Below are 119,855 nucleotides of genomic sequence, written 5' to 3' on the forward strand. Positions count from 1 at the left end.
ACATTTTGCAGTAAATGAAGCCAATCAAAAAAAAAAACAGGGCAAATATCTAGAATAGGAAAAGTCACAGAAACAGAAAGTATATTATAGATTAATGGGTTTATGGGAGAGAAGAATGGGGAGTTATTATTTACTGGATCCAGAGTTTCTGTTTGAGGTGATGATAAATAATGGAAATAGTGGTGATGGTTGCACAACACTGAATGTAATGCCACTGAATGGTAATATTAACAATGGTCAAAATCGAAAATTACAATACAGAGATATATATTATGATATATATTATATCTATATCATAGTTGTCCATTTTTATATATCATATATATGTATATCTCACCATTATACAAAAAATGGCAAAGGAAAGAAGACATTTGTATTAATGAGCAATCTGTCACTGTGACAAATATCTGAAATAAAACAACTTAAAAAGAAGAAAGTTTTATTTTGCTCCATCATTTTGGAGGTTTCAGTCTGTGGTTGGTCAGCCTGATCACTTTGGGGCCTGTGTACATTATGCCAGGAGCACATAGCATAGGAAGCTGCCTCCCTCAGGGCAGTCAAGCAAAGGGAAAGGTTTGGGGTCTTGATATGCCTTTTAAGGGGTGCCTTTAGTGATCTAATTTTCTTCCACTTAGGCCCCACCTCTTAAGTATTTCACCACCTCCCAATAGCACCTTAGGCTGGCAACCAATCTTTCAACGTATAGAACAACATATAGAACACTGGGTACACTTATCTAATCTACAGCAAGAATACATAGAAAACTATTTTCAGTATTTGCATTAAAAATCACTGGAAGGATATATAATAAATTAATATAAGTGATTATATTATACACTAATACAGTTTCCTGGCTCAAGCACAGAAATACTTCATACCTGACTGGTAAATGCTCACTCCCAAATTCCCTCAATTTCTTCTACCTCTTCTCTCACCCCAGAATACCTAACTGCCCCCATGTTCCAGAAAGTGGGAAGTTAACCATGGCAGGCAGGGATCCAGCAACCTGGTACAGATGAGGTTGGGTGGTGTCAGGGTGGAAGAGATACTGCATGCTAAGCCTTGGCATGTCCTTTTGAGTTCTGGACCATCTAAATATAGTACCTATCTCTGATAATAAAATTTTAAAGCTAAAATAAGAAGCAAAGAAGAAATATACCAGATGGAAAAGGCAACTTGAGAGAATTAGAGCCAAACAAATGTGTACATGTGAACCACGGTGACACAAAGAAAAATGGGGCTTGGGGAATTACAAATCCTGTAGAGAGGCTTGAATATATGAGAAGAAGAAACTAGCAAAGTAAATTTGGACCACAATATGCAGCATTAATTAACTTGCATTATTTCTGCAGCAGAGACAAATCAGAGTCACTTTGTTCTTCAATTAGCAGAAATCCTTGAACAAATTTATATGTTGGAAAAATCACTCTGACCAGTACAAAGAGAATGGTTTAAAGAGGGGTGAAAGTAGGAGAAGTAGGAGGGCAGAGATGATAAAGAGTGTGGTAATGAGATGAAAATAGAAGAAGCTGAAGGGCAGAAATCAAATGATCTTTCTGAAAAATATCTTGGGATTGAGTTTTTTTTTTTTTAAAGAAAGAACAAAAGATGACTCTTAGATTGCTAACTTGGTTAACTAAGAACAAAAATGACCTTTCATGGGGAAGATCTAAATGGAAAATAATTCTGAATTCTGAAAATGTAAAATGTGAATATATTGAGATGCCAACGATAAAGCATGAAATAATGTGGTTTTCAATAAAATGTTGTTATTATGCAAATGGTAATGATGCTTCCCATTTATTTATAAATGATTTACTAAAAAAGATATATGCTAAATTTTACAGGAAAAAGATCTTTATATATAAATGAACGTCAACTCGAGTAAAATTGAAATGTGTCTCAAAGACTCTTGTGCTGATTTTTGCAAATTTCTTCCACTGAAATAGCTTGGGTGTTAGACATGTAGGAGGATGACCTCCTGTTAATGCCACTAACTTGAGGATTTTATATCTTATAGAGGTAATAAATAACTAATGTGATTTTTCATAATACCAAGTATTATTTTCCCCCATAAATGTTTTCAGAATGCTATATTTCTATGGGAGCAATATTGTTTCCTCTGAGTGGAAATTAGGATGAGCAACAGAAGTTTCATATCTTCATGACCAAAATGACTTTCTTCCCTCAACTCTTCATCTGTCTCCAGCTTCACCTCTCTTTTTCCCCAACAGTTAAACATTTTAAGGAGTTACCTATATTCATATTCTTTATTTCACATTTATTCCTCAACCTACTTTGTCTATTCCATTTCTATAAGTGAAATGGCTACTGCTAAGGTCAACAGTGCCCAACACATGTCTAAATCATCTCTATGTGGTCTCTCTGTTTCACCAACATGCTTAGACCAATCATTCTTTTTGAAACATTCTCTTTCCTTGACTTATATGCTATTACACATTCCTGATTTCTTTTATCCTTCTATGGTAATTTTTCTAAACTCTTTTGCAAGTTTATTCTCCTCTACCTGGCCATTAACTATTGGTATTTCTCAGGAGTTGGTACTAACCCTGCTTTTATTTTACCTCTCTTCTCTTCCAGGGAAGCTCACCACATCTATGACTTCAATTTCCAATAAATGCCAATGATTTCCCCATCTGCCCCCTTTATTTCAAATCTCTAGACTCTTCTTCTACATTACAAGTATAAATAACATTTCCTCAAACTCTGAATGTGTATGCCTCAAATACACCTCAAACTACTTATGTGCAAGTAATTACAGTCTTGATTACTCTATCAAACATGGTTTTATTCTAGTAGTCCCATCTTAATGAAATTAATTATCAAACAGGTACACAAATCAAAACCTCGGTAAGACTTTTAACACTTTTAACATTTATCTTTTATTAAATCTCTATTACCATTTAATCACCAAAACAATTATTGTTTCCTAAGTATCTCTTACATCTCTGTACTTCTTTCTCTCTGTACTATCAACAACCTAATCCAAAGTACCAATATCACTCCTATATTGTTGTAAAAAAAATTTTGTAATTATTCCAACTACAACGTTGCCCTGTGTAATCTGATAAACGTATTGGATGGGAAGTTCTTAGTCCTCAAATCTAGAAAGATAGCATAAAAAATCCTTATTAGTTTCCAAGAAATGCCAGTTACTTAAATAAAAAACAACAGAAATATCTACACATATCCACATCGCATGTTATCATTAGTAATCACCATCTTCTGTTTGATTGGGTAAGAGACTTGAGAAGTGGTAGAGGAAAAAAGGTGAATGAAGTCCTATTTCCATCTTGCTACATCTTCTGCTTGGTATCTGACCTTTCAAAACAGGAGTATCCAGTCTGAGTTTTCTCTTTCAGTCTTTTCCAGATTATTTTAGGGTCATCTGAAAGCCTGGGAAGACCCTGATGTGCTTCTCCAACATGGGTGAGAAAGTCTGTGGTATGAATATGTTCATCTACTTTCTCTTGGAGGAGAACTGACTCCAGTAAAGTCTTCTTTTGCTTTAGGAAGGTAGACTGAGCCAGCTATGCTTTTTTCCTAATACAGTTGGGACACTGTGAAGTAATGTGTTGCTTTGCTGATGCCACCTGTTTTAGTGTTGTCCTCACGTTTTCAAAATACATTCTGTTTAAAAGTTCATCAGGAACAGTACATGTTAAGGCATTGATTTCTGAAGGCTCTGGATCGCATCTAAACTGCAGCTTTTTGTGTTTGTTGCTCTTCTTTTTAGAGTCCACTCTTTGATGGATCAAGTTTATCTTAGTGGTGCAAAAGACTGCAGGGCAAAGATCAAGTTTCAGATCATGATCTATGACTCCCATATTTTTTCAATGATTTTTCCCCCTGTGGTTTTTCAGTTTCAAATTTTATTAAGCTATTTTCCACCCATTAGATGGGGGCAGAAATCCATAAATTTGATTATATATCCTGTGGATCAAGCTGTTGGGAATAGGTGCACCCCTTAGAAGAATTTAGCAATACATAGAAAACTATATATGCCTTTAATACTTTGATCTTGTAATCTCAGACTTAGGAATCATCTTGAAACTGTACTTCCAAAGACATAAAGGAAAATTTGATTTTTTATGATGGCAAAATGCCAATCAAAACAAGCAAATCAACTGTGACAAATTCCTATAAAGGAATATTATCCAGTTGTAGAGAGAAATGAGAAAGATATATACATGTTGATGTCATGTGACATCCAAAATATATTTTTAAGATAAAACAGAGTAATGTGTAGAATATGTTAAGCATATTTTTTAAAGAAAGGAGGACAGAAGTTTGTTTTTTTATTTATATTTAAAAAAAACTAACTGATCTTCAAAGTAATAGTCAACTCTAAGAAACATAATGGTATGAATGAAAGACAAATGTAAAGGACCCCATGCATATAAGAGAAGCCTAATATAATAAGATTTTCCTCTCATGCACCATCTTGGGGAGGAGAAGAGGGAAGGAAAAAATTGTGTTAGTTTAATTTATCATTGACTGGGCACTTGCCACAATAAGACTGACTTACATGGGGAATGTCTGTGATATTAATTAGCATGGAAGACAGCTAATGCAATAAATCCAGCTCATGGGCTAAACTTATTTTATCTCCTTATTTGAGATAGGCATTTTCCAAAACAAACTATATCACTGAAGAATGTAAGACTGTTTCTTTAGAGGCTTCCATGCTTAACTTGAAAGCTGTCAACTCAAAAGGCTGAAACAGAGCAAGACTATGAAACCTGAGTGAATAGCTCATTCTTTGGGTCCCTGCCCTTGCTACCCGCTGCCATGTGGTACAAGCCTGAGAGGTGTGCACTATGATAGCTAATGAAGCACTTCCTTTATATCGCTCTGACCAGAATTCCTATTTGAAACCTCTGTATCATGCCAGCAAAATCTCACAATGTTAGCCTTTGTTCTGGCTAGCAGAGGCCAATTCTTGTCCTTTCAGTGGCTGGATTTCACACACAAAACTTGTTAGGCCCTTCTGCAAAGAAGTGCAGCAGTAAGTCATTAAACAAACTTCTGCTATTTTGTAAGATTGTTTTGTCTGTCTTTTTTACATCACAGCATCCCCCCAAAAAACTAACTAACAAACAAACAGAAAAACCAAGAACTTGTAATTTTGAGAACACTTAACGTGCTTGGAGTAAAAGCCATTGGCCCTCTTGAAGGCATTCCTACATATCAAATATAATGATACAGGTGGCATTATAACCAAAAGGGACAAGAAGACAATTTATCCTGGATGAAGAAAGCAGCATCAAATGGCCAAAATTAATTACACTTTATAATCCTCAATGTAACTGGGAAGTATTAAATGTGACCCACTCGTTATGGTTTTTTGGATATTATTTATCATGCTGTATCATGTGATTACGCATTTCCTCAACTACCATTAGATAATGTGTCCAATGCATGCTTTGGCCTAAAGAACAATCCGTAGTCATTATCATAGAGCTCTCTAAAATATAGGCATCAGCTAATCTAAACACAAATTCAAAATATTTTAAAAGTTCCTCATGATCTTTAAATTCAAAAGTATATTATGAACTCCCTCCTCCAACCCGAGTTGTATCGGATCCTTCATTTTCAGTAACAAGAGGCAGCAGCACCCATGTTTGGAGTTGTGTTGAGTCTCAAGTGAGATCATACAAAAAAATAAAAACTTTTACTGATTTTATTTTCAGATATTTTGACTGAACTATTTAAGGCATTTTAGGCATTGAGCAATGATTTCCCATGTCTCCACCTGAGGCTCTGGTAAAATTCAGAACCACTGAGGCATGTTCCCAGTCCTTTTTATTTCTAATTTTGAGATAGGGCCTTACTAAGTTGCTGAGGCTGGTCTCAACATGGTACCTGCTTAGTGACCATTATCATGGAATAGGAAACCTGAATACAGAGATTCTTCTATTATGGTATCTTAATGAATTTGAGATGCTCTAAAAAATACTTTAAACTTACAGAGAACATTAATTTATTATTTATTTCTCATAGTTCTGGAGAGTGGAGTGTCCATGATGAAGGTTCCAGCAGATTTGATGTCTAGTGAGGTTTCACTTTCTGTTTTATAGATGGTGCCTGATTCTTTCTGGGCCCTCATATGGTGCAAGAGGCAAGGCAGCTCCCTGGGGGCTTTTGTATAAGGGCATTAATCCCAATCATGAGGGCTCTGACCTTATAGCGTAAACTCTTCCAAACGGTCCCATAACTTAATATCATCACCATAAGGGCAAAACTTCAATATATGAATTTTTATGGTAGCGAGGGTGGGGTCATTAACATTTATACCAATGCATATTGGCTGCTTCAAATGAGTTATTTAATCTTTAATAAGTGTCGTACCCTTCTGATTCCTTGGTTTCATATTTCTTTTCTACTGCACTCTAACATTTCCCCAAAACATTAATAAACTTGCATATGTGAAAATATTTTGAACAGCAAATAACTAAAAACATAAAAGTTACTTCCTCAAATTGAAAAAAAACCAAGTGATTAAAACCTATGATCTCACTGAGCCCTATTATCTCAACATTTCTATCATCTTTGTATTCTCCTTTTTTGATTCCTATATTTTAGTGCAATTATTAAATCTTTAAGTCAATATAATTTAAATGCCAGAAAAGTGGATCTCACAAAGGAAGCCTTCATTCTATTTAGCAGAGGCAAAATTCCATCCTTTCTTTTGCTTAAATGAAAATGTTTTAAACTTGTTAAACTCTTTAAGTACAAATAAATGTTCCTACACTGAACTTATTTTGCTTTGTTCCTTTTTTCCAGATTTTAAGGTAAAAATTTGTTTCTATCCAATTTTTGAATCCTGGATTAAGGAAAATACCGTTAGTGATAATGTAACCATAATCTGTAATAATATAATCATAATTTTAGTTTGTGTCAAAATAAATGTAATAGGATCATAATATGTTTATAAAACTATAATATTAATAGTAGTATTAATGTATTTGCGTCTTTTAATATATTCGCTAGCTTCTGAATCAACTCTTCATACCATATATTAATGTGTTTTTATAGTATTTCTAAAAAAAGGAAACTATTGGGTTCTAATGAAAAATCCTAAAATATAATGTCATCCCTCTTCTCCATTCCTTACCCAATTCTGTTGTGTTGTTTAGAAGTATAAGCAAAAATAACTGAAATGGGAGCAGACCTCCACAGATCAGCAAGCTGTCTTTATTATGCAGTGGTGGAATGGGATATTTTCAGGGAAAAAAATGGCAACTGGTTTCAAGAGGGGTTTGTTTTTATAGGTTTTAATGAGAGTTAATCATAGCAGAATGTTTAGTGTGATTTAAAATTAGAGACTTGGACGGTCAGGAAACTAGTGAAGGTTCAAAGCCTAAATCAGGAAAACAGTTGTAAAACCTCGAAACCCACTCATACTAGGATGAAAGTCCACAGCCCAGAGCCCCTCGTTTGCCTTCTCCCCACAGGACCCATCCTTTCTCCCTGGGGGTTGTTCTTCCATCTCATTCAAGAAATATGTTAATGACAAAAATTAACTTTGAAATGGGAGATGTTTGGAGTGGCAATTGAAAACTACAAATATGTTTTAAACCAATCTGTTAAAAAGACTATTTGCAGTACTTATTTCTTTCATATTTCCCCCCGCAGAATATTTTAAATTTTTTTACTATTTCACAGGAAGGATATCTAGCCAAACATCTTTTTTTTAACTAATAGATATATCTGAAAAAAGGGGTTAATCCAAATAAAGACAAGTTCCATGGGAGATAGTCACATTATTTGGTCAAAAGATTGGTCAATTTATGTCTGAGTTCCAAAATCTCATATTGACTTGACTTTTAGGATTCTTGTTTTCTTTTTACTGTTTTCTTATCTATTTAGTGTGCCCACCCAGCCCCCGACACATACTATGGTATCCACAATGCATAGTAAATCCTCGGTTGGTTCTTCATGGCCTGTTGTTACATGAACATCATGTTTTAAGACTCCCAAAGGAAAATAATATTGAAAGGAGAGTCAAGCACCTTAATTCATTCCCCTTGATAGCATTCCATTTCCCATCAGCCAGGTGTTGTGACACTGGACTATAATCCCAGTGACTCGGGAGGCTAAGGCAGGAGAATGACAATGTCCAGGCCAGACTTGGCAACTTAGTGAGGCCCTAGGCAATTTAGTGAGACCTATCTCAAATTTTTTTAAATAAATAGAACTGGGGATATAGCTCAGAGGTAAAGTACCCCTACATTCAAGTTCTAATATTAAAAAAAAAAAAAAGGATTTCACTTCCCATGAAAAATAGTAATTATCTGGAGCTTTTAAAAGTAATTTGATTTTCTATACTTTTCCCTACTTCTGTAAGTATATAAAAGTACCTATGGTGTAGAAGCTCTAATCAAACAACAGTAGAAACTGGGGAATTGGGTTATGGTTAAAAATAATTTGCAGTTTTGAGTTTAGAAATTCACAGAATAGAATAGAAACCCATTAAGGAGCCAAGGTGTCCAAATTCTGGGAGTCACCCATAGCTCCTTCTTCTTCCTTGCCACCCACACCCATACAAAGTACCATCAGTACACCGCTACAGACTGCCTGCTTTTAGCACAGGACACCACCATTTCCCACTGGGTCCAACAATCCTGCCTTCCAGGTGACCCCACAGCCTCTGGAGTCTCCTCACAACCTTCACTTCCTTTGTCCTTTCTCCTACTTTGACTCCTTTCCAAATGATCATCCCACAGCTGCTAGGATGAAGCATGACTCAGGCCTTGACCTTGTCCGGCCACATGTGTTGGCAGCATTTTGTCTTGTTGAACCCTATTACCTGGTGTGAGTTACCTTTTTACACACACACACACACACACACACACACACACACACACACACGTGAGCTATTTCAGTGAGCACTGTTAGTAAAGGCTTCATGTAAACATACTGGAGGAAGAAGGAGAGGGAACATTTTTTAAGCCACTGAAGGTTCCCCTGAGAAGCAGAATCCATTCAGAATTCCACAGCAGCTGTTCCTGCCGTCTGCCCATTTCTCCCTTCTGATTTCTCACCATTTGAGTCTCAGCTAATCTGTTGCTTCTTCAAAAAGACATAAACACAGATTCCTGATCTTCATGCTCTTGGCACCAAGACTGTGCCTATAACAACCACCACATCATAAGTAAATTCACAATTGTGCAATACAGGGCCTAATATTTGTCAAAACTGGTAGACTGTAACACCCCCAGAGCTAGAAAAAGACTGCTTTGATCCCTAATAAATCATGTATCTTTGCTAACATACCATAGTGATAGTAAATTATGAAAATAGTAAAAAAAAATCAAATGATTTCATAATCTAGGAACACCTCTGACAACTAAGCAGCTCCTCTGACAATGTCCTGCTTGGAAGTCAGCTTTCCCCACTTTTGTGTTGCTTGTCACGATAAGGAGGTCCTTGAAAGAACAGTCTTTTAGGGCATCTAGTCTGTGTTTGCACTGGGTCAGCTGGCCTTGAGCAGCAGCGATTGGTGCATCTCAGTGACCTTTGTGCAAAATTCCCCCAGAGGGAGATTGCAAGAAGCAGGCATCACATGGTCCCCAGGAAAGCTGGCACACCAGGAAAGTTTGGGACCCCTGACATGGAATTCAAATGTTGTTGAATACTAGAATCTGTGCTTGAAATGTCAGTAGCCAGATAACACACAAAACCAATGAAATTAGAATCATTGGGAGTTCGACCCAGACATTAGTATATTCTAGGTTTTTCCAGGTGATTCCAGGGTGTGGCTAAGGTAAAGATCCCACACTCTATGCCTCTGTCACCAACATTGCAAAAGAGATAGGATTTGCATCACCTGGGGGTCCTTTGGAAGGCTGAACTCACAGCCACATCCAGAGCAATTGAATTGAAATTTGAAGCACAACATATGTCCCTCGTGATCCTCTGTGTGCTGAGATTTTAGGGGCAATACAGGCCTAGGGCATGGGGGAGCAGCATCCATTTCCTCCTGGCTACTGTCCTCTTTTCTCCTCCTCTGGCCACCCATCCCTCTCCTCATCTCTGCTCCTGCCATTGAGAACTACAGTCACCTGACTTGCTGCTCTCTTTCTAACTGCTTTATTTTAAACATTATAAATTATTTTAAATTTTCAGAAAGGCCAGAGGAAAAATAGGACTAACACATACCCACCATTAATATGCAACAAAGAAAAACTCTTATTGTCATCAGGTCCTTTCTTACTAAAAAAAAAAAAAAAAAAAAAAAGAAAGAAAGAAAAAACATTACAAATAATAAAATTAAAGCCACCTCTTCATCCAGACCCAATTTTGTTCTACTCTGTCTCTCTTCTCCAAATATGCTCAGTCTATTTTGCTTCTTTCCCAGCATATGAAACGCCATAACAAATAATAGTTAAGAAAGCCTTTCCTCAGGAGCTAACCTTCTACTGTGTGGCCAGACGGTAAGCATAATAAATAAGTAAATTACATTAGAAGGTAGTGTGTGAAAGAAAGGAAGCATTTGCCCAAAAGAATGCTGAGGGATCCTGGAATTTAAATACAGGGGTCAGGGAGGGCCTCTCTGAAGAGGTGACATTTGAACAAAGCTGTCAAATAGGTGAGGTAATGAGCCACAGGGTCATTCCCTGTGGGAAAAGAGCCCTAAATGGAGAGAACTGCAACAGCAAAAGTCCTCCCTGAGCACATGTCTGGCATGTATAGAGGCCAAGAAAGATGCTCTGAGGACTGGAGAAGATGGAAGGAATTAGAGATTGTAGCAGAGAGTTGGTAAAACCCAATCAGGTGGGGCCTTGTAGGTTTTCAGTGGGACAAGAAAGAAGCCAGACTCCAGGCAAGAGATAATAGTTACTTGAACCACAGTCCTAACAGTGGAAGTGGTAGGAACTGGCTAGATTTTGGAAATATTTGAAGTTTGACATTTAAGGATTTCTTAATGAAAGGGAGACAAGGTGTGAGTAAAAAAAAAAAATAGTTACAGAGCAGAAACTGGAAGAATTCATAGAAATAGAGGGGCTGGAGTTGTAGCTTAGTGGTAGAGCACTTGTCTTGCAAGTGTGAGGCACTGGGTTCGATCCTAGCACCACATAAAAACAAATAAAGGCATTGAGTCCATACACAACTAAAAATATTTAAAATATTTAAAAAAAAATAGAACAGAAAAGACATCAGGAAGGCAATTGTTGGGCAAGACCAGAAGGGCAGTGTTTGGAAATGCTAACTCTGAGGAGCCTTTGGACAAAGGCTAATAGGATATTCTAGTAGACTCGTCTGGAGACCACCGGGAGCAATCTGGCTGGCAATGCAGAGGTCTGAAAAGTCATGAGGATATGGATGGTTATTTTAAGCCACTGATCCGCAGGAGTTCACCAGAGAAGTATTTACAGATGAGAAGAGAAAGAAGGATACCCTGTGTACCAACATCAGGGGAAGGGGACGGCAGCAAGAGCCAGCCAAGGACACTGAGAAGGAACAGAAAAGCAGGAGACCCGAAGAAATCTGGGAGAGTGGGGTGTCCTGAAAGCCCACTGAAGAAAGGATCGGGAAGGAAGTCATCAACAGTATCAAACGCCCCAACAGTAAGATAAGGGCTGGGAAATCACTATTAGATTTCTTAATGTGTAGGATTTGGGAGACCTTGACAAGAGTAGCTTTGAAGTTGTAGGGATCAAAGCCTGATGGGAATTGGCTTTAAAATCAATCAGAAGAGAGAAAATAGAGATGATGGATATGGACAACTTTGGAAAAACTTTACTATAAAAGAGAGTACAAGATAGGCAATAGCTGGAGGGGTGAAGGAAATCGAGAGAGCATTGCACTTAATATAAGAAAAAGCATTACATGTGTATGTAGGTGAAAAACCCAATAACATGGAGATATGAAGTTTCAATACATGGGAGGGAAGTTACAGTCACACCCCGTGACATGAGGTGGAGGGGTACATGCTCAGAGGGATTGGTTTAGAGAGGAGCTCAGATAATATGTATAAAGTGGAACACATGTACATAAAAGCTGACAGACACATATTTAACTTTGCAATAGAATAACTTTAAAAATCCTTTTTAGCCAGATGTGGTGGTGCATGCTCTAATCCCAGCAACTCCAGAGACTGAGGCAGGAGGATCTCAAGTTTGAGGATAGCCTCAAGAAGTTAGCAAGACCCTGTCTCAAAATAAAAAAGCAAAGAGGGGTGGGGATGTTGCTCAGTGGTAGAACAACAATCCTAGGTTCTATCCTCAGTACAAAAAAAAAAAAAAGGCACTCCAATGGGTGTTGATAACTATGGCATTAATGACATCAATAGTATGTATGCTGAAGTAGTAAGCTTTTAGTTTAATACTCCTATTGCTAATTCTGTGGTTAACCAAAGAAAGCTAAATTTCTTAAAAGCATAATGCTTTTTCCACAAAAGTAAATAATTTCCAACATACCAAATAAAAAGTTTCATAATTAAATACCTATGAACGCTTTCTAGAAAAGTTAGCATTTGACTCTAAAAATAGTTAATGTGTTTTCTCTATGGTTATTTTCTCTCATGCTTTGGACTTTCTCTTAAGAAAATAAAACCTTAACGTATATACATATATATGTATAATATATAATACTATTTATTCCTATTTTTACAAATGAATAGGATACATATTTTAGTCATGTTTCCTTACATTTTAACAATCTGACAAGATAAAAATCTTTAAAAGCATTTTTTCTGTAGTAATGTTTTTGCTTATTTTTCTTATATTTCATTTGAATATTCTCAAAAGCTAACAATTAATAAACACATTTCCATTCCTGCCGCCATCTTAAAACAATTGTTTGTATGTATCCACTCACAGACATTAAGTTCTGATATTCCTACCACAAGATTAAATTAGTATGAATCTTAGAATTTCTAGTTTGTTTTTATTGTGTCTGTACTTTGGACATGTCTTAGTCAAAATACCAAACCTATATATTCAGCTTGTTCAATTTATTAAAACTTTTTCCATAAAATCTTTATTGGCAAATCTAAACTTCATTATCAACCAGTGAGATCCAATAAACATGCCCATATGCTTCATTTACAGTCCTCTTCCTTCTGAATTCTAGTTTGTAGATAAATAGACATTAAGACAGGTGGGAATGTATAAAACTTTGCCTTGCCAAAAGTCTTTCACCTGGGTAAAATAAGATGTTGTAGCTTCAATTATTTCTTTGAAGTTCCCAGCAGAACTAGATAGGACTTATGTAGCACTCTAAACATCTAACACCTGGGAAAAATGCACCTTATCTTCACCTTTAATCTTAAAATTCAAATCATCTTTAAATATCTTGGGTTGATCATGCAAAATCTGTCTCTGTGTTTAAGTCAGTCTACTGTATCATCAGAGAGGTTGCCTGTCTCTTACTCTACTCTGGGGACCTTAAGATGAAGATAACATCATTTAATTATTCAATCTCAGTACCTTCCTGGCACATAAACACAATAATTACTTTCCAAATGAATATACGTGTTTCTGTCTATTCCTATGTATTTTAAAGAAAAGACATATAATGCTCTTTAAAATAATGGAAGGGATAAATATAAGAGGTTGTTAGACTGTCTCTTTAAGCACCAGGCTTTTAATGTGATCCTGGAGAATCCAAAAGTATTCCATTCCTGAATTGCCTTTGTTTATTTTGGCAGAAATACCCTTGGAGTTCTTTTGGAGATTAGTTTAGTATGACCTTCCATTCCTGAAACCACACAGGCCTATTTCAATCAACCTGTTCTTTTCCAGATGTTTTTCTACCACATCCTTTAACATGGTTTAAAATTTTAATTCCTCTGCTGTTTAATGTATCAACCTTTTTTTGGACTAGTTGTGTCATATACTTGAGTTATGTGTGCTAGTTCCATGGCAATGTTTCTGTGTGATTTCACTGGGATATTTCATGGAAATGTAGAAGCACAGATGGTGGAACTCTAAGTATAGAGTTGAAGCAGTTACTTTTGCTTACCTCATCTAATGTTTTCCGGAGTGTTTTGAAACAATTTTCAACTCAAATGGAATTGCTTTCCTAATTCAGTTTGGAACTTTCCACAGAATAATGAGCTCCTAAAGAAAAAAAGACTTTCAAAAAAAATATTGAGTTGCATGTAATACAATTATTTCACCTGCCCCTTGGTGTTTTCTCCTATTACTCATAGACTTATCACTTCACTAAAACTGATCACTCAACAGTGAATACTGCCTTCTAACTATTTTAGAAATCTGACTTAAAGTAATTTCTACTTAAAATGTTATTTCCTTCCTGTGCTTTACTGCTAATTTTTGCCATCCCTAGAGTTAGAAAGCAAGTTATCTTTATAGGTGGAGACTCCTGACTTTTAATGTAGTTGGTCAATTGTAGCTAAATTTAATGAAAGGGAAACATTCAAAAATAAGATAAATATTTTATATTTTATAAATGTTGATGGTGGAGAGAAAGGATAAAAGAGAGAAAAGTCCTGTCCAGGAAATTCAGTAATTATAATTGTTCTCCCACTGAAAATATGCTTATTTTTTTTCCTGAAGTCCAGAGAAGTATTTTCTCAAATGAGAATTTCTCTTGATAGAAATATAAGAGATCTCCATGATTCAGCTAAATTTGAATCAGCAATAATGCCAGTTTCACATAACTAGAGCGTGTTGTTTTACTGGTTAACTTGCAGTTTATTGGCATGTTATACAGACCTGTTGTCTATGCTACCAAGAGATGTGCTCTTAGGACACAACGTCAGCGTATTATCAAATCCATAGGAGAGAGGACCAGAGTAAGAATAGCAAAAATTGAAAATTCATTACGTTTTTTATTTAAAACTTCTTTTTCCAAAAGTAGTAATATTTGTGCATGATTTAATTGTTTCATTATTGTATTTAAGACAAATATTTGAAAGTGTTTGTCAAGCTCCTATTATATGCCTGGGGAATCACAATAATAATTCGGTTTTAATTGAGCGTTCCCGTCTTGAATAATATATAAGCAAGGCATATAGAGTTTGCAAATGAGGTCTTGACAGGTCACATGAGGCAGATGAAAATCTCATGGAACACCAGTAAAGGGATTGGGGGTGGAGAAGGATCCATTCATTCATCAATTCCTACCATTTTTAGATGAAGAACTCCTTGAGGACATCTAAGTCTCAAATATCCTTTCATTTATTATCTCGGATACTTTATATTCCTTGTGGCATTATTTATTTCTTTTAAAAATACTTCATTGTTATTTATCATCCCTATACTTACTTTAATATTCCATATACACAGCTAATTTCTCTAATTCCATTTAGTCTCCCTCTTAAAACTAATTCATTGTTCAATTTAATATTAAATGTGTGATACACAGGAAGGAATGAAATATATAGAGGGAAGGCCAAATATTAGTCAGTTTTATAGTATAATATCGGGCACAGAATGTTAACCTAGTGAGGTGGAAAGTGAGGCAGCAGGGGGGGATAGTCATGTTAACATAAAGAACTACTAAAAACAGCAAATATAGATGTCAGGAATTAATGTGGATAGAGATAGATATATCATTCATTCCTCACCACAACAAATTCTTGCTCTCAAATAACATAGATTTTAAAAGAGTAATCTGTTATATACAGAGAATTACAAAACAAAATTTTAAGTCTACTCTTGGCTTGATCTATATAGAATAATAGGGTGCCTAAGAAAAAGTTAAAGAATTCCCAACATTTGAATGGTCTTGAAAATGAAGAAATTTCACACTCCAGACTATCCAATAAAGGAAACATGCAAAACGGAGAAAATATAAAGGTGTTTTCAGAAATGGCATGCATTTCAACATAAGTTGGCAAAGTTCCTATAGAAGCAGGTGCTAGAAGAAGAGATGGAATAGAGGAAGAATCAGATATGTGAAGGTGGCATTGACACAGCAGTGTAAAGATAGAATATGTGGTGTTTTCCAACTTAATGCACCATGCATGTCTGTTTCTGTTGCCAAGAGGGGCAAACCCCTAAACTTTTACAACATCTAGAGTAATAGGATGTACTTACCTTTCTGTTGAGGGCACAGAACACAAAATGTAGAGAAACATTTTCTTGGAGACTGAAGAGCATTAGTCAAGATAGTGACCTATGGTCACAGGTTCTGCTGTATTAATAACAAAGACACTCTTTTTATCCTTAATAAATGTATTAAACGTGATTTGTGATGCACTTAGCTCTCTTCACTTTGAATCCATGACAAGAGAGCTCTGCTCACACAAGTCTGTGTCAAGGTCATTTCACAGAATGCTGAAGGTTTATGGTTGTATTCATAAAGCCCTAGAAAGATCAGTTGACCAATAATAATTGCTAAGAATTTCCAGTAGCTTATAAAAATCTGTTAGTTGTTCATCATGAGTTCTAAATTGAAAATTTTATTTTTATCAACAAATTAAACTGCTTATGATGCAATGTAATACTTCTCTTATATCAGCAGATTTCCATCATATACTGTGAAATTTTCCTTATGATTTAATTGAGGCAGTCACATGCAATAAAAGTAGTTGATTCATCAAAGATTTTAAGGAATTATATGTTATAGATATTTATCACATGATAGTAATTAGCTTGAAAGTGTATCATTTATATACAACTCAATTTAAGGAGAAATTTCTCCAAAGACTTCTTCACTTTAGGAAACATAGGGTGTCTATTTCAGGAAATGTAGAATTGTTTAACAAGAGAAAGCATCCTAGAGACTCTTGCCAAGTTATGACAGAAGTCAAGATTGATGAATAAAGTATGGAAAATGGAAAGAGGCCTGAATCTGGGATATAATACCCCAGAGTGATTAAGACCAATTACTAAGATGTCAACCCTGTTGTATACACAGCCTAACTTCTAATGCTGCCTTTCATTATCAAAAAGCAGTATAGACTGAGTGGATCCTATAATAAAAGACCCAGGAGAGCCAAGGGCTCTGGTATTTTCTTAGTTTACATGAAAGTTCAATGAGGAGCAGAATGACAGGCTGTGATTCATGGGCAAAGCAGTCGTGTCCTATAAATGAGACATCTGGAAGGTGAGTTCAAGCTGCACCTTAAATATAATCTTGTAAAACTCTGCAGCTAAATATGATTTCTAAAATATTTCTCTGTTTAGTCCAATATAAAGGATGTAATATAAGCCTATTATTGCTTTTTAAAGGGTTCCAAACTATTCCATCATATTAAAATAGTTTTTCAAGACTGAGATTCATAAACATTTTACATTGCAACCGATTAAAAGAAAATAAATTCTCAAATTCTTGGTCTATTTTTAATGTTTGGGCATCAAATTGCAGAATAATTTCAGACCATGAAATTCCATGGGTATTTAGAATTTATGATGGCCGGTGATTATTGCTGAAACAAAGATTAATGACCAATATGAGAAAACCATTACATCTGATGAGCTGACCATGGGTCCTATAAATAGTGCATCCTTTGCAGGATTTTTGAAACTATTTTTGACTTCATAATAGATAAGAGTTCTAAGATACCACAAAAGATTGTTTTCTTAATCCCCTTCCTCATTCGCTTTAGCATATCTTGGAAGCCACTGCACACATCTAATGACTTGTGAACTATTGAGCTTGGCTAGTGTCCCACTGTGCCCTTAAAGAATTAAAAAAATTCAAAGTTGCAAAAATGGTTCATTTTTAATGTGTTTGATAGGGCGTGGAATGTTTTACATATCTTAAAATATGCAGATGCTGAATTCTCAATGGCTTAATTGCTCTCTTATCTATTATAAAGTCAAAAATAGTTTCAGAAAACCTTTAGAATAATGTAATATTTCTGAAGGTTATTTTTTAACCTCATAGACAGCAAAAGATATTAAGGAAATAGGAATTTTTTTTCCAAATATGATGTCACTTATCTTAACATGAATGGTTCATCCAGATGTAGAATTTAATCTCCAGACTCCAAATTCAATGCCTTGTTATTATCAGTATCTGCCTAAATGCTCTATTTTTATGGTACTAAACTAGAGTGAATAAAAGATATTAAGTAGAGTCCAACAGCACCACAAAGTCAACTTAAAATAGACTGAAGTTTTAAGAGCAGAGAATAAATAAACTGTATCATAAAAGATATCATGATCTAGTCTGGGAATGTAGGAAACCATATGGGCCTTGCCTCAGACCTCAAAAGAAAAGTGAACCTTAACAGGTGAAGGTGACTTATGGAAAACCTGTTTTCCTTCATGACATCATGAACTTGAAGCTTCCTCAGTTCCCTCTCTTGCACATATTACCTTTCAGTCTAATGTTCTGATCCAATTAATCAAGACATCCATAAAAGCTTTGTCCCTCTTTTAATTGAGCACTGAAAATTCCATATTAACTCTTCTGGGAACTCAAATATTCTGTTTCTAAAATATTGCAGTTCAGTGCAATCATTCATAGTTAAAACAATTTTTGTTTGTTTGTTTGTTTTGGTACCAGAGATTGAACTCAGCGGCACTCGACCACTGAGCCACATCCCCAGCCCTATTTTGTATTTTATTTAGAGACAGGGTCTCACAAGATCTCACTTAGCGCCTCTCAATAGCCAAGGCTTGCTTTAACTGGGGATCCTCCTGACTCAGCCTCCTGAACCGCTGGGATTACAGGCGTGCACCACCGCGCCCATCTGAAACAAAATTTTATAAGGAGCCTCCTATGTGCCAGGTACCATTCCAGCAGTGAGGATATGATGTGAGCAAAGAAAATGCCAGCCCTTGTGCACAGGGCTGCAGTACCACACAACTCCAGGGGTGCCAAGAGGCTCAAAGCCTGTGCTGTTTACAGCACCCCCTGAAGGTGGCAGTGCACTTACTCTGTGGCTCTTAGATGGTAACTTGTTCATGGATGTATCAAGTTCTGCACTGAAGCAGCATTATTGAACCAAGTTTGAAATGTGTAGTCCAAGTAAATTTCCCAAAAGAAATGAATTTTACTCCAAATATTTTTAACTCTATTAATGGACGAATTTAGAAATGAATTGTATATTTCCTTGCCTTGTTAAACAGAATATACTGATCAGACTGAATTTGTTCTTAATGGCTATTTCACCATCTTGAACATAGACTGTTTGTGCTAAAATTCTGTGATTATTCTCAGGAGCATGAATCATACACACTACTATGCAATTGCTGAGTAGCCCCAGCTGCTATAGTTTTCAGTTATTTTGTCTGTTTTTTTGTAATCTCTTTCTTCATACTGTCTGCTTTCAGATCCTCCCATCTCTGCACCTATTACTAAGGTTTGTTTTCTCGTGCCAAAGTACTGCATTTAATCTACTATGTACAGTACATGGCAATCACAGAACCATTTGGGTATGTACAGAGAGCCAAACTTGGCACAAATAATGATACTATCCGTGTGTGTGTGTGTGTGTGTGTGTGTGTGTAATATATGGTATGCCATTAATGTATTTATACTTTTTAACTAAAGTAATAAGACCATGAATAATAACAAGAGGAAATTACTGATTAAAAATGCCATTTTGGCTGTTGCAAGACTTTTATTTGGCTTCTGGATTGCAATTTGTTGGGTTTGTTAGTTGAATGATGAAACTAGCAAGTTATTTCCTATTTGTGTGTGTGTGTGTGTGTGTATGTGTGTGTGTGTATGTGTGTGTGTGTGTGAGAGAGAGAGAGAGAGAGAGAGAGAGAGAGAGAGAATAAAATTATTATTGCCAAGTAGATTTTATCCACACATCAAGCTAGTGTATGATTAGTAAAATCAATCAATGCAATTTGTGATAGGAACAGAAAAAAAAGAAAAGCCATGTCACAATTTTATGGACAAATATAGCAATATTTATTTCAATTAAAATAAAAGTATCTTTATTAATAGACAACATAATTAAGCAGGAATCAACAAAAATGTTGTTAAAACAGATAACTGATTTACTCACATCTCAAATTACAATATCAATACACAAAAAACAATTTTATTTCTGTATATTAGCAACAAACATTTGAAGCTACTAAGATCAACACTCAAAATATAGATATTTATGGATGAGTTTAACAAAAGTTATGCAAAACTTACAAACTGAAAATTAACAAACATTACTGAATGTTTAAGAAGCCCTAAATAAACTTAGAGAGATACCTCATTTATTGAGCAGAAGATCAGTGGTGCTGAGGTATATTTTTATGTAGAGATATATTGTTATAGATAATTTTGATCTTCATATTCACCTCAATCCCAATCAAAACCCAAAATATGTGGAAATTCAAATTTTAACTAGATGAGTTAAAACAATTTTTGAAAAATACCTAGACTTGTTACGAATAAGTCACACTAGTCAAGACATTGTGGTGTTGCTGAAGGCTATGTAGGCTCTTTTTCTTTTTGTGACAGTGCTGGGGATTGAACCCAAGGCTTCATACATGCTGAGCAAGCTTTCTACCACTGAGCCACATCCCCAACCCCATAAAGCATATCCATGCACTAACAGGAGAGAGAATCCAGAAACACATGAATATAAATGGTTAATTTAATATCAACAAACATGCAAAGCAGTTCAGTTGACAAAAAAATTATTCTTTCAGCAACTGTTCTGGAAAAGTGTATATGCATATACAAATAAATTGGGGCTCTTACTTCACACCATATACAATAACTATGTTTAAATATATCATACTCATTGATCTAAATTTAAGAACTAATAAACATAAGACTTCTAAAGGGAAACAGGAAAAAATGTTTGTGATGTTAGAAAAACATTTATTAGAGTACAGAAAATTTCCAAACCAAATAAGAAAAACATTAGTTAATTGAAATTCATCATAATTAAAAACACTTGTACCCTCAAAAAAGACTTGAAGAAAATTAAAGGAAAGCCACAGGCTGGGAGAAAATATTTTTTAAATAAATACTAAAAAAGGACTTATATCCAGAATATATTAGAGATCTTATAACTCAATAAGAAATACAGACCCGAAATTTTAAAAAGGTGGGAAGGCAAAAGATTTGAATGGCATTCACCAAAGAATATACATACTATCAAATATATACATGAAAAAAGTCTTAACATCACTAGAAATATGAAAATTAAAACCGGAGTTAGATAGAACTACACATTTCCTATGATGCTTAAAATTTAAAAGTGTGACTATTCCCAGTGTTTTCAGGATGTACAAGAATTGGGTATCTCAGAGATTGTTGTTGCATATCAAAAATATTTCAGTCATATTGGAAAGCATGGTAGTTTCTTATATAACTATATATGTACTAACTATGTGACTTAGAAATTTTATACCTGTATATTTACCTAAGAGAAAGAAAACATATCTTCACAAAGACTTGTATATAAATATCTACAGCAGCTAGCTTCATTTGTTATAACAATGAAAATAAAGAAACCAGAAAGAATCCAAATGTCCATCAACTTGTGAGTGGATAAATAAATGTGGTATATCTACACGATAGAGTCGTACTCTGCAATAAAAAAGGTCTGATGCCATCTATGCACTGTAATCTGGATGAATGTCGGAAACGTTATCCTGAATGAAAGGAGCCAAATCCCAAATAAAACATAATATATAATTTTATTTTTATAACATTCTAGAAAACATAAAACCATAGTGATAAAAATATCAAAAGACTGCTAAAGCCACTCTTGGAGAGAAAGGAAGGACTCTGGAGGGTATGAAAGAATTTCCTGGTGTAAAGATATATAATAATATAATATCCTGGCTTTGTTAGTTGTCACAAGAATTTATATATTTATCAAACCTCATCCAATTGCACACTCAAAATGGTGAATTTCATCATTATGTATTAATGAAGCTAATTTAAATATAGAATTAGGCGACTGGATTGTACATATGATGACACAGTGGTATGAAATACCAATTCTGTGTCTCTCAAGAGAACCAGGGTAGTTCTAAACAGGTAAGATCCTGCATTTATAATATATATAAAGACTAGCTGCACAGATTTTTCTAGTCATCATAGGACAATCTGAGTTCCCGCTTTGGTCTCCATCTGTAATCAGTGCCTGTCCCAACATTCAAAACTGTGTTTACAGATTGCTTCTTGAACAAATCCCCGGATAAGCAATTGTCCTGTCTCAGGCTTTATTAACTAACTAATTGGGGCTTCTTATCTTGTCTTCAGAGCCTCATGACTAACCTCAGAAATAATGGCTGAGTAAATAATTTTATTTCAGACATACCCAGCATGTTTAATGATGATGGGAAATTGATGAACCTAATGCCTGCTTTTTGAGCAATATATAGGAGGAAATGTGGGACGCAACCAAAGCCTATGGATTATCCAAGCTCGTTCTAAGGGATGGTACTTGTGTGGTTTACCCTGTTCAAGAACTGAAACTTAAAGTAGGTATTTTCTGTTTAATATCAGACATAAGTCTCATTTCCTTAATTATGTTCAAAGAGGCTCATTAAATCTATGGTTCATTCTATCTACAGAGGTTCGTTAAGCCTGGGTTTTCATGATGACCACAGTAATCATTCATTAAGAAGGATCACAATTTTACTGTGGAGTGGAATGAATGGTTAAGTTTAAACATGTTTTTAACCATAGCAGTACTTCACTAAGGCAGTAGTGATATGTTTAGCTGGGACTATGGAAATGACCACACTGAATTTGACCAGCCATTGCTGTTTCTGTCCCACCGATGACTTTTCTCTGATACCCGTGTTCCTCAATATCCCATACTTGTCCCATTATAATGTATCTCATTAAAATTGATGTATTAGGTGTCAGCATATTCTTAGAATCTATCTGATTACTTGAACTTCAGAACTTCTGAAACTAGGTTTATAAAGCTCTGTTCAGTCTTGATTGGTGCTGCTCGTGTCACTGTGAACTGTATCTCTGGAGTTTTTTAAATGAGCTTGTATCTGAATTTATAACAATATCTTCTCTTTACCATAGGGTCTCCTAGTTTGGGTCAGTAAAAGGAAAATTGTTTTCTCATGAATTTTATATAAACATTTTTTTCTCTATGGTTTTTTTCAGTATTTGAACTAGAAAGGGTCACTTCTTCCCACTTCTTAATACTGCTTCTTCAGGAACAAAAGCCAGAAGGCTGGATTGTGAAGAGATCTTTAAACCTACACTTCCTAATGTATCAGTCAGCTTAATGATATCATTCGAGCCCTTACCAAACAAACAAAAAAACAAAAGGCAGATCTATTGAACAAAGGCAGAATTTCCAGTAATGGAGACAAAAATGAATTATGAACTACTATAGTAGTACAATGTGAATTATTCAAGATAATAATAGTTTAGGATAAAGACATTTGTGAAGCTCAAAAGAATATGACTATATGGAAAAAATAACAAATGTTTAGTTGGCCATATATGATAATAGAAAGAGGGAAAAATAAAGACAAAAAATTAGAAAAATGCTTTAAGATGAACTTATCTTTTATACACAAAAAAATAACTAGACCAGTGCTTTTTTTTAATGTAACAACACTAATTAATGAACAGTTGGAGTCAGAAGCCTAAGATTATAATCTGTCTCTACAACTTATTACCTGAATGACTTCAGGCAAGACACACAGTGCTCGAGTTTGGATCTAAAATGGCCCCCTGAGGCCCATAAGCTAATACTGTGATCCCAGCCTGTAGTGCTATAGAGAGATGTGGAACCTTCAGGAGGCAGGGCCTAGTGGGAGGAAGTTAGGTCGTTGGGGGCGTGCCCTTGATGGACACATTGGGGCTTCAGCTCTTTCCTCTCTTTCTCTGCTTCCCAGTTGCTATGAGGTAAGCAGCCTCTAGCATCTCATGTTCCTGCCGTGATTTACGGTGCTGCTATAGTTCCAAAGCAACATGAACAAGATCCCCGTAGACTGAAACCTTCGTGACCATGAACAAAATTCATCTTTTGCCTTTTTATGTCAAGTATCTCAGGTATTTTGTCCCAGTGGCAGAAACCTTACTAGAACACACTGCAATACTAAGTCATCTTAGAATTACATTTGTTTCTTCATTGGTAAAATGGGGATATTTACCTCATGCTACCATTGTTTCAAGAGAATTCTTGGCCAAGATGAAGAGAGCACTTAGTCACATTCACCAAAATACTTCACATGCACACACATAAGAAAAGCTACTAGTTTAACTAGCTAATAACTCACAAAAATAATCTGAAGGAAAATGACCACACAGAGCAAGAATCGATACATCATATCCTATTGACTTCAAAGTCCCAAGTAGAGGCGCATGCTGCTGCTGTTGATACCATCTACAAGCAACATGGGCTTACCAGATCTGAAGATCCTAATTCTAGAGAAGCTGTTATCTTTTTATGCTCAGTGCTAGTATCACAAGCTTGCCTACACCCTGCCCAGAAAAGATGTTACCATTTACAAATATAGGGTTCTCCAGGCATTGGGCCATACTCAATACCAGCAAGTCCCCTTCCTCACCTGGAAGGACAACGCATCATCCATGCTCTGGTGACCTCAAGAATATCTTTGTTCCCAATTCCTAATAATTAAGAAATAACTACTATGTTAGTTAGTTTTATATTGTTGGGACCAAAGTACCTACCAGAACAACTTAGAGAAAGAACAATTTATTTGAGCTCATAGTTTCATAGGTTCAGTCCATAGTGAGCCAATTCCATAGCTCTGGGCCTTAGGGAGGTAGAACATCATAGTGGGAGGGCAGCTGCTCAGCTCAGAGAGGGCAGCCTAGAAACAGAGAGAGCACTCCATTTTCCATAAACAAAATACAAACCCGAAAGGCATGTCCCCAATGACCTTCAGTCTCCAAACACACTCGACCTGCCTACAGTTACCACCCATTAATCCATTCAAATTGTCAATCCATAAAATTGTTTAACCCACTGATTAGATTATAGCTCTCATAATCCAGGAGTATCACCTCTGAACCTGTCTCTTTATCTCACACATGAGCTTTGGGTGATACCTTATTTTCAAACCATAACGCTCATAGAATTTCAGACGGTTTTGTGAAGTTTTAAGTAAGGTGATCTCTTAAAGATTTCATTACATAGTGATTATTCTATAGTAATTGTTTTTATTATTACATCTTACTTTTTGTAAGACTCAAATAAAATAATTCATGCAATTTGGTTATCCCGGAGCCTAGAACACATTAAGTTCTTGCGGGTGAACTGTTTCTATTGTCAATATTGGTATTCTTGGAGTTACCATCACTCTACACTTATCCTTTGCCTAACCATGTCTCATAGACTAAGTGAACTTACCCACAGATTTGAGATGGATTCATGGCAAAAAACAATTTGTATTATTTTTGATAAAAGAACTGTATGGGATCTTCAGTTTGCATTTCAAATATTTTCAGTATTTTATTTATGCTTCATTAGGATGATGAGTGAACTATTGATGATATTCAGCATTGCCATTCATACTCTTCTACAATGATATATGTTAGAATGATTAAATCTTGCAAATATCAAATATACTGCATGAGCTCAATATAGTGTGGAGGGTCTGAAAAACAGAGCCAGAATGTAACTATAAAAAGTGACTTTTGACATGTTAGTGGAAAGATGGAATTTTTAACTTCCTTAATTATATTTTCATGATCTAAAAATAACTAAAGAACTTTTCTAGCTTTGAGTTTCTGCTAATATATACCAGACTATTGTTTTTTTTTTAAATTTTCTGATGAATGTTTATGCTTTAATGTGTTTAAAATAGAAACTTAAATATTCAGAAATATACTACTTAATTAATTGCACCCCTCCCAGTTTTTGTAGACCCTGTCATAGGTTACTGGCCTCTTTACAAGAAAGATGGTAATAATTTGGAGGTTTTAACATAAAATCCCATCATCCTCAGGAATGTGCAATAATGATGTCTTTACAAAAATATAGCGATATTGCAACAAATTCTTGGATATACTGAGATAACGTTTGAAGTGCAGCTGGCCTAGTACTTTTTGGTCCCAAAGGATTAAAAGGTAGAAGATTGAAGATGTTCTAAATGCAGGAATTATTTCATCATGTGATGTGGATATGCAATATGCCTTCTCCAAAAAATCACTTTGGGGGCAAGGTCATTGCACAAGGCTTATCTGAGATTTTGAAATCAACAGGTCCCCTAAGACAGTGGTAGGAGTCTGTAACCAGGGGTACCATAACCTGGGTTCAAGTCCTGCCTGTAACTTGTTAATATTCTGCCAGAATATAAGTCATTTAACCTCTTAGAGCCTCCCTATGATCATTTTTATTTTAATGTGTTCTTTTTAGATATACATGACAGTGGAGTATATGTTGACATATTATACATACATGGAGTATAACTTCTTCTAATTAGGATCCCATTCTTGTGGTTGAACATGATGTGCAGTTTTACTGGTGGTGCATTCGTACATGAAGATAGAAAAGTGATGTCTGATTCATTCTACTATTTTTCCTATTTCAATCCACCCTCCCTTCCCTTCATTCCCCTTTGTCTAACCTATTGAGCTTCTATTCTTCTTCCCCTCTTTCATTGTGTGTTAGCATCTGCAAGTCAGAGAGAATACTTGACTTTTGGTTTTTTGGAATTGGCTTATAGTCCCCATAATCATTTCTAAATGAATAGATGAGAGCAATTGCCTTGATGCTTTGCACAATATAAAGAATTTTCAATTAAATTCTGAGTGTCGAGAACCCTCTTCTTTCAGACTTTCATTCCTCCTTTAGACTAACCACTACTAAAAATACATCTTTCACCTATATCCCTTAGCTCCCTTTGAGGCCTGTCATTCAAATCAATTTCTACAATCTTAGATCTGAGGATCTCTCCACTCCCTCACTCATGTTTCCTGGTCACCTCTCATGATGGACTTTCCTAACTGTATTTTCTTCTCTTTGGAATCAGACCCACCCGCTTTCCAAGTTACTTATAAAAAAGTTCCTCTCACTTGTTGATTATGATTACAACTTACTTAGCTTGACATCATTGGTACAAGGAGGAAGATCATTCTTTTTTATTGTCCCTGGTGATGAAACGAATCCCCTTTCTACAAAAACCAATCTATAAACTACCTGAGAACCAGATCACATCTGTTAACTCTGCTCAAAATGCAGTATCAATGGGGATGTGTTAAGAGCTCAGAAAGTTCTTGATGGCAGTGATGTGATTCTGCACCTCCACCAATAAGCAATGTATATCTGATTCCATTGGGCCAAAAAGGAACTGCTTAGGCTGTTAAGAACTCAAAAATCTATTAATCAGATAAGCAGAGTTTTAAGTATCTCTTGATAATACAAAGTATGAATTTAAAAACACAGCATACTATTTCATATAATAATCTCTGATGTTTGTGTCACAATGTATAGCTTTGCAGGGAAGGACCTTTGGGTATTTTTGTTTGTTTATGAGCAATCATACCCACTATCTCATTTAAATCTGGAGCCAACTCAATTTCAATCTTCAAAAACTATATCCTTGAGACTCATTTTATAGAGAGTATTATTGTTGGGATAATGGTCTAATTTTTAAATGTTAGAATTGCTCTCATCACCATTTTCTTGATAGCCTACTCTATTTCTTATGAACCAATAAGGCATATCTGTAGCAGGAGAATTAATTTGTGCCTAAAGTTTGTTCACCCTGAGTTGCAGAAAGATCTGGACATGCCTGCCTTGCAGCATTTATCTTTTTTCCTCCCTTGTCCTGAAACCCCTTTCCCCACCAGAGGCTTTCCTTCCTGAAAATCTGTCTCAAAAAGTGCACATACATATCCGTGCACATACACATCATATTTTAGCCCATTGTCCTGAATTCTTTTTATTTATAGAATACAAAACTGAGATTGGTAGGTATTTACTTACTTAATTCTGTATTCAATTAAGTTAAATTAGGTGTAAATTCATACATGGAAGAAACTTAGTCTCATTCTCCACCTATGATTGAAACCTGGGCCAGTGCTTGGCATATAATGAATTCTTAATTGTATGAGTGATTATGAAGAGATCAGGAGTCTCCAATAAGGTATGAGACAGTGAGTGAGAGTCAGGTGTTACCAGATCAGTTAGAGGGGCTGGTGCAGTGCTGCAAAGGGCAGATGCGATATCCACCATAGTATTGCATTTTCCTCCGTTGCAATCCCCAAAGGCTTATGAAGGGCTGCAACTGAAAGAATATTAATTAAAAATGTAAGCTCTCTATAGAAGATGAAGAGAACACAAAATTGGTGATACAGAGCTGTGGCTTAACTGTTGAAAAAGAGAAAGCAGTGTCTTCAGGGTTGACAGCAGCTGGCTCTGGCCATGACAGAAAAACATCACCCTGTGTGTACTCAGAGCCTCTCAGCAGGAGTTGTGACATTTCCAGGGGATCAGCACCTTAGCTTTCATTTAGCATCTGAAGGGAAAATCGCCTTCTCTTTGCCTCTTTGGAAGCAGGGCTGGAGGAAAATGGTGCCTGTCCAATGGCAACTGAGACTTGGTAGAACATACACCAGGGTTCTCTGAGAACAGTGAATTCCAGTTTTTAACTCCCAAATTAATGTAGTTTTGAAAAACAAATTATAATGTGCAGAGCCTTCAACTGAAGTACACCCAGTAGGAATGTGCGTGTGTGTGTTTAAAGGAAAAAGAGAAAAATACAACATCAAGAGATGATATGATGGAGCTGGGATTGTGGCTCAGTGGTAGAGCGCTTGCCTAGCATGGGGAGGCACTGGGTGTGATCCTCAGCACCACATAAAAATTAATAAATAAAATAAAGTCATAAAAACATTTATATTTTTAAAAATGAGAGAGATGATAAGGTCTTTTACCACTAATGAAGTAAAAGATACTACATTATGGAAAGCCTTAATATTTTTGCTATATGTGTATAAAAAATGATAAGAAGGTGCCGTGATTCACTTTGATCAAGAAAGAGTTTTTGGAGAAATGCCTAAGAATGTTCTAGGAATTGCTAGCATAAATAAAAACAAAACCAAAAGTTTGGATAATATTTAAGAGTATGACATGAAAAAAGTGAGACATAAATAATCAGCATTATATAAACATAGCATATAAAATATTTGTGAGGGAGGAGATTTAAATGTTCTTTTTGGTAATAGCATGATTTTGATTCTTGGCCCTCATGAGCTACTGTGTGTTTCCTAAGTTCTGAGGAAAATAACTTCTTCCAGGAAAAGTGAACAAATATTGTCTACTTCTCATGAAAAAAAAAGTTAATGTAAACAAAAATTATAGTATGCTACATGGGAATTGTAATTCATACTTAGTTCCTCCCCCTTCCTTTAAAGATTAGGAAACTGAGGCACAAATAAATTATTTTACCTGAAACCATAGAGATATTTGTTGGCAGAAACTTCTTACTATCTTAACTCTTTTAGTATATTCTTTATATCCAATATATTTTACTTTTCCATATTAAATATTTTATACTTGCTATGGAAAAATTAGAAAATGCTCAAAATTAGAAAACAAAGAAAAACATCACTAAGATTCTACTATTCAAAGACATTTACCAATATATTTTGATATATTTTTTCAGTGTTTCTCTCTAGGAATTGATTTTTTGATGAGTTTTTGTTTTATCTTTGCAGTGGTTTTGTTGACTCTAGTTTATTTTAATTAGTATTCTAATATAAGAATTACTTGTAACATCTAGCATTTCATCTAATGCACACATCAAGTTTATTTATCAATTGTTATACTGGTTATTTCCAAACTTTTTTATGTAGTTATGCTATCAAAAAATTATGTTTGGAAATTCGTATTTAAAGTATTTATTCCTTCTGTTCAATTCTCTGCCTTGCAATTTATATAATTTGGAATATGTCAGGTTAATTTGAAGAGGAACTTTGTAAATGATTAAGTTCAAGGATGAAGGTCAGCAGGGTGAGAAGTTACCGGAGGAGTTTAACCTATCACAAGCCAGTAATAAAAAGCTGTGCTTTAAGGTTAGGTACTTTTTTCAACGTGGACACTTTGACAAGTTGGTTGAGCACTCTCAACCTCAGGTACTTTGCCCACACAGGGAACATATTTGTACATCCTTCCCATTATGACTGTTGACAGACTAAAAGAGCAGTCCTGTATAGCACTGAGACAGGGCCTGGCAATCAGTGAGTGTTCGAGGAGCGTCTGTTATGTGTCTCAAAAGTTTTCATAACAACAAGAAGAACAAAAAAGGAATCAGGAATTACAGATCCACCTGGAGACAGGATCAAATGATGGTTTCCTCATTCCAGTATCCGAAGTGCTCGCAAGTTTTAAAGTCAAGAAGCGGACGGAGAGGGACCATGAGATATAGGTCACCTTGGAAATAATTTGGCAGAATCGTATTCTGAAACACCTTTTTCCTGTTGTTCCCTTTTCCCATTCAATTTCTTGTTCCCATACTATTCCATGAAACAAGTTAGTTCAGTGCAAATGACCTTGGGGAAGAGGACAAGGAAATAGAGCTTTTTTTTTTTTTTTCTGTAAAAAATCTTCTTCCAGCTCTAATTGGACCTTCATGGATTCAAAATGGAGAAAAATGTCATCAGCTCAAATTAGATTCTGTCCTAAGACTTGAAGACCTTTGCTTGGACTGGCTGAAGGGAGCTTTGCCACTGAAGAGCTGAGTAACTGGACCCACCACTTAAGCTAATTGAAAGTAACTAGATCTATTTTAAAATGTGGAAGAGGTGATTTTTCCCCCTATGTAATATATTATAAGTCTTTCTAAAAATAAGTATGCAGATTATTTTGATTCATCTTGCTATGAGACAGCTGGGCTGGGAATGGCTCATAATTTAATTGTACACAGTACTAATATTTATTTAGAAGGAAGGATCAAATTTAAGCCCCATTTTAATTCACTTTCCCCCACAAATTTTACTAGCAAGAAAAAAAGGAATAACTCATCAAATTCCCTCCATTATTATTATCATCATCATTATTTTTACTGTTTTTTATAGACAATTGCCAGAATTGAGTGTTTCATTAAATTAACACAATGTAAAATGCTGTATTAGTCTGCTCAGGCTGCTGTAACAAAATACAATTTGTTGGCTTGGTGGTTTATACAAATAGACAAATCTTTTACAGTTCTGAAATTCAGAAAGTCCAAAATCTAAGTGCTGGGCAATTAATCCCTGGCAAAGAACCTCTTCCTGCTATGCAGACTTCCACTTTCTCTCTATGACCTCACATGGCAGAGGAGAGCTCCAGTGTCTGTTCCTCTTATCAGGGCACCAATCCCATCTCAAGAGCCTTGGCTTCCTAACTTCCTCTAAACTGAGTTAGTGCCTTCTCTAAATACCATCACCTGGAGGCTTGAGGTTTCAACATATGAATTTTGGAAGGAACCCAATTTAGTCCACAGCAAATGCCAAAATATTTACATGTAGTTTTTTTTCAGTTTTTTTTTTTGTTTGTTTTTAAACCGAGTAAGCTACATTTTGTGACTCCAATATTAAATGCTCTAATAGCTTGGATCTGTGACTAGCTTTTGTTTATACTAAAAAAATTCTTGATAGAACACACTCTTCCGTTTTTATTAAAATATGAGCACTAATATAAAATTGGAACAATATGTCATATGATTTACTGTATTCTGGGTCAAGTGTTGAAAGAACTATTCAGACAACCTGCCAGGTTCTGTTAGGTTACACCCAAAGCTTCACGGTTTAAGACAAATGCAGGCTGAAAATTTGACTCACAGACATGTGCTCTGGCTCAAAACTATGCTACATGTATCTGGAAACACCCACCCACTCCCCCCCCCCCAAATACACATACACACCCACGTATACACACAGAGCCAAGAAACACAGAAATGTCTTCAAAGAATGAAAGCAAAAATCAGAAACAAATATCTTGTCTTACAAATTTCCTCCATCTCTTGGAGAAGCAACTTGGTATTTCCTTTGTGGTTTTCATTTCAAGGAATTTTTAAAATTCAGCAGTAAGTTGCTTTCTGTATTATCTCATAATTCAATTCCCTCTTAAAAATGGGTGTATTAATAGAGGTACTTGGGGCATCAGAAGTTTGTATGCAGGTATCAGAGAGGACTGGGAGAAAGCATATAAAATGGTCTGAGGAGAGAGAATCTAATACTGGTTGGCTTTCTCATGTTAGCCTTTAATCCCTCAGGTACCAACATTAATGTTAGGCCTTAGGATAAAAGAATTTTGGAAGAAACCTTAAAATGAACTTCACTTAAAATGGAAAATAAAGCAATATCAAATATTCATAGGGTGATGTGAATGTCTAAGTATTTACAAAACTTACCAAATGATAAAGCAATTGTTACAATTATTATTAAAATCCCCAACAACACTGTGTCTTGCACCTTGTGGATGCTGTTTAATTGTTCTTTTTTTTTTCTTTTTCCTAATCAGGATTGGAAAAAAAAAAGGTGGAAATAACAAAACTACCAGACACACTTTAAGAAAACCATTTCTTATAATTCATTTCCTCCAGTTGCGATATGTGTTGCTTTGGTTTCTATCTTCTTGTTGAGCAATAAGTACCATTTCTGTTATCTTCATGATCTTCTCATCTAGAAGGCAAGAAAATAATCAACTTGACATGGCTACTCAAATGTGAGCTAAGACAAAATACATAGTATTTGTGGAACAATCTTCTCTAGGAAATTCAGAACCATCAGACCTGCTCCCTACACAGTGCAAGGAAAACATTCATAGAGACCATCACCAGGGGATTCTGTCTCCAAGTTCAATGGGCCTGTTGCTCAAATTGACTTTACATGTGGAGTTGTTTTTGTCCCAAACTCTAAAATCCAATATCTGTGTTTTTGATAGTTCACACCTTTTACTCAAGACCCAAAATATTATTTTAACTCATTAAAAAACTTGAAGCTCAGCAAGGCCCCACATAAACTAGCTACTGCATTTCTGAGGTTCATTTGTCTACCTAAGAACTTGGCAACTATAACCGACACTCTGCTTTGGCCCGTGAATAACTAATACAAGTAGGGGAAATTCTTTTATATTTTATTCCACAGTAGGGTTATTTTGGTAGTGAAATTCTACCTTCCAACATAAGGATAGAAGAAACCTATTAGGACACATGTTTTACAAACTCTTTCAAACTATTTTTCTAACATTTAAGTTTTGGCAAATATCTTACTACTTTCAGCCCATTATATTTTTCTCTAACTTACAATGACAAATGAAATTTCATGAAAACTTTAATTTAAAAAGTTTTTAATATATATTTTCATTTCTCACACTAAGTGGAAACATGTCATTGAAGTTCATGAAAGAAAACACTGTTGATGTGTTGCTCTATCCCAGAAAATAATTGTGGCCAGGCTGTGATAATGATATTGCATAAATGTAAGGATATCCTATTAAATACTGTGAAGAACATAAACTGTTTTCAAGGTCTGATAAAGAATTGTTTAAGCTATTTCTAACTGTGTCCTTTATAATGGTTAGCATGCTGAGAAACTGATAATCCATAGTAACACAAAAATTTTTGCAGGCACATGCAGTGATGAGTTTATACTTGAAATTTGGCTGAATTCAATTGCCAAAGCTTTGGTTGAATCCTGATTAATGTTTATCTCAAGTAGAAATAGTTATCAAACTGGTAGATGGAGTTGAAAATGAATAATACTTAAAAACATCAGGATTACAGTGACCTCTGCTCCATGAAAATATGAGAATCTATTGAAGCAAAAGTTTCTCTGAAGTTCTGAGTCCAGTTTATGTATAATGGATGCTCTTTTATACCTGCTTATTAGAACAGTGGTGAAAACACTGCAGTTTTCTAGACCTTGTTCAGATATCTCATTCATAACATTACAAAAAAAGAGAAGAAAACAAACAAACAAACAAAACCCCCAAATCCTCATTCTATTCCAATGCATCTACCATAACAACTATATATCTAGCCATAAAACAAGAAATATATTTAAAAGAATTTAAATCATTCATGGTATATTCTCCAACTATAATGGAATTAAATTAGAAATAAACAATAAAGATAACAAGTGAACAACAAATAATTCTCTTTTTAATATAGATACAAAAATTAACAAAATTCTAGCAAATAAAATTCAATAAATAATATATAAAAGATAATATGTCATGATTAAGGTTTGTTTATCCCTGGAATGCAAGATTTGTTGAATATTTTAAAATTAATCAATGGAATTCACATATTAATAGTTTAAAAATAAAAAGTTATGCAGACAAAAAACAAGAAAAATCATATTAGAAAAAATGTTTAAATTCCTATATCCTTTTCTGATAAAAGTTTTTAGCAAACTAAAAGTAAAGTAGGGTTTCTCAACCTCAACATTATGGATATTGTGAGTCAGATAACTATTTGTTGTGGGAAGCTGTTCTGTGCATGTAGCATGTTTCACAGACACTTTGCCCCAGTTGTAACAGTTAAAGATGTGTCAAAACATTGACATGTTCCCTGGGGAACAAAATCACCTCCAGTTGAGGACAACTGAACTTGAGAGAATTCAATTGCCAAAGCTTTGGTTAAACCAACAAGGGTATCCACATCAGCAACAATAAACAACAAGATTAAAAAGGAAAACACTTGAAGCTAATATTCTAATGGTAAAAGGTTAAATGTGTTTTTCATTAGATCCAAGACAAGGGAAGTATGTCTATTTTAACGAATGTTATTCAACAGTGTAATGCAGACTCTAGCTTTATTCTAGTGGAATAAAGCAACAAGAACAACAATAAATAAATAAAAGGCATGAAGATTTTAAAAAGAAATAAAACTTCATTCTTATACAATATGATGATCATTTTCATAGAAAATCATATGCATCTTCAAAAAGCTACTAGTACTAGTTAGTCCTGTGACATTGCATGAGAGTCAATTAGATCAATACAACATATAGAGAATCTAGAAATAGAAGTATACATATTTTGGTCAGTTGATGATTGTTAAAGGTGAAAAGACAATTTCATGAAGAGAATTGTTGTAAATGATTCTGGAACAATTAGATATCTGTATTTAAAATAAAAGAATTTTTATTTACACTTAATATAAAAAAATTAACTCCAAATGTATCATAGAACATAAATGTAAAAACTAAAACTATAAAACTTCACATAGAATAAAGGAAAATATAGGGGAAATCTTGTGGTCTTAGATTCATCAGTTTTCTTTGACATTAGGCCAGAAATGTGATCCATAAAAGAAAAACACTGATAATTATTTCATTTACCACAATTAAGAACATCTGCCCTCCAAAAAGAGCGTAAGAAAATGAAAAGACAAACTACATTGGGAGAAAATATTTGCAAACCACTTACCTAATGAAGTACTTTCATTTAGAATATTTAGAATATATGAAGATCTGCCCCTTTATTAATTAGAAAAACAACAACCCATATTGTAAACATGGACAAAAGATTTAAATATGTATATATTGATTCTAGGATTGAGCCCAGGTGTGCTTAACCGCTGAGCCACACCCCAGCCTTTTTTATTTTTTATTTTGAGACGAGGTCTTGCTAATTTTCTTAGAGCCTTGCTAAGTTGCTGAGGCTGGTTTCGAACTTGCAATCCTCCTGCCTCAGGCTTTTGAGGTACTGGGGTTACAGGCATGCACCACTGTACCTAGCTAAAGAGATATTTTTATCAATGATATAATGATAACAAATAAGCACATGGAAAGAAAGTCAACATTAATTATTCAGAAATGCAAATTAAAATTTCAATGGGATAACCTAACATATCTATTAGAAAGACTGATCATACCAAGTGTTGGCGTACCCATAGAACTACAAAAATTCTCAGAAACTGCAGGGAAACACAAATTGTACATTGGCTTTAGGAAATAATTTGGGAGTTTCTGAAAAAGTTAAAATATCAAGACCCTAGTACCTATATAAGGAAATTAAACAATATATACAAATAAAAACTTGTATAAGGACGTTCATAATTGTCTAATTTGTACTGGCCAAATAAGTTTGTCCTAATGTTATTGTCCCAAATGTCCATCAACAGATGAATGGGTAAACAAATTGTGGTATATCCGTATAAGAAACATTACTAAGCAATAAGAACAAATGGACTACTGCTATGTTACAGATGGATCTCAAAATAATTAGATGAACTTGAAGAACACAGAAAAGATATATGCAGGTGATTTCATGCATATAAATTTTTAGAAAACATAAACAATCTGCAGTGATAGAAAGTAGATCAGTGGTTGCCTGAGAGCAGAGGGGGAGGAAGGAGAAAGGAGGGATGAAGATAGACATGAGGTGATGTGTTTTGTTTTGTGATGATATTATCACAAGTATGTGGATTTGTCAAAAACAATATTTTAAATATAGGCAGCTTTCTTTGTGCCAGTTCCGGCTCAATAGGCTATTAAAATATGTAGAGAGGCTGGGGCTGTAGCTCAGTGGTACAGTGCCTGCCTCACATGTGCGAGGCACTGGGTTTGATCCTCAGCACCACATATAAATAAGTAAAGATACTGTACATTAAAAAAAATCTAAAATATGAGATAAATGCCAAAAGCAATGGACACCTAGAAGAATCAAGAAATAAACTGAGGAATAAAAACGCTAGAAAACAGCAGCAAACACAAACTACCAGAAGAAAGAGTAATGCAAAACAATGCCTTTCTTTGCAGCATCTAACAGGTAGTAGTAACCTGCGTGGGACTGGTGAAAATGTCCTATTGAACTTGATGATACTAGGTTTCTTTCAGAGAAATACAGGTGCTAATTATATAAAGATTCACATAGAGAAGCATATTTGCAAATTTCTCATTGTTTTGTTTTTCCTAAGCTATTATCTCTTTAACCAATAGTCTCCCCCTGTGCTTTCAGTTCACAAGGCTTTTTTAATATTCCTCTACTTCCTACATGGAAAATTCAGCTCTTCAAGAATATGCATGGCATTTAATAGAAGAACATCAACAAAAAGTTCAAATCCGACCTTTCTCATTACCTTTGACAGAGCCACCATCCATCACCACCTGAGTTACCATGGTGGCCTCCTAACTGGTCTCTTTGCTTTGGCCCTTAATGCCTTTCAGTCTCTTTACACAGCAGCCAGAGCAACCCTATTGAAATGTCAGGTGGATCCTGTCACTCCTCTACTCAAAACCTCCTACTGAGTCAAAGCCAAAGCACTTACAAGACACTCCCTAACCTGTTCCTCATCATGAACCTGAGCTTACCTGAGATCTCTCTCCTTTCTTCTTCCATTCAAGCCACATCTCTTGCTATTTCTGGAACTCACAATCTTCATCTTCTAAGGGTGTCCTAAGCTTATTGAATAAACAAGGAGATTTATCAACTCCTAAGTTTGTGTGTGTATATATATTACACACACACACACACACACACACACATACATATATGTATATTTACATATTTTATATATTTTAATGTTCAAGGGCCAAGGTATTAAATAATTTAATATATCACTATATATACATTTTTACTATTTAAGTTTATTTTAAAAACAACTTTAAATTTATGAAGATAGTTTTCCATATCATACTTGTTGAATTATAACAATTTTCAATAAAAGAGAGCATTGAACATAATAATCTAAGAAGCAGGTATAAAAAACAGAGTGTTAAAATTTTTGACAAAGTTAATCAAAAATTGATAATGCACATAACGACTGTTAAACAAAAGTATGTTGTTGTTGTTGTTGTTGTTTTCCCCTATCTGGATGTTTGTGTGTAAGATGAACTTATCTGGAGAAGGTCATGTAAGAATTATTGAAAAATTAACTCAAAATTCTGTCAAATAACTTCTTTTTGTTGCTTTGACATATATTTGGCAATTTTAATAAATTACAAGGAAAGTTGTTAAATAGAGATTTTTGGAAAATTAATTTTCACGAACAAAGTGTTACTACATTTATTATACAAACTGTATACATGTGGAAACTTTTAAAGTGTTTTAAAAGTGCATTTATTTTTTCTAAGTATTAATTTCAAGTTCATTACTATTATGAAACAATTAAAATTAAAAGAAAAAAACTTACTGTCACCTGCATTTGCCAAAATAAATTCAAGTTAATTCAAGTACTGATTTTGTTGTTGTTGTTGTTGTTGCAAGTACTGAATTAATGAAGATTCTTAATTTTTTTTTTTTGGAGGGGGTCATACCAGGGATTGAACTCAGAGCACTGAGCCACATTCCCAGCCCTAAATTTGTATTTTATTTAGAGATGGTGTTAGAGTTGCTTAGCACCTCACTATTGCTGAGGCTGGCTTTGAACTTAAGATCCTCCTGCCTCAGCCTACCCAGCTACTCGGATTACAGGCATGCACCATTGCACCTGGTTCTTACTCAATTTTTAGAGAGTAAAACACTTTTTTAATTTTTTTTCCTGAGGTGATAGGGATTCAAGTTCAGGTCTTGCACGTACTAGGCCAGTGCTCTACCATTGAGCTATATCCCCAGGCCCTAAAACACTATTTTCAAAGCATAGATCTTGCTTTGCACAAAGGGTTATTGGACAATGTTAGAGTCATAGAATAAGTCTTTAAAAGTAGTTCAGATTCAGGGCTGGGGTTGTGGCTCAGCAGAAGAGTGCTCGCCTAGTATATGTGAGGTGCTGGGTTCAATCCTCAGCACCACATAAAAATAAATAAATATAATAAAGGTATATAACTAATATACCTTTATTATATTTAATAAAGGTATATTAGTTATATATATATAACTAATTATATATATAACTATAACTAATTTTTTTTTAAAAAATTGTTCAGATTCAAATTTTCTTAATGAGAAATCATTATATAAACTATTATAGCAAATCAGCCAGCTAATTAGATTTATCAGAGCCACATAGATACTATTTAGATAGTTGTCTATGTGAAGAAATTTGATCTTTAAAATAACTTTCAATACTCTGCTACTCTTTTCTCCCCAAAGAGTAGGAAATAATTGTTCTACTGATACCACTGTTTCAAATGTGTACATTTAACTTGGAGTTTGATGGATAGACAGAGATTCTAAAAATATCATCCAAAATAGAGATTAAAAAATCCAAAAAGAAAATAATTATATTCGTAAAAATAATTCTAGCTACCAGTGAACATTATATCAAAGTAGACTGCCTTATATGGATTATCTTCTCTAATCTTAAAAGTCCTTAGTTACAGAGGTTAAGTGTAAATTTTATCAGGTCAAGTAACTTTCACGGGGTCACAGTGGTGGCTAGTTTTGGAGCCAAGCTTCTAACCTGATACTCCCTTTTCAAGTTTTTACATGTACCTTCTCCAGATAAGTTCATCTTACAGACAAACATCCAGATAGGGAAAAAAAAAACATAATTTTGTTTAATGGTCTGATCAAGTAGAGTGTAGATATTTAACAGAGTAAGATATTTAGATTTACAAATAGAAAGCAAGAAGGGAACAAATATTTTAAACCCCTTGCCATGTGCCTGACAGGATGTTTAGTATTTAAGAAGCATCTCATTATTTATATCTATATGCATATTTGGTAAAGCCTGCATGAGAATATAAGTTCTGAGATTTCTTTGTATATAGGCAACAGACAAGGAAAAATAAATAAATAAAAATGATTAAAGATTTAGGAAGTAATGCTTCTAATAAGAAAACATGAAGTCTTTTTTGTTTGGAGAAGAAAGGACAAAATATTAGTTTAATGTTTAAGGAGAAACTGACTAATAGAGTATCTAGATATGTAAAAAGGCACTCTATATAAATGTATGTGAATAGGTTGCTTCCTCAGGCCAATATAAACAGAAACAAAGCTGATTGTTAGGGGCAGAGTGAATGAGGCCATAACATTTAGGAGGAGACTTTAAGAAGCATTAAATAGGATGCTCATATGATATTGAAAAACCATAAAGAAGGACTAGAGGCAGAGATAAAGATGGAAGTATACAGGTTATTTTACATTTTATTGATCCCCATTCCATTCTGCCCCAGTGTTTTCCTTAGAAAAATAAATATAAATATATAAACACATGAGCACATGAATTTAACCCTGCTTTCCAATCTGCAAGTTATATGGAAGGGTCTCTATTTTTAAAGAGGAATCTGAAACTCAAAAGATTTAAGAAATCTTCCCAATTTCACACAGTAATTAAGTGGAAGTCAAGGGAGGCAGTTTGTAGAGAAAAAAAATTAAAGCACAAAACTTAAAAGAACTAGGTTCTGAAGTGGAGTTGGTCACTTGCCATCAATTAGCTGGGAGAAAATAACTTCCTAATATTTTATTTGTAAAATAAAAATATACACAAAGACTAGCAGGAAAACTAAATGGGCTAGTGTCTGAGAAAGTACTTTGAATATGAATACAAATACTTTGAAAAAAAATCATGAAAGAATGAATGTCCTTCTTGTATGCTTAAAGGTTAAATTTAAAGACTCCTAATGCTCATTTTTTAACAAGTAAGGTTTAGATCTAAATGCTTAGAAACCTTTTCTTCCCGGTATGTTTTTATTTGAATACTTCTCCTCCTCAAGTCATTAGTGCTATTTGACATGTCTTAAAATAGATCATGCTTCGAAACAATATTGAGAGATTTTAGCTATCTTGTAAGAAGAGAGGTAGTAGCTGTCACATACTTCTTTGAGTTTTCATCAGTCTTTTCACAGAGTATTAAAAAGATGGTCATTATGATATTGGAGGATCTGCTTGCCTTTGTCGTAATTAGAGCAAACTGAGAATAAACATGAGCAATCAAAACTACTTATGATTTCAGAGCTGAAAAGGATGGATATAAGGGCAAACAGGCTTAATTAATTTGTACCTCCTTATATGTCACTCATATATCCTATTGGGATTGGAATTATTCTCACACTTCCCATTATTGAAAAACTCTAAAAATGTTCAACCCACATGCAGACCCAATAATTAGATTGCCAGTTGCTGAGAAAAAAATGTTTAAGTCATAAATAGCAACAGAATCCACTGATCACAAGTAAAGTGGAGGGAAACATTACTGAGTAATCTAAATCAAACAAGATAATCAAACTTAGCGATGCTGTTTCCTGCTTCTCTGGTATAAATAACAAAACTGCCCCCACTAGTTTCTCCACAACCTGAATGTCCCAAGGCCACATACCTCATCTTTCCTTCCACTTTCCTTAGGGAGAATTTTGGGTAAGAAAAGATGGAAAATTGATATAACTCCTTTGCTAAAATGACTTTAGCTTCCTCTGCGTTTGTGTTTATGACATCTTATTATAAGATGAGCTAACATCTATTATTGATGCACTAGTTAAAGCCATACTTGCAGTTTCCATTAGCTTATTCCCTAAATTCTCTAGAGTTGGCTGTCTGGTTTTAATCAAAACCAAATGGTAGTCCAAATTCCCAGCCTGGAGCAGCTAGGAGGAAGTCATTCAGTGGAGGCACAAGAAAGCAGAAAAGATAAACAGATGATAGTTCACAAAATTTGTGTCCGACAAAGGATGCAGATACTGTGCGCCTCTTTAGAGCTGTGATTCAGGGACTGTGTCATGTTAGATGGAAGCAGTTGCAAGTGTTTAATGTCAGCAAGACTCTAATATGATCAAGATGGAGTCTGTCTTCTGCTTTTCCAGCCCTGGGTTTGTGTAACTGGAGGATTCAGACTGGAGGTAATGCTCCATGTGCTGTGACACAAACTACTTCATTCTGTGAAGAATTCTTGGGATCAGAGAGGTCCTGAAGAAAACATTTCCATTTACTGGCTTCTTGGGATTCAACTTACAGATTTTCTCAGGTACAAAATGTAAGGCTGCAGCATTTTGAATTTTAAGTAATATTTTTAAAAGCGTGTGTGTGTGGGGAGGTGTGGGGGTAAAATTCAGAAGAATGACTATTCAAAGCTCTCAATTCATCTTGCTCTCTTAAAAGATCTTTAGAAATGAGCCCTGGCAAAGGTCTTTTGATGAAGCTGTGTCTATACATTTAACATAGTGGAGAGACTGTCGATGGGGGTATTCTTTTGTTTCTCTCTCTCTTTTTTTTTTTTTTTTTTTGCTTTTCCTTTTTCTCCCAAGTGTGGGATAGAAAGAGCTTTAGGACCTTATGACTCTCTAGATAATCACCTAAAGAGCTTTGACAAACTCACTTCACTTCTGTGAAAACTCAGAACTCCTAAAAGCCCAGGCGCCCTGCCCTCTCTCCACCCCTCCCCTCTGCTTCGTGCAGCCTCTCTCACATGCACACTTCTCAGAGGCAGGAAATACTTTCCAGGCAATCTGGGCCTGGTGGTGGAGGCCCCTTTCGCAAAACATCAGTCTGAATTTAGTAGACAGAAGTCACTAGGAACGCCTTGACAGGATCCGGCTTCAGCAGAGGCTCCCTCCAGCTGCGGAGGGTGTTTTTGTTAGAATCACACTCTGTGTAAAACTGCCTAGAATAGAGCCAGGATCTCAACCACGAAATGTGGACTTATATTTTGGAGAAGCTAACGGGACCGACTGCTCTCCTAGCCCGAGTCTGGACCGTGTCATGCCCTGGCTTTGCGTCTCCTCCTGTCTAGGTAAGAAGCTCAGATTGTCTATGCTTAGAGGTAATCTTTGAAGAAGCAAGAGGGAGAGAAATGTTAGCATCTTGCGCAGAGTTGGTGATTTCCTAGGTTTCAGAGCTAAGCCCTGGTTCCAGAAGTGGAAAATGGTTAGTAAGTAGAAAACTGTAAGTCAAGTCGTTTTTGAGCCAAATGTCATTTCTAAAATAGACTCCATACAGATTTTCCTCTTTTCCTCTCTAAAGTCACACTTTGTTTCCATTCCTTCTTATTCCTATTTATTAATAGAGCTATAAGGACTGTTTTTCTACCACATGGCAGAATATGAAACAAATCCCATCTCTTCGCACATTAAGGGTGAGGTGTAAATGAATTGTCCCTTCTTTTGTCAAAGGAAAGGGTAGATAGCACTAGAGTGACTTTTTTCTTAATCATGAGCGCCCAAATAATTTTTGTGTGTGTGTCACAATTAACACTGTGAAGGCTGGATTCTTCACTATTTCCCCAAGCCAGTTTCAGCCACAAGCTGCTATGGTACATTCTAAAGATTTCATGTTTTTAAAGTGGTCAACTTGAAATTTCAGATACTACGTCTTTCCTAACTGTATTTAACGTGAGTTTGGGAAATGTAAACATCAGAAGTGGATTTAATTCATATTAAATTTCCTTCATTCAATCCTTAGATCATATTTTGTGTGACTGTTTTGAATAACTGAAGTAAATCTCAATGACAATGACACTCCTATTTCAAAGTAGCCAAAATCAGAAAAATCACACAAAAACTGATCATATGTCCATACATAGTATAATCTAAAGTTACATTTCCACTAGAATAAAATATGTCTTCTGTTATGCCTTCTAATCTCTAATATGTCTTCACATTTAAATGTGTGTTCTATGAGTAAAGAAATTTAGTAAGGATTAAAGTAGCATGGGCTTATAATAAATAACATACTTTATATTCCTGAATACTCAGAATAAAAATGATTATCTTGTGGAAATAATATAAAATGATATATAAAGGAATACTATTCACATGAATGTCCAAATGTATAAGATCCATGAGAAAACATAGTAAAGGAGGGAAGTTTTGACAGTTGGATCAGAAATTAAGAATACACTGATGACTTTCAGTTGTTCACTAACAATTCAAGTTATGATAAAGTTAAAATATGAGAAACAGCATTCATTTTTTAAATGTTAAAAATGAAATTCTGTAGACTGGGGGTGTGGCTCAGTGGTAGAGTACTTTCCTACCATGTATGAGGTCCGGGTTCCATCCCCAGCTCCATGAAAAGAAAATGAGGAAAGCAAGGAAGAAAAGAAGGAGCGAGGGAGGGAAAGAGCAATAAAGAGGGAGAGGAGGAGGGAAGGAGGTAAGGAAGGAAGGGAAAAAGGGAGGAAGGAAGGGAGGAAGGGAAGAAATTCTGACTTATTTATAGTATGACAATAAAATTCTTAAATAAAACATAGAGAAGGAAAGAGCATAAGAGTTCACAACTTCTCAATATTCTCTTGAATTTGTCAATGAGGAAGCTGACGAATGGCATTCAGAGGTGACCTGTCCAAGGTCATACTGCTGGCTCAAAGAAGTGATGACAGTACTACCACAGTGCCTTGATTTGTCATTTAGATATCTTCATTCCGCAATGTCTTTCTCTCAAATAATAAATATGCATGACGAAGTATGAGCGTGTCTACTGGAAGTTTATTTTGCAGAAAGAAAACTAGAGTTTATAATGAAGAAACACAAGGATTTAAAGCTATACCAATGTGACTAATGAAGAAAAAACATGATTTTTTAAAAACAATCAAATTAACTAAACCATATGGTTTATTCAAATGCAAATGTTTCCTTAAAAAGATTTATTGGCTTCAAAAAACTCTTTAGAGGAGTAAATTGTTTTATGACTATTTATGTTTCATGCTCATTCAAGAAAATTATTCATATGCTAATGATTATATTAATTTAAAACTAGCATTTTTTAAAAAAAAACAGGTCTAGAAAAGAGTTTGTCTACTTCACATCCTTGTATCCAAATGATATCATAAAAAACAACTATCCCAACCAGTGACTTTCAGAAGGAACTTTACAATTCCTCCTTTGGAATTGGTTTAAGAATTTCATATACTCAGCTTTTTTTTAATCTAACCTAAATTTCTATTGCTTCAGCCTATTTTTAGTTCTATGTGCTTTTTCTTCAATGGAAATGTAAAAAGCTCAAATGGACTATGAAAACATAAATGTACATTTCTAGACCAACTAATCCCGGTTTATTTCACCTTCATTTCTACAGATTGTTTCCAATCCTTTGGTTCATATATCTACACTAAGCCTTCTACAAAGTCCTTCAGTTACAGAATACAGACTTTTTTTTACAGTATATAAATGAATGTCTCACCAGTGCAGTGTAAAATGGGAGAGTTGGCTGGGTCATCTGTATCATATAACATATCTGACAATATACACTGTTGTGTAGGACTGAAGCACTGTACTTTCCAAGCAAGAGCCTGTTTCATAAAATTTCTAACAGATGACCTTTCTTTGGAGAGAATGTGTGTTATGATACTGGGGTAGTATTTCTTGGTTTGGTTTGGTTTGGTTCATTTTCTTGAACCAGATTGACTTTCCTAATATTAATACCACCTAAAAGATGCACTATTCAACACCTCCAGAGTCACCACACTCTGTGTTTATGAAATGAGGAGTAAATGCAGTCAGCATTTACTATAATTGACAGCACATTACTAGTAAAGGAGCTCATCATTTCTTTTTTTTTTCTTAAGAAGATTATAATTTAATAAAAGGAATTTGTCTACATTTTGCCAAACCTATCCTTACCTTACACCTTGCTACAAATTCTTAAGGAATAGTTTAATCTTATTTATAGAGTATTAGGTCCCATGGCCTTAAGTCTAAATGGGCAATTAAAATTTATGTATTTTTATTTGTTTCTTCTTGCAAAATGAATGAACTGTGACTGCATTGTCTTACAATGAGATCAACTCTTTAGAAACGATCATGGAATAACACAGGGTCAAATGGAATATGACCCAGACCTGGGGCAGGAATTTTATTTTCAAAATAGAGAAATGTCAGTAATTGTACAGGAGAATAGGTCTAATAAAATTCAGCACAATTTAAGTCAAACAGGTTTATGGAGAAGCACTACTCTTGATTGGCTTTAGTGTGATATAGAATTTATTTCTGTGGTTATGTGTTAATATTTGCTAGCTTAGAATTTTGAGAAATATATGGCCTTCATTTTTTAAAAACTTTTAAAAAATTTTTTAGTTGTAGATGGACAATACCTTTATTTATTTATCTTTATGTGGTGCTGAGGCTCAAACCCAGTACCTCACAAATGCCAGGCAATCACTCTACCATTGAGCCACAGCCCTAGCCCTGGCCTTCATTTTTAAAGAAGTTAAATAATAAAAATATGAGGTATAACCTTTGAAACTGAGTTTAAGGAGAAATTGTTCATTTTCACCAAAGGATTATAGAGTATATGTAAGTGGACTTGAGAGGATTAAACAGGAACTCAGATGCAAAAAATCTGAAAGGCAACAATTCACTTAGTGCATATGAATTTGCTCATTGAGAGATGACAGGAAGAGACTATTGTAGCTGTTTGTATGTGTGAAGATTGCTTTTGTATTGGACTGCAGTAATACAATATTTTAGTAATACAGTTCAAACAATTCAAAGAAAAATCAGTCCTACTAAAGGAAATTAGAAAGATCAAAGAGCAAGTTTAGAGATTTAATTAGGGCTTCTTTTTTTTCCCCCAGCAGTTAGCAAAATATCTAGCATGTTAGGAATTGTCAATACCACTTGTCAACAAATGCTTGTAGAATGAATGGGAGGAAAAGAGAGAGGAAGGCAAAAGATAATCAGGATTGAAAAGTGTTAATCTGTGAGAGTTTTTCCAGATATCCTATTAATGATAGAATAATAATTGTTAAAGGGGAAGAAAAATAAGTGGTTGGCAAAAGTCATCAAAGGCTGAGGCCAGAGGTTAGCATCACTCTTGTAAGATGAAATTTCAAGTTAATTAAGAACCAGGAGCATGAGCTTCCAGAAATAGCTTTTTGAAATGAAAAGTTACATGAGAGCAGAGAGAACAGAGCACTAGTGATTTTTCCACAATTTAAATAGAGTGGTTCACCAGAAAAGTCCTGGGCAGGCTCAGAGTGCTGGCTTTGACTCTATGCCATTTGAGTCCTTGAATCATTGCATTTACTTTTTGGTCTGATCACACCTATATACTGAAATAAAGGCAAGAGTTAAATTTAGCTCATACTCAGCCATGAATTCTGCACCCAAGATCAGTCAAAAGTTGATGGAGTCCTTCTCATCATCTCCATCATCATCATTATCATCATCTCCACCATCAACACCATCACCACCACCACCACCAGCAGCAGCAGCAGCCACCCAGAGTGGCACTGAACCTCCATGAGTACTTGCAGTGTGCCTTAAACTAAGTGCTCTGTGAGTGTTATTATCTCATTATGATTATGTTAGTTCATTGTTATTATTTCCCCTCAACAACTTGTCAATATTTCCATTATAGATGTGATTAAAACGAAGTCACATAGAATTTAGGCAAATAAGGAAGCCTAAAAAAAAGGATTCTTTAATAATATCTTGCCTTTACAAAATAAGGAGATAATAATCCCTGCCCAGCGAAAGTTATTTGATATTAAGCTGTTTACTTAGTCCTGCAAACATTTCTTCTTATTTATGAGTATTTTGTATTACTACTAAAGGAGATAGTAGAAGTAACACACCAAACATAGTACCTGATCCATTACACATGCTTAATAAATGGAAATTTTTTCTGCTTTTACTATTACCATTATCATGAAAAGTTTCTGATTCCCTTAATATTGCTTAAGAACCAGAAGCATGAGCTTCTACAAATCGTTTTAAATGAAAAGTTGCATAATTCCAGGGCTGGGGATGTGGCTCAGTGGTAGAGTGCTTGCCTCGCATGTGTGAGGCACTGTGTTAGATTCTCAGCACCACATACAAATAAATGAATAAAATAAAGGTCCATCCGCAATCATAAAAAAAAAATTTAAAAAAAGAAGAAAAGTTACATGAGTTCATATAGAAAGCAAGCAGTGATAAAATCAAGTATATAGGTAGAAAATAAAATGAAGTAAAATTATGGATATTAAGCATAAGTAAGATGAAAGCTGTATCAGAGGCATCGATCCCTAAAAGGATACTGAACTAATGGAACTGGTTAAGACTCCAACAATTTTTTCTTCTTGACTTCAGTAAAAACTGAGCTTATGTAACGACTAAAACCTCAGTCCCCTGTTGTCACCTTGCTATTTGAGCACCTGTGTTCATGTAGCTGTTATCTCTATTTACACTTAGTGATTACTAGGTCTACTATTGGAGTGTTCTTAGAAATGATAGCAAAGCTAAAAATAAAGTGACCACTTAGGCAAAGCCACAACTCACTATGGTGATGATAACCCACATCCCTTATTGCACAGAAATATCTTTTTATAATGAGGGGAAACCACATTTCAATCATATTACTTTGCCATCCAAAAAAGGGGTGGGGGAGGCACCAGACTTTTAGCACCAAATTTAACTCTAAGCTATTTCTTGTTGTATGAAAAATTCCAACTGAAAAAAGTTACAGAAAAGGCAATACTTTTCCTTGGTGATAAGGGATTCTATAGAGAAGAGATACTGCAAAGTGATGATTCATTAATTAGTTGCTTTGCATAACTCATCTAAGGCACAGTGTGGTACTAAATGCCACAGGTGCTCTGAACTTAAAGGGTGGAACACTTTTGAAAAGGCTTTATGCTTTTGAAAGATAAAAAATGGAGACCCCTCCCCCCAAAAAAAAAACCCCACAGGTATCGGGAAATTGCTGCATCTGTGAGAAAATATTATCTCTCATGATTGTTTTAAATCAAGGACCTCCTGTAAACCACATATCCCCAGAAAGGTCTTAGTGATAGCAGAAAAAAATACCATGAATGTTCCAAGATTTCCTCAGATTTCTCATGGGTGGCTTAAGAAAACCTTAAGAGAATCTCCATGACTGACTGCCCTGAGCTATAAAGTGGGTGGTAAGTCAAGCCCTGCCAGGATTTGGACTCCTCCCTGAAAGAAAATTAGATACTGCTCAGGAACCTGGCGGTAAAAATAGGGAACCACCGAAATAATAGCTTTCAATTTTGCAACACCCTGTTCTTGTCTGATGAGCGGACTTCTAGTAGAGGGCAAGGGTTAATTTTCAAATTTGCCTGATTCCTGGAGTGACTCTATTCTGAGAGCAAAGAATGAGAAAAAAATTTTCCATAAAAGCTCTGAGATATAAATTAAAAAAAATAGATTAACATTAAAAGAATATTTTTAATTTCTTTGCCTACTTTCTTCATTTTTCTTCTGAAAACCAAGAGTGTTGGGAACTTGGATGGGCCTCTCAGAAAAAGTGATATCTTCCTTATTCTACTTGGCTCATTTTACATGGTTTATATTGTAATCTGTTAACATTTATGTGACTTCCAGACAGCTTAAAGACAAGGAATCTATTTCATATGAAGTATTTCAATCTCCATTGAGCAGTTTACTAATAAAAAATTCAACAGGAGTTTTATGTTTTCCATTGAGAACTAATGAAGTATAATGAGTAAATTCCAGCATTAGACAAAGAATATAAAAGTACATGGAGAATGATTTAGTGAGGGATTAAGGGACAGATTGCTGCTAAAGAGAGAACATCTGCATAGACTCTTAGGAGATAAATTCTTGCATTGTATTATTAAAACTTTTCCCCACAACTTAATTCTATCTTCCTCTAATGTGGATTACAGAATGTAAATATTTCAAAGAAAGAGCACTAGTTGGTTGTCTTGACTAAACTTATAGAAATGCTTTTTAAAAATGTTTAACATTTTTGGTTTTTGCTCATAAAGGAAATTATAAAAAATTCTTATCTTCACGGAGCCTTCTGGCTGCACATGAGCATCTCGATACTTTAGTTGTCAGTGAAAAGCATTTCTCTTCATTTTGTTGTTGAGTTGGGTGGCAGTGGGAAAGTGTCCCAATGTGCGCAATCTAGTTTGCTGGATAATTGATTTTTTTGACAGTTTCATCGAGAAAAAAGGAACATCATTTGGGCCTGCACAACTGATGTGTGATGAGGGGTCACTTTGACATTAGTTCACCACACATTTGAAGAACTGTATTAAGCTAAACTCATGTCTGTTCTAGATTGTTGATTGTCTATCCCAGTTGTCTAATTCACTCCAATAAATGTTCATGGTCATATAGTATGTACAAAACTGACATCCTGAGAGTAGCTAAGACACATCAAAATTTAAAACTTCAAGAAGATATTCATATTCCCAGTGTCTCCATCCCACCAACATGACGCAGACCATGTAGTAACAAAGCTTTGAGGTGTTATCCTTTTGGTTCAGATGCATTCTTTTCTTGCAAAAGTACATTTTAGGAAGTGTAATCTACATTTAAGTGAAAGGCAATTATTCTCCTTGTATCTTCTCTGCTTTTTCACAGGGACTGAGTACATGTTCTGTGATCACTAGTGTGTGTGTGTGTGTGTGTGTGTGTGTGTGTGTGTGTGTTTGCGCATGCGCTTTAAGCAACAGTAGAATCAGAATCAGAATATAACCTAGAAATTGAACATGAGATGGGTAAACATGAACAAAATCTCTAAGTGAAACCAGAATAAACTCTAACTTTCCAAGGAAAAAAGTAAGAAAAGGAAGGTAACAATACTGTTATATCTTCCTTTTCCCATCTATTAAATATGGAAGACTGTGTGATGGTATCTAAAAATAGCCTAGGAATTAATCACATTTTCATTTTTGTATTTGTATATGTATATATATAGAGAGAGATATACACACAAGTATACATATAAATATATGTATATACAGTCAGAAATCAATCATGTGTTCATTTAAACTTCTATATTATGTGTGTTGTATATATGTTTATATGTGCATATTATGTGCATGCACATGTACAGGTATATACATATATACATACATATTATATGTGTACATTTATGTAAATGTGTGTATATTTTTCTGTGTATACATACACATATATAGTATATATATGTATATATGTGAAATCCCAAAGGAAAAATCAAGGCACCCACTTTTGAGAAGATGAATTTAAAAGTTGCCATTTTCCCAAGTACTACAAGTGAGGTATCCAAGAAAAGTTTAGGAATGCTGCAATGGAGAATTCCTCTTTTCCTATTTATTTGCTGATTGAATGCTATTTACATATTATTTTATGAATGTTATACTTCTATTCAGATAACATTTCAGAAAGTCCAGGACTAAGATAATTACCAAGAATAACTGTCTTGAATTTGAGGAATTCCCAGGAGGGTTGTGGAAGGAAAGGAATCCCTAAAAGAAGTCACCTCAGAACTTCATGCAGCACTGTATTGACTTTGGTGGCCCAAGATAAAGATCTAAAATGGTACTTTAAGTTGCTTAAGATGTGGGGTTGCAATTTGTGTAATCAGGAGGGAGTACTATAGGGAGTGGGGAAGGGGCAAAAGAGAAAGTTTGGACACTTCAGATATATTGTAGAGAATCTGCAGTAGTATTTCAGATTTTAAAAAATCAGAATGTAGATTATTTTTAGCTATTTCTTCTGACATTTACCTCCATATTTCTAAATAATGTGATGGTAATGTAATAGTTTTTCCACTTTAGATATTATCTCTTAACTTCCTACTATAGAAGATGAGGGTTTAGCTCTCTACACCTATTCCTCTCATCATTCTTAACCCTACCTCTCACAGACCCGAGACTCAAAAATAGTTGTTTCATAATTTTCAGTTAAATTAGTATTTACTATTTTTTTATTTTGACTACATAAAAAAATTCACAGCTTAGCCAGGTAGTGGCATATGATTGCATCACTCTTCTTTTTTTTTCTTTACTTTGTTTTTTTTTTATACACAATAGTACTATTTATTTGACATATTTATGCAAACATGAGTATGTCTTATTCTAATTAGGATTCTAGTTTTGTGCATGTATGTGATGTGAAGATTCACTGTGGAGTATTCCTATAAGTACATAGGAAAGTCATGTTAGAGTCACTCCACTGTCTTTCCTATTCCTGTTCCCCCGCTCTTCTAATAAAACTGGTCCTCCTAGAGTTAATAATTGATTCTTGTAGTTTCCTGTGTAACTATTATAAATTCTTCCATCCAAATTGTCTGGCTAGACTATAAAGTTCTTCTCAGTGTAGCTATCACATATAGCTGACATATTCATCTTTCTCTTTCTTTCTTTCCTTCTTTCTTTATCTAAGTGATATCTTTTATAGAGAACTATCCAGTAGCTTTTGAGAATAAATGGGTTTTTTAAAGTGATTTTTCACATAATATTAAGGTAGGAACAAATTCCCATCCGAGTTGTTAAGGCATATTTGCTTGTCATCTTATTTCCGCTGTTACTTCTAAAAAATGCAATAGCATTATCATTCCCAAGTCCTAAAATATAATTTCTCATTCTCTGCCTGATAGCATTAGGGATCATTAACTTGCCTCCTACATTCTGAACTTTCACCAGGATGGTTCCATTACTACTTCATATTCCATTTGTTTTCTTCGGTCTGAAGACTTGGATCATTAATTTTATGGGATATTTTCTGAAATTTTTTTTTGAAAAATTTCTCTCACTTTTCTCTGAAATGCTACTGAGAAATGTGGCTCCCCTCCAAGGTGACTAATGGACTAAGAAAGAGAAGGAGGGCAAGAAATTGATGACTGCCTACATTCAACTTTTCATAGCATTTGTACACCTATTATGGCCATTGTTAGAACATTTTATTTTTGTTTACATAGTTTCTCACACAATATTGTAAGCTCCAATATGAAAGATAGACTAGATAGATTGTTTAGGTTTATATTTCTGATGTTTAGCAGAGCATCTTCCACATAGTAGGCACTAAGTAAACATGAGTTTAATAGAGATTAGGATATGACTATGGTCACTTCTGTATTACTACACTCTTGATTTCAGCTGCTGGGGCTTTACTTTGGGACTTGTTCTCACAGGATATAGAATCATCAAGCATAGTTATTATCAGCTGTCCTTTTAATCAGCAAGCCGAATTATAAGGTGAATATTTATTTCTGAAGCAAGTGCAAAGTAGAACATGATCATTAAATAGCACGTGTTGGTCAATGACTCTCGATCTAGAAGGTCTTCGATTATCATTGTTAGATACAATAACATTAAATTTTGTTTGATTTTAGAATATATACTGTATGCCATGGAATGCTTATGTTGAGGAGTGGTGTTACAAAATTAAACCAAAGAAAACTTTGTAACTGCTTTGTGTCCAAATATCCCATGCACTAACGTCACAGAAAGCAACTTTGGACATTTCACAGACATTTTTCAGAATCATTGCACAACTAGAAGTGCATACAGACTGTTGTAATATTAATACAGTGGTGTTTGAGCACATGTGTTTCAGAAGTGAAAAATCCTCATGGAAATTCACTTCAAAAAATCAACACCCTGGAATGACCTACACGTTTCCAGATCCTCCATCCAAATCCTCAGCAGCTGAGCTCATTTTGAATGAAAATGCACAAAAAGGATTAGAAAAGAAATGTAATATAAATGTGCAAAATAAGGAGTCAGTAATTTGAAATACAATTTTAAATAAGGCAGCCCAATGGGGAAGTCCATAAGGAAAGTCATGTTTTTTACTGACTTCTCTCTCTTACAGGACAGATTTTAGTTAATTCAGATATTTAGAAAATGACACCAGTATGCTCAGATGCAATTGCAAATAATCTCACTTTTCTATGTACTTGTACTTTTTTCAGGCTTTAAACCACAGAAGTAGATTTAAATGAACTTTAAAATCGACATTTAAATAGGAAATCTGAACAGGAGAAGTTGTAGAGATGAAACAATCACAAGATAAGGAAATATAAAGATGACAAACATAATCATATTTATGAAAAATTTTTGCCTTAAAATTAAAATTTAATTTAAAATTCCCGTTCTTTGGACGGGAATTGTCCAAAGAACCTAAGTTGGAAATGAGATCAGGATTAAAACTGTGTTGAATCTATCTAAGTTACAATCTCTATCTCTGTAGTTAGAGTCTTTTAGAACTTGTTATTATATCTTACTTTGATGTGATAGAAATACCACTTATCAAACTTGAGTGGATTATGTTAGCAATTATTTTAAGATTTTTTAATGGCAAAATTGTTGTGATTTCTTTTCTCCATGGAAAATTATATTTCTCGTTTGTCAAAGAACCACACATGGAAGGGAATGCCTTTAGTTAAACATCTGGGAACTTCTTTTCTATAATACCTGAGATAGTCAGCAAATAGTAATGTTTGTTTTTGGTGATTTCATATGCCAGGAGAGAAAGCAACTGGCAGAGGGAATTGGGGGAGGGTGGACGGTGGGTTTGGGAATAGAGAGAAGCAAAAGCTGCCCATTATGCTTTTAAACTATAAGCATAATGGAAGAAAACAAACAACTTTTATTATTATTTTTAAAGGAGAGAGACTGGAAATGTCACTGGAAAGGTCATTTCATTTTATTTCATTACAATACTGCTGCTGCTGCTGCTGCTGCTGCTGCTGCTGCTATTTCAATAACTGGTCCAAATCGAGATCAGAGAATCAACACACATGCTGAATTTATACTTTGTTTTGAGAGGCCATTTATTGAACCAAATTTTAAGTCAATATGTTTGTATTTAAACAAGTTTTAATAAAGGTGTGAGACTGTATAAAGGCTAAAGTAATCCAGACTTGAGTAATGATAGGCACATAAATTAAATTCAAATCTTAGTGTTCTCCTGATTTGAAGATCCATTTCTCGGGTGATTAGTTATACCATTCCTCCAGTGATTCAGCAGACATTTGAGCTCTGGGTTATGCACCTAACCATGTAAGGCCCAGTCTCTCTGCTGGAAGAGACCATCTCCTCCATTCTCTGAGCAGAGGCTAGTTCTTGATTTATTTCAATCTCTAAAGCTTGTTCCTGGAGAACCTATTGTACTCTCTCCAGCTCCATCTGGATCCTATCCTTACTAAGTTTCTCTCTCCTTAGACACCTGAGGAAGAGACAGATGGGAGTCTTCTGCTCCCCAAATCCTCATTCTTGGTCAAGTAAACTTAGCACCCATTTCATGAAACACTTCAGCCTCCTGTGTGTGATCTTTGTTCCTTCCCTGTTTGTTCTTTGCTTCCAAATCTAGGTAACATTTCAACTCTCCAGTGCCATCTTGGCAGCACCGGATATTTCTTCTTTGGTCATGACTGCTTAGCTTTAGTTATCAGAATGTGTAAGCCACAATAATTTAAGACCTGTAAAGACTAATTTATCATAGCATGCAATGACAGTGACTACTCCAAACAGATTTCATATGAAAACATAAACACCAGGGGGCATTTTGTCACATTCTGCCCAATAGGTATGCTAATTGAAAGTTGGTTTTAGAATAGGATGCTTCATTTCATTTTGTATTTAAATGTAAAAAAAAAATCTAATTTACCACCAATAAACAAGTGGCATCTGTTATATAACAGTGTGTTATAATGATGGCCTGTTTGTCTTTATAAAAAGGGATTTACTTATCACAAGAAAATATATCATGATTCTTCAATACTTACCCCACATACCACTTCATTCATGAGTTTAGATACTCAAACTCATCACCCTCCAAATTTACCCAGGAAAAGTCAACTCGAGAAAAAGGAAATAAAGTCAAATAGTCAGAACAGGAGATCTGAGGCCTCCAGGAGAACACAAAAGAGAGCTATAAAAGCCAAGTGGTACAGGACCATGAAACAGAAAAGCATATCTCCCTAGCAGCAACCAGAATCGCTGTGGACATCAGTATGTTCCAACTTGGAGGGGCAGCTACTAATAATGGCATTGAGTCCAGAAGCACAGCTATCTGGAGAAGACAGGGCAGTGGAACGGATTACAGTCCACAGTCGACCGACATCTGTGACACAATGTCCTCCATTCTCACGACCATTACATATTTCAGAGTCATTCGTTTAGTTATTGACAAATATGTGAATTCTTTGACTATCAGCGGTTGTACTGAGTGCTGTGTAAAGTGATGTGAACAAAACCAAAATGCCCCCTTCTCTCCTAGATCTTACATTTAATAAGTAAATCCATGTCTTCACCTGAAAATAATACCATCAGCAACCTCTAAGATGAAAAGCTTCCTGTAAGGCCAGTAGAATTAGATTCTGAAAGTCAGCACCACTCCCATGTCACTGGACTGAACAACCAGGTCTAAACCACACAGGTCTGAGGGCTGTCGCTTCACCTGTATTCTCCTCCAGTTCACAAATCCAGGCGGGAATTGCTAATTGTTCATTCCTGAGATTTGCTATTTGTAGCATTTATAAGGCTCTCCCCGTCCTCTTGCCTTTCTTCTTTATTCTTCCCAAACAACTGGCCAGGAAGTAGGGGAAGTCTGACACTGGTCCACAGATAAATTATTCATAGAGAGTAGACAGGCAGAGAGTCCTGTGGGAAGTGGCCTTGGAGACTGAAATGAAGGCAGTCCCAGCATCTGGGAAGGAGAGAAAGCTTTCCTAATGGAATCTGGGCCCAGGGGTGATTAAAGCCACAGTCACCAGCAGTGATTTGGCTTCGGATTGAAAACTTACAGAAAAATAAACCATGCATGAAGCAAACTAGGCCAGGAAACTAGGAAAGCATGTGCCAGAAATTTGATAAATAACAGATTCACATAAGTGATATGGTAAGAATAATATGAATGTTTGAAACCCTCATTTAACTTGACAAAATCCCATCCCAGTAAACATGAGTATACACTTCATTAAAAATAACAACAAAACTACATGACAATTAAATAACTGAATAATTATTCTACACCACTAATAACAGAAAAGCTAAACAACATCCTAGAGGTGCTTCCTAAGAAAAAAGCAAAGGGTGTACTACATCGCTACCACCCCTCTCCACACTTCCGTGTTTTCCTAGTTTCTTTAATTTTTGCTTGGAGAGAAGACAAAGGCTATTTCAGCTATGACTGCACGACCATTATATCTTTATTAACTGATCTGTCTGTGGCTTCCATTCCTGCCTCCACCCCAATTCACCACCAAGGGATCCAGTAATGCCACTTTCTAGCTAGAAATCCTTCAATGGCCTCAAATTCTTCCAAGCCTCATTAAAGTCCTTTGTGTACAGCCCCCCTCCCTATCAGATGTCCACCTCAGATCCTTAAAGAACTCCAGGCACACTCCAGTGAAGCCCTCCCAGATTCCTTTCTCTTCAAGAAAATTCAAAGCAAGTTCCAACCTCAGGGCCTTGATACCTGCTGATCTCTTTGCCCAAAAGACCTTTCCCATGGGCATTCCCCAGGCTTCTCCCACTTCCTACTCAGGGCTCAGATCAGATATGGAGCCCTTTCTGGAAAAGGAAGCCCCTTCTATGCACCCACTTTGCTTTCACTGTTTTCCTAATACTTATCTCCACCTGATAGTCTTAAAGATAGTAACACCTATTATATTACTATACCTATTACATCACGATACTTATTACTTATCATATTTTTTGTCACTATGAACCTAGGAATTTACCAAAAGAAAGTAGTAGAAATGCAAATGAGGATTTAACCAAATTCAATTATTTGGGGTAGGAAAGGAGAAAGGAAGGGAGGGAGGAAGAAAGGAAAAAAGAAAGGAAGAAAGCAAATAAAACATGTCAAAGTAGCAAACCAAAGAATAAGGTTTTATTTCAGTAATTCACAATTTACCAATATGATATCATTATACAGGCATTAAAATTATGATTTCAACAAATGAAAACACAGAAAATGCTGATAAAACACAAGAGTCAAAATATAAAATTGTATGTTTAGTGTGATCTCAAATTTGTGAAACAAAATACGATCACAAACACATATATGCTTAAAAGATAGTAAGAAACACATTATGTTCATAGAGATCATAAGTAGAGCTAATTGTTCTTTCAAGTAGTTAATTGTGGCATTTTTAAGGAAAACATTTTTATTGATTTTATTTTTTTAAATACATGACAGCAGAATGTATTACAATTCTTATTACACATCTAGAACACAATTTTTAAGGAAAAGCTTTTGTAATCTGAAACAAACAAACAAAAACAAACAAAAAACAAAACACCCCACTCCAACCCCCCCCAAAATACCCTTTTATTTCTCATGTAGCACAGGAATTTTCAAATTTATATTTAACCACTGAAATTTTCTTAAATTCAAAAGTTATCTGAAAGCCCCAAATGAAAAATGAATAAACAAGGAAAGACTTTAAGCCTGATGCAGTTATGAGGCTTTCTGAGCTGCAGATGGGCGGGACCAAAGGTGCCTAAGCTGGGCAGCTCCTAGGTACCCAGTTTGTGTAAATCCAGAGAAGAGGAGGCAAAACCTGCTCTGCATATATCTGATGCTCAGTTCACAGCATATGCTGCTCTACAGCCTACCCCTCTCTCGTCCACAATACTATGGGCACACCCTGTGGTTTGCTACTAGGTTTCCATATTATATTCCAATGATGTCTATAAACAATCAGCACATTAGTAGAGTCCTAACTATGGAGCTGTTTTTCATTTGAAAACCTAATGGTTTATCCATTTAACTGATGGCAGAATCTTTTTTATTTTTATTGTTGGTCGTTCAAAATGTTACATAGTTCTTAATACATCATATTTCACAGTTTGATTCAAGTGGGTTATGAACTTCCAATTTTACCCCGTATACAGATTGCTGTATCACATCAGTTACCCTTCCATTTATTGACATATTGCCTTTCTAGTGTCTGATGTATTCTGCTGTCCGTCCTACTCTCTACTATCCCCCCTCCCCTCCCCTCCCCTCCCCTCCCCTTTTCTCTCTCTACCCCTTCTACTGTAAATCATTTCTTCCATTTGTATTATCTTGTCTTACCCCTCCTTTCCTCTTATATGTCATTTTGTATAACCCTGAGGATCGCCTTCCATTTCCATGTGATTTCCCTTCTCACTTCCTTTCCCTCCCACCTCTCAACCCTGTTAATGTAAATCTTCTTCTCAAGCTCTTCGTCCCTACCCTGTCCTTGTTTCCTCCCCTTATATCAAAGGAGTCATTTGGTATTTGTTTTTTAAAGATTGACTAGCTTCACTTAGCATAATCTGCTCTAATGCCATCCATTTCCCTCCAAATTCTATGATTTTGTCATTTTTTAATGCAGAGTAATACTCCATTGTGTATAAATGCCACATTTTTTTTATCCATTCATCTATTGAAGGTCATCTAGGCTGATTCCACAATCTTGCTATCGTGAATTGTGCTGCTATGAACATCGATGTAGCAGTGTCCCTGTAGCATGCTCTTATTAGGTCTTTAGGGAATAGACCAAGAAGGGGGATAGCTGGGTCAAATGGTGGTTCCATTCCCAGCTTTCCAAGAAATCTCCATACTGCTTTCCAAATTGGCTGCACCAGTTTGCAGTCCCACCAGCAATGAACAAGAGTGCCCTTTTCCCCGCATCCTCTCCAGCACTTATTGTTGTTTGACTTCCTAATGGCTGCCAATCTTACTGGAGTGAGATGGTATCTTAGGGTAGTTTTGATTTGCATTTCTCTGACTGCTAGCGATGGTGAGCATTTTTTCATGTACTTATTGATTGATTGTATGTCCTCCTCTGAGAAGTGTCTGTTTAGGTCCTTTGCCCATTTATTGATTGGGTTATTTGTTATCTTATTGTCTAATTTTTTGAGTTCTTTATATATTCTGGTTATTAGGGCTCTATCTGAAGTGTGTGGAGTAAAGATTTGTTCCCAGGATGTAGGCTCCCTGTTTATCTCTCTTATTGTTTCTTTTGCTGAGAAAAAACTTTTTAGTTTGAGTAAGTCCCATTTGTTGATTCTTGTTGTTAACTCTTGCGCTATGGGTGTCCTATTGAGGAATTTGGAGCCTGATCCCACAGTATGTAGATCATAACCAACTTTTTCTTCTATCAGATGCCATGTCTCTGATTTAATATCAAGCTCCTTGATCCATTTTGAGTTAACTTTTGTGCATGGTGAGAGATAGGGATTCAGATTCATTTTGATGCAGATGGATTTCCAGTTTTCCCAGCACCATTTGTTGAAGATCTGATGGCAGAATCTTTATGAGGAAATCAGTTTGGTATTTTCAGAGATTTATAAAAGTGACAAATTGTACTTAGATTTATGCTTTTGTCACTTAGAGAATCTTTAAAACATTTCTGATGAGCTAAGTGTTCCTAATGTAGAATAGTGTAATAAATAAGACATACACACAGACATGCACACACACCTGTGTGTGTGTGTGTGTGTGTGTGTGTGTGTGTGTGTATTCATGCTCACATTCTCTACACCAGCAGTTGCAAATTCTAGTATTCCTGGTGGCCAGGAAGGTGATATAAATTAGTGAGGTGGCACAGTGTGCAAGATAGCCATGTGCATTGTCTGCATATTAAAGACAAGAGACTATTCTTCATTTCCACAGAGGAATGAACTCATGCTCATTTTTCTTAAAAAAGTGTGGCACTTTCTGTCTCCTTTTGCATTCCCACTTTAGACAGACACATTGGTTTTTCTTTAAAAAAAAAGATAGCACACAATGAAAAATGACAATGAACTCATTTTTGCTCAAAAATCATTTTGATTTTTAATGCATCATGCTGGTCTTCAAATTTATGAAATACTTAGCCTCAGTGTCAGGAATTATGGGAGAGGGGTGACTTAGGTAAAATGTAGACCGTAAGACCTGTGAAAATGTGTTAGCACTGGTCAGAGAACAAGTGTCACCACCATGGGAAAGGGCAGGTCCGGTGGGGCCAAAGTTTCTATTTTTCACAAGAAGCCAGAGGTGTGTGTTTTTAATGTAATATTTCTCAATTCAAGCCTGATGGCTCAGGCCTTATAAAATATAATGTGAGGACCAAATAAAACATGTTCATGAGTCAGATGGTGATTTGCACGCTTTCTCCATAAAAACCATGGTGCAGCAGCTTTCTGTTCCCTCCTGGACATAATCACCAAGAGAATCTCAATGCCCTTCCCTGAAGTTAATTCATTTCCTTTATTGGCATCACCCATTTCAGAATGTTCTGGTTCAGAGGTGTTATTGATTACTCTCATGTCTTTCTCATGGAAGTGACTGGCAGGCATCAAGCAACTTTTGACCTGTACACAGTATTCTGCAAGTATTATAAGGGTGTGCACAGATGCTGAATCCAGAAATTATTTTATAAGAGGTTGCCAATACTGGAAATCCCTAATTAAGCTCTTAACAAAAGCAATACAAATTTTCTAATTAGCATTATGGGATCAATACATTGACCACACTGAGGCTAACAGACCTCTGTATCACTGATCCAAATGACCTCAGGCTAATGGGTCCTCTCTCCTGACAGAGAAGAAGAATGTTTCTGAAGGTTGTTGGAGACATTCACCCCTCAGAGAAACAATTCTTCATCAAGATTTCCTATGCTGGGCTCGGATGGATAATCACAGTTAGGTATATGTGAAGAAACTAGTTACTCTGAGGTAATGAGTTTTTGAGGTAATGAGTTTTCAGGATGCCTGCATCATTAGCATAGTGTTATGTACAGATGGTCTGCAATTTGTAGATTTTTCCAGTTTATAAACAAATCTGGAAACACAGACTATCAAAGACAATTAGATTTCAAGCCAGACAGCAGGTTCCTGATCAGTCATTCTGGTTAACTGGGCACAGAAGGTATGTAATTGGTGAGCTAGAGGTTTTCCTCAGCAACAGGCAGCACCATGTCATGAGATGGGGAGGAGACTCCTTTGGAAGGAGCACAGAGATAGATGCTTTGAGAGAGATCATCTTACTTGAGACCAGGATTACCTATGGGTAGTTAGCATGTATGGTAACTGTGCTTCACTTTCTGACCTTTGATCAATCACATCTACCAACGTACATACATAAACACTACATCTAATGTTTACTGCCATTATAGCATGCCGGAATTCTCATGTTCTCATACGGTGGCACATGCCTGTAATCTCAGCAACCCTAGAGGCGAAAACAGGAGGATCCCAAGTTTGTAGCCAGCCTCAGCAACTTGGCAAGACTCTGTCTTAAAAAAAAAAAAAAAAAAAACTAAAAGGGCTAGGGATGTATTTCAGCTGTAGAGTGGCCAGTACCCCCACCCCCACAACAAAGAATTCTCATGTTCCTGTTCTAATTCTTAATATTCCATAAGAGAATGAAATAGGTAGTTGTATTATTAAGCCTTTTAAATGGAAAAAAATTTAAAAAAAAAAACAGCAAAAATGAAACCATCAAGTTTAGAACGAAGAAAAAGCCAATTAATAGGCCAGCTCTCCTCCCATGCAGAATTGCAAGCCCTGGACCTTTGAATTCTAGATAGTATCAACCTTTGGGTCCCATAGAAAATGCCCAAGTGGACCATGCATTGATGTTATATACTTAGTGCTCCTATCCCTCAATTTCAGTTCCTCCTTCTTGGAACCTGCCAGACTCAAGGTCAAATGGAATTGCTTAGATGGATTACAGATGCAATCTCAGCATTATGACTTTTGAAGCTTCAAAATTCTTATACACATTGTGATCCTTTTCTTACTGCCCTACTCACTGACAAGCTCCTTCAGAACATGAACAAAAAATCTTTCTTGCAGGCCAAGGGAGGGGGATATATTATTTGCTTTAGGTCAGAGAGTTAAGCATACAAAGATATGATCTGAAAGAGTGACACTTGTAGTATAATCATTTTAAATACAGATATGACCTAGCAGAGTGATGTTTATTGTCTAGTTATTCTTAAATTCATTCTGGAAACTGCTAGTATATCATAATAGCCACATGTGGATTTGAATTTCTTATGGAATTTCATTCATTCACTCAAAATATAAGAGGAAAAAAAAATTTTTTCCCCACACTACTGTTAAGGATGCCTTGTTTCCTGGGACAGGGTAGAGATACAAGGCCATGTAGGTATGGCCAGGAGACCTCAACAGTCCACAATGTGGTCACTTCTCACATTACCTCTCAAATCTCTTGTGAGGTTACAATGTTGCCAAGATCAAGTATGATGGGATTTATCTAGAGGAACAGAGGGCAGGTTAACATATCGTTCTGGCTCTTGGGCATCTAAACTGAGATGCATTCAGGGATAGAGGGGTAGGGGCAGAGTGGGCCAAGCTGAGTTAAGACAGGATACCACAGGGACTGAGAGGGATCCTCTGACCTTCCACACCCTAGGAAAATTTATCATTTACTTTAAGTCACACCATGAGTTTTGATCAAATGGATCGATTCCCAGTCTGATAACAGTAAGATCTGGCATTTCTTGAGTGTTTACCACATGCCAGGCATTCTTTAAAGCACCGCATGAGCTAACTGATTTGAGTATTAAAATATCTCTATGAGTATCTACCATTATTAACACTCCCAATTTACAGATAAATAGTCAGAGATTTTATACACACACACACATACACACACACACACACACACACACTTTGGTAAAAGTACTTAAACATATATATATTATATATATAATAGGTATCATATATATGATATATATATAAAATATGTATAGTATATGTATAATATATATTAGAATGCATATATATGTGTGTATATGTGTGTGTATTTTTTTAAGTAGTAGAGACAGAATTTGGATCCAAAGCTAAGTTTTGTTCTTCCTTTTAAACATTATCCTTAGTCATAGTATCGATTGCCAGGTTTGGGTGCTGACCACACACTCTTTGCAGAATTACACTGAAATACAGAGGTTTATTATCATTGAAGATAATTCTAAAAATATAGTTTTGATTTTTGTGATGATTCCTAAGGAACAATGGAAAAAATCCTGACAAAAGCAACATTGTCGGATAAGTGTATTGTCTCACATGACACATTAGAGGACAGCTCTCAATTGAACACAAACCTTGCAGTTGGGGTATACTAACGTGACAGGAAGTTCAGAAAGTGACTGAATCATTCTGACATTAAAAGACTACTCAAATGTAACATATGTCTATGTAGTGCTCATAAAACATCACACCAGCCTTCTCAGAGTTATGCAATATTTTATTTTGCCTTCTGGCAATGAGGAGAAATGAGGGAAGCAAATAGTCCATGAGATTTTGCTGTGAAGATACAGCCTGCAGTCCTAAAATATTTTTCAAGACAAACTGTATCCAAGTCAAGGGGGTGACTTAAAAGAATGCATTACTCTTTTCAGAATATGGGCAAATATTTCTGTTCTTCTGTTGGTATCGGATATAAATGCAATTCTGAAGATATGGCAACCATCTTGTGAGCATGAGGAAAAGATAAGGAAACAGCAGAGATAACTTGTCACTAACTTTAGACTTGCCAGTAGACACATCAGTATCTATACCTTCTTGTCTGATCTTCACAACAAAGTAGGCAAAAGAAACCTATTTTTCCCAATTTATACATGACATGATTTACCTAAGGCTACCTGAGTGGGGAATGGTAGTTGGGGAATTAGGAGCCTTCAAATATCTTTTCTATCAGGAGGCATTAGTCATTTTCTTAAGCCTCCTAGTGACCACACAAAGTGCTGCCCCTCAGCCATTCCCATGATTTGACTTGGCATTGTCACATGTATCTTAACCAGGACTTAACTGTCACATGGAGTGACACTCCTCTGCTCATAATGAAGCACATTATCTTCTAATGTTAGTTTAGGTTGTTACTTGCTCTGCCACTTTCAGAGTAGATGTCACCTGTCCTCCCTTCTCTCCTGGATAATATTTCCTTCGGGTTATTAATAACAGCATTATGGCGTTTCCCCTTTCATCAGCTTTTCTTTCTTGACTGTATGGATTGATTTTAAAGCCACCTACACTGCAGTTTTCTTCAATTTAGCTCCACTTATCTGATTATGCATCACAAAGGAAGCAGGAATTCAGCTTAATTGTGAAGCCACCACAGCAGAACCAGGCAAGTGGCAGAAACCTGATGATCACAGCCAGAATCGCACACTCCCTGGTGCTGAATGAGATGACAGACAGGGTAACTCTGTGCAAGTCCGAATCCTGACTGTGGAACGTGATGTTCTGACTCGGTGTGCCTCTCCTCAGATCAGCGTTGTCCTTTAACTTCCCTGCTTCAGTTATGAAAGTCAGGTGCAGCCTCATGCTATTCTTTAAAATTTATTTTGACAAGTAAATGGGCTCTGGGAAAGTGAACATCCTCATCTACTGTTTCCTGAGACTGTAACGTTGTCACGAGTGAAGAATGAAACGTGTTTACTTGAATGTACAGCGTTCCCAAGAATGATGATCAGAGGAGAGGAGAACATTAAACAGATGAAGCACAAAAACGAGAATGGGGAGAGATAGCAATCAGAAGACGATGTGTAAGGCAGAGGAGAGGCTGTCATCTACTTTTTGGCTGATTCCCAAACTGTGACAGATCTTGCTTTTCAGCTAATTCTACCTTTGCTCATTCCCATCTGCGAGGGAAGAAAGAATTCTGCTTTTGAATCTCTGATGAAGCAGCCCTTAGGATGATGCTTCCCAGGCTTCATGTCCTGAATGCTCTGAATCTGCCATTTCATTCAAAGCATTGTTTCTGGGTGGGAGGAACTCTAGTAAGACTCCATGACTAGCTTTCAGAGGCATTCTGTAGTTTGGAGGGACTGGGGATTGAACCAGGGTTTTTCCCATGCTGGGCGAGCACTCCACCACTGGGCTAGACCCCAGCCCCCTCAGAGGGACTCAGATCAGTTTCTATACTAACATTTGCCCCATCATCTCAGGTATGTAAATAAGGTTTTGAAGTGGTGGTGAGGGGATATTAATTAACAATTACCATTTTTGTTGTTGCTTGTTAACATACAATATATATTCAAGTGCTGAGAAAATAGCCATTTTACTAAGGATTAAAGCATAAAGGGTTCCAAGCATTCATATGAAAGCCAGTTTTCAAAGCTGACTTCTATGTTTCATACAATTAGATAACGATACGCAAACATTTATCACTTACACATAGATATACACACCGTCTGAGAAATCAAAGAAGAAAGAATAAGAATGTCACCATCAGCCACAGTGAAAGGCTAGTCATGTAATGATCTACCAGGGAAATGCAGGGACAGATATGGATTAGCTCTGATTCCATATATTGGGTGGCTAGGAAGAAATTAGCATAATTATGAATTTGTTCCAATTACAGAAGGCAATTATCAGAGACCAGCTTACAGCATTATCCAAACGAAATCAGCAAAGTGAATCTGCATTCCAGGTACATGCCTCCGAGTTAATGATGCTTAACAAACAAACAAACAAAAGGCTGTCTTCTCATTCTTTCTCCTTCCCTTTGATTACTGTACACACCACACAAGGTTCCGTGCAGATCACAGACACAAAGCCACCATGAAAGAAGAAAAAAATATACACTGTAAAGAAAGAAAAATAATCATGCTTGATATAATAACACAACTTCAAAACAATCCTGCTCAGACTCTAAAGTCTTGTATGAATAATTTCTCTGTATCCGTGGTTCAGAGTCCTCTTAAATTTTACACAGGAGCTCACAGAGCCTTTTGTGTTCTCTCCAAAATATTGATTAGGGATAACAGTGTGACTAAGACTGTCATTACTTGCTCCAAACGAAAGTTCTTTGTAGACACACAGGGCATCTCGCAAAGGCATGCTCGCTGCCCGTTTCCCTGGCCTTCCCTGGTACAGATAAAACCTGATGCCTCATTAACTGCCCCTTGTGTGACAGGGGCCAGGTGATGCTAAACATGTTTTCTAAAGCAGGTGACAGATCAGCTCTCAAATTGTTGAACTGAAAATGCACTTCTATTTAATTAGCTAAGATAATACTATATAATCTAATACATACATAGTAGAATTTGCCCAGCAATCAGTGAAACAATTATAAGAGATACTGAACACAATAAAGACTAGTAAGAGACATAAAATCTCACTTCTATTGAGGCCAAAGAAAATCGTTTTACTCTTAAAAAGGCTCCCTGGAACTGTGGTAGGGAAATAGGAGAAAGTAAGAAAGGGAAAGAGACCCATATTTGATTTATACTGGTGGCCCACTGTGTGTCAGAATACTCTAGGCCTTTTCTCATCTTCGACTACTTGATGAGGTGGACATTATTAACTATGCGATTTATAGTTAAAAACATAACTCAGCATTAAATAAACTAAATATTCAAACATGTTAAAAATCATGCCATCTTAAAAAAATAAGCTACATGAAATTCCTTTCCCCCTTCATTGTCAGAGATCTTGAATGCTTCACTGAATAGTGGCCTCTCTCACCATATTTTAATATGGCTTCCACTCCATCAGTTCACGGAAATGGTGAGGTCAAGTTGTCCTTGGTGAGGCCAAGTCCTACTTGACTTTGGGGTGTAATAAGTGAGTGTTCTCCAAATGGTTCTTGTCCTGTTTGTATAATACCAATAACTCTGTCCTGCTCTCTGGCCTTTTTCTGCTCTCTTTCGCTGGCTCCTTTTCCTCTGTTGAAACATCAACTGTTCTACTTCTGCAGGTCTCTGGGACAGCCCCTTCTTCACAGCTCAGCCCACAATGTCTTCCTGCATGATCTCATCCAGACTTGTGTGTCTACCACAGAACATTCCCACACTGACATCTTTAGTTCACTGACTCTCCTGAGCTTCTACCTCTTCTATGAAGATGCTGACTCAATATCTACTTTTGTGTCCTTCAGAGGTACTTCAAACTTAGCATGTCAGACTGAACTTGGAGTCTCCCCCACCCCTTGACCCCCACCAAACCTCCAGAAATAAGAAGAGATAACTTTCTTACCTTTATGACATGAAAACATTTGAAACCTCATGTGAGAAGAATGTGCTTAAAAAAATTAAAGAATTGTGGACAATAATTTAGGGAGGAACAGGCAAAGCTAGTAGCAGACTAGGACAATAATTCAGAGGGGAAATTAAGGTGAGTTGAACTGGAAGGTTTAGGATGTATATGCAGTAAAGAACTGTGGCAAGAAGATGAGGATGAAGCAGGACGAACAGAAATTCATGACTAACCTTGATATAAAATTTAAGGAATGGGGAACTAATATCTTGCATCCATATTTTGGAATTAGACAAGTAATAAAGTGAACACTAGGCAAAATGGGCACTTTGGGATGCTGTACTGATATTTACTGAATGATTATCATCTTGGTCCCTCATATACAAAGAGCATCCTGAAATCAACAGAATAAAGAGGGAAGGAGGAATAAGGGAAGGAGATAGAAAGAAAATTGAACAGAGCAAGAGAAAACTTGGCTAAATATGTGAACAATTAACTCAGTGATGCATAAAGTTAAGTATAACTTTAGAGTTAAATAACGCAACATGTATACCTCATGAACTCCAGACCCATAGAGTAAACCACTTTTGGGATATATTTTTCATGTCGTAGGCATAAATTATACCTAAAGCTGGAGGCATAAGTAAAACCAAGCAAGAAGCACAAGATGGAGAAACAAGAACTCTGAAAAAAGTCATCATTTTTAGACCAGGAAAAGGAAGAGGAAGCTACAAGAATTTTGCTAATCATGAAGAAAGAGCTAAATCATAAACTTGTGTGTTATGTAAACAAAAAAAGAAAAAGAAAAAAAAGAAAGAAAGAAAAAGAGAACCATTTTAAGTACAGAAAATCATTATCAAAGTCAAAAGTGAATTCAGATAAATCTCAGGCTTCAATTCAACATGAAGCTCCTTCTATACTATATTACAATTGATTTCAAGTATTCCACAAGGTGATTTTTAATGAGGATAATAAGCTACACCTCAACCCTGTATTATTTTTCCTTAAGGCTGTAGTCCCCCCACCCCCACCCCCCTTACCAGAGGTTTCACTTTCCATAGCTTTGGTTACTTGTCCAAAAACACTTCATGAAAACTTCCAGGAAAAAAAATTAAGTTTTAAATTATGAACCCTCCTGAGTTGTGTGATGAGAGCTATTGCCATCTGGCTCTGTCTGCCCTGAGCATGAACCATCTAACTCAAGTGTTCTTGAGTAAATATATCCCCACAGTGACTTACTGTTCAGGTCTGGAGCTCATGAGATATCTACATGGTATTTTAAGCTTAACTATATGCATCACTGAATTAATTATTCACATACTTAGTACATTTTTGTTTTTCCATTATATCTGTTCTGTACACACTACCTGCCTGTTAGTCACTTAGTAGCTGTCTTGGTTGTCAGACCAACTTTCCCAATAGTGACAGTGCTTGTATACAGTATTCAGTACTGTCTATCATTTCAGGCATCTACTGGGGGTCTTGTAAAATATCTCCCATGGATGGGGGGTCAATTATATTCTTTATAATTATCCCAGAGTCAGCAAAACAAACCACAGGCAGACAAAATATTAAATTATAATAAATGAAGCCACTAAAGTACCATAAGAAAGCATGAGTGAATATTTTTGGAATATTGGAATGTGGCATGATTTCCTGCATGGCATAAAAGTCAAAAGTCATAAAGATTGAATTAAAATTAAAATTTTAAAGTCCAATAGAGCAAAAGATGCCACAAACAAGGATAAATACAAAATATGTTTACAAAAATACTTGCATCACAACAAAGTGTTTTGATATTAAAATGAAAGGAGAATTTGAATATATTTTACACTTAATAGAAATAGATGCTGGTCAACAGGCAGTACCAGTGTGTACTGACTCAACTATCAAGACTAGTTCTTAACATACAAAAAACACCCTGAAATCAATGAGGGATCAATATTCCAAAGAAAAATTATCAAGGTACTAGCGTGGATTATTTAGAGGGGAAAAATACAAATGGAAAACTAACCTTTGAAAAGTCACTCAACCCCACCCACAATGAAAATTAAAATGAGATATTACTACTGCCTATTAAAATGGAAAATACTGAATCTCTTTAGAGTTGGCAAAGGCATAAAGAAATAGAAGTTTTCATTCACTTGAAGTGGTAAGATTAAGTTAGTACATTCCGCATGTAGAATACCTTGCAATTTTTACAAGAACTAAAAATATTTATATAATGTAATGTAAAATTCCACTGGTTTTAAGTAGAATAATCATTCGTAAAAACCCTGAGATATGGGCTAAGATGCTTATCACAACTTTGTTTATAATAGTGAAGTAACTGTAAAAGCCTAATTTGCTGATTGATTAAATAAATTATGACACACTTATGAAACCTAATGCAACCACCAAAAAGAATGATACATTTTTATTTTAAGAGAATGGGAAAGAGCTCCTTTAGCCAACATTTAGAGGCAAAAAGCAGAGTATAAATCTCAGTTTACTACCTCTATGTTCAAACAAAAGCATCTGAAAGGCAGCTTACTAAATATTTGAAATTTCCCCCCAATACACTGGTAGATTACTGTAATTTACATATAAGTGATTCACCAAATATTTCTGGCTCTCTGTTTTAAAGGTCTAATTGCACTTCCATGTCCCTTTGTACTTAGGTAGTGTTATGTGACTAATTCTCACCAATGAACTGTCAGGGACTTCTTAGTACTAGGACAGAGTATTTATTTCTTGCATTACACTCTTCCAGACTTCACTTCTTTCTCAGATGCCATGAGACCTCACAGATTTGGGTGGAATAACTACTCCAGTTGCTTTTGGTAAGCCAAGCACCTAGTTGATAAATGACAACCACATAGCAGGAAAGAGAAATTGATACTTGTTGCTGTCCGGCGCTGAGATTTCCAGGTTGTTACTTCATCATCATCTGGCCTATCCTATTTTCTACAATCTATGTTTACAAGCAGGGGGAAAAGCCATTTTCATTAAGCAAAGAATATACAGTCCCAAGTTTGAAAAAAAAAGTATACTTTTACTCCTGATCTATAAAAAGTAAACCAATTACCTTAAATGACATATCTTTCTCTTCTATAAACTAATACATTAAGTAGAAAACCATTCATTTCTAGAGAGCTAGCAGGCTGGTGGTCCCCCATCTCATCTCATCTTCATAGTGATGCTTAGCTGGCTATTTCAGGCAACTCCTTTAGTTTTAGATAGTCTTACACAGGGTAGATGGCACAATGAGCCACTGAGTCAGAACTATAGGCTCAACATCGTGCAGGAAAATTTAAGTGACATTACACTACTTTACAAGTCATATGGGCTTCAGGTGACCATGCCATTTCATCAACAAGATTAAGCTTTTCATTGTTTAAACAACACAAGCAGTTTCATGGGTTACAAACATTCCAACAGGAATCTAAAAAGATGTGACTTTGCATATCCAACATTTTCTCATTGGGGACCATGTTTACGTTTCTCATTTTAATCAGCCTGGTCAATTAAATTGGACAGTTTCCTATTTGTTTCCATCCAGATTACCCTCCTGCTCTTTGCATTCTGGTTTTTACGAACTATCTCAGAGCTGCTGTTTGAGCTTCACAGCACTACAGGGAATGTTTAAAAAATAAACTAAATTGCCTTCTTGATTTCTTTTTTCTTTTTTTTAACTTGCTGAAAATAAGATTTCTCAACAGCCTCTATTCCACAGCCCCCTCCTTCCTTTTTAATTTAAAATTTTGGTACTGAATTGAGTTTACAATATTCCATTAATATCACTAGGGGAGATACTTGTTTCCCATGCAATGCACAGATTATTCTACAATTCTCCCCACTCCTATCCTTCTGTGTTATATGACTTCAATATATATATATATATATATATATATATATATATATATATATATTAGTTCATTTGCTTTAAAAAATCCACCTTTCTGTAATGCTTATTTCTTTAGAAGCATACATTTATAAAAAAAAGTAAAAAAATAAAATTCTCATATAACTCTCACTCCACAGTGAACAATTATTTGGATGTGATGATGATTGTAGATTTACCTCAGGGCTGTTGGAGAGTTGATTCAGTCCCCAATAACCCACTTAACACAGGAAAACCATGATCGAAATTGTCACACAAAAAAAGTAAAGCACAGTCAACTTTAGAATTAAACATTTATTCATTTGATGAAAAATAAATGTACATGTGCATATGTTAAATGAGTATATGGTTCATAAAGAATCAACTTAATATAGTGAAAACGTTAATGTACTAGAGCATAAAGGAATACATTAATTCTCCACCAATAATTCACAAATCGTACAATTTACATAGAGGTCACTGAGAGTTGATTCTGCCTAGTAGTGGCCTATTGAGTTACAATGGAATCTGCACTCTCTCCTTTCTCCATAAATTGAGAAAAATGGCACCCTCTCTCCCCTACATCATGGACCTCTTAGGAAGTTGAGACTGAAACTGGGCCCAAATTCCTCTGTAGAAGTGTAAAGTTATTGGTGAGGTAGCAGGCTCCAGGAACCCACATTCTCAGAGGGCTTCACTTTGGATGCAATGTCAACAGCTCAAAGAGAGGAAGACAGAACAATAGCCGTTGGTGGGCCCTGCATTCTACTCAAAGAGTCTGAACCACCCTGAAGGCAACAAGGAGCCAGGGAAATATGTCACCCAAAGAGTGACCAATGGAGCTCCCCTTAAGACATCATTCTGACAAAGTGGATGGTGACTGGGACATTAGGCATTGAAAGGCAGATAAAAAGTCATTCCTTCTATAAAGAGAAAAATAATAGTGATATGACTAGCACCATGTGATTGAGATAGAAAATAGATAATAGAGTGTCTAAAATGTATAACACAGTTGCTAACTAGTGATATAATTAAACATGACCAAAGGATTAGGGAAAGATCCTGAAGAAATAAGCATGACTTAAAAGTTCCTGGCTTAGGCAATTTAAGATAAAGGGATCCATATCCCTTTCATTTCTTTTGTCTAATTGCTCTGGCCAGTGTTTTAAGAACTATGTTAAATAGAATTGGAATTTGCTGATGATGTGATTTCATAGCTAGAAGACCCAAAACACTACACCAGAAAACTTTTAGAACTAGTAAATTAATTCAGCAAAGTAGCAGGACACAAAATTAACACCCATAACTCAAAGGTATTTCTGTATATCAGTGACATATCCTCTAAAAGAGAAACAAGGAAAACTACCCCATTTACAATAGCATTAAAAAAATGAAATACTTAGGGAATCAACCTAACAAAAGAGGTGAAAGACCTCTACAACAAAAACTACAGAATGCTAACAAAAGGAATTAAAGAAGACCTTAGAAAACGAAAAAATCTACTTTGTTCTTAGATAGGCAGAATTAATATTGTCAAAATGATCATACTACCATAAGCACTATACAGATTTAATGCAATTCAAATCAAAATTCCAATGACATTCTTCATATAAATAGAAAAAGCAGTCATGAAATTCATCTGGAAAAATACTCTTATTTTTAATACCCTGAATAGCTAAAGCAATACCAGACCTTAAAGTATACTACAGAGCAATAGTAACAAAATTAGCATGGTATTGGCACCAAAATACACTTGTAGACTAATGGTACAGATTAGAGGACAAATATTTTATAATTGACAAAGGAGCCAAAAATATACATTGAAGAAAAGATAGTCTCTTCAACAATTGGTGCTGGGAAAATTGGAAATCCATATACAACAAAATGAAATTAAACCTCTATCTCTCACTATGTGCAAAACTCAACTCAAAGTGGATCGAGGACCTAGAAATTGAACCAGAGACACTACATCTATTAGAAGAAAAAGTAGGCCCAAATCTCCCTCAAGTTGGATTAGACCCCAGCTTCCTTAATAAGACTTCTATAGCATAAGAATTAAGATTAAGAATCAATAAATGGGATGGATTCAAATTAAAAAGTTTCTTCTCAGCAAAAGAAACAATCAGTGAGGTGAATACAGAGCCTACTAATTGGGAACAAATTGTTACCACACACACATCAGATACAGCAGTAATCTCTAGAATATATAAAGAACTCAAAAATCTAAACACCAAAAAAAAAAAAACCCAACAACAACAAATAACCCAATCAATAAATGGACCAAGGAACTCAACAGACACTTCTCAGAAGAGGATATACAATCAATCAACAAATATATGAAAAAATGTTCAACATCTCTAGCAATTAGAGAAGTGCAAATCAAAACTACTCTAAGATTTCATCTCACTCCAGTCAGAATGGCAGCTATTATGAAGACAAACAACAATAAGTGTTGGTGAGGATGTGGGGAAAAAGGCACACTCATACATTGCTGGTGGGACAGCAAATTCATGCAACCAATATGGAAAGCAGTATGGAGAATCCTTGGAAAACTGGGAATGGAACTACCATTTGATCCAGCTACCCTACTCCTTGGTCTAGACCCAAAGGACTTCAAAACAGCATACTACAGGGACACAGCCACATCAATGTTTATAGCAGCACAATTCACAATAGCTAAACTGTGGAACCAATCTAGATGTCCTTCAGTAGATGAATGGATAAAGAAAATGTCGCATATATACACAATGAAATATTATTCAGCATTAAAAGAGAATAAAATCATGGCATTTGCAAGTAGATGGATGGAGCTGGAGAATATAATTCTAAGTGAAATTAGTTAATCCCCCCCAAAAAAACCAAATGCCAAATGATTTCTCTGATTTAAGGATGCTGATCTATAATATGCTGTGGGGGAGGGGATGTATGGGAGGATTAAATGAACTCTAGATAGGGCGAAGGGGAAAAGGGGAGAGAGGGAAAGGGAGGAGGCATGGGGGTAGGAAAGACGGTGGAATGCGATAGTCATCATTATGCTAGGTATATGTATGAAGACACAAAGGATGTGACTCTGCTTTGTGTACAACCAGAAATATGAAAAATTGTGTAAATAAATTGTAATGCATTCTGATGTCATATATCAAAAATCAAAATTAAAAATACAAAAAATGATTAAAAAGGGGGATCCAGATTTTCAAGGTCAAATGCCTTTTGTATACATGTTCTTGTTGAAGCAGGGGGGATCATTTCAAAGAATTGACCATTGACTTAGATGAGTGGACTCACCCAACCTAAAGTAGACACTCAAGCAAGGTACAGCCAACAATGTCTCTGGTTTAAGAAAAAAGCACACTTTACACCAGGAGGGGAATCATCAATGATAACAGTGCTTGTTTGTGAGCTTCAGGTGGGTGGTGATGATTTTATAGGTCAAACTACAAGATAACTTTGTAGTTCTTGAGTTAGGATAAGGCTATTTTGTCCTTTAGGGAGATCTGATTTTCCATTGTGGTCAAGAAGTGGAGTACACAAACATCACAAACATCCCACCCAGAATGTCCGCACTCCTGCACAAGAGCAATCAATCATCTCTGGATGCAAGATAAAACTGTACCTGCTTAATATTGAAAAAAAAAAAAAGATCAACATCTGGCCGGTGGTCACAACTCATTTGTTTATATCCTATTCTTTTCAGTTTATAAGCCATGCTTTTGTTATATATTAAAATTTGTAAGAGGCTTTTTTTACTTTGTATTTTCAAACCCACCACCTTTCATCTGCATTTTCTGATGCAAAAAGGGCACATCAAAATAAACAGTCTCTCAATGTTGCTTTTAATCATTTTATGAAGTACATGGTAGGATAGAAATGAGGGCACCATGTTTGGGGATAATTATCATCAAATTCTTTCTCCTATATTGTAAAACATTCTCTCCTTCTGCCTTTCTCTCCTGTAGTTTCTCTCTCCCACACTTAAACAAACCACACTGTGAGAACTGCACACTTTTCTGATCAACAATACCATGACCAGCACTCCAGTGTGTCAGACTTGCAAACAAGGTTCCAAGGTACCTTCCTTATCTTCCTATAGATTTTTTATTTTGTTATGAATATTCACATTACCTTTATGAAAAAAGGCTATGATCATCCAATGTGCCACAACGCCACTGCAATCAATGATATAGCTCTGCCTGGTGCCTGAGACCAGAAGGAATGTTAGCTCACTGGGTCTGTTTTTAAGGTTCAACAAATTCGAATAAGGATAGAAAGGATGCTTGACCAGGAAGTGCTAAAAGATTGGATAAACATTTTCTACTTGGCTTTGGCTGCCTAAAGACTAGGGACTTGTCATCTCTATTCCTTCAGTTTGAGCAATATATCTGTCATGTATCAGTAGCTCCTGCAGTCTGTGCCTCATTTTTGGTGGATCTGCTCACACTGGCCAGTAATAAGCAACTCTCTTTCATGATGCCCTAAAGGAAATGCATGGAAAAAGCCTTGCATCTGCTGCAAACTTGCAACTGCAGATTGACTGTGACTTCTTTCCCATTTTAGAGCTGTTCATTTACAGCCTACATTTGCTCACATAAAAATATTAGTAGGGGTGTGATAAATTTACCAAGGGAGGACTTGGTATTTCCTGCTCTGAGTTCTACATCTTTCTCTTCCCTTTTGGATCCTGGAGCTCTGTGACCCTTTCCCTTCCCCTGCAAATGTTGATTTTGCTTTAAACAAAGACTCATCTCTTCAAGCTCATATTTTTTACACAAATCACAGAGTGAGAGTTGTTACTCACTTTCTCATCCACACATTGCAATCCCTATCAACCTTGGCAGTGATACAATATCACCAGAGGGCATCACCTGCTTTATGAACTACTGCAACTTCAATAAAGCACAGGCCTGCCTGTACTATTTCAGTCTAGTTTGTAAGTCTAACTACAAATGGGCTGCCAGACCGCATCTTATTAAAGAACCAGATTTCCCTTAAATCAGTCTAAAAGACTGTGCACAGTTTTTTGAAAAGCTTTTGTTTTGTTCCCTTTTGATTCTTTTAAACAAAAGAGATGTAAAGACACACACTTCCAATGTGTTTGCTTCATACAGGGAAAATGCTGGAATTGATACATGCTCATAAGAGTAATCAGCTTTGGCAGCAGAAAATGTGTTTTGCAACCCATTATCTTTTTTCTTATGAGAAAAAGATATTGGCAAAATGATGCTATGTCCACAGCCACAGGATCTGGAGGGGCCAGAGTGGTACCATGAAACAGGAAATCAGTGGAATGTACTAGCTTTGTCAGGATAGTCTCACGATTCATTGATGGGGGTCCATTTAGGATCCCTAGACAAGCAATCTGTACAGTGAGAAAATTAGAAAATAACTAACTACATATATTTTATTTCAATTATTAAGTAATCTGTACTTCACCCATTACTGAGTAGGAAACTGGTGAAATGTTGTGAGCCAGGGACAGGTTGTTGGATTTCAGCTGGTCTCCAGGCTGACATGAAAGCTGATGTATTGTGCAGATTGATCCAGGGCTCTTCAGATGTCCCCTGTTCTGTATGGGATCATTTGGCAGATGGATCAATCTAGAAGAGGGGGCTAAGGAACCTGAGTAGTAAGTTTAAATGGTAGAAAGTTAGGAAAGAAAGCTAATCATTGCATAGGTAAATGTAAAACCAATGGATTTCTCTTTTTCTGTAATTTCTTTCCTTCAAACTCTACTAACATGGGTCCCATTCCTCTCTAAGTCCTCTGAAGAATACCAACCTAAATGAAACCAGAAGCAACTAAGACATTAGCATCAACTTGCCTAATCCAAAACATGGATTCAAAGTCATCCTGGATATTCTCTATTCTCACAAAAGATGATCTCATCACTTCAACCATAAGAAATGAGCAATGGATCTCCTATGTCAGTAGCTTCTCTCTACACCAATGAATCTCATAAACATTTCTTATTTGAGGTGACTCTTGTTTGAGGGACAGACAGCACTGTGCCTTGCAGTATTTAGGCTAAAAGGAATGGCAGAGGAATTTACTAGTCATTTTGCTGTTGTTCCTATTTACCTAGGACCATCACCTAGTGATTAGAACTCCTAAATACTCACTTTAGGCCTAGAGACTTGTGGGGGTGGGGTGGGAATGGAGGTTTGCTCTAAGCCCTTATAATGGAGAAAGAAAAATTAGAAGCCAGAAGAGTGGGCCAGTGGGGGTTGGCTGTTGTCAGCTAGAGTTTGCTATAAATAGATAGTCCCAAGGGGAGGGATTCCATTTATTCTCACACCTCCTCCTTAGCTGACTAGTCTCATCGAATGATTTTATCTAGATGGATTACCACACATGTGCAACCTGGCTCCCTTCTGGCTCCCTTCCTTCCCATTTCCCTTGTATTACAACACAAACTAACTCCCAGCAGAATCAGAGTGATGAAGGAGGATCTTCAGTTCTGCATACATTACAGGGATCACTACTAAATGCTTGGGTGATAAACACCACTGGAGAGCACAGAATGCTCCAGGAGAAAACGATCTTTAATGGAAATACTCTTAAAAGTATCTGCATGGGGGGTAATGCTAAATATCATGAAGTCTTAGTTACAGATCACAGACCTCAAATACATGCATATTAATGAAGAAAACAGCAGCAAAGCAACCAAAAGTGAGTGCAAGAAGCTACTTGAAAAATCACTTTTGTTGTCTCTTTTATCGGGCCAGTTCCAGGTAAAACCATGATAGATAAAACCTTCTCTTTAAGATTCATCATCATACCTTTTCACCCTTCTCAGGTTCCTTAATCATTCCATTTCTATCATGTTCTTCCAACAGTGAAAAGATCTGACAATAATTATTTTAGTGTATGTTTATGAAAGTGATGCTGGATATTTGCATTTTAATTGGGGAAAAAAGATTTAATGTAAGATGTGGACTCTTCAACAGTGGAATTTCAGGTAAAAATGAGAAAATGAAGACTAGGTGAAGTTTTGGTTTATAAAATCTTTAAAAAGTACCTACATATGGTTTTCTTTATTCATGCAGTTCTCTTCTTCAAGGCTAATCCAACTCTAAGTCACTTTCCTCTCTGAGAATGGGTTCTGTTGACTGGGGGAAGTGGGGCTACTCATAAAGTACATATATCAAGCCTTTTAACTATTTACCCTGGAAAACTTTGGTTACTACCCACACTCTTCCACATGCAATCTCCATAGCTTCTGCCATGACCTCAGCCATATGGAGATGCCATTTAGATGCCATTCTCATTGAACATGCTATGGGGCACAACACATTTGAGATGCTGTCACTTTCCAGATGCAGCATGAGCTCATGCCTCTGCTGCTGCGTATGCATGTGGGTGTGTGTGCAAGACACATGCTTGCAACATGAAATTTCAAGTTAAAAAATAAATGGAGGAGCATAACTGAGTTGCTGTAGGACAGAAGCCACCATAAAATATAACACACATGATTAATCTAAACAAACCTCAATGGTTTTCATACCATATCACTTGGTTACGAGTTCCATCTTGTTCAAGCTTGATTCTGTGATCATATTGTTGTGTCATCAGAATAACAAAAGACATAAATCTTCATTTCATGGAATTTATCATAAACCTAAGCAAAGAGGAGGTCACTTTACCTGCTGTATTGTCTAAACAAATCCATCAAGGGATCTTGAGTCGTTTAATCATAGTGCTGTCATTTGGTTTGGGTAAGCATATTTTCCCTTCATTAGATTTAATATATAATCTCATTATAGAAATCTGACACTCTGCACTGACTCTCATAAATCAGCCTCTACTTCTATTCCTAAGGCCCAAGAAGGAAAAAATAGCAACCAAGTGTGATAATAAAATGCACAGTATAACATTATTCCTTGCCATTCCACTCCTTATCCTCATTGTTGATTTATCTAGTACTATTGTCACAAGGAATATCATGCTGACTTCCAGTTTTATATGTAATCAGACATTTAAAAATTTGTAACTCATGAATCATTCCAAAATACCACCTAACTTTTCCCCATCTAATCATATCAGCTATTTTTTCCCTGTATAACATCATCCAACATCTGGGTGCTCATGGGCTATCAATATATCCATTTATGGAGTACCTAAAACATGTCTTGTATTTCATCCATGATTTCAATAAAGAAGCAGATTCAGTAAATCCCATTTCAATTTCTTTACTCTCCTACTGTCTTCTGTTTGCTTAAGCAAAAATATGTACTAATTCCAGTCTCCACTTCATTTTAGTAATAGCTGAAATGTATTCAGGGCTACAAATTCTTTGTCTCTGTGTCTGTCCCCTCTGTCTGCCTCCTTCCCTCCTCCCTCCTCTCCTCTCTGGCCATACTCTCTCCCTCCTAGGGTCCCTCCCTCCACCACCCCACTTTCTCACTTTCCTACTCCCTCAGTTTCTCTCTTTCTCCCTTTTTCTTTCTTTCTCTCCAAATATACAAATCCCAGTCACACATTTATATACAGTAAAGTGAACAGCTCATTTTAAAACATTATTGGCAAGTTAAGATGGTAATGCTCAGTGAGCAAAAAGGAAAGTTGTTCCTACAGCTTTGGGAATTGTCCTTTTTTTATTGCACCCTAAGACTAAACTGGACATCAACATCACTTAATTTAACTTTCCTATTTTTTTCTTTGGTAAATAAGAAGTGTGATGTGTGTGTGTGTGTGTGTGTGTGTGTGTGTGCGCGCGCGCGCATGCACAGTATGTAAGAGAAATGTTCCTTATTGAAGAAGCATATTGGGTTTATTTTAAAAGTTACAATTATAACATATAAAATACTTAAAAAGTTATAACTTATAAAATATCTTAAAAGTTATAAAAAATTATAACAAAGTTAGGAGGGCATACAAATGGAGTTGAAACTTTGATATGGAATCTCTATCTTCAAGTAGTCTATAAAAATTTATAAAATGTTATAATTAATCATATTTACAAATATTGCTAATGGGCTTACTCCACCAGACCAAAAATTTGCCTACAAAAGTTAAAAATATTGAATACAATAAAACTAGTTTCTTCAAAAACAAATATTTTAATGTTTTACAGACAAACTTGCAATGATTTTTACAAAGTGTATGCCATGCAAAATGTCATTTCATAGTGATCTGATTTTAGGTAGGATTTTTTTTCTGCTTGCTTTTCTTGTCCATGAATATAATTCAGAAGCAAGAATGACTTGAAATTGACTTTTTTAAAAATGTTACCTAAAAATTTCCTTTGCTGTAATGCTTACAATTGAAGGTTTGTATCAGATAAACTTCCCAAGGGTCACTTATTCTAGGAGAGTCTTGCAATCAATAATTCTTACTATTAATCACCTCCAGGGTCATAAAACACATTTTTAAAACTTTTTCATAGTGATAACACAAGATAACAACCATCCCCAATACTAATTCTCTGTTGCTATTAATTTACACTGTCTTGAAACATAGTTAAAAAAAAGATAGGCCAAGAAAATACTATTTCAAGTGTGGAAATTTAATTTCCATATGAGGAAATTAAATGCTCCAGGGCCAGAGCAGGCAATGTCAGAAAGCTCACAATAATGAAGTTTGTTTTTAAAATTTAGGTATAAGAGGAAATGCATACTGTGAGGAAGGAAAGAATAGATGCTAATTGGATGGGCCAGGTACAAGGAGGGATTATAACATTCTGCATTCTTTTCCTTTTCAAACTTAGTTCATCATGGCTTTTCTAGGCTAATAGAGACTGGGCAGTGAGAGTGTGATGTACTTGATATATGTTCAAGAATTCTAAAAAAGATAAATCACCACTCTTGGTTTGTATTTTCTGAGCCACACCAGTCATAGCAACAGAGTCTTGTCCTTGTGTGTGAAAGCTAATGAGAGAGAGTACACTCTACGGTCAGGAAGTTCTGCTGCTGAATTCTAGATCATGTTTATTAGCTGTGTGAACCAGAGGAAGTTAGTCTCTGAGCCTCAATTCTTCTTCTGTAAAATGAATATAATAACAATATATTGTTATATATGGTTGTGAAGATTAAATCAAAACAGCTTGAATGCTTGCTCTCAGTAAGTTTTAGTACCCACACCATCACTATCACTGCCACTACCACCACCGATAATCACCACCACCATGATCCCCATCATCATGTCCAAAACTACGACCACCATTATCTTTGCCTCTAGCACTCACTATTACTCCCTCACTCCCCCCACCACAATCATATCAAAATCCACCACCACCACCTTCACTTCACCATCACCAATACCATCTCCATCTCATAACCATTACTACCATTTCTACTACAACCAACATATCCCAAACCATCACTACCATCATCATTACCACCACCACTTTCATCTTCATCATCAACACTACCACCATCTTCTCTTCCACTACCATCTCCTCCACCATCACCAATATTGTCCTCATTTTGCAGGTAAGAAAACTGACTCCAAGATGAAGTAACTTAATGACAGGAGAGCACAGAGACAGAGTTCAAACTTGGGCAGTCTAAGATTGGAAAATGGGGTGGCCTGAATTTTGAGTGTCACCCTTAGTTTCAGGGTACCCAGAATCCTCCAATCTCTCATTCTTAAACCTAAAAAACAAAAACAAAATCAGCAAACTCTATCAAAATATTAATAAGCAAGGAACCAAAATTCTGCTTTTGGCTGTTTATTGCCACTTGCCTCCATATCTTTAGCTGCCACAAAAGAGTCCAATGCCTACTGCCTTATCTAACCCTGTGGAGACTGTAAGAAGGAAAGAAAATGTCATCTAGATCCCTGAGAAAATGAAAATGAATTCTGCCTGGCTCTATAGTAAGACACCTGTATAGGCCCACGGGAAGAAAGAGGCCTGGCTGTGTCAACCTTTGGCAAATAGATGGGTATTATGCAAACAGCAGGTAGAGCCAAGAGAGAAAGGAAAGGAACTTTCATGTACTCCTGTCCATATTGTTGACTGCTTTCTTTTCCTCCCAGGTCCTTCTGGACTTCCTGACTATAAGGCAGAATCTGTGAGGCCCTATGAAAAGTCAGTAGAAAAAGTCCTATCTTACCCATGCACAATTCACAGCAGCCAAACTATGAAACCAGCTTAGGTATCCATCAATGGGTGAGTGGGTACAGAAAACATATAATGCATATCCACAATGGAGTTTTATTCAGCCATAAAGAAAAATGAAATGATATCTTTCGCAGGAAAATGGATGGAACATAATGTTAAGTGAAATAAGTCAAACTCAGAAAGTCAAGGGTCATATATTTTATATGTGGAAGCTGGAGTGGAAAAAGGTAAAATCGTAGGCTCTCATGAAAATCAAAGGGAGATCAGTAGAGGAAAAGGACCAGAGGGAGGGAAAGGGGAAATACTGGGGAATGATATTGGCCCAGCTATATTGTTATATTGTGTGCATGTGCAAACATGTAACAACAAATTTCATTATTATGTGCAACTATAATGCACTAATAAAAGTATGGAAAAAGAAAACAAAAGTTCTGCCTACTTAGTCAGCACCTTGAACAGACTGCCACTCCAGCCTCCTACCTGGTTTACCCAAAGCAGTTGTAAGATTATCTCCTGTGCAGCTGACCCACCTTACATTGGTTCAATTTTCATCCTTTCCTGGCTCCTGCCCCAGAACAACTTCTACTCCACTGTTGCAAGGAAACTTAAGATTCTCATGGCATTTACCCTTTATTAAGGGACAAACAGCTTTCCTACCCCAAAGAATGAATCTCAAATGCTGGGACTTCAGTAGCCATAACAGAAAGTCATATGAATATTTTATAGGAGGTTCCCATGATTACAATATTACAATGTTGTCCACAGGCAATTTTTCATACCTCAGCTAATAAAGACACAGCAGCAAAATGACAATAAATAACTCTCTCATAGGTATTATATCCTTAAGGTAGCTCCATTCAAAAGAAGTAAATACGGTATCTTTAAATCACCTGCCCTGGGTTACTGGTGTTCTCAGGAAAAAAATGCAAAGAGCATCTCTTCCCACATCAAAATTTAGTGTAAAATCTGTTCAGGATTTTTAAGACAGTGGCAATACACTGGTAACTCTGAGAATAGAGGGTGAGTGGGTGGCAGAATGGAAGGAGTATTCATGAAGCTACTAGATTAAAGTAAATAAAAACCATTCCTAGAGGCCAAGGACTAATTCACAAAGAACAAAACAAAATACTGACAGCAGTTTACTAGAAAAATTGTCATTTTTTTAGAAGCTTCAAGAAGTAATGTGGCACAGAGAAACACATGCACATCTTTGAAGTCAAATAGGTGTTCAAATTCTGGATTCATAACTTCTTAGATCTCTGAGATTCACTTTTTTCATCTTCAATGCTATTGCTTCCTTGGGTTGTCACCATATTAAATGTATGAAAGAACATTTGACAGCAGGTATGGTGGCATTCACCAGGGGCTCTGGAGGCTAAGGCAAGAGGATGGTGAGTTCAAAGCCAGCCTCAGCAATTTAACAAGGCCCTAAGCAACTTAGTGAGATCTTGACTCTAAATAAAATATTATAAAGCACTGGGGGTTAAATCCCCAGCACCAAAAAAAATTAAAAAGAGAGCACTTGAGAAAGTTCTTGGCCGTCTAATAATAGTGGTTCTAAATTTTGTTTCTACATATTATACCCCAAAAAGGGTTCCACAAACAAAGACCCTTTAAGGGATATGTCAGATTGATTTAAACACATTCATAATGATTTAAAACTGCACAAAAGGAAATGAATTGTGGCTAAGTCATTGATTTTGATAATGATCCTCTTTATTGACATTGTCCATGCTCCTATGTTTTCCAAGATAGGACACCTTCTTAAAATGCACATCCCATCTTTCTTTCCAGTTATGCTCTGTCCTCCAAAAATAAATTCAAATATTTTGTCCAAGATTAAGGCTTCCTATATCCCCTGCACAATGTCTTCATAATGATGTTTATACTTACAAAATATATCTCCCACTTTAAGTATGAGGAACATATTTCTTTTGATTTCCCTCATAATATTAGCCCAGTGTTAGTCACTCATCAGTAGCTGATTAAGTAGGAATTGATATTGATTTTTAAATTCAAGTCCTGAACTAGGGAAGCAATCAATCCTGTGTGATGGCCTTGGATGTTGACTCAGAAAGTAGACCAGGATTTAAACACTTCAATGTGCCTACACTAAGAAATTTCTTCATTGGCTACGATGAATTCCTTTATGTAACTATATTATAACCTCAAACTATAATAAGCACTAGAAAAGTGAGATTACAACAGCATAAATGGAAATCTGGTTGACATGGTAAAGAACATTTCTGTACATAATCAACTTGGTCTCCAGGCAATAGTAAATTATAACATTTTTTATATAACTCATAAATGTTTTTGGCTCCTACCCTGTCTTATTTTTATAACAGTTATGCATTCAGAAAGCATAGGAATTTACAAAAACATCTTGTAGTTATAATTTAGGTTTTCAGATTATACTACATGTGTTTTGGCTCAAAAAGAGATAAATATTCTTGTTAAAGATAACTCACTAAAGCAGAAATCCATTGAAATGCTAAAATTATTCCAAACAAATTTCCTACATTAGCACATTACTTAGGAAAGTTCAATGCCAGTATAAATCATTTTAATAGTCTAAATGAAATTCTATTACTATAAAATAAATCCTGAATATGCTAGATTCAAGGCACTATGTACTAATACCTTTTCTTGTCTAATGATAATTTCTATAGTATTTTTCATTATTCCTGATTTTTCCCAATGCACAATTGTTCTTTTGTTCTAATCACTTCAAATTTTACTTTATTTGTATCTGGTGGTCTTATTGTACCATATTATAAAGCTACATGCCATATCATATAGCTAGATATTTGTTCCTTAGAATTCTGTCAGCAAGAGATGAACCCTGGTTATAAACAGCCAAAACCAATATTTCTTTCCCATGGAATGTAATAATAATAATAATAATATTAATGGTAATAATATAATAATAATTTGATACAATTTACACTGAAATTTTCTTTTGAGTCTTTGTTCAATAAAGTATATAAATATTCAGTGTAAGAAAGCTCTATTTGTTGAGATAGATGCCTTACATATTACATCTTAGAGTTAATGAAGTTAAAACCATACCTGAAAATGTAACACTTGTTAAAATTAATTTTGGGCAGACACGTTGTTTAATACATTATTCTGTTATAGGAATCCTGTAGTAAACCGATTTGCTAAGCAATATGTTATGTAAATTTTCCAACTTACATAGTTTTCTCAACTCTCTGTTTTAAATATTTCATAGTAAATGCTCATTTTTTTCCAATTATCTTCCCAAATGATATCATTATTGAGCTCTAAGTAATTTAATATTTTTTTGGAAATTGCAAATAAAAAGTTTAATTTCAGAAACTGAATCCATCATTTATAAATTCACTAAAGCACAGTCTACTCAAATTTAGAGTAAGCAAAGGTACAGTATTTGAACAGAAAAAACAACTTCCTAAGAGGTCATGGCAGATGGGCAAGTTGTCTCACCCACAACACTTAATGATCTGAAATTAAAACATGAACCTTTTTCAGATGTTAAAGAAAAAACTTTGAAGACATATTGTTAAAAGAATCTGACAATTGAGAATTTCATTCGGATGTTCTTGAGATTCTAAAATACCTGGGTGATGGCTGAATCTTTCCTATTGTAAAAAAAAAAAAAATTCTAAATGCCTAAGGCTATCCTTACCACTGTAGCCTTCCAGACGCCCCCATTGGTCACTACTGCCTCCAGTGCCCAGGGCTGTGGTCCCAGAACCTGGGTCAGTGCACACAGAGCTCCACTGCTCAGGAACACTGAGTCAGAGGTGCCAGATGCAGGCAATGAGCCCCCTGTTGCAATGCCCTGCTCTGTACCAGCTGAATCCTCAGCAGGGACACAAGGGACTCCCATCTCAAGGACTCAGGACGACAGTCTGGAACCTCTGAGAGAAAGAATGGACTGTGCAACCCTGAATGCAAAGACTTGAAATGGAACATGCCTGCAACCGTGAACCACAACTACAAGCTCTGTGACAAGTACAGTTTTGTTTTCATTCTCTCCATTCCTAGACACACTTTAGAACCTGCAGTTAAAACTGCTCAGTCAGGATGGCTTTAGCTCCACCTTTCATTTCACAGCCACAAAAGTGGTTTTGTTGCAATTAAAGCAATATTTAACTAAAATACAGTACCTGATTCATGGTTTTTACACAATTGAATAAACAGTCTACAGGATAGAGTTGTTTACATCTTGTCTCCATTCTAATAAAACAAATTTCTGACTCCTAAATTTAAAAAGATGTTGCAGTTATAAATTAAAACCTGATCCCCCACTTCATAACTGAGGAGATAGGCTGCATCCAGTGGACTCCTCAACCCCTGCTACCTGGCTCAACAGGAGTAAGACGTCTGTGAGGATACCTTGCAGTGTGGGCCGGCAAGTGACCCCAGATGCTAGCCTGATGTCTCACATGTCCCTATTGGGGGGGTCACAACAGCCCTGGTACAACAGCCAGCCAGCACTGTGGAGAGCATCTCTGGTCTGGCAACTCTGTTGTGAGTTCAATAATGAAAGTATATCAAGGGAAGATTCACTTTCAAAAATATAAGATTTTCAAAATGCTTCATCATGAGCTGGGGCTGGCCAAAGCTGCCATTCTCCGTGACTGTGCTGAACAGCTTTTCCAAAGGGATGGTACTTGGGGCACAGCCCCAAAATCTGGCGGCCAAAGTGGACAGTCCAGGCCAGGACAACCGCTTGAGGTTCCAGTAGGCAAGCAGGTAGCAGCTGTTCTCCAATACCTCCTCCTCCAGGTAGGGGAGCACCATGTCTTTAGGCAGCCTCTCCCACCTGTCTCTCCTCTCCACCTTGGCCACCAGTGACCACAGGTTTTCTTCTCCACCAGTCTCTAGACTCGGCCCTGAGTCATAGCCATTGGAGACGGCTGTGCCCTCTGAGGTAGAATTTTATATTTCTAGCTCCCTGATTAGATCCTGCCTGTACTGCTCCACCTCCTCCTCTGTGAACAGGGAGGCTTGTAGGGAGGTTCCAGCAGCGGGTCATGGAGGGTGGCGGACAGGTGGCTCGCCATGACTTCCTTCAGCAACATCATCATAATGTCAATGCCTATCTTCTCCCCAAAGAGCATCTCGACCTTCTTGCTGAGGATGTAGATCATGGGGATGACGTGGCTTAGAGTGGACATGTAGGTACTCATCTCCAGGCTGGCGGCATCTAAGGGCCTCAGCGCATGACACATGGACTGCATGACTTCCCACTGGTAGCAGCTGATCAGCTCTCTGAAGTTGCACTTGATGGACATCTCCTTAATGGCCCTCTTCTGCTCCAGCAGCCACTCCAGCATGTGCAGGGACTGGCTCCACCTGGACTGCACATTCTGGACGAGGCAGTGCTGCTGCAGCTCTTACTCCCACTGCAGTGTGGCCAGCTTCTCCCTGGTGCTTGGGGAGTGCTTGGGCCGCTCACACAGCTTCTGGGAGGTGCTCAGCAGGCTCTGCACCATCCTCTGGCTCTTGATGGCCTCACTTATGAGCAGGTCCACCATGTGGCTGAAGCAGGGCACGCTTGAGTGCTCTGCCTCGGTCAGAATCTTGCAATGCTCCGGTTGTTGGTGACCATGATGTCTGCTTGCAGGCCGATGGACCTACACCCAGGCTTCTCACCAGCACTCTAGCTGCTTCTGGATGCTGCTGCTGCCATTGTCACAGTCAATCTGCGATGTGTCCAAAAGCACTGATCAGTGGTGGTCCTCTCAGTGTGGGCAGGCCAAGAACTCGAAGGTGAGCCAGTGGGAAGTGACAGTCAGGTACTCACAGGTCTGGGTACTCATCCGATGTGAAGTGGACCACATTGCTGTCGGCCTCCTTCAGCTGCTGTCAGAATCATCTGCTTAACATTGTCATACATGCCCGGGATAGCTGTCCTGGAGAAGTAGGGAAGGGAGTACAAAGATTACTGAGGTTTCTAGTATTTGAGCAGCCTGACAAAACCAACCGTTATCCACAAAGGAGTATGGCTGGAGGTCAAGCGCGATCATTTCTGCTATCAGACTGGTGATTTTTTTTGGCAATTGGGTGAGAGTCATAAAACTTCTCACTGGGGTCATCGAAGGAGGACCTGCCCAACAACTCTGTGCTCAGTGGCCCCTGGACGCCTGGAGAGCTGGACAGGGTGGTCTTGGAGTAGACCTCTGTCTTGAGTACATACTGGAACCTCTGCAGGTGCCTCAGGAGGCAGCTGGAGCCCAGGTTGGTGGGCTTCTTGCCCCTGCTGATGGTCCAGCTGCAGTGCAGACACACCACCTTGGTGGAGTCCACAGAGCAAACGGAGAAGTGGTTCCACAGCTTGAGGTCTTCTTGCTGCTGATGGGAAACACCGCTTGGTGGTTCCTCCTGACCACTGCTAGCAGGCCAGGTGTCTTAGAGGAGCTTTCTGCAGAAACCAAAGTGGCAGCTAGAGTGTTCGCCAAACTGGCACCCAGGAAGCCCTTCTGGGCCCCGACCACCTTGAGGTGGCATCTGTACAGATGTTGCATCAAACAGCTGGTACCCATATCCCTCTTCTTCCCCCCACTGATGACGCAGTCACAGTACAGGCACAGGGCCTTCAGACTGTCCATGGGGGCTGATGAGAAGTGGTGCCAGACCTCCGACTTCAGCCTCTTCATGACCTTCTTGTTCTGCTGGAAGACAGCACCAGGCTCACATCTCCTTGGGCTCTACCTGCTGGTCTGCTGCTTCTTAGGAGAGACGCCAAAGGAGGACTCGCCCACATCCTCGGAGGATGACAGACGGGACCTGCCTGAGACGTGCATCCCTAGGCAGGTTCTCAGCCAGCCTGTCTGGGGACGAGGAGGTGGAGGGGCGCTGTTGGACCAGCTTTCCTGGAGAGGATGATCCGGGTTCCCCCTCTGTAGGCAACAGGGTGGGCAGCAGGGTGGGGAGGTGTGGGGTACAGGAGGGGGATGCCCAAGCTATCCCCCATTTTCCTGCAGCATGATGGAGCCTTGCGCTCTCCACATGTGCTGGATGAGCAGTTGGTGCCCAGGTCTTTCCGTTCTTACCCCTGCTGAACTCATGAAGTGCGCACAGAAGGCCTTGGAGCTACCCAGTGGGGACAGGTAGAAGTGTTTCCAGATGACCAACCTCCTTCTGGCCCCCGTGCTCCTGGGAAGGCAAAGGCTTCTTTCCCCCATGCCCTCTGCGGTTCCCTAGTAGTGGAGCATGACAAGTTGGGGGAAGATCCTACCTGGGCCTCCTCTCTGCTGTACCTCCAGTGACCAGTACATCAAAGAACTCAGAAGAGACCACAGACACGGGCTCTTCCTGCATGTGGTCAGGGAATGGGATCATAGCTGCCATCTTCTGGGCAAGTCTGATGGGCGAGAGCATGGAGCCCACATCCCCAATCTCTGCAGTCTGTGGTGGAAGCAGGAGCAAGGGTGACAGCAAGGAGGAGCCGAGAGACACACTTCAGTTCTCCTACACTAGCTTGGTGGGGTGCGCAGGCCTCATGTGCCTCATGAGGCAGCTGGTGCTCAGGTCCTTCTCGTTCTTGCCCCTGCTGAACTCCTGCATGCAGTGCCTACATATTGCCTTAGTCTGTCCCAGAGGGAGATGGAGAAATGGTTCCACACTGGAGATTTCTTCTTGGAGCTGATGTGGCAGCTGGAGATGAGGCTCTGGGTTACGGCTTCCATGGCCACGTTGGGCTGCCTGCTGCTGTCCTGGGGGAACAGAGCCCCATAGCCATCCTCCCTGAGGCGCCACCAGCCTGGCCCTCCACCTGCTCCTCACATCCTCCTGCTCACTCTGAAAGTCCACCCCTTCCAAACAGTGTCTGGGAACTGGATCATCTTCTTCCTCCTCTATTTTGGAACTTGTCATCAAAAACACAATCACCTTTTCCTCTGGGACTAGTGTCCTAGTTGTCTTCCACCACGGTCCATAACTACCCCAGCTCATTCCTCATGCTAGTGTCTCAGGTCAATGGAGAGCTGGTCCGAGTGCCCCTGTGTGCATGCAGCACCATCACCCTTTCACAGCCATTCCATCTCTCGGGCTGCTCCTGTCAGTGCTCCACCTGGGGCTCTGCTGCCATGTGCCTGGCCGTGGGGATGCACAGGGGAGACTGGCTGCAGGTCTTGAATACAGGGTCCCCACCACCTTGACAGCACCTCCTGCATGTCCCAGATGCACACAGGAAAGCTCACAGCAGTGGGACACCCCAAAAAGCAGAAGCAATCCAGGCCCATCGCCTCCTTCGTCCTTTGAGAAGCATGCCTTGGTGCTCAACACGAGGCAGAGGAACCACCGCCAAGCGAGAAGCAGGAGAAGCAGGTGAGCCTGCTAAGACACAGCCAGCCACAGCCAGCAGCCTCCAGGGCCAGGAAGGGGCCTCCCACCAGGCGCACTGGCCCCTGGTCAGCACGTCCTGGGTTAGCGTCACACTGCCTCGAGAGCTTAGAGCTGTGAGTAGAAGGGACAAAGGCAGGCAGGACAGGAAGGAAGAAGCAGACATTCATCCACACCTACCAGAGGTCCATGTCCCAGTTCTCACTCTGCAAACTCTAGGCCGGCCAAGGATCTGGGTGGCGCGGGTCTGTGCGCTGGGGACCCCTAATGGCGCGGCGCCCATTCTTTAGCTGCTTTGTCTGCCCCCAGCGCCCCTCCTGCTGGCTAGGCACCACAGCCAAGGACTTTGGCCCAGCAGCCTGAGATGCTGAGGTCACTGTGCCCTTCCCAGGGACCCACGTGCCAGTGCGGGGGCAGCAATTAAATTTGATTTGTAGCTGCATTAATTAATTGGCCTTAACATTTTCCAGAACAGTTAATATTAGAGTTTGGAAGAACAAACAATATTTTGTAATAATTAGTACCACTGAAATAGTAACATTAAAGAACAATCATTAGCAGCATTTCAAATTTATAGATATCACCTACCAAACCACAAATTAAATTAACATATTCCTGATTTGTTTTTTATTAGCTGTTAACTTTATACAGAATTCCTTGTTGAATTCCCAGAATGTTGTTGAAAAATTAAGATTAGTTGGCACGGATTTAGGATTTGTCATTGATTGTGCTTTCACAAAAGCTTGTGATAGCTGTTAATTTTATAAATTTAAATAGGTTTTTGCATTATAATTTTAAAATATTTTGCTGAGAATATGTTTTATCAGTGTTCTTTCTGAAATACGTATTTTCATTATAAAAGGGTCAGGTCGAAAAAATTCAAATAGTTTATGTAAGAATATGAATAAATAGATCCAGACATCCTTATAAATTTAAAGAATATCTTCTACCCTAAAATTAAGATAAATGTTTAGGAATCCTTAACACCTTTACCTACAAACTAAAATGTTGATACACTTTAGACAAAAGCTATTAGATGCTGGAACAGCAACATAATTTAACTTAGACAAAGAGTTAATATTTTAGTTTTGTCATACATTTATAAAGATTGTGGTTCCACTTAACTTAAAATGTTATTTTGGATTTAATTTTTTGTTAGAAAAAAATTGATCTATGTTGAAAAGAAATTTTTTAAATGAGAATTTCTCCCTTTCTTATAATCAAAGAAATCAATAAAGGTGGACTGCCACTTACTCTCCCTCTTTGATCAGATTAGACTCTTTGTCTACCTTAATTAATAGATTCTTAAAATTAGATAACTTTTAAATCCAAAGCTTTTGTACAAATCTTTCTATGGCACCATGAAAATAATCACAAATTCTGATTTTGTTTACAGTATTAAACAATCAAACAAGAAGATTTTTCAAAGTAGTTAATAGAGCTTAGTTGTGTGAAGAGCCCTTATCTATATGTATGATAGGTTTTGAAGAAAGCTACCCTAAGATGAACTGTGCTGTGGCAGAAATATAAAATCATCCTTGAAGATAAGTTGGTTTGAGTCTACAGAGCCAACTTTATTGCAGCATGAAAAACTCCTTTTTGCTTGGATCTGACAATATTAACCTGGCATTGGACATGATCACCAAAGGAAAAAGGATCCATTAAAAAATGAGAGTAATGGATAAACTGCTAAGAAGCCAGCACAACAACATGTCTTTGATGATTTCTTTTGACAGAAACATTGTACTTATCTTAAAGTCACACAAAGACATGAATGTAATCAATGGACGTGTTAAGCATTAACAATGCTTACCAATAATAAAATTATATTTAAAGTCAAGATACATCTTTAAAATTACAATTCCAGAAAGAAAAAGGGCTACAACTCTATCTCAGTTATAAATAAAATTCTTTGCCATTTAAAAATTTTTACATTTCATTTTAGTGAATAAAAAAGTCAGATATTTTTATAGAACAAGTAACCATGATTGATTTAGATGATTTTAGTTATATTTAAGGCCTACCTCCTTCTTGGACACTGGTCATTGAGTCAAATTCTCTGGCTTCTTCTGATGAATTAAGTGCAAAGCCCTCTCTAAGGCAAGAAAGGAGGAATAGATCTCTCAAAGGCATCTCTCAGTGGAAAAATCACTTCATACCAGAGTTACCATTGTAAAGTGCCAATAGGAAGAGTAAGTTGTTCCCTACTTCTTTCTCTGACCTGTTCCCCATCAACTAGGATGCTTGGACAGAATCTGATTTCTCTCCCCATCAGGGTACTATATGAGCAGGGTAAAAGGGTTTATGTAATCATATAAAGTAAAATTAAATTGGAAATAAATAATGTATATATGTTCCTCTCATAATAGCATAACACTGAAGAAGCAGGGTTGGTCATTAAGTCATAATTAAACACTAGCATACAACCAGAAACATTATACTGTCATAAAACCACAACGTCAGATGAAAACCACAGAAATAGTTCCACTCAGTCCTAGCATCCAGGAAATTCTTTTTAAAGGTGTTCCTTTTGGGGGCTTTCCCAGTTTGTACTCAGCAATGAAATTAGAAACCTTTTGTGATGTGTTAAATATTCGTTTTCTGTATATATACTGTATGATCCTAAATAGAATACAGAATTTTCAACCCATCTTAAATGATCTGATACTTACATCATATGCTTCATTTTATCATGGTCTACAGTGTATCAAATATATAAAAGGACAAAAGTAAAAAAGATCTCAATGTCAAATTAAGATCTGTGTCTAGTACATATTGATAGGTGACACCCAAGCAAGTACTGGTACTTTTGACAATTGTCTTCCATAATAATTATTCTGTTCCTTTAATGCCATTTGGTTTAAAAATATGCACATACTCTCACAGTCATGCACTCACTCACTCAATCATACACACAAACACATAAAAAGAACTTACACGATTTCATTGTTCTGGCATTTGAACTCTCCACAAGTGTCCTCAAAGGCTCCCCTCCACCTCTGGCCCTCTCTTCGATGGTTTCATAGGGAATGATAACATTTCCTCGAGCTCCAGATGTTCTCAATACCTTCACCTCCGTGATGCCAATGCTCTCATTCACGAGTCCCAGGTTCCTCAAAAGTAAAGATGCCAGCATCGATGTCATCAAAACTGGTTACCATGGCCACGGAGGGTGATCTAAGGAAAGCAAGAGTGGAGACTGATTGGTTTTCAGGATGCCATCTTCGGAAGCCTCAGAAGATACTTTGACATTGCTGAGGTGTGCAAGGAAAATTTTACCCTCCTCAAAGCTGTCATCATCGATGATGCCAACTCTGATTTCCTTCTGGGTCTCACCAGGTTTAAGACCACAGTTCCTTCAGTGAATTCATAATCAGATCCTGCATTGGCCATGTCTCCTCTGTTTCTGAAGTCAATGAACACAGAGTAGGTCAAATCCCCACTTCTGCAAATAATGGTAAGGACCACAGTACCACAGTTGTCCAGACACTGATATGTCCCTTGTTCAAAGAAGACCTTGCTCACTGGGTCACTTTTGGCCACTTCCATGTTGACCTCATGCATGCTGACAGTCTTCCTTGCTTGGTCAGCTACATGCCTCTTTAAAATGTTGCCAGCTCAGTCATCAGGCAAGTAGCTTGAATGTGGTAAAATGCTTGGCTTTTTTGCTGCTGACTTAGGATTTCGTATTTGGCTAATTCTATTAACTGCTCTATTTCGTTCTCTGGATGTTTCTGCTTCAGTTCCTTCAGAATCCTCGCCATTTCTCCCTTAGCTTATTCATCATTTTGGTCCCTCTCTCATTGACCTCCAGAACCAGAGTGCCATCTAAGAAACTGTCAACCTGAGAGCTGACTACTTTTCCATCCATTTCAATTTTCGTTTTGGAAGATGGCTGGTCCCCCTCGTGTTCAGTGATCATTCCCCTCTGCTTGCCAGCCTGATACTGCTTGTAGACATACTTGTAAAACAGAAGCCTCCTATCTGCTACCCAGGCAAACACAACACAGAAGGGAAAGAAGAAGAAAGTTAGCAAAATGTCCCAGACCTCCACAACACCAGGAGAAATGACAAGTGTAGGCGAAGATGCTCCAGGCTGCCATCACAAAGAACACATGCAGATGCTGAATCTTCCTCATCTCTCCATCATGGACCACATAAACACAAAGTGCAACGATGATGAACATGCTGAAGGCAGCACTTCCCACGATGGCGCTGGGCCCCAGGTCTCCTGCAGTGAAGTTATGGCCACATAATTCAATAACTGAAAGCAGAACCTTGGGAGCAGAAAATCCCAGGGCCATCACAGTCAGGTTGAACATAGTCTCATTCCAGATCCTCACAGTCATCTTGGTGGTCTTTCCGTTGTTTTTCTTTATGGTTATTTATTTTTCTTGGGATGTGATGACTTCCATAAAGGACACAAACTGGTCAACAATGATAGAGACTCCCAGAAACATGTTGACAATAGCCCCGAAATACCCAGTAGCTCTAGCAATCTTGTCTCTGAAAGAATAATCTTGGGGCTCCCAAATAGGCAAAAATTACCCTTTTCTTGTGGTAATATGAGACAGTACACTTGCTGATATCATTTTCTCCTCCTTCCATTTCGGTCTCAGGAGTTATATGGTCCATATGGGAAAATAAGAAAGCCATCAGAGCTAACAGATGAAATCTCATTGGAATCATGGGTGAGAGGCTTAACCAAGGCATGTTGTACAGGGAGATGACCAACTGTCCTGACATATTGGTAAAAAGAAGATGGGGCAGGGAAGGTAGAAAAATAATCACATCATTAGACCCAAATCCAAAGCATGATTAATACCTTTAAATAAATTTCTGTATGTTTGACCATCACAATATCTCTGGTGAATCATCATTAATCTGATTCCATCAGTGATTAGGCAATGTTTTGTGAAATTTACAGTTTGATCTCTCTTTTTGTGAATTTTCTACTTGTAGTTCCATTCACTGAGCAAGACCCATGACTGACTTCCAGGAAATGAAAAGTTCAATTTTAAGCCTGGCCTTATTAAGCACACATTTATGCATACTAATGGACAACAAGAAAGAAAAACAAAACTTTTGAAGCATTAAAAATCACCTCCTTGTTGCTAAAGCAGATTTTTCTTTTAAATTTTGATTAGTACATTGTCTTCAAGGACATTTTTCATTGAGAAAACCACTTTATTAAGATTCACGCATTGAAACTGAGACTCTGAAAAACTCCTACCAACACAAGGCATGATGATGATGATCTTAAATTTTGAAGTACACTTACACTGTATTTCAAGAAATCACACCTTACGGCTCTAAACTTGGAAACAGATAAATCTCTACATTTGCCTGCAATCAAAGCTCAATGGTATTTGTTCTCAAGAGGAAAAAAAAATTCCACTCTAATGCAATATTTCCACACATTAAGTACAGGTTTTAAAAGCATGTTTTGATGAGAGCACATTTTCTCCTAATTTTTAGCAACCCAGAACTCCAGATATATTAGCAACTGGGCATCTGGTATTTCAAGAACACTCCTTTCTATTTGTATACATAGCCTGCTTCACAACCTGTAGGCTGACCCCAACAGAAAGGACAGATAATCGGGTCCAGGCCTAGTTGTCTGTAAGACACTGGCAGGCTTTGAAATCTATATTACCAGCCATAAAATGTTCCTTCTCTGTGTCAGTGTCACACTTTCCATGGTCATTCCAAAACACACATTAGTTCTATAGTGGGCTCAAGAACAATTATTCCATCTAAATCAGCTTATTTGGCCAAGAAACAGAGACAAAGTGTATATGTATGTATGTGTGTGTGTGTGTGTGTATAATATGAAGGGCTATAGGCAATTAGGGATATGACAACAGAGTCATTGAGGAACACAGAGAATTGCAAGCAAAGTAGTGGACAGAATGACCACAGCCCTAAACTCAACCACCAACTCATGCAAAACAGCTCCGATCTCACGTGGTCACCTCAGCTTCCAGGACCTGGGGTTTGGGGGCTGGGGTAAAAGGGGTAGGGAATGGATGCTGAAGTCCAGGAGGGTCCACAACTCTCATCTGGACCTTTTCTTCTAGACCTAAGAATTCACCAGTGAATAAGAGAAAGTCTTGGTCTTCTCAGAGCTTAATGGGGAGGAAACAAAGGAATAAATGAAATATCAGGTGGTAACTGGCTTCAGGGGAGGCCAGTTATGACATCCATAGCACATGGATAGGAAAAGCATCCTGAGTCAGAACATAGCCCTGTGGCCTGAAAAAGTTAAAAGAGGAGCTGGGTGAGATGCTCCCGTAGCTCCATGCTGCCTGAGAGCCACCCACATTTGTCTATGTTTGTTGCTGATGGCTTGCACTGAAAACTGCTCCAAGGTCCCAGGAGAATCACCATGGTCAGCACATTCTGGAAGATCCTCAGAGATCCCACCATGGCCTCAAGCCCCTTGTAGCTCATCACTACTGGGAGATAACCTTCTTTTGTATTTCTCCCATACTGAAGAAGACCAGGAGAGGGTAAAAGGCTGGCAAATGAAAGAAACACATTTACAAAGCATGCAAGAGTTCATGGTCAATGTGTGTCTGCTTGTTCAGCCATTACAGGGCTTGGATGGATTGTGAGATCCCTGCTTAAAACAAGATGACCTTCCACTGGCCTGCAAGAAAAATAGAGATTTAGTTCCAACTCTCTTATGCATCCATTTACTCCATAATTTATGTGTGCTTAGTATGAAATTTAGAATGACTCACTAGGCTCTCTTCTAGACCTAAGAATTCACCAGTGAATAAAACAAAGTCTCTGTCTTCTCAGAGCTTACATTCTAATGGGGAGAAAACAAAGTAATAAATGAAATATCAGGTGGTAAAAAGTACTACAGTGTGGGAAGGGCAGAATCAATCTAAGGAAGACAGACTGTGTGTGTGTGTGTGTGTGTGTGTGTGTGTGTGTGTGTGTGTGTGAATGCATACACACATACAGCAGCATGATTTTACAGTAGATGGTTAAGGAAGGCCTCTCTGATAAAGACAACATTTGAGCAAAGTCCTGAAGGAAGCAAATGGTCAAACCTGTGGAAACTGCAGGAAGAGTATTACAACAAAGGACAAAGGTAATGGTGATGGTAATGGTGCTTGGCACATCCCAGAACTACAGAGAACCCAGTGTGGAGGAAGGGCTGTGCAGGAGTGGAAATGCAAAGGGAATGGATCATGGGGCCACTGAGTCCACTGAGGTACTGATGAGGAGAGACAGGAATCTCAGGGGGTTCTGATCATAAAGTAATATCTAGTTTTCCTTTCAGAACAGGCTCTCTCCTGGTTCAGTGGAGATATTGTAGGGGATGGGAGGAAACAAGGAGACCAGCTCATGCCTACTATATTGAGATCTGATTTCTAAACAATCCCAATGCCTAGCAGGTATTCAAAAATGAAAGAGCAGACAGCTAACATTTTAAAAAGGGTAGTTATCCTTTTAGTAGACTTGCAACTTAAAATGGCTTGGAGACTGATAAGGATCAAAAAAGTTAAAATATTTGCAACAAATAACAGTAGTGAACAGAGAGAGTAAACCCTGAAGAAATATTCAAACCTGTGTCTGTCTCCAAACCTGATATAATTAATCACTCCTTCAATTCACTGCCAAATTCATCATTCTCTATTTTTCAAATTTCAGCCAAAATAAACTTGCTAAGGAACAGATCTGACACTATGACTCTACTTAAAACTCTTTGTTGGCTCTCTTTTGCCTCATGCCCTGTGGTCAAATCCCTCAGTAGTAAGCTCAAGATCCTTAATGATCTAACCTCTGTACTCCTGAATGCAGAAATTCTTGATTCCCCAAATAAGGCACTTTTTTACCTGTTGGCCTTTGCAGACTATGTTCTTTCCTCTAAACATTTTTATTCTTACAATCAAGGTTCAAAAAAGTATAACAAATCACAGTCAATTTCTTGAGAGACCGATATTGGATTCTTTTCATAAATCTATTATAGATATCATGCTAAATTATTTACATGTATCAGTTATAGCTAATATTTATAATAACAAGCATTTTTGTATCACACAACTTTTAGTGTTTCTATTTCCATTATGATCTTTGCAAACCGCACCCCCTGGAATTGTGTAGTGGGCAATACACTAAGCCCTATCCAGTATATACTATTAGCTCATTTACAAAGTGGGATAACTGAGGTATAGACTAGTTAAGACCTTGTTGAAAATCATACAGATAGCAAACTCCTGAGTTAAGATTCACACCCTGTCTACTTCCATTAACTGTTCCATTAGGTCATCCCTGATAGTTGGTGAAGTAATGCTGGACAATTGTTGGATTTGGGCTTGAATTAGTCCATTGGAAAGCCTCTTGACTTCTAAGCAGATTAGAAGAACTCAGTTAGCAATAGTCTTGTGGAAGGTTTCCAACAGCCTGGCTTTTATCTTATGGATTAGAGACTCAAGCATCAATGACTGTGGTATGTAGCATGAGAGCTTGCATGTTCCTAGATACAGCTGCTCTATGCTTCCTTCCATTTAGCAACTGCCTGGCAACCTTTTCCTGCATGCATAGTCAGGGCACTCTCTTAGGTTGGCCATAAAAAGGCCCTATCCTCCATCTCTGCCCTAGCCCACATCTCACAATGTCTTTTTAGCCAAATGAGGACCAGATGTGTAAAAATGGATGGATCAGTAAAAATCCATTGTCATTATTGGGGAAAAAGGAGAGGGGCTTCTGAGGTTACTGAAAATCATCACAATTATATTAAAAAAGTGACAGCATCATAATTTGTGTAACCAGGGGACGCAAAACACTGATGTAAGTTATTGGCAATAAAACTGGGAAGAACTCTTTGGACTTTGGTTGCTTTCTTTATTTAATGAATTCCAAACCCAGAAGGTTGTGAGGATGTGGGAAAGGTGTTATCTAAAGGAGTTGCTTTTCTTTCTGTATTTCCTTTCTTCCATGGTCTTCCTTCCATTATAAGATTCCAGAAGTTCTATTTAACTCTCCTCAACTTCCCTGAGATATATATATATATATAAATATATATATATAAAATTTTATAAGAACATTAAGCAGGAAGATAAGAACAGAGGCCACAGGTATCTTGGTTTGTTCCTGGCTTTCTTATGTTCTTCCTTGATCTACTGAAGGCTGACACAAAAAGTAGGCTGATTTTTATGGTATATTCAGATCAACTCTTATGTCTATGGCCAGGTATCACTTAGGAATATCTACTTCATCATCAAAATGAGTCTTAAGCCCATGAATATCAAGAACACCTGAATTATCTTCTACTCACTATTTATTTTAAGACAAAACAACTTTATCACTACAAATTACAAACTTTAATGGGTCTGACAAAAAAGAAGGTAAAGCGATACTTGCCTGCCAGTAATCCAGCCACCTGTGCTGAAGGGAGAAATCAGTTACAAGGAAGAGAAACACATGCCTACAGACAGGTCTTTATCAAACTGCTTTGTAAAGGATAAGGAAACAGCTAGGTTGCAAAGGGGCTTGAGGAGGAGTGAGCCAGCAGAGTGCCTATTCCCCACAGGAAACCGGGGCCAGTTTTAACTACCAAGGAGAACCTGACTCAGGAGAAAGGAATATGCTGGTGTCCTCACCAGCCCTCACACTGGATGGCCTAATCCCATTCTATCGATTGGCAGTGGGGTTATTCCAAGGAATTCTCTGACTCGCCTTCATCAGGACTTGGAATTCCCTTCTATGTAATTTTTGCTGACTGAAAGCCTCAGAACTAAGCAATTAATCTATTTCTAAGGCAACATGGAAGCAAGCATAAATCTTTACCCATGACTGAAGCAAGTACTTTCCAGGGCTTCTAGACAAGGAGATGTTGCCAGAGGATGAAGATATTTTTAATGTGACATATGACCATCCCATCTAAGGTTCAAATACTCCTCTGGCTCCCAGCCTCAGTCTATCAGACCAGGGTCAGAATTCAGAAAGGAACTTAGTTTCCACAGTACTCTTTGCTACTACCTTTTTAAACTTTTTCTTTTTCTTTCTCTCTCTGTCCTCTCCAGAGTTTCCTCTCAGCTGATTGATAAATTGGGACAAGTCATGTAAGGAGTGGGCTATGGGAGGTCTTGTGAAGAATGAAGTCCTTCTGCCCAAACTGATGAAAGTGGAGTCAGGGTCCTGTCCTGGGTTAGAAATCATGTCGCTAAATTGTTCAGCAAGGGGAGCAACTGGGGTAAGGACCAGGTAAAGTGACCAGAAAAAAATATATATAAAGAAAAGATACACTTAGTATTTAGGATAATGAAGAAGTTCTTGGAAACAGGTCATGTGATGAACCTGTTAGCCCTTTTCTCTATTTTATTTTTCTACATTGCACTTACTACTTCTATCTGCTGTGTACTTTATTCAGTAGTTCTACATTTTGTCTTTCTCCCTGTGACAGATGTAAACCCTGTAAGAGCAACATCTTTTTTTTCCCCTTTTTACCAATGCATTCCCAGTTCCTAGAGGAGAGCCTGGCACATAGAAAATGTACAGCACATGTTTACTGAATAAAAAAAATAATTATCATAGGGTCATGTGCTGATTCCCCAAATCTCTGATGCTGAATCATAATCTGGGACTTGGACCTCAGCATTTGCATTGGAAAATACTCTCTGTGAAACTGATGAGCCCTAAAATGTGCAAAGTTCAACATCAGGTTGAAAAGCCAGTATCAGTGTAAGCTGAAGGAAAGGAAATAGATGTTTTAGGTTCATAGTAAAGAATCTCAGGCTGGAAAAATTGTCTCTAGCATAAAGAGATGACCTGGGGCCCTGACATCTTGCCCAGCACCTGGCCCTATATCAGCCCTGGCTCACTGATTGTATGGGCTCTGTTGAGAGAGTCCTGACCCTGGGGACATCCTCAAGGAAGCCTATCTTTTCCTCCTTTGAATAATTTAAAGACATCTTGTGTAACACTAACCAAAATCATCTCCATTATAGAGTCCCTGTAAAAGAGAAAGAGAACCAAGATTTAAATTTTTATATTAACTCTGCAGACAAACATGGAAATATGTGCACCCAGAGGAATACTGGAGCAGAGAGTCTTCCAATAGAAATTAAAGAAAGAAGGATTCAGAGAGAAGATGCACTGATAATCTTGGGTTCCATGTGAAGTCAGTCAGGATTGTCCTTAGAATTACTGCGCCAGGGTCAGAGAGCAGGATTAAAGGCCCTCACTTAGGGCCATTGATGGCGATAATGACTGAAATCACTGACTTGAGCATGTGCTTTACATTCATGATTCCTGCTGACCTCTCTGACAACATTGCAAGGAGATCTGTATTATCACTCTCATTTGATAAATTAGAAAAACAAAAAGTTCTTACAATAAGTGGTCAAAGGTCACACAGACTTAAATGACAGCTGGGATTTAAATGTAGGTACTTTGCATCACACCAAAAGGATTTCTGTTGTTTGTTTCCACTACGTAGGGTAATAATGCTGTTCTTTGTGGACAAATAGCTCTGCATTTAGATACTTAGTATAGAATGACCTCTCACACTGCCCCTGCCTCCCACCTGAATAAATGTGTTCAGACTGTATTAGTACATCCAGGGCTTTGTGTGTTTTCCATTCCTGTTTCTTGTCTCCTTCCCCAACCCCCAATTTATAAACACTCATATTCATCAAGTAATAAGGGAAAGATGATTCATTTGGGGGATCATCAGCTGAAGTCTGCAGTCTGAAATCATTCCAAAGTCATGTAACAAACTTAAGGTTCTTCCACTTGCTCAGGAAGGAAAAAAAAAAAGGGGGAAAGAAATTCTAGCATTGAAAAAGCAAAACTAATGAGGGGAATGGGATGGGAGCCATGGGAAATGATACAGAACAGTCATAACAAATCACTTAATACATCACTACTAACAAATCTATACTTTTTTTTTCCAGAATCTCAATGCAACTCACAACTTTACTTACTTAAGTCAAGACTTTTTGTTTTAATTTTAAATTGGTCAGAAATCAAGAAAACTGCAAGAACAAAATGTCATTCATGGTTTCACCTGCTGAGATTTTCTGAGCCACTCATATGTGCCAGATGCTGTGAGGTGTCGAGGCAGGAGAGAGTCCACATACTGGGAGATACAATTGTTTAATTACTAGAGAGTCACAGGAGAAGGGAGACATCCCTGGCCTTAAAACAGTTGCATCATTGAACATTCAACTGAACTACCCAGTTCCCAGGTAAGTGTCTGGGGTCTTGGGTTACTAGAACCAGGATTCTAGAAACTTCAGATCCTTCAGTCTATGGCTCTATAACCAAGAGATTTCAAATATAAACTTGAAATCTTAGAGCAGGACCTTGGAACATCTCCTCTGGACTCTGAAATTTCCAGGGTCCTCTTGATGGACAGTGATTATTATTTTAGGTAATAATCTGTTCATTATCATCCCTGAAGAGACAGAGCAATCTTTCTTTGATGTTTGATATTATAAGGAAAAAGAACAAGGTCATATGCATTCTTTTATATATAATGAATACAAAAATATCTCCTACCTTAAAATATGTTCTATGCTAGCTGCTGCCATTTATCCTTAAGGAACTTTTATATAGTGTGTCCTCTCCATATTTCTAGGTTTGGAGTGAAGGACCCTTCTTGTACTCACCAAGAAGTTATTGAGTGGCCTTAATGTACAAACACCTTCACAGACACTTCAGGAATTAACAAAGATAATTGATACAAGATCCCTGCATTAAGGAATTCCCAGTTTCTGTGTGAAAGCTACCATTAGTGACCATTAATACTAAAGAGAATAAGGAAAAATTTGTAAAGGAGTAAATGAGAAGAATGGCAAAGCTGGAAATGTTAGAGGACATTCTAGAGGGAAGAAATGATGTGAAAAAGGCACAGAGCAATGCTTCTCCAACTTTAGCTCCCTAGCAATCACCTGGGAACGCATTACAATGCAGACACCTGGGCCCTATCTTCTGATTTATAACAGGTGTAAAGAGGACCCCCAGATTTGTATTTCAACAAGCACCGGGGTACTTCTGAGAGAGTGGTCTTGGATCATCCCTTGAGAAGCACCGGTGTAAAGGGTAGAAGGGCATAAAGGAAAAAAGAGAAGCCAGGAGAGAGCAGAACTGGCGGAAACCAGCTGCCTGGCAAAAATATGTTCTGGGAGGCCCTAGAAGGAAGCTAATGCCTAAAAATCAGAGGGCAGAGTTCTCTAGTATCCAGAAGAAAATAATGTGAAATAATGCCTCTCACAAACTGGAATTCTAGGCAGGACTGAAATATGAGAGGCCTGTGCATGTGTTCCTGGGAGTCGGGGGTTGGCTCTGAAGGAAAGGGGAGAAGGGACCCTAATTAGGAGTCCCATGGCCCACAAAGAGATTAAAGTACTGAGGTAATTATGAAGCACCTACTTTATGCATGTGGGTTACTTCTGCCTCCTCTGAGCTGACATAGACAAGAATTTCCAGGACATTCTCTCATGTGAACCAAGACTCAGGATAAACAGAAGTCTTCAGAGACCTCTCCAGTTTTTTCATGCAAGACCTAAGGGGAGGCAGAAAACATGCAGAACTCCCAGACAGGAAGCGTTGGATGACAGGAAAGCTGCGCTCCTTAAATTACAGGCATTTTATGGGGTATCCCCTGCACCCCGTCGTCACTTCAACTGAAGAGTTAATCTGATCTATGCAGTCACTCTTGCTTTCTAGTGTGCCTCTTGGAACTAGGAATGTTGAATTAGGAATTAAATTTCAAGCTGCATGATAGGAACATCCAGAATGACTTTTTTTTTCTTTTAAAATCTTTTTTTTAACAAGAAAAGCCACAGTGTTGTGAGCAGAGGCTGGTGAATTTCATGAGCTTTCCCACTGTCATGAAGTTTCAGCTTCCAGTAGATAGCATTTCAGGAGATGGAAACCTATCAACTTGATGTTCGTGAGTCTTTCAGATTTTCCTGCATAGTCTCAACTCACAGTCCTTGAAAGAAAAAGATGCTCTTGAGAAGAGGAGAAGAGGAAGTAAAAATAATATAAAGGAAAAAAGTCAAGTAAATATGCTCACTTAATGGTGCCCCTTCATCAAAATTCTATGCTACAGTTTTCTAAGCTTCCTGACAATATGCTCAATGGCTTGGCTGTAAATTCAGACAAAATCAGTTAATTTTAAAAAAGGGAAATCAGCTTAGAGGGGAATTTGTCAAATCTTATAATTTAGAAAGCACAAATGGATTTGCTTACATAGAAGTCTAGGCCCTTACTTTTGGAGATTCTCTTATTGGTCAGAGGTTGGATCTGAACACTGTGTGTGAGAGGTTGTTTTAATTTTCGGTTTTTAAAGCTTTATTTTTTTTTATGTTCTCTCTATGGTTCTAAGGTTCAACCAGGGATGAACTTCAGTGAGTGAAAGGTGAACTAGCTAATTGATGGTAAAGACGCATGAAAAAGCCCTCTTCTATCCACTTAAGTATATTTTCTATTCTGCTGTTCCACTCAATATTAATATTTAACAGAATATAAAAATGAAGACTTTTTGGAAATTTAAAAGACCATAGGACCACAAAGAAGCAGAAATGGGTATTTTAATTCTCCTGACAGGGATTTATAAACAGAATAAACAGATTGAAAATTATGATCGAGAAAGTCCTGTCCATGGCTGCAGGGCCTCTGTCTTGTTGAACACTCTATCTCCAGCATCAAGCCCATTGTTTTTTATATGGTAGATGAATTAACAGAACAAATCCCACTTACCCTAAGGGGATTTGTCTGTGTAGAAAGGAGATGGCTTTTGCTTTCAGGGTGAAATAAAGACTCTGGTTCCTGTCCAGTGGAATTGCAACTTAATACCAACTAGCTCCTGGTAACTGCAGTGTGGGCCCTGGATAACAACTGACATAGTCCCCATATCCACACCCACAGTCCTGCCTGGCCACCTGCTCTGTGATGACAGGCAGATTGTCTGTTACATTGCAGGAGGATGAACTGTACAGAGATGGCAGTTAGACCCAGCCTCAGGCTAGAGCTTGTAAAATGACCCTTTTTCAGTTATCTCAGGAATTAATTTTAAAGCTTTTATTTGTTCCAATTTGTTCATTTGTTCATAAACAAGTCAAAGAATCTCTTATTTCATCTATTAAGAGAAAGTCATTAATCATGCATTTTATGTTTTATGCTTGAATTGTTAAAAATATTTTGAAGACTCAAGAAAACTGAACTTTCTGATAATGTTTAAAGTCAGTTACCAAATAACTCATTAAAGTTTGATGGGACAGAGAAAAATAAATTTCTCTTAAATAAATAAATAAAATTCATTTCTTCTTGTGTTCATTTAACAAATATTTATGAGGACCTGCTCTTTGCTCTGCATTGTCTTCCCAGACACTAGAAAGACAAAGAAAAAAAAACACCAGTGCAGTTCCTATTCCTTTGGGACTTACATTCTAGAGGAAAAACAACAGGCAGTAAGCAAAATGAACAAATTAGCACATTAGAAGTTTCCATATGTAAATTCGACTATGAAAACAATCAAGCAAAGAAAATGGAACACAGAGTTTTGAGAATAAGTACTAGTTGAGGTGGTCAGTTTTGCAGAGACTTGAATATAGTTAAGATTTTTCTATTAACAGTGCCATTATTATTAATTTTTGAGGTCCAAACAGAATAAATGATAAAGCATACGTTTGTTTGAGATTCTTTTGGAATTTTCACCTTAATGTCACTGGACTTTTATTAGTGTTATCAATAGGGGCTTGGACAGGAATTTCACCTCTGGGTTCTGGAACACATCATATTATATCAATCTAATGGTTATCCCAAAAAAGCAGACTGGGCCCAAAATAAATAATGCACATAAATAATGACTCCATTCAAAGGCACACCTCTTTGATTTTATTTAAAGAGTAGCCTCTTATTAATACCTGAATGGCCAATTTTTCAAAAATGAACTCTAATTAGTGGAACTCTTACTCCAAAGTCAATGGCACTGGTGAAAAGTCAGAGAATCTCATGTGTATAGTCTAATGATGGTTCAATGCCTTTTTTTTCCCAGAATTCTGCCACCCATCCTTTCCTTCTCTATTCTTATCTGAAATTCCACAATAAACACACACAAGACTGATGGTTCATCTACAATTCAGACACATACTCTTACACAAATACATTGCCATTCATATTCATGATGTTTAACTTTGCTGCCTATTTAATTACTGAAAATGGCCATATCAAAATTTGCACGTGTGCATGGAAATATAAGCTGACCACTTACATTTTAAATTTTTATTCAATATCATTTTTTATTTCTAGGTTTTTATATACTTAGTTGCAAGTCTACTTTAAGGTTAAATACGATTTTGACCCAATATTGCTCTTTTGGAAAATGAATGATATTAGATTTGAAGCCTAAAAGATATTAATTATGTATCTTATGAATCTTAAGAGAGATTTTTAACTTTTTATCAAAAGTCAAGTTCTGATTAAAAATTCAGGAAAGGTAGAACTTGGATGGAAAATTATTTAAGACCTCAAAATGCCTACATAACTCATAACATTGAGGTAGATGCTATGATTATCCTAACTTCATTAAGTTCTATGGAAGCAAGGACTTGGCCTATTCACTCTGTACTCCACACCTAGTATAGTGCCTAGCACACAGAAGTTGATCAAGCAAAGTGATTAAAGGACCCAAAGAAATTTTCAGACACAATTAAAAGTTTAAAAAAACCAGAAAAGTATCCCAGGCTGTGCATTGGCAAAGTGTGGCTGAACCAAGACCTCAGTACCAACATGCAGAGTAGAATCAACTCTAAGACACCCTTAACACCAAAATGCAATGAGTAACCTCAGCTTAGCAAGCATCAAGTGTGCAGGAGACAGTGGCTGGATCAACCGACACCAGTGACCAGACAGCTATCAGGTCTATGGTGAGCTGGAATTCTTTTCATAGTTTTAACTAATTTGTGCTTGGTCATAAATTTTAATGCAATTCCAAAATCCCAAAGACAATTCTTCACAGAACTAGAAAAAGCAACCATGAAATTCATGTGGAAAAATAAGAGATGCAGAATAGCCAAAGCAATACTAAGCAAGAAGAGAGAAGTAAGATATATCATAATAGTATAGCTTAAACTGTACTACAGAGACATCACAACAAAAACAGCATTTTATCGTCATCAAAATAACACAGAGACCAATGAATGGTACAGAATAGAAGACAGAGAAAACTCACAAAAACACAGTATCTCAAACTAGACCAAGACGCCAAAAACATACATTTAAGAAAAAAAAAAAAAAGCCTATTCAACAAATGGTAAATGGTGCAGGGAAAATTGGAAAGCCACATAAAATAAAAAGAAAGTAAAGCCCTCTCTCTCACTCTGCACAAAACTCAACTGAATATAGATCAAAGCTTAGGCACTAGAACAGAGATCCTGAGCCAAATAGAAGAAAAAGTAGGCCCAAATCTTCACTATGTCATCCTAAGATCTGACTTCCTTAAGGAGACTCCTACATTCCAAGAAGTAATTTTAGAATCAATAAACAGGATAGATTCAAATTAAAAAGCTTATTCTCAGCAAAGGAAACAATCAATAATGTGAAAAGAGAGCCTACAGAATGGGAGAAAATCTTCACCACATGCACCTCAGAGCATTATTCTCCAGGATATATGCAGAACTCAAAAAACATAACACCAAAAAAAACACATAACCAAATCAATAAATGGTCTAAGGAACTAACAGACACTTCACAGAAGAAGCAACAAATACATGAAAAAATGTTCAACATTTAGCCATTAGTAGAAAGCAAATCAAAACTTCTCCAAGATTTCATCCCACCCCAGTCACAAACATGGTTATCAAGAATACAATCATCAAGTAACAATAAATGTTGGGGAGGATGTGGGGAAAAGGGTGCACGCACACATTGCTTGTGTGACTGCAAATTGAGGCAACCATTATGGAAAGCAGTATGGAGATTCCTCAGAAAACGTGGACTGGAACCAACATCTGACACAGCTATCCCTTTCCTCATTTTATAACCAAACGACTTAAAACCAGTATATTACAATGACACAGTCACATTATGTTTACAGCAGCTCAACTCATAATAGATAAACTATGGAACTAACCTGGGTGCCTTTCAACAGATAAATGAATAAAAAATGTGATGTGTATGAGTATAGATATACATGTGTGTACATGTATGTACATACACACACACACAATGCACACACACAATGCACACACACAAAACACACATACACACACATAAACAATTTTACACACATATATAGGATGGAATAAACTCAGCCTTAAAGAAGAATTAAATTATGACATTTGCTGGTAAATGGATGGAGCTTATCATGCTAAGTGATAAGCCAATCCCAGAAAACCAAAGGTTGAAAATTTTCCCTGATATGCTTATGATAATCACAGTAAGGATGGGGGTAGGGAAGAATAGAGTTGCTTTAGACTGCATAGAGAAGTGAAGAGAGGGAAAGGGGTACACTGGGTAGAATGGATAGTAGAATGAATCAGACATTTATTCCAAAGTACATATGCAAATACATGACTAGTGTGATGCTACATCCTGCACAACCAGAAGCATGACAAATCATACTACATTTATGTCTGATATGTCAAAGTGCATTCTATTGTCCTGTAGAATTAGAACAATTTTTTTAAAAGAAGATTAAAGAAAACATACCAATTTGCAGAAAAAAAATATGACTACAATATCTGTCACCTGGAGACAATCATGGTAACTGAAGCTAAACCAGTTTTCAAAAAACAAAGGACAAATGTTTTCTCTGATTTGTGGGAGCTAACCCACAACAGGAGGGGTTATGGGAACAGAAGTGCAGTAGATTAGACAATGGGGAATGGAGGGAAAGGAGGGGGCATAAACAAAGGAAAGACAGTGGAAAGACTCTAATGCAGCTTTCCCATGTATATACGTGGAAACAACACTGTGAATCCCACCACCATGTACATCCTAAGAATGTAACTCTAAATAGATGAGGTATCTTAATATACAAATATTGATTATATAAAAATGAATTTTATGGGCCAGGGTTGTTGCTCAGTGGTAGGGCACTTGCCTAGGCATGTGTGAGGCACTGGGTTTAATTCTCAGTACTGAATAAAAAAATAAAATAAAATAAATGGTCCATTAACAACTTAAATAATTTTTAAAAAACGGATTTTATAAAAAAAACCCAATAAATGAAAATTAATAAAATGAAACATTTCTTAGGTTCCCTTAAACATTTTGATAGCACTGAAATCAACTTCAAATGAATGGAAAGAAAAAGGGCTTTTAAGAGTAGGTTAGTCTCTCCCATTATTCTGTGAAATGATGACATAACTATTGGGACAGACTTTTCCCGCTTATGACCTCCAGAACTGTGGAAAATATTTTTCTATGATTTATGAATCTCATAATTTTCACTACTAGAAATTAAAATTTAAAAATTTCAATATTTAGACGCTAATTACCTAACGTATAACAATACCTCGAAACCAGAGTTTGAAGATGAGACTCCATGGCTTTAGCTGGCAGGTAGGGGTCTGCGTGCGCGGGGTGGGGAGGCCTCAGCAGCAGAGAGGAGTCCTACCTCCTTATGGCGAGCCATTCCATCCAGCGCTGCAGCAGACCCAAGAGATCCTCAACCATCTCTTCTTCTTTCAGCAGTCTCCTGGAAGTCGAAGAATAATCTCTGGGAACCAAACCAGGGTGAAACTTCAGTGGAACTCCGGCGGAACTCCGGTGAAACTCCAGTGAAACCTAGGACATCAATCAACCTCCACGGCCTCTGCTGCTTCTTTGTCGGAACAACCTCCAAGGGGTTTATATAGCACTTGGTCCAATGCTATTGGTCCAAACTTATGCTAATTAGGACTTGAGAAAAGTACCAATGGTATTGGTCCAAAGTTATGCTAATTGGGTTGGACACATACTAACGCCATTGGTCAGTCTCTTTTTAATATTCCATAGTAGATTCATTCATAGAAACAGCCCCAAATTCCCACGCTGACAATGAATGAATGGGCTGGCAAGCAGCTCAATGGCAAAACCGCAATGTGCTTGCCTCGCATTCCCAAAGCCTTGGGTTCCATCCCTGTTCCAAAAAGAAAAAGTACAAACAAATTACAGATAAATGAATGCCAGCAAAAAGGAAATAAACAAATTTTATCAATACATAAATCTTATTCAAAAACATACCTGCTCTGCGTTCTGCAGATCTCTGTCAAGTGATGCCTTACCCTTTACCTCTTCAAAACAATTTTTCCCCAAAGTTGAGAGTCATGGACCATGTCTTAGTCATCTCTCTTCTGCACCTATGCCAGAGGTGATATGGATGTGTGGGATGTAATCATGCTGAGGATCAAGGTCTCATTTGAAGCCAGCTTTTGAAGCATTGCTGGTGATATCACAAAATAGCTACTTATTAAAATCCAAATGCATGCATGAACAAATGATATAGAACCAAAAAATAGCATGATTAAAGGTCAAGAAGAAACAAATAGGGCTGGAGTTGTGACTCAGTGATAGAGCTCTTGTCTCGCCCATGTGAGGCACTGGCTTTGATCCTCAGTACCACCTATGAACAAATGAATAAAATAAAGGTCCAGAGACACCCGCCCCAGCTCAGGCCCTTCCCAGATGAACTGGAGCTGGGGCCCAGAGTAGCCCGGTTTCTTCCCACCACCAGCAGGATGCTCAGGCCCAGACCAGGACCACTTCACTCACCTGCAGAGGCCTGCCAGTGCTCATATACGGTCCAGATCTGCCCCCATCAACCGGCGCAGGAGGCCACACAGAGGGTGAGACTGCATCCTTCCCTCAACTGGGAGACCTGCACTGAGCTCAGGTCCGGCCCAGAACCACTGGCTGACCCTCCCCAGAGCTGAGACTCTGGCCAGGACTGCCTCTGCCCACCAGCAGACCACTTCAGGAGCTCAGATCCAGTAAAGAGCCACTGCAAGGACCTGTGCAGGAGATGGGGCCCAGGGTAGACTGAGTCCATCCACTCATCGTGAGACTGGCGCCAGAGCTCAGGTTCTGCCCAGGCCTGCCTCCTCCATCCAGCAGCTCCTTCCAGACCTCAGGTTTGGACCAGGACAGACTGCCACCAACAGACACTCAATGGTGGCCAATCATGGCCCATTTCAGCCTCAACGACTTGAGTGGTTGCTGAAGCCCAGAGTAGGTCTTCCCACCACCAGCAGACCCCTGCTGTAACTCAGGTCCCACCAGATAAGCCTTGCAGATGTGCACAGAAACCCGGAAAGAGGGTAGCCCTGGGAACATATGGCCACCACCAGACCACCACCTGAGCTTAGGCTTGGCTCAGGACTGACTCCGCCCACATGCAGAACCCTGCCAGAGTTTATACAAGGCACAGATTGGCCTCACTACCCTGCACAGGAGCCCAGGCAAAGGGAGGCCCTGTTCCATCCCACCACCTGAAGAACCCTACCAGAGCTCTAGCTCTGCCCACATCCAACTCAACGACCTGGCAGGATGAAGCCTGAGTCCAGGGTAGCCCATGTCCTTCCAAGTCATCAAGAAACTGGCAACCGAATTCAGGCTCTGCCCACGACTGATCCAACCATTGACAGTTGCAGAACTTTAGCCCCAGCCCATATCAGCCTCACTGACAGGCACAGGAGCCTGGCCCAAGGTAGGCCTAATACCAACTGCCACAAGCAGGCCCCAAGCAGAGCTCGGGCCAAATGCAGGACTGCCTCCGATCAACAGGTGGAGCTCAAACTTAGCCAAGATTGTCCTTGCTGAACTGCTTGGGAGGCCAGGCAAGGTGGGCCCCCAGTGTCATCCTGCCACATGCAGAACCTCGCCAAAGCTCGAGCTCTGCCCAGATCCAACTCTATGACCTGGCAGGAGATGAAGTCCAAGCCCAGGGTAGCCCAAGTGTCTCTAGTCACCATGAGACTGGTACCAGAGCTCAGGCTCGGCCCATGACTGTCTCTGACCACTGACAGACAGTCACTGAAGTTCAGCCTCAGTCAGGTCAGCCTTGCTGACAGGCGCTGGAGCCTGGCCCACAGTAGTTGGATGGACCTGTGGCTATCCTGTGCTTGGGTGTAGTCTCATCACAGGCCGAGGTCAACCAGTGGCTGGAAGGACCAAGGCCTATCCTAGGTAAGGACTCCCATGCAGGTGAAATAGGCTGATCAGGGCAGAGCCTGAGCTCTGGTGGCATTCAGCCAGTGGTGGGATGGCAACAGGCTTACCCTGAGAACAGGCTCATGTGCAGTTCAGCTGGGCAGATGAGGCCTGGGCCTGACCTCCGCAGGGATCTGCAGGTGGCGGTATGGAACTTGGCTTACCCTTGCTCAGGATCCCGCGCAGCTGGCCTTGGCTGATCAGGCAGGAGCCTGAGCTCTGGAAGGTGTTCGCCTGTGGGCAGAGTCGGTCCTGGATGTGGCCTGAACTCTGCTGGGGGTTGGCTGGTGGCGGGATGGAGCCAGGCCTACCTTGGACCAGGCTCTCATGCCTGTCAGCAAGGCTGACCTGGGCTGGGGTTGAACTCTAGCAGGTGTCTTTCAGTAGGCGGAGTCAGAGTGGGGGAGAGCCTGAGCTCTGGCGGGCATCTGACAGTGGGATGAGTTCTTCCTGGGCTGAGTCTGAGCTCTGGCAGGGGTCAGCCTGAGGTAAGATGGACCTGTGACTACCATTTGCCCAGGCTATCACCTCATGTCATCCTGGGAGATCTGGGCCGATCCTGAGCTCCCAAGGATCTTTGCTGATGAGTGGAGGCAGTCCTTGGCCAAACCAAAGGATCTATGGTGCCAGGTGGTGGCAGATAGAAACTGGGCCATCCCTGGGGACTGGCTCCTGGACAGAGCTTGAGCCCAAGGTAGGCCTGGCTCCATCCCGCCTCCAGCATGGTGTGGGAACCTCCTCCTGGCACTCCCCAGGCCTCACTAGTTTACTACTGAACCAGCAGGCCAAGGGGCCTTTTAAAAACAACAACAAAAAACAATTTACATATGATCTTTCAAAAGAGCATCAATGCATTCTACTGTCATATATAACTAATGAAAGCAAATGAAAAATTTTAAAAAGTAGATCAGCAATTAGGACTTTGGTCAACAAGTTGCCAGAATCAACTAATCTTCAATACCATGGAAAAAAGAAGACAGAACATGTTGCCCTAGAACGTGAAATTTTCCAGTGATTTTTATCTTGCTCAATATAAAACCCAAAGTGGAAACAACTCATTCCACAGCTTGCTTTGGGAGCCTCCAGGGCCATGGCAGCCCCCTTGCTGCGTTTGGTCTCTAGTGCCTGCCATTGCCTCTCCAAGGGTGTCATCTGAATTCCATGAGGGTAGGGATAATGATCTGTGTTCCCAGAGCCCAGAATTGGGGCAGTCCCACAGTTCTCATCAAGGTGTTTGAGGTTCTCTGCACTGTGGTGTAATTAGTGAATTACTTGGCCACTCATCTTCTCTCCTCTATTGGATATCCCTGAGGACTCCTCAGCACAAGAAGAATGACAAGCACGATCAAACTCGAGATTCCACCTCGGGGTCATGACAGAGAATCAGCACATCATGACCACACTCAGGAAACCAGATCATTACCATAATGGGATCTTGTAATGGTATGCAGAAGCCCACAGGTATGCTGAGACTCAGTCCACCAGGAGAAAACCCTTGTGAACAGGAGGACAGTCAAGGGACCCTAGGAGGTTAAAGAAAGGCAGCACATTTAGGAAAAGCTCGCTCTACCAGATTGTTGTTGATTCTGGAAAGAGGACAAAGATGTCAGGAGTAATGTGTCTTGTGTGTGAAGAAGAAAGTACTTGAGCCTGTCACATGGAGGCTGAGGCAGAAGGATTCCAAGTTCAAAGCTGGCATCAGCAACTTAGCAAGGTCATAAGCAATTCGGTGAAGTTCTGACTCTAAATAAAATACAAAAATGAGCTGGAGATAGGGCTCAGTGGTTAAGCTCCCCAGGGTTCCATCTTCAATACAATAAAAACAAATAATGTGGTAGAACCCAGAGAGGAAGATTCCATTGAAATCCATTTCAATAGCTATATGCAGCACTCAGATGTTGTTCTCCTAAGTCTTTGGGGTCCACATAAATAAAACTACGAAAATAAAAATAAAAAATCACATCATAATAGGTAAAGTATACTCCTTCAGAGAGAGGCCAGTGTTGACCAGCTATCTATTTTCCTCCATTCAATCTATATAAAATCTTACTTCCAGAAGGTATCATGATAGAAAAAAAAAGTCTAAAGGTCTAAAGTCGTTTTGAAAAATTAAGTCACAAAGTATACATGTGTGAGATATATTTGCATGTGTGTGTGTGTGTGTGTGTGTGTGTGTGTGTTTGTTTAAATTTTAGATTTGGTACCAGGGATGGGAACTCAGAAGCAATCAAACACTGAGCCATATCCCCAGCCCTATTTTGTATTTTATTCGGAGATAGGGTCTCACTGAGTTGCTTAGTGCCTCATAGTTCCTGAGGCTGGCTTTGAACTTGCAATACTTCTGCCTCAGTCCCCCAAGCCATTGGGATTACAAGTATAGGCCATCATGCCCCACAGAAAAGTATCATTTTGGAAAAATAAGATAAGTCATGGATTTAGCACCAACATGTATCTTCACATAGAGAATTGTAATATTTTTAGGGTGGGAACTGGGAACAGAGTAACAGAACTCAAAAGAGAGATCAGGAAAGACATGTATAGATAAAACCCTTTATAATGTCACAAAGGTCACATTTCCAATTTTGGAGAAAGACAAATGATTCTGTAAAAGGTAGTGGGACCATTTTGAAGATGCCTAATAATATAGGTAAGAACATGAAATCCAAACCCTACCTCATTATGTACATCAAAATAAACTCCAGATGCTCTGATAAATTAAATGTATGAATCATCAAAGTCAAGGAACAAAATAAATGAAGGTTTACAAACTATAGGAGTATTTCTAAACATAAATATGGAAAGTAAGAAGGCAAAGTTGGTTATGAATGCATGATTTGAAGGTATGTGGAGGTGTATGTGTGTGTGGACATGTACACACATATACCAGCACACATTGCTCTTATACTTTGATGGTTTTAAAATAAAACTTTGAAATAATCCAATTCATACAGACAGGAATTAGAATGGTGCTGACTAGGATGAGGTACAGAGAAAAGTGGTAAGATAGTATTGAATGAGGACAGGTTGACTTCCTGAGTAGAAAAGTCCTGGGGACGGACAAATGATGCTGATGGCTGTATAATAATGTGATTCTCTTTGGTGCCATAGAACCATACTCCTTTTTAAAAAGTTAACATGGTAATTGTCTCATATCATGAACATGTACAACTGTAGCTGTGTTAACTTTTTTGTAAAGCACCATCTATATTCTTTTTTAATGTTTTCTTCTTAGTTATTGATAGATCTTTATTTTATTTATTTATAACTGGTGCTGAGAATGGAACACAGGGCCTCGAACATGCCAGGCAAGTGTGCTACACCTGACCTGAAGTATAGTCCCAGCCCATGTGGTAACTTTTTAAAAAATGTTTCTGAAGTATAATTATATATGAGTATGTATACAGACATGTAAAAGTATTTTTAAGAAATAAAACACTAGGGGGGCTGCTGTTGTAGCTCACCAGTAGAGTGCTTGACTAGCATAGGAGAGGCCCTGGTTCTGATCCTCAGCACCACATGAAAAATAAATGAATAAAATAAAGGAATTGTGTCCAAATACCCCCCCCCCAAAAAAAAACTAGTGAAAATATATTTTATATATGCATGTAAAATGATTACAATGGACAACTTCTGGGTAAAATTAAAGAATTTGCCTTAGTCACAATGAAAAACTTATTTAAATTGAAGTTCTTTGGATAAAGGTAGGCATGCACTTTAAATTTTGGCATATTTTCTGAAACTTCTCTGCAGAAGAGTTATGACAATTTTGTCTTGCAGTTATGAGAGCATGATAATTCCATTCTCCAATGCTGTTGACATTAGATTTTTACACTCTCTTTATTCTGTGTATTTGATAGGCAAAAACACATGTACTTTAGGTTTCCTTTGGATTACTCTATTGTGATGTGGAAAGTCATCTCAATTTTTGGTATGTCATTTTTTATAAACAGCTGATATGGATTTTCCCATTTTTGTGGGCTGCTTGTTTCTCCTTAGTGACTTGTAGGAGGTCAGTATATGATGAAGCTCCGGTGAGCTGTGCAGACACCCACAGGGACATCAGCAAAATACTGTTTTGTAGCAACTGGTAACAGTTTTGCATCTTGTAGTGAGCCCTTGCCAGCTTGAGAATTCTGGTTCTTCTTCTCAATTTGCCATTGAAATCAACAGCTTTCCAAGGCTCCAGCGAGTGTCTGCCTGTGGACAGAAGCATCCTGGGCAGAGCCTGGACTCAGGCTGGGTTCCGCCATGGCAGGATGAACCTGGGCCTGTACTGGGCCTGGGCTCCATTGCAGGTTGGCATGGCAGATGTTGGCCAAGCCTGAGCTCCCACAGTGGTTGGTTGGTGGTGGGACGGACCTGTGGTATCCTGTGCTAGGGCTTCAGCCACAGGTCGTCGTGACAGATCTGGAAGGAATCCTGAGCTCCCAAGGTTGTCTGTGGATGAGTGGAGGCGGTCCTGGTCCAAGCCTAAGGACCTACAGACTTCCTCAGGTGGCGGGTTGAACCCCGGCCTTCCCTGGGGCCCGGCTCCTGGACAGAGCTTCAGTTGCAGCAGGGGTCGGCCGGTGGTGGCGGGATGGAACCGGGTGTACCCTGGGCAGGGTTGCCAGGCAGGTGAGGGAGGACGTCCTGAGCTGAGACTAACCTACAGCGCCAATCTGGCAAGGGCAGGATGAACTCTGTGCCCAGGCTCCCGTGCACTTCTGGCAAAGTGAATCTGGGCAGAGTCTCAGCTCGGGTGGGGGTCAGCCGGTGCGGGTATGGGCTTACCCTGTAAAGGGGCTCCTGCAGTTCAATGGGGCGGATCAAGCCTGGGCCTGACCTATGCAGGAGGCCGGATGGAACTTTGCTTATACTTGCCCAGGCTGCCACGCTGCTGGTCTCCGCTGTTCAGGCAGGAGCCTGAGCTCTGGAAGGTGTACCCTGTGGGCAGAGGTGGTCCTGGGTCTGGCCTGAACTCTGGTGAGGATTGGCCAGTGGCGGGATGAAGCCAGGCCACCTTGGGCCAGGCTCCCCTACCTCTCAGACAGGCTGATCTGGGCTGTGGCTGAACTGTGGCTGGACTGTGACAGTTGTCTTCAGTAGGCAGAGTCAGTGCAGGGCGGAGCCTGATCTCTGGCAGGCCCTCTGAGAGTGGGCGGAGTCCTTCCTGGGCTGAGGCTGAGCTCCAGCAGGGGTCAGCCTGAGGTGGGATGGACCTGTGACTACCCTCTGCTAGGGCTCCCCTGCAGTTCAGCATGGGGGGGGGATCAGGCCTGGGTCTGCCAGTGGCAGGATGTAACTGTGCTTACCCTTGCCCAGGCTCCGGAGCAGCCAGCCTTGGCGGATCAGGCAGGAGCCTGAGCTCTGGAAGGTGTTCACCTGTGGGCAGAGGCGGTCCTGGGTCTGGCCTGAACTCTGATGGGGGATCGGCTGGTGGCAGGATGGAGCCAGGCCTACCTTGGGTCAGGCTCCCACGCCTGTCATTGAGGCAAGTCTGGACTGGGGGGGGGGAACTCTGGCAGGTGTCTTCCAGTAGGCGGAGTCAGTGTGGGGCGGAACCTGAGCTCCAGCGGGCACCTGACAGTAGGCGGTGTCTCTCCTGGGCTGAGTCTGAGCTCTGGCAGGGGTCAGCCCCAGGAGGGATGGACCTGTGACCACCCTGTGTCCAGGATGCTGCCTCATGTCATCGTGGGAGACCTGGGCCGATCCTGAGCTCCCAAGGAGATTTGCTTATGAGTGGAGGCAGTCCTGAGCCCAGCCCAAGTATCTGTGGGGCGTCAGGCAGTGGCAGGTAGAAACTGGGCCTTCCCTGGGGCCAGGCTCCTGAGCAGAGCTGGAACCCAAGGTAGGCCTGGCTCCATCCCACCTCCAGCATGGTGTGGCAACCTCCTCCTGGCACTCCCCAGGCCTCACTAGGCCTCCTCACTCTGCTCCTGAACCAGCAGGCCAAGGGGCCTTAAAAAAAAAAAATTATATATCCTCTATCCAAGTGCATCAATGCATTCTCCTGGCATGTATAACTGATTTAAGCTAATGAAGAAAATTAAAAAGTAGATCAGCAATTAGGACTTTGTCCAACATGTGGCCAGAATCAACTAATCTTCAAAACCATGGAAAAAAGGAGACAGATCAGGTCACCCTACAACGTGAAATTTTCCAGTGATTTTCCATCTTGCTTCATATAAAACCCAAACCCCTACAAGGACCCACAGGGACCACTGGAAATGACTCATTCCACAGCCTGCAGGGCCATGCCAGCCCCCTAGTTTCATTAGGGCACTAGTGCCTGCCATTTCCTCTCCAAGGGTGTCATCTGGATTCCATGAGGTTAGGGATAATCTCAGGGTCCCCAGAGCCCAGCTTTGGGAAAGTCCCACAGTTCTCATCAAGGTGTTTGAGGTTCTCTGCACTGTGGTGTAATTAGTCAATTCCTTGGCCACTCATCTCTTTCCTCTATTGGATATCCCTGAGGACTCCTCAGCACAGGAAGCATGATAAGAGTGCTGCCACCAGCATGACTGAACCTGAGAATCCAGCTTGGGTTCATGACAGAGAATCAGCAGATTATGACCATACTCAGAAAACCAGATCATTACTGTACTGGAATCTTGTAGTGGGATGCAGAACCCCACAGGTATTCTCGGGGTCAGTGCAGTCACCCACAGGTATGCTCGGGCTGAGTCTGCCAGGAAAAAAGCCTTACAAACAGGAGGACAGTCAAAGAACCCTAGGAGTTTAAGGAAAGGCAGGACATTTAGGAAAAGCTCGCTCCACCAGATTGGTGTTGATTCTGGAAAGAGGACAAAGATGACAGGAGTACGTGGGTGCACAAACTAATGTGTCTTGAGTGTGAAGAAGAAAGTGCTTGAGCCTGGTGTCTTGTCACATGGAGGCTGAAGCAGAAATTCCAAGTTCAAAGTTGGCCTCAGCAACTTAGCAAGGTCATAAGCAATTCGGTGAGGCCCTACTCTAAATCAAATACAAAAAAGGTCTGGGGATGGAGCTCAGTAGTTAAGCTCCCCAGGGTTTCATCCCCAATACAATAAAAACAAATAATGTGGTAGAACCCAGAGAAGAAGATCCCATTGAAATCCATTTCAATAGCTATATGCAGCACTCAGGTGTTGTTCTCCTAAGTGTTAGGTGTAGGACAAGCTGAATAAGTTGTCTGCAGGGTATG

General features: G+C 37.9%; 3 pseudogenes; all 3 read right to left on the minus strand.

The window, feature by feature from the left end:
- Positions 1 to 3,317: 3,317 nt before the first annotated feature.
- On the minus strand, positions 3,318 to 81,288 carry LOC144257174 (uncharacterized protein C8orf48-like; annotated as a pseudogene).
- Positions 81,289 to 86,713: 5,425 nt separating this feature from the next.
- On the minus strand, positions 86,714 to 90,058 carry LOC144257175 (zinc finger BED domain-containing protein 4-like; annotated as a pseudogene).
- An 851-nt stretch (positions 90,059 to 90,909) lies between these two features.
- On the minus strand, positions 90,910 to 95,239 carry LOC144257262 (sodium/calcium exchanger 1-like; annotated as a pseudogene).
- Positions 95,240 to 119,855: the final 24,616 nt, after the last annotated feature.

This window comes from Urocitellus parryii, chromosome 10 (genome assembly GCF_045843805.1).
Source record: "Urocitellus parryii isolate mUroPar1 chromosome 10, mUroPar1.hap1, whole genome shotgun sequence".
In the NCBI taxonomy this organism is placed as follows: Eukaryota; Metazoa; Chordata; class Mammalia; order Rodentia; family Sciuridae; genus Urocitellus; species Urocitellus parryii.